Source organism: Oncorhynchus kisutch, linkage group LG25 (genome assembly GCF_002021735.2).
Source record: "Oncorhynchus kisutch isolate 150728-3 linkage group LG25, Okis_V2, whole genome shotgun sequence".
Taxonomy (NCBI): Eukaryota; Metazoa; Chordata; class Actinopteri; order Salmoniformes; family Salmonidae; genus Oncorhynchus; species Oncorhynchus kisutch.
The window spans coordinates 11111470-11255648 of record NC_034198.2 but is presented as its reverse complement, the minus strand read 5'-3'; the positions used below and the strand labels follow the sequence as shown (position 1 = coordinate 11255648).

The window sequence follows — 144179 nt, the reverse complement described above, 5'->3', positions numbered from 1 at the left end:
AACAGGCACTTGCTCGAGTGGTTGTGGTCCTTGATCTTTTTGGCCTTCCTGTGACACCGGGTACTGTAGGTGTCATAGAGGGCAGGTAGTTTGCCCCTGGTGATGCGTTGTGCAGACCGCATCACCCTTGTGGTTGAGGGCGGTGCAGTTGCCGTACTGTGATACAGTCCGACAGGATGCCAGATATTGTTCATCCTGATCAGACAGGTGTTTTACATGGACGATACATATGGAGATAATATACGACAATTACTTGAAACAACAGAACATTATGAAACATCGAAGATACCAGGCAGGTTTTGAAAAGGCATTTAATAAAGTACAACTAGAATGTATATATATATATAAATGCCTGGATTACTTAAATGTTGGTTAATCTCTTATACAATGGGTTAAAGTTATGTACAGCAACCCCAGATGTAAAATAGTAAATAATGGTTACATCTCAGAAGGTATTGAGCTTTTAAAAGGAGTAAAACAAGGCTGTCCATTGTCACCATATCTATTTATTATAGCCATTGAAATGCTAGCCATTGAAATGCTAGCCATTAAAATCAGATCCAACAAGAATATCAAGGGGTTAGAAATCCAGGGGATAAAAACAAAATGTGTCAATGAATCTGGGTCACTGCACAGTCTCATTGAAGATCTTGATCACTTTTCTAGACTCTCTGGACTAAAAACCGAATTATGAAAAGTGTACCATATTATGTATTGGATCATTAAAAGACAGTGTTTACACTACCTTGTAGTTTACCAATAAAATGGGTGGATGGTGAAGTAGACATACTTGGCATTCACATGAAAACATGAATTAACACAATCAATTGCAATAGAAAGTTAGCGTGAAAAAGGTAAAAACTTGTCTATTTATGGAAACATCGCATTGATTAACACTTTGGTCCTATCACAGTTGACTTACTTAATGACGCTGCCTACTCCAGAACACTCGTTTTTTTATTATATGAGAAAAATATTATTTTATTTGGAATGCTAACAGACAAAATTAAACGTGCCTATTTTTAGATAATGAATATGAGTTTGTGGAGCTAAAATTATTAAATATTAAAGCTTTAAACCTCTCACTACTGATTAACAATTTCAGAAATGTGCTACCCTGTAATAAAGGCATTACAGTTTGTTATTATACCAGCCTCTCTGGTATTATTTCTACTGTATTTAGTGTCATTTACAGGGTTCAAATTGTAAAAAATTATATTTATAATAATAACCCTCCTTTTCCTTGATCTCCTTCTTATTGTTGTTATTACAATCAGCATTATAATAATAAGTAATGTCATTATCATTAGTAGGCTTAGTATAGCAACCTTGTATAATCACCATCAAGCTGTAGGCCTAAGAGCGCATCCTGTTTAGTTTTAACACTAACTTACTTAGGCCTATATTTCTATACTTACAGTGGGGAGAACAAGTATTTGAAACACTGCCGATTTTGCAGGTTTTCCTACTTACAAAGCATGTAGAGGTCTGTAATTTTTATCATAGGTACACTTCAACTGTGAGAGACAGAATCTAAAACAAAAATCCAGAAAATCAAATTGTATGATTTTTAAATAATTCATTTGCATTTTATTGCATGACATAAGTATTTGATACATCAGAAAAGCAGAACTTAATATTTGGTACAGAAACCTTTGTAATTGCAATTACAGAGATCATACGTTTCCTGTAGTTCTTGACCAGGTTTGCACACACTTCAGCAGGGATTTTGTCCCACTCCTCCATACAGACCTTCTCCAGATTCTTCAGGTTTCCGTGCTGTCGCTGGGCAATACGGACTTTCAGCTCCCTCCAAAGATTTTCTACTGGGTTCAGGTCTGGAGACTGGCTAGGCCACTTCAGGACCTTGAGATGCTTCTTACGGAGCCACTCCTTGGTTGCCCAGGCTGTGTTTCGAGTCGTTGTCATGCTGGAAGACCCAGCCACGACCCATCTTCAATGCTCTTACTGAGGGAAGGAGGTTGTTGGCCAAGATCTCACGATACATGGCCCCATCCATCCTCCCCTCAATACGGTGCAGTCGTCCTGTCCCCTTTGCAGAAAAGCATCCCCAAAGAATGATGTTTCCACCTCCATGCTTCACGGTTGGGATGGTGTTCTTGGGCTTGTACTCATCCTTCGAGTTCAAACAGGAGGGTTTCTTGAAGAAAAACTAACAGGTCTGTGAGAGCCGGAATTCTTACTGGTTGGTAGGTGATCAAATACTTATGTCATGCAGTAAAATGCTAATTAATTACTTAAAAATCATACAATGTGATTTTCTGGATTTTTGTTTTAGATTCCGTCTCTCATAGTTGAAGTCCACCTATGATAAAAATTACAGACCTCTACATGCTTTGTAAGTAGGAAAACCTGCAAAAATCGGCAGTGTATCAATCAATCATTTATTTGTTCATGTCATCACAAAGCATGAGTCATTCATGATTTGTAAAGCAAACATGCAATTTGGTTAAAATAAAATAAAGCGACCATTGAATAATTAGCGTAAACAATAAATAGCCCTAAACCGCTCCATTTCAAAAATTGCATTCACAAAGGAATGGAATTGTTTTTATTCTTTGCTGTAATAAAAGGCTTACAACAAACTCACTGGTACGCTTATAATTTATTTTGTGTTGTTTACATTGTCCCAAACGGTCAATTATAAATATAACAGTATAACCTGTTTGGCACACATAATATGCACACAGGGCTTGCTCCTTATTATATTTTTCTTGATCTCCTGTATTTTCCACAACTAGTCAAATTTATTCCACATATTTGACTTCCCCTTTACCTCCTGAGAAACCAGTAAACATTCCCACGTTTTGAGTCTATTTGTCACGTCCTCTGTATCTATTCCGCTGTCACCAATTCATTGATGTGATTATGATATGCTATAGGTCAAGCCCTATTGGTCACATGTCACGTAAAGAGAGCAAGGGTTGAGGGAATAGGAAATGTTTTTCTGAAACATAACTTTGACTGAAATTTTGTTGCACCCTCAGCAATACGGACAGCTCGATACACACTGTTAATGTTCTGTGGTCATTGCTGAAGCAGGGAGGAGAGTGAGATAACCGGTGCTAGTCAAAGTCACTTGCTGTCTTTTCTTTTGTACTTCTTTTTTTTTTTTAATTTAATTTTTTTTTTTAAATAGTGCAGCAAGTCAGTCCTGGCACAAGCAAACAAATTGCGGTCAGACTCTCTCTAGACATTTGAGCATCTTAATTAGTTCATCAAACAGTTTGCTTAAAGCATCAGACAAGCTCGGCACATATAGTAGATTAGACTAAAACACATAGGATGTGTCTATATATGGAGAAATACATGATTGGTCAACAAAACAGAAATATTGGTTGACCAACATTTTCCTAAGTCGGGGACAGCCCTATACTAAGGTGAGTCTTCTATTATCGTTTGTTGATGTGAGCAATAATACCTTATTCATCTATTCCTCTTCTTTCATTCTAGGAGGCAGTGGGATGTACAGCCTTACGCATATATATTATTAAGATAGAGAATTATATAATAACTGTCAGGAAGGCAGAAATGCTTCTGACAAACTTCCCAGAAAGTTACACTTATGAGACAGTAGGGAATACTTTGGAAAAGTCTTACCCACCCTTTGACTTTGAGTCCACCACATCAACTGAAAAGACTGTCACATCTGACATCTGCTTGTATTCACATATTAGATAGCAGGGCAGGGGGGGGGGGAATCAAACCAAGGGCATCAACAAGCCACTGTGGTGTTAAGTTGACGAGTAAGGCACGTTCTCCAAGATATTGTCGAACTATCAATCAATTTCTATCAGGGGTTGGAACGGGTACGGGAAACAGAACCCAAAACTGGAAAACGAAATTATTCAAGAAACATAATCAGAATCCAAAGTAATCTAATACTGTTCATAAACAGTATTGTTATTTTAATCTTTTCACGTATGAATTCCAAATAACAGTCACCCCAGCGTGAGATTATTTATGCATGTGATGTCAGAATGCACTCACTGTTCCAAAATGTGATTGTTACTCAACAGGACAGTTAACCCACGCTGCTCTCAAACCAAGGCACACTGCATGCTAATTATCTATAGGCTATGTTCAACTTGTCAATTTAAAATTATTTTCTAACGATTTTTATTTTCATACAACAATTTGAATTGAGGTGTGTTCCGCCATGCCATTAATTCACATAGAAGTAGCCCATTTCACCTTTGCAGAACATTGTGACTCGTTTCAGGAAAGTAGCTGTATGTCGCGCACCAATACTTCACAGGAGAGGCATTTGAACATAAAAAAAATTCTGTCTATAACGTAGTAGGGAAAATAGCTCCACCCACTTTGAATAATAATCAACAAAAACAAGCATGTACACATTCTGATTGGAGCTTCTAGGAAATGGACCCATCAAATCCACTCCTAACATTTCCCAAGGTCGGGTAACCACCGTTTGCTGCAACTTGCCAGCAGGCTTTCTACCTTCTGGTTTGTACATTTGACAAACCTGACAATTTCAGATGTGTGACTTCACATCCATGCTCAGGTGTGGCCAGTACAGTAATGCTTGTAACCGCTTGTAGGTTTTGAACCTGCCCAAATGACCAGCTAATGGGTCTTCATGGAAATGTTGAAGCAGTTGAAGGCGTAGAGTTTCAGGTATGTACATTTGGTAGAGTGTTCTGTGAGGTAGTTGTACAACTCGGTAGACTTTGTCTTCCATGATGGTCAGCTTTGTGGTAGGATTGACCATCTTTTCTCCATCTTCCAGGATAGTCTGGTACAAAGCCTGTACTTCTGGATCATCCTGTTGGGCTTTCCATATGGCCTCATCAGAGATGGGAAAGTCCGTTTTGGGCGAGTCTCGACTGCTTGACAGGACAGTAGCACATGTAAGATGAGGGCCACCGTTATCACAAGCAGGAGCTCTGGACAAGGCATCTGGAACAGTGTTGTATTTTCCTTTCCTGTATACTGCAAAGGTGAACTCTTGCAACCGTAGAGCCCATCTTATGAGTCTGGTACTTGGTTTGTTGAACACCCACACAAGGGAGGAATGGTCAGTGACCACAGTGAAGTGTCTTCCCTCCAAGTAGTACCTCCACTTTTCCAAAGCCCAGACAACTGCAAGGCACTCTTGCTCGGTTGTGGAGTAGTTCCGTTCTGCTCCATTCAATGTCCGACTGGCGAATGCTAGCACTTCTTCAGTGCCAAGTCCAGTCTGTTGGACTAGGACAGCACCAAGTCCAACATCACTTGCATCAGTGTAAACAACAAAAGGGCAATCAAAGTTGGGATGACCTAAAATGGGAGGTGTGACGAGGTGTCGTTTCAGGGTTTCAAAGGAGGTCTGGCACTTTGCCGTCCATAGGAATTTCACTCCTTTTCGCTTCAATGCGTTGAGGGGTTCTGCCACCTGGGAGAAGTTTGACACAAACCGATGGTACCATCCAGCCATCCCAAGGAACCGTTGAAGGGCCTTGAGTGTGGTTGGCACAGGGAAGTCTTGTACAGCCTTTGTCTTTTCAGGATCCACATGAATGCCGTCGAAAGACACAATATGGCCAAGGAACTTCAGGGAGGTTTGGCAGAAGTTGCTCTTCTTCATATTCAAGGTCAGACCAGCTTCTCTTAGCTTGTCAAACACTGCTTGAAGATCTTGAAAGTGTTGTTCTCTGTTCTGGGAGTAGATAATTATATCGTCCAGGTAGACGAAACAGATCTTCCCTTTGAGCTCACCTAACGCAATCTCCATGAGTCTTTGGAAAGTGGCAGGGGCATTCTTTAATCCAAAGGGCATCACCTTAAAGGAAAACAAGCCCTCAGCACAGACAAAAGCAGTCTTGTCCTTGCTTTCCTGGTCCATCTCAACCTGCCAATAACCACTATTGAGGTCAAGGGTAGTGAACACAACAGCGCCAGACAATGACTCTAGGATCTCGTGAATGGTAGGAAGAGGATAGGCATCAGTCTGGGAGACATTGTTGGTCTTCCTATAGTCCACACAAAATCTAAGACCACCAGTCTTTTTTGGGATGAGGACAACAGGAGCAGCCCAGGGAGAGGAGGAACGTTCTATTATATCTTGTGTTAACATATCATTAATGAGTCCCTTTTGGATGATTAGCTTCGCTGGGGACAAACGATATGGCTTTTGCTTGATCGGCATTTCCTGTGTAAGGAATATTTTGTGCTTCAGGAGCCCGGTGCGTCCCAGCTTTGAAGTACATACATCAGCATTATTCTGCAGCTGTTCCAACAGCCTTAACTCCTCTGGCTGTTCCAGCTGAGCTCTTCTCACAGCCTGTAAAAGGAGATCGTCAGAAGGATTATCAAGGGTTAGTGGTACCGGAGCAACGGCAGAGAAGAGTGCCACATTTGAACCCCAATCATGTAACTTTGTAGCTTCTGATTGGTGTGGTATTAACTGAAAGGAAGGGGATGTCGATGGGGGGGGGGCGTAGGCAGTGACTCTTCGGGTTTCAGCCCTGGTTAAAGCACCCAGAGTAGGATGGTCGTTCCTGCGAAGAGAGTTAGGCGTGTTGGCCTGTTGTGATTTGTGGTTTCTGGAAGGGTTTACTTGATACGGTCTTGGACATGTAGCTGAAGAATGTCCCTTTTGGCTACATCTCCAACAGAACATGAGAGGGGTCTTGGCTGGAGACTCTGGCTGTTGTTGATGGTCTGTCTTGGGTAACTGTTTGGGTGTCTGTTTCTTTCTCTGGTCATATTGCTGTTGGCATTCTCTGTCCTTCTCAAACTGCTGTCCCAAGCGAACCAGTCCATCGACAGTGGTGACTCGTTCTCGGAGTTGACTGGCTAGTAGTGGGTTGATGTTCTTCAAGATCAAGTTAATGACCTCTTCCTCCTCAATGCCAGGTTTCCACCTTCTGCACAGGGAATGGTAACCGTATGCAAAGTCATGGATACTCTTTCTCTCTTTGTACTCGATTTCTGACTCTGTCTGCCAATTCATCTGTGTAGTCCTCAGACAGAAATGCAGAGGAAAACTTGGCCTCAAAGTCAGCCCATGAGGTAGTGGTGAGACATGCCACATCCCACCAGTCTCGAGCTGTCCCATGCAACACATTCCTCAATGTGGCAAGGAGTTCTTCGTCAGCCAGGGGATTGAGGGCAAGAAAGTCACGACATCTTTCTAGATACATTAGCGGATCAGGACTGTCATCTTTTTTTCCCCAAAGGTGGGAAATTGCAATTTAATGGGCATCGCCCCCACATGACGTCTATTCAAATCACCATGAACAAACGAGCTAGGAGGGATTGAGGAAGTAGAGGGGCGGGCGTTATCGGACAATGAAAATGAACACCAGGATGCATGGTAGATTGCATCCTGCAAGGGGTGGCTGCAGCATGGCCTTGTCTTGGCTGTTCAGAGGTGCCAGCTTGGCCCTCAGTGGACTGAACAGAAGTGGACACCAGAGAAACTCTGTGTAAGGAGTTGTGCCTAATGGAGGCCATGTCCACAGACACATCATCCAACATTTTAACACAATGAGAGAGTTCTGTCTGGAAGTGGTCTACAGTGTTAACCATGGGAGAAAAAACAGAATTAACGTCCTTGAGGACCTCAGTGTGGTGATGTTGCATGCGCCATTGGAGAGTGGCAGTGAGTTGGTTTCGTTGGTAGTCAAACTGCCTGTCCATGGCACCAGTAATTTCCCGTCTTCCACTCTCACTGAGCTCTGTCAGCGTGTGGGTTAGAGTGCTCAGTGAGTTTCTGAATTCGAGGGAACTCTGTTGTTGTTCTTCCCTCAGACATTTGAAATTATGGTGGATAAGAGTTTGGAGATGTTGTTGAGTCCGACGAATATCAAGGATGTCACCTTGAAGTTGTAAGACTACAACCTCTGGAGATAAACCAGACAATGGAGGAAGGTTGGGTGTCAGAGGGAGGGCTAGCTCAGTACTTCCACACAGATCCATGTCAATAAGTGAGTAACTGGTTAGACCTCCTATGGCCTGTGGTCCAGACCGAGCATTCAGATTCCTAGGGCTCTGGCCCAAATCAACTCCATTATCTCCATTCACATTATGATTTGTATTGTCAGCTTGGTCAGAATGGCCCTGTGTATTCCCATTGACAGGTATGACATGGATGAGCACATTATCTTGGGGTGAATCCATTGTTTTAATTCCACACAAAAGATTTGCTTTGGTTAGTTCTCAATGTTGAGTTGTCCCATCTGGGGTGCCATTTTTTATGTAACGGTTTTGACTTGAGGTTATTATTTATAGGGGTGCCAGGTAGGTTGTGCCTACCAGAGAAAATATTGGTTTCTCTTTTTAGTTTGGGTGGGAATGAGTCCCATCAAGTCTACACCAATACAAAGGACTTATGTAAAAGTCAGGATGGAAATAAACTTTTCATAAACCCTTAAAACATTGGAAAGAACTTCAAAAACAACTATATTCTTTTGCGTGGGTTGTATTAACAACATCAATGATTACACACATATAATAATATAACACAATGAGTTCTGGTTCCTCCAGAAATTTCCTGTACCTCAGGCCTAAAAAGAGTCCAGCCCGGTAAAGGAGTTCAGTGAACTCAAGTGACTTTTGTCACGCAATGTTTGTCCGTTCATTCAGTGTAGCCGTAAACCCAGTATTAAACATACCATCAATATAACAATTATTTTACCACAGAACTTTAAAGCGTATCAACTCTTACTAAGTCCTCAACTACAACTAACTACATAAATCACAGTATACATCACATCAAAACAAATGAAATACCGTATACAAAAAGGTGGTAGTCAGTCGGTCAGTCAGACAATCCAATCCGCCAATAGATCTCCAGTGGAGAAAGGCCACGAAGAACGGAGAGGTGTAGTCCACGGACGCAAAGAGTGGATCCGATCCTGGGTAAACTCTCTTAGGCTACAAAAGACACGTTTAACGGCAACAAAACAAACGGAATAGAGAAGCTTCGGAACTGAGGGTTGAACACATCCTCATTCACGTCTCCATCACAACCCCACTTTTGCGCAGCTGATGCTGGCTATTTAATTGGGAATTAAAGGGAAAGCGCCCTATTGGAAGGAGCTGCACTGAGACGGTTCAGAATAATTCCGGGCCGTCACAATGTGTGTGTAATCCTTTCTAAAGCTGCTTTTTTTATACATATCACAAAGAACTTCAAAAGTTGGCTCTCACTGGAGGGCCGAGTTTTGAAATCAGTGGAATGCCTGGTGGAAGCAGAGTATGAAAGCTTAGGAGATGGAGAGAATTCAGCCGTTTTATTGCAAATGCAGAGAGTCGAAAGAGAACACAGAAGGCTGTTGTATAAAACACCTGTCTACGGAGTATATCTTCAAACTAAGGGCAACCATCGCATCCGTGACAGAGGGAGAAGCGTTCATCCATGTATACAGACGGGTAAGAGAGTCTAGCTAGCTACATTCAGATATTATGCATTTCTAATTGTCAGAAAGTTGTTTTCATTACAAGTTAAAGCATACTGTTAGCTAGCTAGCTCACGTTAGCCGGCTGGTTCACTAGCTAACGTTACATGCATGACCTGTGTACTAATACTATTCGTATCTCAGAGCCATTTGTATTGCTATTTATAGCCTAATGTTAGTTAATTAGCTAACATTGAACCTAGCTAGTTGGTTAGCTTTAGCTACCTGTAGATTCATGGAGGGTGGTAATGTTATGAGTTGGGATTATGGTTCATTGTTTAGCTAGCTAGCTACATGTCTAAACAAAAGACTCCACGATGCAAGTAACCATTTCACTGTACCGTTTACACCTTCTGTATCCTGTGCATGTGACAAATAAACTTTGATTATATTTGATATAGTGTGTGTTTACCAGAAACGGTAATGTGAAGAACAACATTACCTGCACCAAAGTCAAATTAGGATATAATGTTAGGTCAATGAGACAGTGCCCATGTTAAAAAAATATCCGGTAGAATGCCCTGCTGTTTCATCACACTAATAAACGTAAGCTATTTTCTAGAATTAGCTCACCATTAAATTGTAAATAACGATATGGTTTTAGGTTTATTTTCCTGTAATAATGAATACAAATTAACTAAAGTTTAGACGTTGTCAGCGATATGATATGGTGATATATAGAGCCTGTAATCAAACCCACAAATGCTGATTCTTTAGATACTCAACTAGTCTAAAGAAGGCCCGTTTAATTGCTTCTTTAACCAGGACAACAGTTTTCAGCTGTGCTAACATAATTGCAAAAGGGTTTTCTAATGATCAATTAGCCTTTTAAAATGATAAACTTGGATTAGCTAACACAACATGCCATTGGAACACAGGAGTGATGGTTGCTGATAATGGGCCTCTGTACGCCTATGTAGATATTCCATTAAAAAAATCTGCCGCTTCCAGCTACAATAGTCATTTACAACATTAACGATGTCTACACCGTATTTCTGATCAATTTAATGTTATTTTAAGGGGGAAAAAAGGTGCTTTTCTTTCAAAAACAAGGACATTTCTAATTGACCCAAAACTTTTGAACGGTGGTATATGTATGAAGGATAATGTATTTACTGTTTTATTCACGATTTCAAGTACTGGCGACAAATTCATTCCGATTCTTGCATAGATTGTAATGGACACATATGATGTGTGCAAAATACTTTTTGGGATGTACTGATTATAAGGAGCTAATGCTAAGCTAAATACCATGTTTGTTGACATCATTCAATGCATTCTGGTTGTCATGTAAATGTCTGTCAGAGCAAAGATGTTATGAACAATTTTTTTGAAAGAGGTGATGGAATGGTTCACTCGACAATCGTTACTCAGGGTTGCCAGCACAGACCCCCCTATCCAGGGGTTTAATTTCTATTTAGCGCATAAACTTATCCTGTGTTTGTCCCCCATTTATTGATAAATCCCCCATCATAGTAATATTTCCTACATCATATCCCCTCACAATACCTTCCACCATTTCTACCACCCATGGACTTGAAATCACCCACAAATGAATTTAACCCCCCACAAACCCTCCTAAAGTTTTTTTGCCATATCTGGCAACCCTGTTTAGCTTTTGCACTACCGTTAGGCTAGGCAATAGGCTTGTATTTGGGGTGATGATCTTGCTTTGTGATTTGTCAAAAACTGTAAACAACTTGTCAAGTCATGTGCTCCAGTTCTTGTATAAACTGTAAGAAGTACATAGAAGATTTGTAATATGCTGAAAAGTGGCCAAACTAAGTTCATATTTTGGTTTTGCCGTGGCGGAGATCTTTATGGGCTATATTCAGCCTTGTCTAAGGATGGTAAGTTGGTGGTTGAAGATATCGCTCTAGTGGTGTGGGGGCTGTGCTTTGGCAAAGTGGGTGGGGTTATATCCTTCCTGTTTGGCCCTGTCCTGGGGTGTCCTCGGATGGGGCAACAGTGTCTCCTGACCCCTCCTGTCTCAGCCTCCAGTATTTATGCTGCAGTAGTTTATGTGTCTGGGGGCTAGGGTCAGTTTGTTAAATCTGGAGTACTTCTCCTGTCCTATTCGGTGTCCTGTGGGAATTTAAGTGTGCTCTCTCTAATTCTCTCTTTCTTTCTTTCTCTCTCTCTCTCGGAGGACCTGAGCCCTAGGACCATGCCTCAGGACTACCTGACATGATGACTCCTTGCTGTCCCCAGTCCACCTGGCCATGCTGCTGCTCCAGTTTCAACTGTTCTGCCTTATTATTATTGGACCATGCTGGTCATTTATGAACATTTGAACATCTTGGCCATGTTTTGTTATAATCTCCACCCGGCACAGCCAGAAGAGGACTGGCCACCCCACATAGCCTTGTTCCTCTCTAGGTTTCTTCCTAGGTTTTGGCCTTTCTAGGGTATTTTTCCTAGCCACCGTGCTTCTACACCTGCATTGCTTGCTATTTGGGGTTTTAGGCTGGGTTTCTGTACAGCACTTTGAGATATCAGCTGATGTACGAAGGGCTATATAAAATACATTTGATTTGATGATATTTTTCTGGCAATGGGCACAGCCATCTTTGACTTTGTTTCTTTGCGTCTTTAGTGAATGGCATTCTGGGATTAGGGAATTTTCGCTTGTCAAACATAAACAAACATGGCTACATCATAAAGAATTTAGCTGCTGTTAGCTTAACTGACACACGTCTTTTCTGTCCCGACATTCTGAGTTCTGGCAAACATGTTTATCTGTCCATAGTGACTTGCAGCACAGTGTGTGTTTGTCTTTCATTATGATTAACCATGCCGTTATGGCAAAAATAGCTTACCTTCTCCATAGCAAGCTGCTCTATCCGCACTGATTGGTGAAGGAATTTAATGTCTTGCTAAATGTAAAGCAAAATTAAATTCGATTTTTAAATAGGAAATGAAAGGAACGATATAAACCAGTACTTTTAGGGGGTTCGAACCGGTTGAGAAATGTATTTTGCTGTTCAGAAGGGAACAGAAAACATAATGGTTCTGTTTAGAACGAAAAAAAAAGGAAAATTATTTTGGTTCCAACCCCTGATTTCTATGGAACTACTGAAACCATTCAAATATACTGCAATTGGTTTAGTGAAACAAAGGGATACATTGCAGTACACACCAGGAATAACAAACTATATATGTGTGCATTCGCCAGTGTCACAATATAATAAAACATCATACTGCAGCACCACACAGAAATGTCGTGTCTGTTACTCACCTGTCGGCTGAAAAAAGATGAAGACCAGGGCAGCCCCAGCAGCAGTCAGGCCCCAGGTGAGCAGAGTCCCCAGCAGGGCCTGGGTCACAAGACTGTAGCCTGGAAGCATGGTGCCAATCCTGGGGACAGAGAGATACACACAGAGGGGTGAGGAGAGAAGAGCAACACAGGTTACTTTTAGGTTGTGTTTATGACTCGGAGTGTACGGTACATTGTAAGACAATCCAAGTAATATGAATGCTTCAAATAACCCAGATCTATGTAGGACAAAGGGGTGTGTGCCAAATCCTCTTGGATCAGTATTGCATGTTTGACAGTATGGCATGTTTGTGAATTATTGCCCAACCTACAACTTTCTCACTAAATAAACTTGTTTGGCATGCAAGAAGGGACAATTAGCTATTGCCTTTCATTGAATTGTTCCACCTTTCTTTGTGTCCAAAATAGCTCTCTACTGACATGTCTCTGAAATCAATGTGCTTTGCTAGTTAGCTAGCTAGCAAAGTTTCAGAAATGTCAATGAGGAACGTGACTAAATATTTAGTATGTGCATTCCCATGTAGCTATTTTCCATATAGCAAGCTAGCTAGTATTGTCCAATGAGTTAGAATGTGTGCTGTATACTGTAAGTTCACAGTCAAACAACACCAAGCCAATGTCTGTTTCGATGATGTTTCGATGATGCTGAGACAACACGTGCTTTACGGCATTACTAAGATCCATGCGCTATCCGGGTCCAGAATAATATATTCTAATTTGGTTGAAAAAGGTAAATTACTTACTATCACTCCTGCACCTAAAGTCTAATCTATTTACTTCCTACTTCCCTGTATGCGTATTTGTAACAGGTTGAGCACCGCCCCTTGCAAGATGCCATTGTCTAGTCCAGGTTGGAGGCGTTAATTGAAATGTGATAGGACAATGAGCCTTCAATTCACAAAGCCACAAACCCCATTCACTAACTTTGACATAGTCCTTCTTGAATTTAGATATGTAGCTGTCAAGTTAAAAAAATGTATGTGGACAATTCACACTTCAAACTGAACATATACTACAAGGGTGTAACTGCGCCCGCAATTTGGGGTGTTCCTACATGTGGGTGGAGGCTGGTGGGAGGAGCTATAGGCTCATTGTAATGGCTGGAATGACAAAATAGTGATATGATAATAATGATAAAATGTAGTTTCTATATGTTTGATACCGTTCAATGAATGCCATTCCAGACATTACGATGAGCCCGTCCTCCTATAGCTCCTCCCACAGCCTCCTCTGGTCCCTAAATATACATTTTTATTTTGTATTTTTTTAATTGAACCTTTATTTAAGCAGGCTAGTTGAGAACAAGTTCTCATTTACAACTGCGACCTGGATAAAGCATAGCAGTGTGAGCAAACAACAACACAAAGTTACACATGGAGTAAACAATAAACAAGAACCACTGAGGTAGGGTTTCCCCCAGTTAACACAGCCACAAAGTCAAAATGGGCTATATCAGACCCGAGACGTATGTGGCAGGGTCTACAGGAAATCATGGGCTACAAAAACAAAAATAGCCACGTCATGGAAACCGACGTCACGCTTCGAGACAAACTTAACACCTTCTTTGCCCGCTTTGAGGATAATACAGTGTCACCGTCACGGATCGCTAAAAAAAGACTGTGCACCCACCCTCTCCTTCTCAGTGGCTGACATGGGTAAAACATTCAAATTTGTTATCCCTCGTAAGGCCGCTGGCCCAGACGGCATCCCTATCCACGTCATCAGAGCATGCGCATACCAGTTGGCTTGTGTGTTTACAGACATATTTAATCCCTCCCTATCCCAGTCTGTTGTCCCCACATGATTCAAGATGGCTACCATTGTTCCTGTACCCAAGAAGGCAAAGAAAACTGAACTAAATGAATACCGCCCCATAGCACACACTTCATCATAAAGTGCTTTGAAAGGCTAGTCAAGGATCATATCACTTCCCCCTTACCGGCCACCCTATACCCACTTCAGTTTGCATACCGCCCCAACAGGTCCACAGATGAAGCAATCGCCATCACACTGCACACTGCCCTATCCCATCTGGACAAAAATAATACCTAAGGTGCCTTGCGAAAGTATTCGGCCCCCTTGAACTTTGCGACCTTTTGCCACATTTCAGGCTTCAAACATAAAGATATAAAACTGTATTTTTTTGTGAAGAATCAACAACAAGTGGGACACAATCATGAAGTGGAAGGACATTTATTGGATATTTCAAACTTTTTTAACAAATCAAAAACTGAAAAATTGGGCGTGCAAAATTATTCAGCCCCTTTACTTTCAGTGCAGCAAACTCTCTCCAGAAGTTCAGTGAGGATCTCTGAATGATCCAATGTTGACCTAAATGACTAATGATGATAAATACAATCCACCTGTGTGTAATCAAGTCTCCGTATAAATGCACCTGCACTGTGATAGTCTCAGAGGTCCGTTAAAAGCGCAGAGAGCATCATGAAGAACAAGGAACACACCAGGCAGGTCCGAGATACTGTTGTGAAGAAGTTTAAAGCCAGATTTGGATACAAAAAGATTTCCCAAGCTTTAAACATCCCAAGGAGCACTGTGCAAGCGATAATATTGAAATGGAAGGAGTATCAGACCACTGCAAATCTACCAAGACCTGGCCGTCCCTCTAAACTTTCAGCTCATACAAGGAGAAGACTGATCAGAGATGCAGCCAAGAGGCCCATGATCACTCTGGATGAACTGTAGAGATCTACAGCTGAGGTGGGAGACTCTGTCCATAGGACAACAATCAGTCGTATGTTGCACAAATCTGGCCTTTATGGAAGAGTGGCAAGAAGAAAGCCATTTCTTAAAGATATCCATAAAAAGTGTCATTTAAAGTTTGCCACAAGCCACCTGGGAGACACACCAAACATGTGGAAGAAGGTGCTCTGGTCAGATGAAACCAAAATGGAACTTTTTGGCGTAAAAGCAACACAGCTCATCACCCTGAACACACCATCCCCACTGTCAAACATGGTGGTGGCAGCATCATGGTTTGGGCCTGCTTTTCTTCAGCAGGGACAGGGAAGATGGTTAAAATTAATGGGAAGATGGATGGAGCCAAATACAGGACCATTCTGGAAGAAAACCTGATGGAGTCTGCAAAAGACCTGAGACTGGGACGGAGATTTGTCTTCCAACAAGACAATGATCCAAAACATAAAGCAAAATCTACAATGGAATGGTTCAAAAATAAACATATCCAGGTGTTAGAATGGCCAAGTCAAAGTCCAGACCTGAATCCAATCGAGAATCTGTGGAAAGAACTGAAAAGTGCTGTTCACAAATGCTCTCCATCCAACCTCACTGAGCTCGAGCTGTTTTGCAAGGAGGAATGGGAAAAAATGTCAGTCTCTCGATGTGCAAAACTGATAGAGACATACCCCAAGCGACTTACAGCTGTAATCGCAGCAAAAGGTGGCGCTACAAAGTATTAACTTAAGGGGGCTGAATAATTTTGCACGCCCAATTTTTCAGTTTTTTATTTGTTAAAAAAGTTTGAAATATCCAATAAATGTCGTTCCACTTCATGATTGTGTCCCACTTGTTGTTGATTCTTCACAAAAAAAATACAGTTTTATATCTTTATGTTTGAAGCCTGAAATCTGGCAAAAGGTCGCAAAGTTCAAGGGGGCCGAATACTTTCGCAAGGCACTGTATGTAAGAATGCCGTTCATTGACTACAACTCAGCATTCAACACCATAGTACGCTCCAAGCATATCATCAAGCTGGAGGCCCTGGGTCTCAACCCCTCCCTGTGCAACTGGGTCCTGGACTTTCTGACGGGCCGCCCGCAGGTGGTGAAGGTAGGAAACAACATCTCCACTTCGCTGACACTGGGGCCCCACAAGGCTGTGTGCTCAGCCCTCTCCTGTCCTCCCTGTTCACCCACGACTGCGTAGCCATGCACTCCTCCAACTCAATCATCAAGTTAGCAGACGACACAACAGTAGTGGGCTTGATCACCAACAACGACGAGACAGCCTACAGGGAGGAGGTGTGGGCACTTGGAGTGTGGTGTGAGGAAAACAACCTCTCACTCAACATCAATAAAACAAAGGAGATGATCGTGGACTTCAGGAAACAACAGAGGGAACACCCCTCTATCCACATTGAAGGGACAACAGTGGAGAAGGTGGAAAGTTTTATGTTCCTCGGCGTAAACATCACAGACAAACTGAAATGGTCCACCCACACAGACAGCGTGGTGAAGAAGGCGCAACAGCGCAGGAGGCTGAAGATATATGGTCTGTCACCCAAAACACTGACAAACTTTTACAGATGCACAATCTGCACCGCCCTCAACCACAAGGGTGGTGCGGTCTGCACAACGCATCACCAGGGGCAAACTACCTGCCCTCTATGACACCTACAGTACCCGGTGTCACAGGAAGGCAAAAAAGATCATTAAGGACAACAACCACCCGAGCCACTGCCTGTTCACACCACTATTATCCAGAAGGCGAGGTCAGTAAAGGTGCATCAAAGCTGGGACTGAGAGATAGAAGCTTTTTTTCAATCTCAATGCCATCAGACTGTTAAATAGAAATCACTAACTCATTGAGGCTACTGCCTACACTGAGACCCAATCACTGGACACTTTAATAAACGGATCACTCGTCACTTTAAACAATGCCACTTTAAATAATGCCAATGACCAATAAAATTTGATTTCTCATACAAAATTAATTAAAACAAAAATTTGCTTTTTGGTCTTGTAGAAGTAGGCGGGTTTATGACTTTGTGGCTGTGGTAACTAGTAACGACCCTGAAGGAGGAACTCTTTATACTTGGTCCATTTTTAAACGACCTCCCCATAAGAAAATGCCGCCACTATTTTAACGTAATTTCCTGTACTAAAGAGGACATGCAACTTTAGGTTCCACCTCTGAAGAGGGTTGCACTAGTTACCACAGCCACAAAGTTAAAATAGTCTATATCTTAAAAATGTATACAAACAAAAATGACCTTTTAGTGTGGTTAATGTTAGGGTTAGGTTTCAAATCTGATTTTAACAAGATCAATTGTAGAAATGGGTGTATCTGTAGTAATTAGTGATGTTCAAGATTAGCTAGCATGCTAACCTTATCTATCTATTTAGCTAGCTATTCATCTATCTAGCTAGCTAACTTGCTAGCCTTATCTAGCTAATTATCTGTTGTTTCTGGGTTGCTAGCTAGCTCGGACTCCGGTACACAGAAGGTTGGAGGCGGGGGTGACACCGGCAGCTAGCTAGGACACCAGAGGGCAGTGTCCTTTTGCCCCCGCCTGTCGGGCACTGCTTTCCTGCAGTTCTGTTAATGAAGGCGAGGGCAGGTGTTCGTAATGCGGGAGCAAAGGAGACTGTGTGCTAGCTAGCTAAGACTCCGGTATACAGAACCCTTTTCCCCTGCACGACAGGCACTGCTTTCCCGCAGTTCTTATAATATAATTGTGTTCGTGGGAAGTTAACTTTGTTTGATGGCACATAGCCTGAAGCTTCAGTTTGTTTTGTATTGTTTATTGTTTTGTCGGCATCATTTTGAGTTAATAAAGAGAAAATGTACGCTCACCACGCTGCACCTTGGTCCAGTTCCTTCATTTCCTACAACAGCAAAAAAATACTTAAATACCTGTAATTTTGTCATTGAAACATTTAATTGAAATACTGTAGAATTCCTTTCATTCCTATGAATTACTGCTCCTACTGGAGAGCGCCAATATGGCCAACCGGTGGCTTAAAAGCCTTTCAACGGGTGGGTGAATTTTGGCCCATTCCTCCTGACAGAGCTGGTGTAACTGATTCACATATGTAGGCCTCCTTGCTCACACACACTTATTCAGTTCTGCCCACAAATCTTCTATAGGACTGAGGTCAGAGTTTTGTGATGGCCACTCCAATACCTTGACTTTGTTGTCCTTAAGCCATTTTGCCACAATTTTGGAAGTATGCTTGGGGTCATTGTCCATTTGGAAGACCCATTTGCGACCAAGCTTTAACTTACTGATATCTTGAGATGTTGCTTCAATATATCCACATAATTTTCCTGCTTTATAATGCCATCTATTTTATGAAGTGAACCAGTCCCTCCTGCAGCAAAGCACCCCCACAACATGATGCTGCCACCCCCGTGCTTCACGGTTGGGATGGTGTTCTTCAGCTTGCAAGCCTCCCCCTTTTTCCTCCAAACATAACAATGGACAATATGGCGAAACAGTTCTATATTTATTTCAGACCAGAGGACATTTCTCCAAAAAGTATGATCTTTATCCCCATGTGCAGTTGCAAACCGTAGTCTGGCTTTTTTATGGTAGTTTTGGAGCAGTTGCTTATTCCTTGCTGAGCGACTTTTCAGGTTATGTCGATATAGGACATGTTTAACTGTGGATATAGATACTTTTGTACCGGTTGCCTCCAGCAACTTCACAAGTTCCTTTGCTGTTGTTCTGGGATTGATTTGCACTTTTCGCACCAAAGTACATTCATCTCTAGGAGACAGAACGCGTCTCCATCCTGCGGGGTCCCATGATGTTTATACTTGCGGACTATTGTTTGTACAGATGAACGTGGTAACTTCAGGCATTTAGAATTTGGTCTTGGCTGATTTATTTTGATTTTCCCATGATGTCAAGCAAAGAGGCACTGAGCTTGAAGGGTGGCCTTAAAATACATCCACAGGTACACCCCCAATTGACTCAAATTATGTCAATTAGCCTATCAGAGGCTTCTAAAGCTGTGACGTCATTTTCTGGAATTTTCCAAGCTGTTTAAAGGAACAGTTAACTTAGTTTATGTCAACTTCTGACCAACTAGAATTGTGATTCAGTGAATTAGATGTGAAATAATCTGTCTTTAAACAATTGTTGGAAAAATGTCTTGTCCTGTTGAAAGTCATTGAAAGTCAATATATATAAAAAATATTTAAATAAATAAAAAGAGTTCTTAACAGGGCGTGTAGATGTCCTAACCGACTTGCCAAAACTATAGACATTTGTGGAGTGGTTGAAAAACGAGTTTTAATGACTCCAACCTAAGTGTATGTAAACTTCCGACTTCAACTGTATATGGGAGTGAGTTCTTCTCGAGGTGTGAATAATGGATGGTTCAGGGTTTTTAAGCTAGTGAGTTTTCCTTACTTTTTAGAGAAATATCATAATCAAGGTGCCATTATCCAGTTAACCAACTTGAATTAGTTTGTATTCAGTTGGTTCCATTCAAGAAGTAGCCCTGAATGGTCAGGCTGTGTGGGTCACACAACCCTATATTCCATTTTGTGGAATCTTCCGACAAAACCCAAGAAAGAGGATGGAGGGAAGCTTAGCTTTTTAGTCTACCAGCTAAAAGCATTAAAGGGATTGTTCACCTAAATGACTAAATGACATATTGGTTTCCTTACCCTGTTAGTAGGCTATGGACAAGGTTTGACACCAATTCATGCTTTGGTTTTATTTCCCTGGTACTGTCTAATATTGGTACCATGGCTTGAATGGAATTTGTGACACAAATGCCACAAAGTCATGGTACCAATATTAGCATTTTTCATGCATCATGTTAAATCATCTATTAGTGACTTTGTTGAACTTCACAATCAATTCGAGATACTTTTGGATGATTTGGACATAATGCATGAAAAATGCTAATATCGGTACCTGTACTTGGATTTGATTAGTGCCACAAATTCTAAAACGTTAACATTTGGAAACAATGCCAAGGAAATAAAACCAAAGCATGGATTGCTGTTATACCTTGTCCATAGACTGCTTACAAGGTAAAGAAACCAATGTGTAATTTAGTAATTTAGGTGAACTATCCCTTTAAATAGTGTGTGTGTTCTGTCGAAATTGCTTCACAGCTCTGCTTAAGTGGTCCATGCTGTGTTTTGATAAAGATAGGAGGCGATGTAAACGTAGTGGCACCCAGGAATGTTCTTTCCACACAGACCCGGTGGGAATGTTTTGAATTTCTTTCCAGTTTGGATCTCATTAACGTGTTGGCCAGTAAATCCTAATGGATCTTTAGAATTCCCCTGACCTCGAACCCCTGAAGCAGTCGTCCATCATAGATATGACTTCACAGCTCAGCACCTGCCGTAAAAGAGAGCAGAGGACACACTTGGATGCCCACTACGACATACTTGTTGGTTATTTATTTACAAATGGTACATCAATTTCCTTCGATATAATACAGGAAGACAATTACTACTCTGGGGATTAAAAAACCTAAAATGACTACTCTTGGGATTAAAGACATTCCACAAATGTGCTTTTAACAAGGCACACCTGTTAATCAAAATGCATTCCAGGTGACTACTGTCACGTTGTGCGGGTTCTGTATGCAGGGCCTGCTGTATGTCAGCGTCCACGTCCCACACCATTGGCACGATGATACAGAACGTAGGGATGATGGGGGTCTCCTCTCCCTGCCTCTCCTCTGCGTCATAGAGATGAGACAGGGCGTCCACCCTCACGTTCTTCGAGCCTGGCCTATAGGAAAGTGTGAATTGGAACCTGGTGCAGAATTGAGCCCACCTGGCCTGTCTCGGGTTTAGGCTCGAGACTGTACTCTAGGTTGTGGTGGTCCATCTACACCAGGAAAGGGTGTTTGGACCCCTCCAACCAGTGCCTCCATGCCTCCATAACCTTCTTGACCGCCAAGAGTTCCCGGTCCCCTACATCGTAGTTCCTCTGGGCGGGGCTCAGCTGCTTGGAGTAGAAGGCGCAGGGCCGCAGGTTTGGAAGGGTTCCGGTGCACTGACACAGCACTACCCTGATTCCTACTTCAGAGGCATCCACCTTGACGATGAAGGAGAGTGAGGGGTCAGGATGTGCCAGCATGGGAGCAGTAGTGAAGCGTGCCTTCAGTGTCTCGAACGCCCTCTCCGCCTCTGCTGTCCAACGAAGCCGCTGGGGACCTCCTCTCAACAGGAGGTAAGAGGCTCGACCACCATGCTGAAGCCCCAGATGAATCTCCGGAAATAGTTGTCAAACCCCAGGAATCGCTTGACTGCTTTCCTGGAGTTGGGGATGGGCCTTGACCTGACTGCGCTGACGCGTTGCTCCTCCTTCTCCACTCCCTCCGTGGATATGAGGTACCCCAAAAAGGACAGGGACCACTGGAAAAACATTTTATTTTCTTGTTTAACATATAGATGATGCTCCAACAGTCTTCCCAGCACAGACCTGACCAACGAGACATCTTGTGTGAGGTCAGCAGAATAGACCAAAATGTTGTCTATATAAACCACAACGCCCTGTCCTAGCATTTCCCAAAACACTTCGTTAATAAAGGCCTGGAAGACGGAAGGCGCATTAGACAGGCCAAACCATTGCATATCTGTTCAAAATGTTGTATCAAGATGGCCCAAATGTGCCTAATTGGTTTATAAATACATTTTCAAGTTCATAATTGTGAACTCTTCTCAAACAATAGCATGGTATTCTTTCACTGTAATAGCTACTGGAAATTGGACAATGCAGTTAGCTTAACAAGAATTTAAGCTTTCTGCCCATATCAGATATGTCTATGCTTGAAAACATGGAGATTGATACTCACTATCTTTTACACTATTTAGTTGATATTAAAACATTTTAAGGACTGGGGAGATTTTCAGGATAAAAAAGAAATGGAATGGAGCTAAGCACAGGCAAAATCCTAGAGGTAAACCTGGTTCAGTGTGCTTTCCACCAGACACTTGGAGATTAATTTACAGCAGGACAATAACCTAAAACACAAGGCCAAATCTACACTGGAGTTGCTTACCAAGAAGACAGTGAATGTTCCTGAGTGGCGAAGTTACAGTTTTTACTTAAATCTGCTTGAAAATCTTTGGCATGACCTGAAAATGGTTGGCAAGCCATGATCAACAACCAAATTCGAACAGAGCCTGAAGAATTTTGAAAAGAACAATGGGCGAATGTTGCGCAATCTAGGTGTGGAAAGCTCTGAGAGACTTACCCAGAAAGACTCACAGCTGTAATCGCTGCCATATGTGCTTCTATAAAGTATGGACTCCGAGGTGTGAATACTTATGTTAATTAGATATTTCTGTATTTAATTTTCAATCCCTTTGCTAATATTTCTAAAAACATGTTTTCATGTTGATACAAATAATCAATTTAATACATTTTGAATTCAGAATGTAACACAACAAAATGTGGAATAAGTCAAGAGATACTTTCCGAAGGTACTGTATGTTAGCAAGTTGATGATTTCATTTGGTAATTTCATGCATAGCCTTAAGATTACAGTAAGGGGAAAATAATTGCCCAAATCACATGATTAGGTGATTTATTTACAATTTAAGGAGTGTGGTTTGAGCTACTGTGGCCGCCATCTTAGATATTCTATATTTTCTTCAGATTTGGCACTGGTGTTACCATCACTGGTGTAACAGTTCCTGCTGGTTTTAATGAAGTAGTCGGAAGATTAGTCACTGGTGTTACTTGTCACTGGTGTTACTGTCACTGGTGTTATTATAGAAAAATGTGTTATGGTGAAAGTAAATTATTACTAAACAAAAACTAACTAATTTTATCATAATGCTTTTTTGTCTTTTTTTATATATGTGAATTAAATAGTCTAGTTACATTATGGAAAGCCTGAATTTGTCACGCCCTGATCTGTTTCACCTGTCCCTGTGATTTTCTCCACCCCCTCCAGGTGTCGCTTATTTTCCCCAGTGTATTTATCCCAGTGTTTCCTGTCTCTCTGTGCCAGTTCGTCTTGTATGTTCCAAGTCAACCAGCGGGTTTCCCATTCTCCTGCTTTTTGCTATTCTGCTTTTTCTAGTCCTCCTGGTTTTGACCCTTGCCTGTTTCTGGACTCTGTACCCGCCTGCCTGACCATTCTGCCTGCCTTGACCATGAGCCTGTCTGCCACTCTGTACCTCTTGGACTCTGATCTGGTTTTGATGTTTTGCCTGTTCACGGCCATTCTCTTGCCTACTCCTTTTGGATTAATAAATATTGCAAGACTCCAACCATCTGCTCCCTGTGTCTCGCCTTGTGCCGTGATAGAATTGTCAAATCAAATATACTGTACAGTTGAAGTCGCAAGTTTACATACACTTAGGTTGGAGTCATTAAAACTCGTTTTTCAACCACTCCACAAATGTCTTGTTAACAAACTATAGTTTTGGCAAGTCGGTTAGGACAACTTCTTTGTGCATGACACAAGTAATGTTTCCAACAATTGTTTACAGACAGATTATTTCACTTCTAATTCACTGTATCACAATTCCAGTGGGTCAGAAGTTTACATACACTAAGTTGACTGTGCCTTTAAACAGCTTGGAAAATGACAAAATTATGTAAGGGCTTTAGAAGCTTCTAATAGGCTAATTGACGTCAATTGGAGGTGTACCTGTGGATGTATTTCAAGGCCTACCTTCAACATCAGTGCCTCTTTGCTTGGCATCACGATCCTCGACTTTGGCGATCTCATCTACAAAATAGCTTCCAATACTCTACTCAGCAAACTGGATGCAGTCTATCACAGTGCCATCCGTTTTGTTACCAAATCACCTTATACCACCCACGACTGCGACCTGTATGCTCTAGTCGGCTGGCCCTCGCTAGATATTCGTCGCCAGACCCACTTTCTCCAGGTCATCTATAAGTCTATGCTAAGTAAAGCTCCGCCTTATCTCAGTTCACTGGTCACGATAACCTCACCCACCCATAGCACACGTTCCAGCAGGTATATCTCACTGATCACCCCCAAAGCCAACACCTCATTTGGCCGCCTTTCCTTCCAGTTCTCTGCTGCCAGTGACTGGAACGAATTGCAAAAATCGCTGAAGTTGGAGACTTATTTCCCTCACCAACTTTAAACATCAGCTATCTGAGCAGCTAACCGATCGCTGCAGCTGTTCATAGTCCATATGTAAATAGCCCACCCAATCTACCTACCTCCTCCCCATACTGTTTTTATTTACTTTTCTGCTCTTTTGCACACCAGTATCTCTACTTGCACATCATCATCTGCACATTTATCACTCCAGTGTTAATCTGCTAAATTGTAATTATTCGCTCCTATCCTGTGACCGTGTTATCTAGCCTCAGTGCAGTGGGCAGCTGGGAGGAGGTGCTCTTGTTCTCCATGGACTTCACGGTGTCCCAGAACTTTTTGGAGTTGGAGCTACAGGATGCAAACTTCTGCCTGAAGAAGCTGACTGCGTGTATTGGTTCCGGACTTCCCTGAACAGTTGCATATCACGGGGACTATTCGATGCTATTGCAGTCCGCCACAGGATGTTTTTGTGCTGGTCGAGGGCAGTCAGGTCTGGGTTGAACCAAGGGCTGTATCTGTTCTTAGTTCTGCATTTTTTGAACGGAGCATGCTTATCTAAAATGGTGAGGAAGTTACTTTTAAAGAATGACCAGGCATCCTCAACTGACGGGATGAGGTCAATGTCTTTCCAGGATACCCGGGCCAGGTCGATTAGAAAGGCCTGCTCACAGAAGTGTTTTAGGGAGCGTTTGACAGTGATGAGGGGTGGTCGTTTGACTGCGGCTCTGTAGCGGATACAGGCAATGAGGCAGTGATCGCTGAGATCCTGGTTGAAGACAGCGGAGGTGTATTTGGAGGGCCAGTTGGTCAGGATGACGTCTATGAGGGTGCCCTTGTTTACAGAGTTAGGGTTGTACCTGGTGGGTTCCTTGATGATTTGTGTGAGATTGAGGGCATCTAGCTTAGATTGTAGGACTGGCGGGGTGTTAAGCATATCCCAGTTTAGGTCACCTAACAGAACAAACTCTGAAGCTAGATGGGGGGCGATCAATTCACAAATGGTGTCCAGGGCACAGCTGGGAGCTGAGGGGGGTCGGTAGCAGGCGGCAACCGTGAGAGACTTATTTCTGGAGAGAGTAATTTTCAAAATTAGTAGTTCGAACTGTTTGGGTATGGACCTGGAAAGTATGACATTACTTTGCAGGCTATCTCTGCAGTAAACTGCAACTCCTCCCCCTTTGGCAGTTCTATCTTGACGGAAGATGTTATAGTTGGGTATGGAAATCTCTGAATTTTTGGTGGCCTTCCTGAGCCAGGATTCAGACACAGCAAGGACATCAGGGTTAGCAGAGTGTGCTAAAGCAGTGAGTAAAACAAACTTAGGGAGGAGGCTTCTGATGTTGACATGCATGAAACCAAGGCTTTTTCGATCACAGAAGTCAACAAATGAGGGTGCCTGGGGACATGCAGGGCCTGGGTTTACCTCCACATCACCCGCGGAACAGAGAAGGAGTAGTATGAGGGTGCGGCTAAAGGCTATCAAAACTGGTCGCCTAGAGCGTTGGGGACAGAGAATAAGAGGAGCAGGTTTCTGGGCATGGTAGAATATATTCAGGGCATAATGCGCAGACAGGGGTATGGTGGGGTGCGGGTACAGCGGAGGTAAGCCCAGGCACTGGGTGATGATGAGAGAGGTTGTATCTCTGGACATGCTGGTAGTAATGGGTGAGGTCACCGCATGTGTGGGAGGTGGGACAAAGGAGTTATCAGGGGCATGAAGAGTGGAACTAGGGGCTCCATTGTGAACTAAAACAATGATAACTAACCTGAACAACAGTATACAAGGCATATTGACATTTGAGAGAGACATACAGCGAGGCATACAGTAATCACAGGTGTTGAATTGGGAAAGCTAGCTAAAACAGTAGGTGAGACAACAGCTAATCAGCTAGCACAACAACAGCAGGTAAAATGGCGTAGACTAGGCAACGGGGCCAACAGATAAAACAAACAAGCAGAATGGAGTACCGTGATTAATGGACAGTCCAGCGTGCATCAGCTATGTAGCCAAGAGATCAGTGCCCAGGGGGCAGCGGTGGATGGGGCAGGGAAGCTGGACTGGCGAGTGTTATCCAGGTAAAAAAAAAAACTAACAATGACTAAATAGCTTGTAGCTAGTTAGCTGGTTAGCTTCTGGAGGTTCTTGAGTGTGTTCTAAAAATTAAAAAAATTATAGCGATTCCATATCACATTGGGTGAGGCAGGTTTCCGGAAGGTATAAACAAATTAAAAGTCAAAAGAGATAGAAAGTAAATATGGGTCCGGTGAGCGTTGGGACGTGGCGATTCAGGCGGTTAGCAGGCCTGTGCTAACAAGCTAACAGTTTGTAGGCCAGGGCTAGACAAGGTAGCAGTTAGCGGACCGGAGCTGGACAAGCTAGCAGTTAGCAGGCCGAATTAGCAAGCAGGGAGATAGCGAGGGCTAGAGAGTTAGCCTTTGGGGGACGTCGCGATGGGGTGAGTCTGTTTATTCCTCTTCATGCGATGACATCGGTAGACCGGTCGTGGGCCCGGGTATTGTAGCTCAGGAGTATGCTACGGTGGTAGCACAGGTGCTACGGCCGGGCTAGCTTCAAGCTAAGTGGGTGGAAACGCTAGCCAGGAGTAATCCGGGGTTGCGGTTTAGCTAGATAGCTAGTTGCTGAAAAATCCAGCTGAAAGATGTTCCGTTTGCGGTGGGAATCCGGGGATGAATCCGGGGATGAAAAATAAATAGGTCCGTTATGCTCTGGTTAAAGTCGCGTTGTACGAACAGGCGAGAGCTTTCCGAACTACAGGTTGGCTGATGACCGGTTAGCTGAAGACCGCTAGCATACCCGCTGGTTAGCTGGCTAGCTTCAGTTGAGGGGTCCCGAAGTAAATATAAATACTTTAGGAAAAATAGCTACATTGGGTGAGTCGGGTTGCAGGAGAGTATTTGGAAGCTTAGGGTTTAGCAAAATGTTTTCAAAGAGATATGTGGAGAAAATATGTAAAAAACGAAAAAGAAACGATATATACAGGGACACGACAGGACAGGACGACCTACTGCTACGCCATCTTGGGCGTTTATATTAGGGGCACTCTGTTCACAACATAGACTTCATCAAACCACTTGCCACAGGGTGCCAATTGAAACCGGGATTCATCTGTGAAGAGCTCATTTCTCCAGAGTGCCAGTGGTCGTGGAAGGTAAGCATTTGTCCACTGAAGTCGGTTACGACAACGAACTACAGTCAGCTCAAGACCCTTTTGAGGATGACGAGCATGCAGATGAGCTTCCTTGAGAATGGTTTCTTACAGTTTATGCAGAAATTATTCAGTTGTGCAAACCCAGTTTCATCAGCTGTCCAGGTGGCTGGTCTCAGACGATCCCGCAGGTGAAGAAGCCGGATGTGGAGGTCCTGGGCTGGCATGGTTACACGTGGTCTACGGTTGTGAGGCCGGTTGGACATACTGCAAAATTCTCAAAAACAACGTTGGAGGCAGCTTTTGGTAGAGTAATGAACATGCCTGCAGTCAGCATGACAATTGCACGCTCCTTCAAAACTGTGACAGTGTGTTGTGTGACAAAACTGCATATGTTAGAGTGGCCTTTTATTGTCCCCATCACAAGGTGCACCTGTGTGATGATCATGCTGTTTAATCAGCTTCTTGATATGCCACACCTGTCAGGAGGATGGATTATCTTGGCTCACTAACAGAGATATGCACAAAATCTGAGAGAAATACGCTTTTTGTGTGTATGGAACATTTCTGGGATCTTTTATTTCATTTTACATGTTGCGGTTATATTTTTGTTCAATATATATTTTTAAATTGTCTGGTCAAAAAACAAAATTTTCGTAGAAAGACCCATGTAACAGATGTAACAAGGCACAGGTGATGTCCCTGGTGTTTTATCTTAAAGGCCACTTATTGTCATCTGGAAGAATCAAGGTGGCCTGTGGGTTCTGTGTTCGTGAACTTGACTGTATTTGATCACAAACAAACACCTCTGCACTTTAGTAAGGACATCTCACATACACTATGTGTCTTGTCCATCATAACAGAATGACAAAGTTATCCGTGAAATCCAATGCCTGAGAAATTCAGAACATTTAGCTTCATGAAAACGAGTGTCTCTAAAGAGGTTACTTCTTTGAAGTAGGCTACTACTCTGGGGAGGTACCTGATCTGGTATCTTGTACCAAGACTACAAAGGCATTTCTCACTTTACAGAGGCCTGTAAAATGCCATGCACTAGGAGTTAATGGGTGTGGGGAATGGAAAGTGAGCATTTAGGAAAAGTAGAGAATTTAAATTATTCTCATATACAGGGGATAGTGGATCAGATCGGTAACTATGATGGTACTGAATGTTCCACTCGCCTGAACCACTTTGGCACCTGGATGTGTTGATGATGTGCGGGACGTGTTGATGTGTTTGTTCTGTGCTAAGCGGCTCCTGGGTCGGTGGGCTGCCGGGGTATTCCAGCTATGCGTGTCTGAGGGGAAACAGGACAGAGGCAATCATTCATCCTGCCTTCTATCTACCCGCCTGCCATCCCCCCACCCACAATGGGCCAATCCTCTCTCTCTTTCTCTCTGTCAGTCTCTCACACACACACTCTCTCTCTCTCTCTCTCTTGCTCTCTCGCTGTCTCCGTGATGAATGAACTGCCATGGAACAAAGCCAATCAGAGAGAATAGTACAAGACAAAGACCAAAAAACAACAACCCTGAAAAACCGACAGGGGCTTCATTCCTGTCAACAGTTCATCCATTAGAGCCAATCTTGAAGGTGGGTGGCCCTAGCTGGGAAGTGGTGGGGTATGTGTGTGGAAGTGTGGGGGTAGTTCAGCTCAGAGTGACCCCACACTGAACTGTAAGGGAAGTATAGGAGAGCAGAGTGGTGGTGTTGGTGAGAGAGAAGGATTGGATGTGTGTGGTGGGGGTGGGGGGTAGGTGGGTGGGGGGGGGTGAAGGGAGGAGAGGAAGAAAAAAAAGCTGGAGAGCACTTTCTGGAGAAGGTTCAGTTATGAAAACAAAAGTATTGTAACAGATGGGGCCAGCTGCACCTTGGAAACAGCATAAAAGCGGGTCCGGGAGAGCCAAGGGAGCTTATCAGCCTCACAGGAGAGCCAGAGGGACGCTGACTGACGGGGCTCGCGGCGGCAGACACACACTTTAGCACTGCGGGGGGAGATATAAAAGCACTCTCACACACAGCGTCCAGCCGTCTGGCACACTCCACACTTCATTGAAGGGCTCCGTTTGACTTGGGTGTGAGTTTCTCATCACGGAGAATGCTTCCTCCAAAACACCACACGACTCAACTTGAAAGGTTTTAGAAGAAAAAGAGATAGGTAATTTGGACAGCATATGACCACAAACATTCCCTCTCTTTAAAGATTGGATGTTTTTTGGGCTAAGTAGCAGCCAGGTTTTGGGGGTACTTTTGTGATGTGGATATTAATGGTGGACGGGCACTGTCAAGCTGTTCGCAGAGGAAAAGATAGAAAGACAGGAACATTTTTGAATTCTAACCCACTGTTATTGTGACTATTTTAAGACCTTTAAAAAAAAATTGTCTTTCATCTTTTTCACAACTTATCCAAACCAAGTATTGAAAAACGGAGGTATTGAAGCGAAGATGGACTCCTCATTCACCTCAGAGATGTTTTACAATGCGGGGTCGATCGCAGCCCCCACCGCCAGTTACCTGGACGAGGACATCTATCTGCAGGAGGATCTGGATGTGTTCAGTGTGACCATGGCTGTTCTCTACCTGGTTGTGTGCATCGTAGGGCTGGCTGGGAACACCCTGGTCATCGTAGCCATCTTAAAGCTGGACAAGATGGCTTCCGCCACCACGGTCTACATCTTTAACCTGGCCTTGGCCGACGCCCTATTCATGGTGGGCCTCCCCTTTATCGCCATCCAGAACTTCCAGAACCACTGGGCCTTTGGGGACCTGGCCTGCAAGCTGGTCATGGTCCTGGATGGCATCAACCAGTTCACCAGCGTCTTCTGTCTGACCGTGATGAGTATTGACCGCTACATGGCGCTGGTCGACCCACTGCGGTTCGCCCGCTGGCGTACGCCTAGGCGGGCCAAGATTGTCAGCGGCTTCCTGTGGCTGTTCTCTCTGCTGCCTGTCCTCCCCATGGCCATTCACTTCTCTGCCAGGGACGGCCTGTGCACGGTGGACCCCCACGTGACCTCTGACTCCTGGTGGCTGGCCTTCCTCAGCTACACTTTTGTCCTGGGCTTCGCTCTGCCCTCCCTGGTCATGACTGTCTCCTACACTGCCTTGGTGGTCACCCTGAGGACTCACCGTTGCCAGGCCAGCTCCCCAAGCCAGGAGAGTCATTGCCTAGAGACCCAGGTCACCAAGATGGTGGTAGCAGTGGTGCTGGTTTTCGGCGTGTGTTGGCTGCCTTTCTACACCTTCAACTTCTGCTCTCTCTACCGTATGGACCTGGTGTTGACCTTCGCCAGGGGCTTTGAGTTCGTGGTGCTGCTGTCATACTCCTGGAGCTGTGCCAACCCCATACTGTACGCCTGCCTCTCCGAATCCTTTGGACGCCACTTCCTCACCCTCCTCTGCCCCACCAAAAGATCTCCCAGCGTACACTGCAACCCTGACACGGAGCGCGATGACCTCAATGACACGAACGGGAGGGACATCAGTGTGGTGGCGTAGAGAAGCCAGAAAAAAAATTCGCATCAGCCTCAAGGTACAATGTGGAAATGTGGAAACCTTTTTGTGTATGTATGTACCGTATGCAAACTTGCCCTATCAATTATTACCTTCATTATTGTGTATATAAGGAGGTCGGTAAAGATGAGTGTTTTTCTATACAAGTGTTTCTGTACAGCTGTTGTTTTTCTACTGAATAATATACTTTATATTTCCGCTCTGCTCTGGCTTTTTCCTCAGATTTGACTTCTAACACAGCTGTTGTGCGTTGGCCCCGCTGCTCTAGCACACCTCGGTCATTTGATTTTCCATAACTCATGAAATGAAGCATAAATGATGCGACAACAGAGAGGCGGTGAAAGGTGGCATGTAAACAAGATAGCAGCTATGTGTTGCTGGCCAAGACAATGAGCTCCCAGAAGACCCACAGAAGTTGACTCAATGACTTTTGGGGTGATGTCATGGTTGTCATGGAAGTCAGCTCAGAGTTGATTTCTTTAGGGGAAATACTACAGAACTGTTTGGGGTGAGATCCCAAGATTATCCCAAGATTAGTCCTATTGGATGTTCATAGAGTAAGAATGTTCATACTGTAACTATGGATGGTTTATACTTATTAAAATGCTTGTTGAATGTGGCTTAATATTTTTAAGTTATTCAGTCTTAACAGGGTACATTTTGTATTAGTTCTATATATTTTTTGCCTAAATGAAATATAATGAGTTTTCCTGACGGAGGAAGATGAATGAAAAATGTATTACTTTTTGTCAACTTTATGATCAAGCAACTGATTCTTTATCAAGACAATGGACCAAAAAAATACAAGCTAGAGATTGATGGTATAATCATCGTCATAATTCAAATCATAACCATCGTCAATCAACACATTTTTTTGTAGTTGCTTTCATGTTGCAATTAAGCTCAATTTATTGTTATGTCAAATTAGTTTCACAGTTTACAAATATTGTTTATGGATACGTATTACACATTGTTGCTTGAATCTCACTCACCTTCCTGTTTAAAATATAAAATCTCACATGAGAGAAAGCTAACTGAAGGAATTTTCCATTAAAACATACAAATCACAATGTTGGGTTTTTCTACTTAGGTTCGTTACAAAAATAAATCATCTGTGAGGCTCAAGTTAGTGAACTACTTACATAGTTATACAGTATGTGTGTATGACTATAGCCTCCTGGTTCACACTGAGCGTACCAAACATTAGGAACACCTGCTCTTTCCATGAAATAGACTAACCAGGTGAATCCAGGTAAAAGCGATGATCCCTTATTGATGTCACTTGATAAACCCACTTCAATCAGTGTAGATGTAGGGGAGGAGACTGGTTATAAAGAATGGTTTTCAAGCCTTGAGACAATTGAGACATGGATTGTGTACGTGTGCCATTCAGAGGGTGAGTGGGCAAGACAAAATATTGAAGTGCCTTTGAATGGGGTATGGTAGTAGGTGCCAGGTGCACCGGTTTCAGTGTCTCAAGAACTGCAACACTGCTGGGTTTTTCACACAAACATTTCTGGCGTGTATCAAGAATGGTCCACCACCCAAAGGACATCCAGCCAATTTGACACAATTGTGGGAAGCATTGGAGTCAACATGGGCCAGCATCCCTGTGTAACAATTTCGACACCTTGTAGAGTCCATGTCCCGACAACTTGAGGCTGTTTTGAGAGCAAAAGGGGGTGCATCTCAATATTAGGAAGTGCAACAATATGTTTCTAATATTTTGTACATTCCATGTATATACAGTTTGCTTGTGGTGAATTGTGTGGTGAGTTTGCACTATGAGATGTTCTGACCAACTTTCTGTTACAATTTGTGGTTCTCTGTGAAGCCTAGTGTAGAGCTGCTCTGAGACTAAATATTTACGACCTGAGCCCTATACTACGAATCAGGTTTGAAGAGTTAGTTTAGTAACTTTGGTCAGCTCTGACAGCTCGAGATGACCAAGACCAAGAAAGTGGCTTACCTTGGCCGTGGGAAGATTGGAGGTGCTGAGCCACGAGTTGAGGACCAATAAAATTAAATACCCTCCCTCTCACAAAGATTGTCATCATCACCTTCATTTGACGAAGACGACTGATTAAATATTTTATTAATCAAATTTGTCGTGTGTAATGTTAGAATACATGTCACATTACACACTTAGTGATGACAGCATTTGCTTCCAAATGTAACGTTTTTTTTTGCACGTTTGTATTTAGAAATGTGTGAAAGGCAAACTGACAGCCGCAACCAACCATAGAAATATAATCCATAGATGGCTGTTCCCATTCAAGGGACTCCCTAAAAACACAGCACTTCGATACATCTGTATTGAAGTGGCGTGTTTTTATGGAATATCTCCCACCCAAGTCATGACTGTCACCCATCGTTAGCGTACCCATGGGTTTAACAGTGAAATTCCCAGGTTTAGAGGTTCCAAAATCCTTCTAGGAATTATACGTCTATGGCCACAACTCAACAAGGTGTTCCACAGATGGAAGAAGGAGCGACGGGAGTGGGAAAAGGGTACTTGTGCATTGAGAAGCACACCAAATCACACCAAAGACGGCATTAAAAACAAGTCATAAAATAAAGATGGCCTATTTCACCCCATAGCCTGCTGAATGTGCAAGATAACTTTTCGTTCATTTTGATTTCAGCACAACTGAAAATGTGGCGCTGACTTGCCCATGGATTGATGTTTCAGCATTGTCTCAACGAAGAGTTCGCCGTTCAACTAGCCATGTGCGACATGCACGCGACGATACAAGCCTGCTAGAGTTAGCGGCAAGTGGACAAGCTATATCCACCTTCGTAGGATGAAGCCTGACCTGGAATGTGAAGCTAACTGAAGCTGGCTAGATTTATAAAAGCCTAAGTAGATCTAGCTTGCTTCGTAGTATACCACTCTGCTAACTAGGGCCTTGGACTGACTTGTGTCTGGCATGTGGACTATGTTAAAGAAGCAATAAAATATAAAATGTGCAGCGTTTACAGTAAGTTTTAAGAGGAGTTCCACTGGTTAAAATGTGCCCCTCTTTAAGGGTTCACTGGCAGATTTCAAACTTGTGTGCTTCTGGTACATTGTCACTTGTTTTTTTGTTGTTTTTACGAGTTCATATTGCAAAGGGAAGACATTCCAAAGATTCTGAAGTTTTTGTTTTTCTGAAGCGCGCTTGATCAATGTCAAGGGTCAATAGGGGCATGTTTGCTCATTCTGGGTTTGAACAACATACAAGGAAGAGAGACTGTGACTCTAAGGTTGTATATGTGCAGCTCTATGATGTGAAAATCTGTAGGGATTATGGGATTCTGGAAATGGGTCCATGAGGGTCAGTGCAAATAAAACATTTGCACGGTCATCTTCCAATAAGGTTTTAATTAAAGACTTTGCTTAATGTTGCAGACGATTAGTTTTCCTTGTTATTTTTGCTAGATGCAATCCAACCTTCCCTCTTCTTCAGTAATTAGAAGCAGCTGCTAACTGCCGGTGACAGACAGCAGTAAAGAATAATAATGGCCACCATGGGAGTGTGGGTGGGAAATTAATCAATAAAGTTCAATTACACAATCCATGTCTAATAGCTATCAGCTGTCATCAATGACTCTCTCTCTCTCTCACACACACACACACACACACACACAGCACCTCATTTTTCATCCTCAGGCAGATATCCATTGCATTCTGAAATTATTCAGACCCCTTGACTTTTTCCACATTTTGTTATGTTAAAGCCTTATTCTAAAATGGATTAAATAGTTTTTATCCTTCATCAATCTACAAACAATACACCATAATGACTAAGATTTTTTTTGTTTGATGATATTTTGGCAAATGTACTAAAAATAAAAAAAACTGAAATATTTCATTTACATAAGTATTCAGACCCTTTACTTTACTTTTTTGAAGCCCCTTTGGCAGTGACTACAGTCTCGAGTCTTCTTGGGTATGACGCTACAAGTCCAGTCTGAGGTCCTGAGAGCTCTGGAGCAGGGTTTCATCAAGGATCTCTCTATACTTTGCTCCATTCATCTTTCCCTCGATCCTGACTAGTCTCCCAGTCCATGCCACTGATGCTGCCAGCACAATTCTTCACCGTAGAGATTGTGCCATGTTTCCTCCAGACGTGACGCTTGGTTTCCATCTTGGTTTCATCAGACAAGATAGTCTTGTTTCTCATGGTCTGAGAGTCCTTTAGGTGCCTTTAAGCAAAGTCCAAGCAGCTGTCATGTGCCTTTTACTGAGGAGTGGCTTCCGTCTAGCCACTCTACCATAAAGGCCTGATTGGTGGAATGCTGCAGAGATGGTTGTCCTTCTGGAAAGTTCTCCAAACTCCACAGAGGAACTCTGGAGCTCGGGTTCTTGGTCACCTCCCTGACCCTTTTCCCCCGATTCGCTCAGTTTGGCCTGGGCGGCCAGATCTAGGAAGGGTCTTGGAGGTTCCAAACTTCTTCCATTTACAATTGATGGTGGCCACTGTGTTCTTGGGGACCTTCAATGTTGCAAAAAATGGTTGATTCCCTTCCCCAAATCTGTGCCTTGACACAATCCTGTCTCGGAGCTCTGCGGACAATTCCTTCGATCTCATGGTTTGGTTTTTGCTCTGAAATGCACTGTCAACTTTGGGACCTTATATAGACAGATGTGTGAATTTCCAAATCATGTCCTACCAAATTACCACGCCAATCAAGTTGTAGAAACATCTCAAGCATGACCAATGGAAACAGGATGCTGTTACACCCTGATCTGTTTCACCTGTCCTTGTGATTGTCTCCACCCCCCTCCAGGTGTCACCCATCTTCCCTATTACCCTCAGTGTATTTATACCTGTGCTCTCTGTTTGTCTGTTGCCAGTCTGTCTTGTCTTGCCAAGTCAACCAGTGTTTTTCCAAGCTCATGTTCTTCCTAGCCTCTTTTCTCTAGTCCTCCCGGTCCTGACCTTTTGCGTGCCCTGACACTGAGCTCGCCTGCCTGACCATTCTTTCTGCCCCTGACCTCGAGCCTGCCTGCCGCCTTGTACTGTTTTCACCCTGACCTAGTTATGAACTCTGGCCTGTCTCTGGCCTTCCCCTCATTGTTCAATAAATATCAGAGACTCAAACCATCTGCCTCCTGTGTCTGCATCTGGGTCTCGCCTTGTGTCGTTATAGATGCACCTGAGCTCAATTTCGAGACTTATAGCAAAGGGTCTGAATACTTATGTAAATAAGGTAAGGTTTTTGTTTTTTATACATTTTTGTAAGGTTTTTTGTAAGGTTTTTGTTTTTTATAAATTTGCAAACATTTCTAAAAACCTGTTCTCGCTTTGTGTTTATGGGGTATTGTGTGTAGATTGATGAGGAAATGTTTTTATTTAATTCATTTTACAATAAGGCTGTAACGTAGCATAGTGTGGAAAAGGGGAAGGTTTCTGAATACTTTCCGAATACACTGCAACTGAAATTTATGTAAACAGTGTAGAATTTTAGCAAACAGGCTAATTTCCACTAGATATCACAGCCACAAAGTCAGAAAAGTTTGACAGCAGATACCGCACCGGCGGGATAAATGAATAGCCAAATATCACAGCCAATCACAACACTGTGAAACACTATCATTCCACTATCAGTGGCAGATGTATTATGGACATGTTCTGTAATTACAGTGCAAAAAAACAGTTTTTGTAATTGTTTTCTGCCATACATAGAGTCCCTCTTCTATGCCAGGGTTTACCAAACTCTGCCCTGGGGGTCCCCCCTTGGTGCACATTTTGGTTTTTGCCCTAGCACTACACAGCTGATTCGATAATCAAAGCTTGACGATGAATGGTTATTTGAATCAGCTGTGTAGTGCTAGGGCAAATAACAAAATGTTCGCCAAGGGGGGACCCCAGGGTAGAGTTTGGTAAACCCTACTCTATGCTACCATTTGGGTTTAACCCAAGAATACAACTCTAAATGAATATGAAGATATGGCATTGCAATTGCTACTTTCTGAACCAAGAGATTTGTTTGGCACATTCCTGGAAAAGATTTATCATAGAATTGCCCCGACTCTGCAAAGGGGCTGTACTATTTGGAGAGTCAATGCATACCATGGTCATGACGATACCGGAATCCTTGTGTGTCCCGGTCCTGTGGTGTCAAATAATCACAACGCGTCCTCTTAACGCGCCACACACTCACCACTCTCTGCAATGTTTTGTGAGGGAAGACATAGAGAGCAAAGAGAGAATCAATGTTAAAAAAAAAGCAGATGACCCGAGATGTGAAGATGACATGCCTCCAACTCAGCCCAGAGCGGGGTGTCCTTCAGATGCAAAGTAGTTCCCCACAGCCTCTGGCCCTCAATCCTGGTGAAGCCCCCACACATCCACTCAAGCATCCTTATAAACAACTGTCAGTGGTTATGAGATAGATCATTTCAGTTTCAAAATACTTTCATTTGTAATGTTGCTAAGGCCAACCAATGAAGGATGGGAAGCTTCAGGGCGCAAAATGATTCATCACAAAACCTTGATATTGTAAAAGAGCATGGGTTTTTATATACCCACATTTTGTGGAATAGCCATGATTTATGCATCAGAGATTTGAAACGGTGGTCACTGTTGGTCCAGCAGCATCGGGGCTGTAGCCCTGAATGTTTTTGGTCTAGCCGCCAACCTTTTGATGGTCAAAGAATTGTGAAATTGAAGGCTGTAAAAAAAAGGGGTAACATGTGCTTTAGGACCTGGTGGACACCTTGGAATGGGTGGGCAGGCTGTTTGGGGGGTATGGAGGTTTTTGGCATTACAGTGTAGATGTATGTGTTCCAGCAGGACACTCAAATTAGTATGATATGGTTACATAAGACAGATGATTACTTAAGGCATACATTAAAGGAGGGAGAGATGGAAGGAAGGAAGGAAGGAAGGAAGGAAGGAAGGAAGGAAGGAAGGAAGGAAGGAAGGAAGGAAGGAAGGAAGGAAGGAAGGAAGGAAGGAAGGAAGGAAGGAAGGAAGGAAGGAAGGAAGGAAGGAAGGAAGGAAGGAAGGAAGGTGTATAACGCAAACTTCTAGCAACCAAACTTCTAGCAAACCAAAGGTTCGACTCTCATCACGGACAACTTTTGTATTTAAGCTAATTAGCATCTATGCAATTACTTACTACTTTGCAACAGCTTATCGTGTTAGCTAACTCTTCCCCTAAGCCTAACCTTAACCATTTAACCAAACTCCTAACCTTAACCCTAACCTTCACCCCTAACCCTTAGCCTAGCTAACATTAGCCACCTAGCTAATGTTAGCATTAGCCAACTAGCCACTTAGCTAATGTTAGCCACAACAACTTGGATTTCGTAACATATGTATTGCAAATTCGTAACATATTGTATGAATTGTCATTTGTAACATATCATACAAAATAGATGATGAACAACCACATATTAATACATACCATACCAAACATAACATATCATACTAATTTGAGTGTCCCAGATTTTAGTTTAGTATGTCTACCCCTGAGTCCAGGTTGGTTCCAGAGTAGAGAGACCCACAGTCACTACTGGAATTGAAAACTGGCAGTGTCTGCTGTGGCAGGAGGGAAGGTACCAGTTACCTGAATTATATTATATTTATATTGTATAGGCTTTTGAATAGAATTGACATGAGTAGATTCTTATAGTATTTTTTTCAACATTCTTATAAGATTCCATCCCTCAATGTTCATCTCAAAGTGCATTTAACTATTGAAATTCCTTTTTTCTCTCTCCGAAGGGCCCCCGGCCACTAGGGCTCTCAATTTACTGTTGAGAGTTAGAATAGTAGTATACACAATTTGCAATTTCAACATTTGACTGTGCTTCAGCAGTTTTTATCTTGTTATGTCAGTCATTGACAGTCACTCAATTAGTCATGTCAGCTAACAATTTTTAGATTGGTAGTTAGTCTAGCCAGCTATCTAAACTTGTAGTAATCATGGCCGAATACCAACACGGCACGCAGGGCAAGAACCCAGGGGCCCTGACCTCCAGGGGGCCCCCATTGATTTGGTTAGTCACTCTCACTCAGATATCATTAACATGGTATAATTATTGGCAAAATGTGTAAAAGTGCAGGAAATTAGCTTTAAAACTGCAAAAATGTCTCTCCATCCCATTGCAAAATTGGCAGAACTGCAGGAAATTAGCTGTAAAAGTGCACATTTTCTTTCTCTGCCCCATGGCAAAATTAGTAGGATTGCATGACCTTAAAAAATATGTACATGTATATACCATGTGGCTTTCTCCATTGCTAACAGTTAACACTTACTTTGATATCAGCTCTATGTTAACTCCAAAACTGTTGTCTTGGTGGGTGAAGGCTTACTGGAGAGTTTGTTTACTTTTTTCAAGGCTTTTAACAGTGTTTAGGTCTAGAGAACGCTTGTGGCTACCAAATCTTTTCAGTAGAATTTCTCCTTTCGTGGTTCAATATAACCACCTTGCATTTATGAGACCAATACTTCTGCATAAAATAAATACCAGTCCTCCTGCTAGAACAGAGTTTTGCACTCAATCTGTCGTATTGTAGCTCTCATATAAACACAGAAAATGCTCCGGTCTGGGTGACTGAGACAACCGTTACAATTAAGGTCATTAGTTAGTATGAGCACATATCCCCCTACAAAATATGAGAGCGAGGAACTCTATGGCAGTTTCCTCCACGCAGGTCGATGTCCAGACACTGACGCACAACCCTAACCCTGTTGGGGGAGTTTGGTGAGGAGGGGAGGGAGGAGGGGGCGAGAGTATAGCGGATCCGCAGCTCCATCTGCATGCAGAGACGAAACCTGAAGAAAACGCGCACTCATCCATCATCCAATTCCACTGATCGCAGAAGTGAATGCACCGCTCATCTGAGCGCTGAACAGGCTGCGCTCTTCTTTGTGCATCAGTCCTCCTGCTAGAACAGATTTCGCATTAGCTCTGGCCACGGATTCAGCGCCAGTAAGCTACTTTTGGATACATCAGTTATTCAAAACTATCTACAAACGATTTACACAATTTTGTATTGCTGAGGTATTTCAAAGAAAAATGTAATATATACTATATTGCCTATTTGACATATTAGACATACCTGTTATGTGGCAATGACCGTCACCACTTTGGCGCACAAGATACCACTGTGCGCAATGGGAGAACAGGTGCATTATATGTTAAGTGTAAGCCACAGGGCAGAATGTTGCCTTCCGTTGGATTGTCAGTGATGGTCAGAAAACTCTTGGCTGAAATTAAACCATTCCAAAATGGATCTAATGTGACGTTAAAGTTTACAAATAAAGGTAAGTTTAACCTGTACATACATCTTGAAATTGTACATGTGCTATTAACAAATAATAAGCCAATTAACTGTGATCTTGGATTTTGCAAAAGGCATGCTCAATAATACTAATAGTCTACCATATGAATAACTAATGTATATATTTTTTTGTCGGAAACTTTAGTTCAATTGACACCTTCTGTTAAATGTTCTACCTGAAGTAAATTGTAACAGCGCATCTGTAATATTTTTAGTCTAATCAAGGTTATTTCTCGTGCGCGTTTGTGTGCCATTGTGCGTGTTGTAGAATTTTAATGCCTGCAATGTACCACAATTTTACTTGACTTAAACAATTAATTGAATGTTATTGTCCACCTTTGGTAGCCAAACAGATCAAACAATAAATTCATATAAAATAACCTCTCCTGCAATATTGAACAAAAAATATTACAATGTGAAGTCTGTTTTGGCGTGAGAAATATTTTAGAATGATAGAAGACAGACTAATCATAACCACCTTGCATTTATGAGACCAATACTTCTGCATAAAATAAATATAATCAATACTGAACAAGTTTAATCTCATTTCTGCATCAACAAAAAACAATCTAGTCATTTTTCTCACAATTGCCTACTGAGTACGTTTTAAAAAGATCTATAATATAAAAACAAAACCTCTCTTAAGAAAATTACTGCCACTGTCTGTAATTAGAGCGCAAAGGTTGCCCATGTAGTGCACCCAGCTCCTCATCTCCAGGACAATCCAATAGAATGCCTGCATTTGCGCAATAAACCCGGATCCACAGATGCCAAACAATAACAACATCAAATCTTGACCTGTGCCCTGCAAATATATTTTATCCCAAAATGAAACATTCCCAATGGTTTTGTTTTTCTAAGTAAATCATCTATCAGCAACCACAAACACATAGGCAATGAATGGGTTCAACATTAGTTTGCCATTGTCTGGTCCTTGTCTGCAAAACAATTGAATCATTTGCATCAGAAAGTAGTTTCATTACAACACCCAGAGGAATACCCCCCCCCCCAAAAAAAAGCCTAAAACTATAGCATAGCGCTGATCCTATCCATCATTTATTTCTGCTGAGGAATCAATGGCTGTTTTTCCAAAGGGTCTAACATCAACTTGAGGTTGTTTGTCCAATCCAGATCAATTAAATCAACTATGTCATCAGTATGTACAGGACACATAGCTGCTGCTAGACACAGTGGAAGAGACACAAGGCTATAAAGTCCCAACCGTTCAACACATTAAAGTTCAAATTTAAATTGAAAAAACACACAGAAAGCCCTACAGGAGGAGTGTGGGGGCCTGCAAGTGTATTGTGTGGGGGCCTATAAGTGATGGGCAGGCTTTATTAAGTAACTTCATGTTGCTTGAAAGACAGTCATAAACCCTTATATAGTATAGGCTAACAGTTGCCATGGTGCTTGGAAGGAATGTATTCTCCTTCACCATGGTGTTGCTCTGTTGTCATCTCTCTCTCCATTCTCTCTCTCCATTCTCTCTCTCTCTCCATTCTCTCTCCATTCTCTCTCTCTCTCCATTCTCTCTCTCTCTCTCTCTCTCTCTCTCTCTCTCTCTCTCTCTCTCTCTCTCTCCATTCTCTCTCTCTCTCCATTCTCTCTCTCTCTCCATTCTCTCTCTCTCTCCATTCTCTCTCTCTCTCTTTCTCTCTCTCTCTCTTTCTCTCTCTCTCCATTCTCTCTCTCTCCATTCTCTCTCTCTCCTCTCTCTCTCTCTCTCCATTCTCTCTCTCTCCATTCTCTCTCTCTCTCTCTCTCTCTCTCTCTCTCTCTCTCTCTCTCTCTCTCTCTCTCTCTCCATTCTCTCTCTCTCTCCATTCTCTCTCTCTCTCCATTCTCTCTCTCTCTCTCTCTCTCTCTCTCTCTCTCTCTCTCTCCATTCTCTCTCTCTCTCTCTCTCTCTCTCTTTCTCTCTCTATGTACTGTGCACTCAGGTGGGATGTGACACTAGTGTCCCCTATCTCAACCCTGAAACAGACCCAACCCAGCCCTCGTCCCTGTCAGTATGGATCTCTGGCCTCTCCTCCCATCATCCCCCAACCTCTCCCTCCCCGAGCCCCTGTACTATGACAGCTACTTCCCAGGGAACGAGTCCGACCTGGGGTCCCGGAATGACACTCCTGACGAGACCCAACAGGTCTTCGACAAGACCAGCTCCGTGGTTATTACCTTCATCTACTTCATGGTCTGCGCCGTGGGCCTGACGGGCAACACCTTGGTGATCTATGTCATCCTGCGCTACGCTAAGATGAAAACAGTCACTAACATTTACATCCTGAACCTGGCCGTGGCTGACGTCCTCTGTATGCTGAGTCTACCCTTTATCGCCATGCAGCTGGCCCTGGTCCACTGGCCCTTCGGCTCCGTGCTCTGCCGTCTGGTCATGACCGTGGACTGCCTCAACCAGTTCACCAGCATCTTCTGCCTCACAGTCATGAGCATCGACCGCTACCTGGCCGTGGTCCACCCCATAAAGTCCACCAAGTGGCGGAAGCCACGCGTGGCTAAGATCATCAACCTGACCGTGTGGGGAGTGTCCCTGCTGGTCAACCTGCCAATCATGATCTTCAGTGGTCTGATGCCCAATAAGAACGAGGCGTGGGTGTGTACCATTGTGTGGCCAGAGCCTCAGGAGGCCTATCAGACGGCCTTCATGTTCTATACCTTCTTCCTGGGTTTCTTCCTGCCGCTCGCAATCATCTGCCTCTGTTACCTGCTCATCATCGTCAAGGTGAGCTCCTCCTCCCTATTAATGGTGTTTTATTCTCAAGTTCATTCATCTTTTACTTCTTTGGTGAAGTTTTCCCATCTATTCTGATATAGTATTTATTGACCTATAATCTAGAATTATAGAGAGACGGTGTCTTCAGAAAGTATTCACACCCCGCTTGACTTATGACTTATGACTCCACATTTTGAATTCCGGCTCTAACACAACAAAATGTGCAAAAAGTCAAGGGGTGTGAATACTTTCTGAAGGCACTGTAGGTACAGTTGCGGCATCGATGAAGGTAGTACCAATAACAAAGGATGTGTCCCCTCTCTCCCCGGCCACTAGGTGAAGTCGTCAGGCATGCGAGTGGGCTCAACTAAGCGTAAGCGCTCGGAGAGGAAGGTGACCAGAATGGTGTCAATCGTAGTGGCCATGTTCGTGCTCTGCTGGCTGCCCTTCTACGTGTTCAACGTCACCTCGGTGACGGGCACCATCAACACCACGCCTGTCCTCAAGAGCACCTTTGAGTTTGTGGTGGTGCTGGGCTACGCCAACAGCTGTGCCAACCCCATCCTGTACGCCTTCCTGTCAGACAACTTCAAGAAGAGCTTTCAGAACGTTCTGTGCTTGAAGAAGGTGGCGGGCCTGGATGAGGCGGAGCGCAGCGACAGCCGCATGGAGCGGACGCGCATGGTCAAAGACGTCACCGCCGAAACGCGCAATGCAGCGCTGCTCAACGGCGAGCTGCAGACCAGTATATGACCTGTTTGCCAGAGTGTGTGAGACAGTGTTTGTGTGCGTGCTTGCTTGCATGTGTACGCGTGTGTGTGTGTGTGTGTGTGTGTGTGTGTGTGTGTGTGTGTGTGTGTGTGTGTGTGTGTGTGTGTGTGTGTGTGTGTGTGTGTGTGTGTGTGTGTGTGTGTGTGTGTGTGTGTGTGTGTGTGTGTGCAGGTATGAAATCTGCATAGTACTCGGTTCATCTGAGGTGGCCGTGGGGCTGCTTGTGAGTATCGTCACCCTGAACAGATGGATGGTCCTCTGCCCACTACCAGAGTGTATGTGGACGAGTTAAATGGACTAGTCATATTAACATCACTCTCATATAAACTGCTGGGCAGTGGCCCAGGCACCAAGGGGGTCCATACTGTCTTTTACAACATACCTGTCAAGATTCGTCTTGGAAAACAGAGAAAAAAGATTGATTTGAAGAAGACAAAAATTATGTCCTATCATGTTTCATTGACATGGATTGATTCATACTGTCTTGAGAGCAGGATATAAGAGAAAGAACACCTTTGATAAAGCATCTTATTTATTGATAAGGAAGATGTTACTCACCAAGTCAGATCCCCTTTGACTGAAGCTGGAGACTTTTGAATTTTGCATCCAGGAGACTGCCTTCGTGAAGCTTCTCTGACTTCAAACAAGACAATCCCGTCTGGATGTATATACAGTGCCTTCGGAAAGTATTCACACCTCTTTACTTATCCACATTTTGTTGTGTTCCCGCACAAATTTAAAATGTGTTCAATTGAGTGTGTGTCACTGGTCTACACACAATACCCCATAATGTCAACGTTTAAAAAAAGTATTCAACCCCTTTGTTAGGGCAAACATAAACAAGTGCTTAACAAGTCACATACGGTAATGCGTTGCGTGGACTCTGTGTGCAATAATAGTGTTTCACATAATTTTTGAATGACTACCTCATCTCTGTGCCCCACATATACAATTATCAGTAAGGTCCCTCAGTCAAGCAGTGAATTTCAAAAACAGATTCCACCACATTGACCAGTGAGCGTTTCCAATGCCTCACAAAGTAGGGCACCTATTGAATGGTTAAAATAAAAATAAAAAACAGATATTTCATATCCCTTTGAGCATGTTGAAGTTATTAATTACACTTTGGACGGTGTATCAATAAACCCAGTCACTACAAAGATACAGGCGCCCTGCCTAACTCAGTTGCCAGAGAGGAAGGAAACCGCTCAGAGATTTCACCATGAGGCCAACGGTGACATTAAAACAGTTACGGAGTTTACTGCCTGTGATAGGAGAAAACTGAGGATCAACAACTTTGTACTGTAGTTACTAAACTAATTGACAGACTGAAAAGAAGGAAGCTTGTACAGAATAAAATATTCCAAAACATGCATCCTGTTTGCAAAAAGGCACTAATGTAAAACTGCAAACAAATGTGGCAAAGAAATTAACTTTATGTCTTGAATACAAAGCATTATGTTTGGGGCAAATCCAATACTACACATCACTGAGTACCACTCTTCATATTTTCACGCATGGTGGTGGCTGCATCATGTTATGGGTATGCTTGTCATCAGCAAGGACAAGGGAGTTTTTTAGGATAAAAAGAAACAGGATAGAGCTAAGCACATGGAAAATCCTAGAGGAAAACTTGGTTCAGTCTGCTTTCCAACAGACACTGGGAGACAAATTCACCTTTCAGAAGGACAATAACCTAAAATACAAGACCAAATACACACTGGAGTTGCTTACCAAGATTACATTGAATGTTCCTGAGTGGCCTAGTTACAGTTTTGACTTAAATCGGCTTGAAAATCTATGGCAAGACTTGATCAAGAACCAACTTGACAGAGCTTGAATAATTTTTTAAAGAATCATGTGTAAATATTGTACAATCCAGGTGTGCAAAGCTCATAGAGACTTACCCAGAAAGACTCAAAGCTGTAATCCCTGCCAAAGGTGATTCTAACATGTATTGACTCAGGGGTGTGAATACTTATGTAAATGAGATATTTCTGTATTTAACTTTCAATCCATATGCAAACATTTCTGAAAATGTTTTCACTTTGTCATTACTCAGTTTTGTGTGAAGATGGGTGAGAAAAAATATATATATTTAATACATTCTGAATTGTAACACAGGTTGTAACACAACAAAATGTGGAATAAGTCAAAGGGTATGAAAACTTTCTGAAGGCACTGTAGACAATGGTTTTCTGTGATGTGTGTTTGTTCTCCTTGTAAAACCCAGTTCAGTTTCGATCACACACTATGTTTACTGCGCCTTGTTACTACCATTCATCTGAAGAAAGTCATTACTCTCTGATTTATATTTGGCTCAGACCTTAGATGCTAGCACAGCCAATGATGGGCAGAATAAGAGAGCATGCATGCGAATGAGAGAGAGGAGTGGTAGCAGCAATGAAAAGAATAGCTTATTATCGGTTTATTGCTCTTTTTGTCCCTTTGCTTCTTCCTTTATTGATAGAATTTCAGAATACGGGAACAGAAAAACAGTACAACATCCCAACCCCTATCCACCCACTCACCCATCCCTACCTCCCACCCACCCACCAAGGTATCATACAAGGTTATCACAGAAAATTCAATTAAATAGGACCAAAACGTTAACAGTAATAGGAACAAAAACAATGGAAAAAGTGACATCAAATTCATAATTATAGTTGAATCTTATCAGCACAACATGTGGCCACTAGAACAGACATGACTGCTTACTAAAATATACAAGTGACACTGTGTAAAAGACAGGCTCTCCACGTATTGTATGAATGGAGACCAGGTTTAGTCTAACTTTTGTCGGGACCCAAGCACAGTGTACCTAATCTTTATCCAGAGGCAGAGATGACATTAAGTCCTTAACCCACTGCGTAAGGAAGGCGGCTTTGCAGACTTCCAGTGAAAGAGGGCAAGGCAGCGCGCCAGCAGCGAGGCCAATGCTTTCGCATTCGCCTGATGCTTGGTAACATTCTGATCAAGGGGAAGCACTCCAAAAATAGCATTGAATGGGTTGGGGCTAAGAGTCGTATTACACATATGTGGAAATGCCTCAAAAATGGGGTCCCCAGAAGCCTACACAAAGATCGGCATGACCAAACCATGTGTCCAACAGTCGTTGGACTCTGGTGGCATCTCAAACACTTAGGGGTCAACATTTGGATATATGTTTGCCAATCTGTCATTTTAGTAATGGAGACGGTGCAAAATTTTGAACTGAATGAACCTATGCCTCATGCAAAATGATGAGGTGTGGATACCCTCAATGATATGTTGCCCAGGAAGGCGGATTAACATTCTGTAGTATGTCGTATTATCTGGAGATTGTGCCCTTCAGATAGGGGTTAAGATCTAAGCACTTCTCGACTGGACACTTAGCGGGGTCGACTGGAAATGAAGGGAAATGTTTTTTTTTAGCAAAGCTGTGAGTTTGCAGATACCTAAAAAAAGTGGGTGTTGGGAATATTATGGTCAACCCTCAGAGTTTTGAATGAGCTGATGTGTCAATCTGTGATGCCGGGTAGACATGATTAGATGTTAATGCGGAGAAAGAAGCACTTTGGTTGTTGAAGGCAATTTCGGAATTGGGACCAGATTTTTTAGGTTCTTGATAATGGGATTCAAAACATGTGTGCCAAGGTTCATGGGCAGTGGGGAGCACAGGAATGAGACAGGAGTAGTTGGAAGGCTTGACTGTATCTCCATGAAAGCCCAAATTGGACCATCCTTGTTTTCAAATGTCGAAACCAAATAAACACATTTAAATATGTTTGCTGACCAGTGGTAGTGTAAATAATTGGAAAGGCCCAGCCCGCCTGCAGGTTTAGGTCTCTCTAGATATATCTTTCTCATTTGTGGATTTTACTTATTCCCAAACCGTGTCAGATTGCATCACAACCTATCCTTGTCAATATGATAGTGTTGTAATAAGGCAGGCAGGACTGATCCCTTCTGTTCGTGAACCTTTCACCTCACACATGCAAAAGCACACACACACACACACACACACACACACACACACACACACACACACACACACACACACACACACACACACACACACACACACACACACACACACACACACACACACACACTGTCTCTGACATGGGCGGTTCATACAGCTATTGTATACAGTTCATAATCTGGTATAACATTTTCCCATTGTCTTGGGGCCAATCTTGTTGATACTCAGCAGAAGGAGTTGTGTGTCAGCGTCAATTCTATGCTTTCAGAGTGACGCTGATGTTTTCTGAATGAACAGCATTGCATCATGGAGTGATGATACCTAGCCAAAGGAGCGGGGGAGCTATAGCTGCAGTGTTTTGGTTGGTAGAGAGATGGGTGGGCTTCAATACCACAGTCCAAGGGCAACGTTGTTATCTCTCCAATGTGTACGGATGGGGAATCCATGGTTATGTGTTTGTGTGTGTGTGTGTGCCCATGTACTTGCCTGCCTTCCTGTGTGTGTGTGTGTGTGTGTGTGTGTGTGTGTGTGTGTGTGTGTGTGTGTGTGTGTGTGTGTGCCCGTGTGTATCTCATGTATTTTCTCTGGAAGGCCTTAACGTGTTAGCGAGCCACAAATTTCACAGCCCATTAAAGTGGTGAAATCATGCATTGTAATTAGCATCATTATGCCAGAGGCGCGAGAACGCTCTCGCTCATGTACAGTAGGTTATGTAGGCCTGTAGATAAATTTAACCCAAGAGGATGAGGGTTTAGTATAGCACACGGGAGGATGGAACCTAAGCCTTCTCTCTATGTGTTGTTCATTTGTGAAGGGCTAGAACGTGCTAACCTTTGGGTGCACTGTTCAAAATGAACTGTCTATAAATCGTTGAATCCCTACCTTGTTCCTACACACACACACACACACACACACACAAACACACACACACACACACACACACACACACACACACACAAACACACACGTTCACACAGACACAGTTCCAGACACATTGAGGAGAACAAGTGATGAGTTCACAACCATTAGGATTCTCCGTTACCAATGCTTGCTCCTGTTACAGAGGAGCAGGGGGTCTTAAATGAGAACAAGGAGGACAGATATAAGATATGAGGTCATATATTCGTCTACAGTAAGCACTATTGTCCTCTAAGTGGGAGCAATCTTTCTCTCTTGGTCGCTTTGCTTTCCTTCAGCTTGCAAACCGTAAGCGCCGTGTAAAATGTTGTTAATGATGTGTCATAATGTGTTTATTGTCACGTGTGAGTTCTCAGATGGATTATAGTTTATTGGACAGTAATTATACTGCACTTTCGTAATACAGAGCAATTTGTGTGTGTGTGTGTGTTTATGCGTGTGTGTGTGGGACTGCCGCTTGATATCACTCACCCTTTCTGTTAACCATAACTCACGATTGGGGTATGTACAAAACACTGTGTCAATGTGCACATATTTATCTATCTAGTCTATTCATTACTACGTATCAGTTGTGCTAGTGTTCCGTTAAAATCGACTTAATTAGTGAAGGAAGCGCCCAGTGAACGCTCCTGAACCTTAAACAAGCATTATATTATAGATGGTCGTCTGGAGAGATGACATATATACAATACATTTGTATATGTAATGATTACTAACTGAACAAAGTAGCCACAGAGAGTTAGAGGAAGGGGTCGAACACGGTCATACACTGTACTCACATTCTTTTCCATTAAGTAAACAGGATGTTAATGTTTAAAAGAAACCGCAAAATGCACAGGTCAAACCATACCATCCCCTCCATCATGTCAAGTGTCTGTCTCTCAGGTTCAAGTGTCACAAGTGGTTGAACTCTAAACGATACAGGGGTAATATACTATTGAATGTCAGTGAAATGAAGGAGCAGTACTCATCATCAGACCAACAGTATTCTTCTCACAGTGTTTTTCTCAATATCAGCTGCTCTTCTTGCGCTCCGAGGTGCAGTGCAGTAGCCTGGTCCAAGATCTGTTTGTGCTCTTGCCAACTCCACCGCTGTCATTGTAAAAAAAAAACATATCTGACCTGGCAACGAGTGACAAGGAGTTGGCATGATAGCATAAACAGACTGGCACTCAGGCTAACAAATGCAGTTGAATACAGAGCCTATCCCTGCCTCAGCAAGTGAAATTATTACATGTAGGCATTGTGATTGTTGTGATAAAGAGTATTTTTTAATGTAGTTATAATAAATAATAATAATACATTTAATTGATAATGCGCTTCTTGAAAAACCTCAAAGTGCTAAAATGTTATATGAGGTAGTCTACTGGGGCAAGAAATAGTTGGGGTATGTGGTCGTAATTTACTGGGGTCATAATGTACTGACCAAAGACAGTTATCAGGTACAATGTACAGAACACTACAATGTACAGGTAACTGCCAAAATAAAGGAAACACTTGAGTAAATGAGGGATACAAAGTATATTGAAAGCAAGTGTTTCCACACAGGTGTGGTTCCTGAGTTCATTAAGCAATTCAAATCCATGCTTAGAGTCATGTATAAAAATGCCCAGTTTCATTTTAGAGATCTCAGTGGTCTAGAAATCTCAGTGACTTTGAGAGAGGGGTCTCAAAGGAGCAAATCAAATCAAATCAAATTTTATTTGTCACGTGCCGAATACAACAGGTGTAGATTTTACCGTGAAACGCTTACTTACAAGCCCTTAATCGAGTTAAGAGAACATTTACTAAATAAACAAATGTAAAAAATGTAATAAAAATTAACACAATAAAATAACAATAACAAGGCTATATAAAGGGGGTACCGGTACCAAGTCAATGTGAGAGGGTACAGGTTAGTCAAGGTAATTTTTTACCTGTAGGTAGGTGTAAAGTGACTATGCATAGATAATAAACAGTGAGTAGCAGCAGTGTAATTAGTCCGGGTGGCCATTTGATTAAATGTTCAGCAGTGGCCTGGGGGTTGAAGTTGTTAAGGAGCCTTTTGGACGTAGACTTGGTGCTCTGGTACCGCTTGCCGTGCGGTAGCAGAGAGAACAGTTCATGACTTGGGTGACTGGAGTCTTTGACAATTTTTTGGGCCTTCCTCTGACAGTAAATAGGTCCTGGATGGCAGGGAGCTTGGCCTCAGTGATGTACTGGGCCGTATGCACTACCCTCTGTAGCGCCTTACGGTCGGTGGCCGAGCAGTTGTCATACCAGGCGGTGATGCAACCCATCAGGATGCTCTCGATGTAGCAGATGTAGAACTTTTTGAGGATCTGGTGACCCATGCCAAATCTTTTCAGTCTTCTGAGAGGGAAAATGTGTTGTTATGCCCCCTTCACAACTTCACAACTTGGCATGTTTGGACCATGATTGTTTGTTGGTGATGTGGACACCAAGGAACTTGAAACTCTCAACCCTCTCCACTACAGCCCCATCGATGTGAATGGGGGCGTGTTTGGCCCATCTTTTCCTGTAGTCCAGGATCAGCTCCTTTGTCTTGCTCATGTTGAGGAAGAGGTTGTTGTCCTGGCACCACACTGCCAGGTCTCTGACCTCCTCCCTATAGGCTGTCTCATTGTTGTCGGTGATCTGTTGTGTCTACAGCAAACTTAATGATGGTGTTGGAGTCGTGCTTGGCCACGCAGTCGTGGGTGAACAGTGAGTACAGGAGGGGACTAAGTACCCACCCCTGAGGGGCCTCCGTGTTGAGGATCTGCGTGGCTTATGTTTTGTTGCCTACCCTTACCACCTGGGGGCGGCCCGTCGGGAAGTTCAGGATCCAGTTGCAGAGGGAGGTGTTTAGTGCCAGGGTCCTTAGCTTAGTGATGAGCTTTGTGGGCACTATGGTGTTGATCGCTGAGCTATAGTCAATGAACAGCATTCCAGCTACACCAATGTGTCGGAGGAAACACCGTACATCTGGTGACAGTGTCAGCGTGCATGCGCCCGGCCCGCCACAGGAGTGGGTAGAGCGCGATGGGACAAGGAGATCCCTGCCGGCCAAACCCTCCCCTAACCCAGATGACGCTGGGCCAATTGTGCGCCGCCCCATTGGCTCATGGTGGCCCAATGCCCTATTTATACACGTTATGTCGGTGTTTCCTTTATTTTGTCATCTTCTCTGACACTTTTACAGATTGTTGTCTTTGAAACCCTGTACATGTAAAATGGTTGGTTAGTTTTATTTGAGAGTTTGCGTTAGCAGCAGTGGCACAAAGTTAGCCTATTATTAGAAAGATGTTTAGAGGTTCTGTTTTACTCCCAATGGCCATAGAAATGGAGGAATATGTATTTGAATGTGTTGAGGTCATATTGAATGGCTAATACTAACTAGATTTCCATCCAATTAGCGAATGTGAATATTCAAAAATCTGTATAAAAAAATTCCAAAGGAAATGTGTTTCCATCAAATTGACTTATGCGTAAAAGGCTGCATGATGACGTAATGCACAAAAAAAAAAACTTTTGCGGTTAAATTCCATGTATCCATGTACCGAATAAAAAATACAAGTTAAATGGGTTTCCATGGTATTTACTGATGTTTTTTTTTCCACAAAAAAAATGTTGTATAACTGTCACGTTCGTCATAAGGAGTAGACCAAGATGCAGTGTGGTATGTTTCCATCCTTTGTTTTGGAATAGAAAACTTCAAAGAACAAAACAACAAAGCGAACAAACAAAACGTGAAGCTATAATAATGCTCACAGGCAACTATACATAGACAAGATCCCACAAAGCACAATGGGGAAATGGCTACCTAAATATGATCCCCAATCAGAGACAACGATAAACAGCTGCCTTTGATTGGAACCATACCAGACCAACATAGACATATAATTCCCCTAGATAACGCAACCTTAATCACACCCCAACCTAACCAACATAGAGAATAAACAGCTCTCTATGGTCAGTGCGTGACAATAACAAATGTGTCCATGCTAGCCTTGGCACATGAGCTCTAGTCAACACCTCGCACTCGTAGATACAGTGCGGGTAGGCTACCTACTATACACAATGAGATTATTATGAACAAAATAACTAGATTATTTTTATTTGTTAAACAGAAACCAAGAATTGTTCATCATCTCACCAGAATAAAACCCTCAATATTTATTGGAAATTAGCAATATCATTGCGTGACTCCAATTTACTTTAAAATAATTGTTATTATATCAATATTTGCTCATAAAAGCATTTCCACCACCATTTCTCACACAATACATTTTACCGACATCAAAGACTCAACCTTGTCTAGCGTATTTTGTTTAGTCAACATTTGGAAAGTTTACCGACAAATTAGCAGTTTCCATCAGGCCCCTCATGAAAAGTTTTCTCCGACATGTACTTTACTTGCATAAAAAGGTTGGAAGGAAACCTGCCCACTGGGCACAGACATCAGTGCAACACCTAGATTTGATTTACATTTGGTTGAGTTGTCATCTAATGTGAATTCAACATGAAATTAACAAAACCTTTCTCCATGTCATTGGATTTAGATAAGAAATTTGGTGAAAAAAACCCCACAAAATGCCTCTAAATTGATGACTTTTTGCAAATCCAATCAGTTTTCCACGTTGATTCAATGTCATCACATAGATTTGTGGGGTTGAAATGATGTGGAAACAATGTTGATTCAACCAGTATTTGCCCAGTGGGTGGTTACTGTAACACGTCAAATCTGGTTGAGATATCACCAAAAATGTTACTAAATGTCTCCCTCACATGGTTAGTTTTTGAAATTATGTAATGTGATCGCTCCAAGGATATTAGCTAGATATAGATATACAAACTACTTTGCAATGGTCAGACAAACCACTGTGGATACACTGGATATACAATCAGGTCCATGATTATTGGAACCCTTGATAATACAATTCCTCAGAGAAAGTGGATTTTGTTTAACAAGTAATAAAAAATCCTTTCAAAAAGATATGTTTCTACATTTTTAGCACCCATGTTTTTTATAACACTCTTGCACCCTCCCCTTGCGAGGATAACAAGGCTGAGCCTTTACATTAAAAGAAAATGAAAAATAGGTTGGTGAACATGTAAGGAAGGATCTTACAGAATCTTTCCAGGTCCATGATATCCCTCGCCTGCTCTTATAGACTGCCCTCTTCAATTCAAACCACAGGTTTTCAATGGGGTTCAAGTCTGGAGACTGAGACAGCCATTGCAAAATGTTGATTTTGTGGTAAATTAAACATTCCTTTGTGGATTTTGATTCGTGCTTGGAGTTATTGTGTTGCTGGAAGATCCACTGGCCGAGGTAACCAGGTTTATGGCAAAAAATGTCTTGGTAACTTGGTAAAGTTAATGATGCTGTTGACCCCAGGACTAGCGTCATAACACCAAATTTTACCGTAAGTATGAGTTACTTTTATGCATATGCTTCTGTTATTCAATGCCAAACCCACCACTGGTGAGTTTGGCCAAAGAGCTACAGTGCCTTCGGAAAGTATTCAGACCCCTTGACTTTTTCCATATTTTAATATGTTACAGCCTTACTCTAAAATTGATTTTAAAAATAAAAATCCTTAGCAATCTACACACAATACCCCATAATGACAGTGAAAACAGGTTTTATTTTTTTTTGCTAATTTATTAGAATGTATTCAGAACCTTTGGTATGGCACTCGAAACTGAGCTCAGCCTCATCCTGTTTCCGTTGATAATCCTTGAGATGTTTCTACAACTTGATTGGAGTCCACCTGTGGTAAATTCAATTGATTGGACATGATTTGGAAATGCACCACCATGACCCTCAGGTCAAAGGAATTGTCCATAGAGTGCCGAGACCACCAAGAGTCTTCCTAGAGCTGGCCGCCTGTCCAAACTTAGCAATCGGGAGAGAAGGGCCTTGGTCAGGGAGGTGACCAAGAACCCAATGGTCACTCTGACAGAGCTCTAGAGTTCCTCTGTGGAGATGAGAGAACCTTCCAGAAGGACAACTTTCTGAGCCACTCCTCAATAAAAGGTACATCACAACCTGCTTGGAGTTTGCCAAAAGGCACCTAAAGACTCTCAGAACCATGAGAGCCAAGTTTCTTTGGTCTGATGAAACCAAGATTGAACTCTTTGGCCTGATTGCCAAGCGTCATGTCTGGAGGAAAACCTGGCACCATCCCTACGGTGAAGAATGGTGGTGGCAAAATCATGCTGTGGGGGTGTTTATCAGCGGCAGGGACTGGGAGACTAGTCAGGATCGAGGCAAAGATGAATGGAGCAAAATACAGAGAGATCCTTGATGAAAACCTGATCCAGAGCTCTCAGGACCTCAGACTGGGGCGAAGGTTCACCTTCCAACAGGACAACAACCCTAAGCACACAGCCAAGACAATGCAGGAGTGGCTTCAGGACAAGTTTCTGAATGTCCTCGAGTGGCCCAGCCAGAGTCCGGATTTTTTATTTATATGTAACCTTTATTTAACTAGGCAAACCTGATTGAACATCTCTGGAGAGACCTGAAAATAGCTGTGCAGCAACGCTTCCCATCCAACCTGACAGAGCTTGAGAGGATCTGCAGAGAAGAATGGGAGAAACTCCCCAAATACATTTGTGGCAAGCTTTAAGCGTCATACCCAAGAGGACTCGAGGCTGTGATCGCTGCCAATGGCGCTTAACAAAGTACTGCTGATTAAAGGGTCTGAATACTTTTGTAAATGTCATTTTTATTTGTAATAAATTAGCACGCATAAAAAAAAAAAACGTTTTTGCTTTGTCATTATGGGATATTGTGCGTAGATTGATGTGGAGAAAAAAACGATTAGAATAAATCTGTAACGTAACAAAATGTGGAAAAGTCGAGGGGTCTGAATACATTCCAAAGGCACTGCATATTTCATGTTATCTGCCCATAGCACTGGCTAACGTTTGATAAATGGCATTGGCACTTGGATTGGAACCAGTGCTATGTTCAGATGATGTAAAAATAGAGCTCCTTGGTGGCTCAGTGATGTTATCCTCGCAAGAGTAGAGTGCTAGACTATTGAATACAGGGGTACCAATCATTTAGACCCCTCTGTTTTTTGTTGTTGATTTTTTTTTTTTGTATAAACTTGTTCAACAAAATCTCTTTATCTGAGCAACTGTAATAGCATAGCATAATGTTGTTTCCCGTTTTTTTGGAGCATACAATATAGCTCAGTATTTGTAAAATTGATTTTATACAGTTTTTTTTGCTCATCTTTATCAAGCGTGCCCATAATTATGGACCTGACTGTACTTACTCTGTTAGGCTTGAAGAAGGCTATTTGTCCATACAGCCAAACAAACAGACATTGTGAGATCCTAAATGGTTTATCTGAGAATACCTGGGTTGAGATCATTTGTTCGATTTCTTATTGTGTTCAAAATCCACTGTAGCATTTATGTTGGTTTCATATCAAATGTCTGTTTTTTGTAAATATGTCATATTGTTGCTACTGTTGTTGTTACTACTACTAATACTACTACGACTACTATTACTACTAATATTACTAGTGCTACTACTATTTGCAATTAAAACAGTTCCATTTAAAAATGGCTGGCTTCACTCGTTTGGGTTGACAGATTTGTTAGCATTTCCAGTGCTGTTGAGGATTAAGTGTGTTGACTTGTTTGGGTTTTTCTTCTTCCTCCTATTTGACTGAACATCTGTTTGTTGGCCTATTCTGAGAGTTAGTAGGTTTCTGTAGGTGAACTGTTCAAAAACAGGCTGCCTGTTTCTACATGATGTCTACTAGCACACAGAGAACTGGTACACCAGGTGCAGAGGAGGGTACAATTATGTGTCGCCGGTTTTAGTTTCACAGTGACTCAACACACAGATCTGTATAGCTGTGAAGTCATTGCAAATTCCCTTCCTTTGCATTTGTGTTGTTTTTAAAGTAAGTAGGGGATACCAGGGTTGGTTCTCAGCAAAAGCATACTGTACATACACTGAGTACACAAAATATTAAGGACACCTGGTCTTTCCATGGCATAGACTGACCAGTGGAATCCAGATGACAGCTAGGATCCCTTATTGATGTCAATTGTTAAACCCACTTCAGTGTAAATTAAGGATGAGGAGAAAGGTTAAAGAAAGATTATTGGACAATTGAGACACGGAATGTGTATGTGTGCCATTGTCAAGTTGGTATAAAGGCATCGGGAGTGTCACGCCCTGACCATAGAGAGCTTTTATTATCTATGTCGGTTAGGTCGGGGTGGGATTTAGGGTGGGTCATCTAGGCTTTTATATGTCGATGTTGGCCTGTTATGGTTCCCAATCAGAGGCAGCTGTTTATCGTTGTCTCTGATTGGGGATCATATTTAGGCAGCCATTTCCCCTTTGTGCTTTGTGGGATCTTGTGTTTGTGTAGCTGCCTGTGAGTAGTCCAGAACGTCATGTTTAGTTTGTGCTTGTTTGTTTTGTTTGGTGAGTTTCTATTTATTAAAATGTGTAACTCTACGCATGCTGCGGCTTGGTCCATTCCTTATGTCGAACGTGACAGGGAGACAGGCGCAGGAATGCGTAATTGTGTTTTTTATTTACACAAATTAGTGTGCCATGTAAATGCACGGGGATGAAGACCAAACAAACACGTATACAAAACACAGGGTTAAGACCCAAACAAAAGAGCGAGGAGTACCTCGAATAAATACACAAGCGCACAATGATACCACACGGGACGAGACCCGTAATCATCTGCACAATACAAGCGGCACGAAAGCCAAAACAACACAGCACAGGTACTCACAAGACCAACGGACATTGGAACAATAATCTACACCCCAATGGAAACCAAAGTGCACGTTTAGACAATTACAATCAGTGGGAATGGGGTCCAGGTGTGCCTAATGACACAGTTCCAAAGGGATCCGTGACAGCCATTCAAAGGGTGAATGGGCAAGACAAAATATTTAAGTGCCTTTGAACAGGGTATGGTAGTAGGTTTTATTTACCCTTTATTTAACTAGGCAAGTCAGTTAAGAAGAAATTCTTATTTACAATGACGGCTTACCCCGGGCCAAACCTGGACGACGCTGGGCCAATTGTGGGCCGCCCTATGGGACTCCCAATCATGGCCGGATGTGATGCATCCTAGATTTGAACCTAGGAGTGCAGTGACACCTCTTGCACTGAGATGCGGTGCCTTAGACCGCTTCGTCACTCAGGAGCCACTGCCAGGTACAACAGTTTAAGTGTGTCATGAGCTGCAACACTGCTGGGTTTTTCACACTCAACAGTTTCCTGTGTGTATCAAGAACGGTCCACCACCCAAAGGTCATCCAGCCAACTTGACACAACTGTGGGTAGCATTGGAGTCAACATTGCCCAGCATCCTTGTCGAATGCTTACGACATCTTGTAGAGTCTATGGGCAAAAAAAGGGAGATGGGGGGGGGGGGGGGGTGAAGAGTATACTCAATATTAGGATGGTGTTCCTACTGTTGGTATGCTCAGTGTAAGTCATCTATATATCATGGGCTAGGCTCTGACAATGGGAATTCCAAACCACCAGTTTGTATGACTCATTTAAAAAGGTATAGAAAGACCAAAGTCTTAGGGTAAAATGGGGACCCTTTTTATCCTCATATCTAATTCCAACATGTAGTTATTAGCCAGTCAACTTGTCACAATGTTTGCTAGTAGCTTATTCCTTTTGTAACAGGAAATAAAGCAATATGGCATACAGTCTTAAAAATAGCTTTTCATTGATCAAACGATATTCCTGAGAAAATGCAGTGTTTTATGCCTTGTGTGTGTGTGTGTGTGTGTGTGTGTGTGTGTGTGTGTGTGTGTGTGTGTGTGTGTGTGTGTGTGTGTGTGTGTGTGTGTGTGTGTGTGTGTGTGTGTGTGTGTGTGTGTGTGTGTGTGTGTGTGTGTATGCACATGCATGTGTGTGAGAGAGAAGCAACAAAGTGAGCTCTTCATAGCACAAGCACAAAAGAGCTTGGGATTTACTGTATGCTGACAGGGGCAATGTACCCTGTTAAAATGAGTTAGATTGCGACAACCAATCCCCATTTTCTTTTCATAACGGGGTTGATAGTAACAACCCCAGACCCCAGTCCATGTGACAACAATCCCCAAACCTGGCAAAAATGCTAACTATAATGCTAGTTACCATATTGCTCACATCTGTAGCCATGAAATGCTTTGAAAGGCTGGTCATGGCTCACAATAACACCATCATCCCAGACACCCTGGACCCACTCCAATTCGCATTCCACCCCAACATATCCACAGATGCCCTTTCCCACCTGGACAAAAGGAACACCTACATGAAAATGCTGTTCATTGACTACAGCTCAGCGTTCAACACCACAGTGCCCTCCAACATAATCAGGAACTCTATACCAAGCGTTGTCAGAGGAAGGCTATATAAATTGCCAAAGACTCCAGCCACCCAAGTCATTGACTGTTCTCTGTGATTCTGCACAGCAGGCGGTACTGGAGCACTAAGACAGGGACCAAAAGGTTCCTGAACAGCTTCTAACCCCAAGCCATGACTGCTTAAAACTTAATCAAATGGCTACCTGGACTATTTGCATTGACTCGTATTTTTCTTGCACTGACTCTATGCACACTCACTGGACTCTAACCACACACTCACACATACTACTACACCGACACCCCAACACACACACACACACACACACACACACACACACACACACACACACACACACACACACACACACACACACACACACACACACACACACACACACACACACACACACACACACACACAGACACACACAACATATGCTCACACACAGTTGAAAAACATATGGCAAATAGAAATCCAAAATGGATGGTGTTGAGAGATAGATGGGAGGGGTTGAAGGGGAATGAAGGGTGGGACTAAGAACATCAAGATAACCAATGTAAAACATACAGGGTCTGTAAAATGTATATGGGTTCATAAATGTTGTGAAATAGCACAGTTACAAATAGAAATCAAACTGGATGGACATCAGAAATAGATAGTGTCTGTAAAATGTGTATAAAATGTATAATCTGAAGGTATAATCGGAAGGTAGAAGCCTAAGTGTTTATTAGTTTACTCCAATTGGGGGAGGGGTGGTAGGGTTTGCAGGGAATAATAAAGGTATATTCTTTAAAAAGTATGTATATCTATATAGGTATGTGTATGTATATATGTGTATATGTATGTATATATATATTTACCCCAAAAATATATGGGGGATTGGAAATGACACAGACAATACATTGATGGAAGCAACAATCTTTCCACAATATTAAGCTGATCCAACCCCTTAAAAAAAAAAACACGCAAACAAAACATACACACACGTGCATATTGACAACACACACACACACACACTTTCACACCCGCTGCTGCTACTCTGTTTATCATCCGTTTATTATCTATCCTGATTGCCTAGTCACTTTTACCCCTACCTGTACATTATATATTACCTCAATCACCTCAACTACTTCGTACCCCAGCACATTGACTCGGTACTGGTAGTCCTTATCTATAACTCGGTACTGGTAGTCCTTGTCTATAACTCAGTACTGGTAGTCCTTATCTATGACTCGGTACTGGTAGTCCTTGTCTATAACTCGGTACTGGTAGTCCTTGTCTATAATCGGTACTGGTAGTCCTTGTCTATAACTCGGTACTGGTAGTCCTTGTCTATAACTCGGTACTGGTAGTCCTTGTCTATAACTCGGTACTGGTAGTCCTTGTCTATAACTCGGTACTGGTAGTCCTTGTCTATAACTCGGTACTGGTAGTCCTTGTCTATAACTCGGTACTGGTAGTCCTGTCATTATTGTTATTTTATTGTGTTCCTATTTCCTATTTATTTTTGCTACTTTTCTTACTATTTAACTCTGCATTGTTGGGAAAGGGCTCGTAAGACCACACCTGTTGTATTCAGCCCATGTGATGAATATCAATGCATAGAAAAACACATACAGTACATTCCCATCACCGAAATGTTTTGTCATGCTGATATTAATTGACCAGGTGGATGAGTTCTTTCCAACAATTCACACATTTTAAGTGTAGAATTATTACACAGTACCCTCTGGATTGATAGTAATAAGCACAGGGACAAACAACCCATGATACAACCAACCCTTGATACAAACAACCCATGATACAACCAACCCATGATACAACCAACCCATGATACAACCAAACCATGATTACAACCAACCCTGGTCTCCCCTAAGTAGCCTTGCATGAGCGAGCCGGAACAGCTCATAGGAGAGCAGGAGCCTATCTCCTGTGTCTGTAGCGTGAGGCAGCTTGATGTACAAGTATAGCCCCTGGAAAGTATGTGGCTATTCTACAGCAGAGCCTTACCCCCCAATTATATCTCCTTAATGCTACCTGCCAAGCAGAGACACATCAGGTCCCATTTCCACAGTCTTTAGTATGAATCTGCCTGGGATCAAATGCTCAACCTTACGATCTCAGGGCGGACACTCACTAACCACAAGGCCACTGAGTTGACGCTGTTATTACAACTTCATCTACAAACTACTTGCATGTATGTGAAAACATAAACATGGATATAAAGTAAATAGCAATATTTATGAACGGTCGCTTATGAAACAGATATGCATGCATACTGTATGTAACCTCTCTGTCACATTACTATTAAAAACAGACAATTGTCATTCTGCAAAACACCTGTGCAAATGAACAGAATATGGTTATGCAGGACAGATGAGTGCATGCTCTTTCAAATAGCATAGTAAGATGGTCAATGGAAGTCTAGTGCAATATAAGAACCGTACGGTATATTGCTCTCCAAGTCTGCATTCTCCATGAACTTGACATGAAACTGACATTGTACCATGTATAAATGACACACCACTGAAAATGACTTACGGTCTCATTCAACATTTGGGAAAGGTAGGCAAATTCATATTTCTAAGTAGTAGTATATACAGATATGACAAAACTCCATATTTTAGTCACAATTCACACCTATCAAGCCTGACTCATCATAACTGGAGAAGAGCTTACCTTCAGTGCAAGGGGGAAGTCCCAGAAAATGCATTGTGGTTGCACCCAAATCAGCCCCTTACTCAAATACATGTAGCCCAAGGTCACTGCAAGAGGGGCACATTTCAAGCTGAGGTCCTCAGATGTCTTTCTTCTCTCTGTAGGTAAGTCATACGATATTGTGTTTTATTACATTGGGCATTATTATTACATTCCATGATGAGATGTATTTTTAGTTACAAGTGAGCTGGTTAATGAGTAAGCTGTTCGTGGTTTATAACTTTTTAAAATATGGATGTTGTCTTTGATTATTCATAGAACACCTGGGAATGGTATTGAAGGAGAACATAATTATTCAAATGTTTACTTAACGGATATCCAGACTTAAAGATCAACATCATGCCTTGAATACATAACTTACAGTGTTACACCAACAATGACACCCATTGATCACATCATGTGGGGTAAAAGGAATGAATAATCAGTAAAGGTGTAAAAATGCTATCGTTGGAGAATTATTTAGGCAAATTCACAGATAAGAACAAATGTACAAGTCAATTTTATGAAGTTGAAGACCAAGGCGAGGCGTAGCTTTATTTGTCGAGCGTGTCATTTTTCCAGCTCAGTGATTTTGTGCCCAGTGGAGCACAGCGCAGTATGCCTCTGTCAAGAAAAGTGCATTTAAATCTTTGAAGTTGTGTATAGAGGCTTGTCCTCTCTTCTGATACCTTCTATTTTATTTATTTTTTATTTTTATTTCACCTTTATTTAACCAGGTAGGCTAGTTGAGAACAAGTTCTCATTTGCAACTGCGACCTGGCCAAGATAAAGCATAGCAGTGTGAGCATACAACAAAGAGTTACACATGGAGTAAACAATTAACAAGTCAATAACACAGTAGAAAACGAAGGGGGGGTCTATATACAATGTGTGCAAAAGGCATGAGGAGGTAGGCAAATAATTACAATTTTGCAGATTAACACTGGAGTGATAAAAGATCAGATGGTCATGTACAGGTAGAGATATTGGTGTGCAGAAGAGCAGAAAAGTAAATAAATAGAAACAGTACGGGGATGAGGTAGGTGAAAAGGGTGGGCTATTTACCAATAGACTATGTACAGCTGCAGCGATCGGTTAGCTGCTCAGATAGCTGATGTTTGAAGTTGGTGAGGGAGATAAAAGTCTCCAACTTCAGCGATTTTTGCAATTCGTTCCAGTCACAGGCAGCAGAGTACTGGAACGAAAGGCGGCCAAATGAGGTGTTGGCTTTAGGGATGATCAGTGAGATACACCTGCTGGAGCGCGTGCTACGGATGGGTGTTGCCATCGTGACCAGTGAGCTGAGATAAGGCGGAGCTTTACCTAGCATAGACTTGTAGATGACCTGGAGCCAGTGGGTCTGGCGACGAATATGTAGCGAGGGCCAGCCGACTAGAGCATACAAGTCGCAGTGGTGGGTGGTATAAGGTGCTTTAGTGACAAAACGGATGGCACTGTGATAGACTGCATCCAGTTTGCTGAGTAGAGTGTTGGAAGCCATTTTGTAGATGACATCGCCGAAGTCGAGGATCGGTAGGATAGTCAGTTTTACTAGGGTAAGCTTGGCGGCTTGAGTGAAGGAGGCTTTGTTGCGGAATAGAAAGCCGACTCTTGATTTGATTTTCGATTGGAGATGTTTGATATGAGTCTGGAAGGAGAGTTTGCAGTCTAGCCAGACACCTAGGTACTTATAGACGTCCACATATTCTAGGTCGGAACCATCCAGGGTGGTGATGCTAGTCGGGCATGCAGGTGCAGGCAGCGACCGGTTGAAAAGCATGCATTTGGTTTTACTAGCGTTTAAGAGCAGTTGGAGGCCACGGAAGGAGTGTTGTATGGCATTGAAGCTTGTTTGGAGGTTAGATAGCACAGTGTCCAAAGACGGGCCGAAAGTATATAGAATGGTGTCGTCTGCGTAGAGGTGGATCAGGGAATCGCCCGCAGCAAGAGCAACATCATTGATATACACAGAGAAAAGAGTCGGCCCGAGAATTGAACCCTGTGGCACCCCCATAGAGACTGCCAGAGGACCGGACAGCATGCCCTCCGATTTGACACACTGAACTCTGTCTGCAAAGTAATTGGTGAACCAGGCAAGGCAGTCATCCGAAAAACCGAGGCTACTGAGTCTGCCGATAAGAATATGGTGATTGACAGAGTCGAAAGCCTTGGCGAGGTCGATGAAGACGGCTGCACAGTACTGTCTTTTATCGATGGCGGTTATGATGTCGTTTAGTACCTTGAGTGTGGCTGAGGTGCACCCATGACCGGCTCGGAAACCAGATTGCACAGCGGAGAAGGTACGGTGGGATTCGAGATGGTCAGTGACCTGTTTGTTGACTTGGCTTTCGAAGACCTTAGATAGGCAGGGCAGGATGGATATAGGTCTGTAACAGTTTGGGTCCAGGGTGTCTCCCCCTTTGAAGAGGGGGATGACTGCGGCAGCTTTCCAATCCTTGGGGATCTCAGACGAGATGAAAGAGAGGTTGAACAGGCTGGTAATAGGGGTTGCGACAATGGTGGCAGATAGTTTCAGAAATAGAGGGTCCAGATTGTCAAGCCCAGCTGATTTGTACGGGTCCAGGTTTTGCAGCTCTTTCAGAACATCTGCTATCTGGATTTGGGTAAAGGAGAACCTGGGGAGGCTTGGGCGAGGAGCTGCGGGGGGGGCGGAGCTGTTGGCCGAGGTTGAAGTAGCCAGGCGGAAGGCATGGCCAGCCGTTGAGAAATGCTTATTGAAGTTTTCGATAATCATGGATTTATCAGTGGTGACCGTGTTACCTAGCCTCAGTGCAGTGGGCAGCTGGGAGGAGGTGCTCTTGTTCTCCATGGACTTCACAGTGTCCCAGAACTTTTTGGAGTTGGAGCTACAGGATGCAAACTTCTGCCTGAAGAAGCTGGCCTTAGCTTTCCTGACTGACTGCGTGTATTGGTTCCGGACTTCCCTGAACAGTTGCATATCACGGGGACTATTCGATGCTATTGCAGTCCGCCACAGGATGTTTTTGTGCTGGTCGAGGGCAGTCAGGTCTGGGGTGAACCAAGGGCTGTATCTGTTCTTAGTTCTGCATTTTTTGAACGGAGCATGCTTATCTAAAATGGTGAGGAAGTTACTTTTAAAGAATGACCAGGCATCCTCAACTGACGGGATGAGGTCAATGTCCTTCCAGGATACCCGGGCCAGGTCGATTAGAAAGGCCTGCTCACAGAAGTGTTTTAGGGAGCGTTTGACAGTGATGAGGGGTGGTCGTTTGACTGCGGCTCCGTAGCGGATACAGGCAATGAGGCAGTGATCGCTGAGATCCTGGTTGAAGACAGCGGAGGTGTATTTGGAGGGCCAGTTGGTCAGGATGACGTCTATGAGGGTGCCCTTGTTTACAGAGTTAGGGTTGTACCTGGTGGGTTCCCTGATGATTTGTGTGAGATTGAGGGCATCTAGCTTAGATTGTAGGACTGGCGGGGTGTTAAGCATATCCCAGTTTAGGTCACCTAACAGAACAAACTCTGAAGCTAGATGGGGGGCGATCAATTCACAAATGGTGTCCAGGGCACAGCTGGGAGCTGAGGGGGGTCGGTAGCAGGCGGCAACCGTGAGAGACTTATTTCTGGAGAGAGTAATTTTCAAAATTAGTAGTTCGAACTGTTTGGGTATGGACCTGGAAAGTATGACATTACTTTGCAGGCCATCTCTGCAGTAAACTGCAACTCCTCCCCCTTTGGCAGTTCTATCTTGACGGAAGATGTTATAGTTGGGTATGGAAATCTCTGAATTTTTGGTGGCCTTCCTGAGCCAGGATTCAGACACAGCAAGGACATCAGGGTTAGCAGAGTGTGCTAAAGCAGTGAGTAAGACAAACTTAGGGAGGAGGCTTCTGATGTTGACATGCATGAAACCAAGGCTTTTTCGAACACAGAAGTCAACAAATGAGAGTTACTTGGACAGAATAATATACAGTACATGAGTAATTCATCATTTTTCTGTGTGTCCAGTTTGTTTGAGCCTGCTTGTCTGCCTGTAGACGAAACTACACCATCTAAAAGTAAAGAAGAAAAATAGACCACAAAATCTAAGGAAGTTCATCATAAAGTAATATAAAATCTGGACGCCTAACACCCCCAAATCAACTTGATTAGTGTCAGGTTTGAATCAATCCCAACCAAGTGATACAAAGCTGATTACGCAAGGATTCCATGAACTGACCCTGATTTCCCTCTGCCTGTCATTCAGTGAGTCAGAGTGTGAGTTGACACCTGAGCTGAGCCATAGGGTTTGGCTGTCCTGAGGGTCACTTCTGGGATGGCCTGGTGAGGAAGTGTCTGACCTGTCAGATGGTCTGCCAGCAGCCTCACCACCACCTCAGATGCATCGAGTACTGTGGTAAGTTCACACACACACACACACACACACAAACGCTCACCGGAGGAAATAACGCATACACTTAAGAAGACAATGAGAGGCCAATGCACCACATGATTGTCCATATGACTCAGTCCTCAAAGTTATACACATAACATACATGTTATATTTCATTCTATGGTGTTATATCAGTGGTAAAAGGTTCACACAAAGATCAATGAATCTCAAGATCCTTTTTGTGGGGTTAAGTAACAAGTATAGTCTAGTGCAATTGTGATTGATACATAGTAGCCATTTTGTGTCAAAACACAGACATTTTATAATACGTATACCATTCCTGTGCCGTTGTGTGTATGTTTGTGCCAGTTTCTCTAGGGTGTAAGGCAGTCCCAGGGCAGTACTACGACAGGCTGTTGAAGAAGTGTCTGACGTGTGCTGTCGTGTGTGGCAACCATCCCTCAGAGTGTTCTCACCAATGTCAGAGTGAGTGGCAGGCAGGTACACGCATACACAGACAGCTCTCACAAACAGTCATAAGAGTTTGTACACTACTAAATAATTAATTGAGCCTACAGCCATCTCCAAAATAGTTTCTGGCTGACGATCCAATATTTAGACATTTTTTATTTTGAAAATTGGTCCAAAGTTCCATGACCTAGAAGTACTTTTTTAGTGTTGCTGATGACACGCTGATCATGTGATGAGTTCGCAAATCAAATGCCCCACTTGTGCTGCCACTGGACAGTGGAAAACAAAAAGGTGAACCTTTATTTATTGTCATTTAAATGAGTTTGTAGTAGTTAAGTGTTGAGTTAGATTACATACTGTGGCTACCTTAATCGTTATTTTTAAGTTATTTCAATGACTTCACAGCAATTTCTCGCTAACCGAAATGTAACTAGCTAGCAGGCTCAGCTAAATACAAATCCCTCTAGATACAGTGTGCAAAGCTGTCATCAAGGCAAAGGCTGGCTATTTGAAGAATCTCAAATATAATACATATTTTGATTTGTTTAACATCTTTTTGGTTACTACATGATTCCATATGTATTATTTCATAGTTTTGATGTCTTCACTATTTTTCTAAAATGTAGAAACTAGTACAAATAAAGAAAAATCCTTGAATGAGTAGGTGTTCTAAAACTTTAGACCGGTAGTGTACATACCCCATCAGACACGCCACTATGGGTTCCTTCACGGAACACAAAGATTTAACACGTCGCTCAGTTATGTATAGAGTCATGTCATCATGGAATGATCTCCCACCAGAGGTTTCTCAAGCAAAAAGCAAGTTTAGCATTAAAAAAACGGACAAAAAAATCCTGTATCACAGCACCTCTCCTCTTTCTAAAGATCTAATTTAACTCTACTGTATATAAGAATATGAATATGTACTGTATATGTGAATAGTGCACATAGCATTTTTTGTTGTTTATTGGTGTTTTACCAAATATACAGTGCCTTCAGAAAGTATTCACACCCCTTGACTTTTTCCATATTTTGTTGTGTTACAACCTGGATTTAAAATTGATTCAATTTAGATGTTTTTGTCACTGACCTACACACAATCCCCATAATGTCAAAGTGTAATTATATATATATTTTTTTTTAACTAATTAATCAAGTTAAAAGCTTTAATGTTATGAGTCAATAAGTATTCAACCCCTTTGTTATGGCAAGACTAAATAAGTTCAGGAGTAAAAATTTGCTTAACAAGTCACACAATTAGTTGCATGGACTCATTCTGTGTCCAATAATAGTGTTTACCTTGACTTTTGAATGACTACCTCATATCTGTAGGTCCTTCAATTGAGCAGTGTTCAAACACAGATTCAACCACAAAGACCGGGGAGGTTTTCCAATGCCTTGCAAACAAGTGCACCTATTGGTAGATTAGGGGGAGGGGGGGGGGGGGGGCATACATTTAATATCCCTTTGAGCATGGTGATGATATTATTGACACTTTGAATGCTGTATCAATACACCCAGTCACTGCAAAGATACAGGCCTCTCTCCTAACTCAGTTGCCGGAGAGGAAGGAAACCACCCAGGGATTTCACCATAAGGCCAATGCTGACTTTAAAACAGTTACAGAGTTTAACGGCTGTGATAATAGAACACTTTGGATGTACCAACATTGTAGTTACTCCACAATACTAACCTAATTGACAGAGTGAAAAGAAGGAAGCCTGTACAGAATAAAAAACTATTCCAAAACATGCATCCTGTTTGAAACCTTTACCTTTATTTTACTAGGCAAGTCAGTTAAGAAGAAATCCTTATTTTCAATGACGGCCTAGAAACAGTGGGTTAACTACCTGTGAACTGCCGGCAGAACGACAGATTTGTACCTTGTCAGCTCGGGGATTTGAACTTGCAACCTTTCGGTTACTAGTCCAACGCTCTAACCACTAGGCTACCCTGCCGCCCCTAACACTGCAAAACATTTGGCAAAGCAATTCACTTTTTGTCCTGAATAAAAAGTGTTATGTTTGAAGTAAATCCAACACATTACTGAGTACCACTCTCCCTATTTTCAATCTTAGTGGTGGCTACATCATGTTATGGGTATGCTTGTAATCGTTAAGGATGGGAGTTTTTCAGGGTAAAAAAGAAACAGAATGGAGCTAAGCACAGGCAAAATCCTCAAGTAAAACCTGGTTTAGTCTGCTTTCCACCAGACACTGGGAGATGAATCTTTCAGCAGGACAATAACCTAAAACACAAAGCCAAATCTACAGTACACTGGAGTTCCTTACCAAGAAGACAGTGAATGTTTCTGAGTGGCCGAGTTACAGTGTTGACTTAAATCTACTTTAAAATCTATAATCAGGATAAAACAAAACTAGAGCCTGCAGGACTTGCTTTTTGGAGTGTGGTGTCAAAAAAGTAGAGCATCTCTTTATTACGGACAGATGTCTTCCCATCTTTACAACCATTGAATATATAAACTGCTCAAAGAAATAAAGGGAACACTTAAACAACACAATGTAACTCCAAGTCAATCACACTTCTGTGAAATCTAACTGTCCACTTAGGAAGCAACACTGATTGACAATAAATTTCACATGCTGTTGTGCAAATGGAATAGACAACAGGTGGAAATAAAAGGCAATTAGCAAAACACCCCCAATAAAGGAGTGGTTCTGCAGGTGGTGACCAGACCACTTCTCAGTTCCTATGCTTCCTGGCTGATGTTTTGGTCACTTTTGAATGCTGGCGGTGCTTTCACTCTAGTGGTAGCATGAGACGGAGTCTACAACCCACACAAGTGGCTCAGGTAGTGCAGCTCATCCAGGATGGCACATCAATGCGAGCTGTGGCAAGAAGGTTTGCTGTGTCTGTCAGCGTAGTGTCCAGAGCATGGCGGCGCTACCAGGAGACAGGCCAGTACATCAGGAGACGTGGAGGAGGCCATAGGAGGGCAACAACCCAGCAGCAGGACCGCTACCCCTGCCTTTGTGCAAGGAAGAGCAGGAGGAGCACTGCCAGAGCCCTGCAAAATGACCTCCAGCAGGCCACAAATGTACATTTGTCTGCTCAAACGGTCAGAAACAGACTCCATGAGGGTGGTATGAGGGCCCAACGTCCACAGGTGGGGGTTGTGCTTACAGCCCAACACCGTGCAGGACGTTTGGCATTTGCCAGAGAAGACCAAGATTGGTAAATTCGACACTGGCGCCCTGTGCTCTTCACAGATGAAAGCAGGTTCACACTGAGCACATGTGACAGACGTGACAGAGTCTGGAGACGCCGTGGAGAACATTCTGCTGCCTGCAACATCCTCCAGCATGACCGGTTTGGGGGTGGTTCAGTCATGGTGTGGGGTGGCATTTCTTTGGGGGGCCGCACAGCCCTCCATGTGCTCGCCAGAGGTAGCCTGACTGCCATTAGGTACCGAGATGAGATACTCAGACCCCTTGTGAGACCATATGCTGGTGCGGTTGGCCCTGGGTTCCTCCGAATGCAAGACAATGCTAGACCTCATGTGGCTGGAGTGTGTCAGCAGTTCCTGCAAGAGGAAGGCATTGATGCTATGGACTGGCCCGCCCGTTCCCCAGACCTGAATCCAATTGAACACATCTGGGACATCATGTCTCGCTCCATCCACCAACGCCACGTTGCACAACAGACTGTCCAGGAGTTGGCGGATGCTTTAGTCCAGGTCTGGGAGGAGATCCCTCGGGAGACCATCCTCCACCTCATCATTAGCATGCCCAGGCGTTGTAGGGAGGTCATCCAGGCACGTGGAGGCCACACACACTACTGAGCTTCATTTTGACTTGTTTTAAGGACATTACATCAAAGTTGGATCAGCCTGTAGTATGGTTTTCCACTTAAATGTTGAGCGTGACTCCAAATCCAGACCTCCATGGGTTGATAAATTTGATTTCCATTGATCATTTTTTTTTTAATTTTATTTTTAATTTTGTTTGCTGCACATTCAACTATGTAAAGAAAAAAGTATTTAATAAGAATATTTCATTCATTCAGATCTAGGATGTGTTATTTTAGTGTTCCCTTTATGTTTTTGAGCAGTGTATGTTTTGACCATGACAGTTTTCAATCAATGAAATTTATTTACAATGCCCTTTTTACATCAGCCGATGTCACAAAGTGCAATACAGAAACCCCAAACAGCAAGAAATGCAGATGTAGAAGCACAGTGGCTAGGAAAAACTCCCTAGAAAGGTAGGAAACTAGGAAGAAACCTGGAGAGGAACCAGGCTCTGAGGGATGGCCAGTCCTCTTCTGGCTGTGCCGGGTGGAGATTATAACAGAACATGGCCAAGATGTTCAAACGTTCATAGATGACCAGCAGGGTCAAATAATAATAATCACAGTGATTGTAGAGGGTGCAACAGGTCAGCACCTTAGGAGTAAATGTCAGTTGGATTATCATAGCCAAGCATTCAGAGTTAGAGACAACAGTGCGGTAGAGAGAGAGAGTCGAAAACAGCAGATCCGGGACAAGGTAGCAGGTCCGGTGAACAGGTCAGTGTTCCATAGCCGCAGGCACAACAGTTTAAACTGGAGCAGCAGCATGACAAGGTGGACTGGGGACAGCAAGAAGTCATCAGGCCAGGTAGTCCTGAGACATGGTCCCAGGGCTCAGGTCCTCTGGGAGGGGAGGAAGAGAATTATTGGGAGAATACTTAAATTCATACAGGACACCAGATAAGACAGGAGAAATGCTCCAGATATAACAGACTGACCCTTGCCCTCCGACACATAAACTATTGCAGCATAAATACTGGAGGCTGAGACAGGAGGATTCGGGAGACACTGTTTCCCCATGCGATGATACCCCTGGACAGGGCCAACCCAGCAGGATACAACCCCACCCACTTTGCCAAAGCACAACCTCCACACTACTAGAGGGATATCTTCAACCACCAACTTACTACCCTGGGACAAGGCTGAGTATAGCCCACAAAGATCTCTCCCACGGCACGAACCCGAGCGGGGCACCAACCCGGACAGGAAGATCACGTCAGTGACTCAACCCACTCAAGTGACGCACCCCTCCTAGGGACGGCATGGAAGAGGACCAGTAAGCCAGTGACTCAGCCCCCGTAATAGGGTTAGAGGCAGAGAATCCCACACTGTAAAAAATATTGTGCCCCTTTTACTTAAACATTTTTGGTAACTATTTGCATCAGCTTTTTAAAATCCAACAAGGAGGATGTTTTAAGTGTAATTTATTGTTGCTTTTAGTGTATAACAAACTCAAATATATTAAGTTAAACAACTAACTGGATCTCAAAAATTTATTTAATTCAACTTCATTTTTTCAGGTTCAGAACAGTTCTTTTTTTTTACCTGCTTAAGTCCTTCAAGTCCGAGAACTAATGTTATAAGTTTGATATACTTAATGTAAATCAGCTACAGAACTAATATTGTAAGTTTAATTTTCTGAATTTACTCAGTGTCATAATTGATATTCTGTGTTTTATCTACAAATGTTTTTTAGCTCAGTTACTTATGGTACTCAGGTTAGTAAAATGTATTTAAATTGGGTTCCTACTACTCAAATATATACTCACAGCTATACTTAAAAAGCTGATGCAAATAGTTACCTCAATATACTTGGGATAATTTACAAAAATTATTATTTCTATACAAGGGAATATGGAAAAAGAAACAAGTGTTCAACTTCAGACACCTTCATTTTGAATAAATTTGATCATTTTAACATTTCTTCGAACTTCAATCTCAAATTGCCCCTTAAAGTTTCTCGAAAATCAACCAAGTTTCCATAATTTATATTTGTCCCGGGAAATACCTAAAAAATCATAACTGCGAATTTAAAGCTTTTACAACCAAGATCTCTTTACTCGGGTTTCTCCCCCAAAAAGATTGTTGCTGTGCCACTTTGTAAATATTTTACAGCAAGTAAAACTGATATAAAAACAATTATAGAGTAACTATGATCGACAATGACATTGTTGTGAATTGCTAAGCAGGCCGGTTTTGAAGTTTATCATGTTCCACAATTAATTCAACGCATTTCAGCTGTAGGCTACCTTAACACAGAGCGGTCCCCGAGTTGACCAACGCGTTGTCAAATCATACAAACTTTGTAACCGCAGTCAAACAAAAGAAAAACGACCAAAGTTGCTAAGCTTGCTAGATAACCTCCAACGAATGACATAATATGTCTGTCACGACTTCTACCGAAGGTAACTCCTCTCCCTGTTCGGGCGGCGCTCGCTATTACGTACGTGTAGTTAAATTTCGGAACTGAGTTTGTTCCTCCGTTTGCGTTTGGCACGGGTTTCTGTATTGTCTTCACTATTTAGGCACTTGTATGTAGTGTCGGAACTGTGGTTGTTCCTTCGAGAGCGTAGTTTTGGATTTTCATCTGTGCCAATTTTGTATTGGTGGACTATGCGTGTATATATATCTATTTATATATTAAACACGCTTCTCAGAAATCCCTGCTCTCCTGCGCCTGACTCCTACACCTCTCACCGAGACGCACCTTATCACAATGTCCTATTTGGTCAAATCGAATTGATGATTATACAGGTAGCAGATCAGCTTGAATAACGGGGAAATGAAAATGCTTAAATATCAAGGTATAACGGGGACCAACTCTGTTAAAAAAATCCATATCTACTCTTAAACCATTTAATGATCACATATTCTCTACCAAAGCTCTCATATGGGACAGCGCAGAGAAGCGGAGGAAATGTTATAAACAATGTTATCGCAATATGTTGACATGCATAGGCGAGACGTGCTTTGATAATGCCACCTATGGATTACAGAATACAGTTAGGAGTTTCCATGTGAGACAGGAGTCTGAATTATGGGTTTCAGTGGGATTGGGACGATAGGAAAACACCATGGAATCTATTTAAGGCTATATACGGCTTCTACGTTGGTCATTAGATAATTAATACACTTGATTTCCGCAACATTATTTCATGCTCCATGTTTCTGATCAGTGATAGATGAGCAAACAAATAAATGAGCAACAACTTCCAGTTTTCCAGACGGAGATCAACTAACCAACTACTGTGTACAGACATAGATTCAGTGGGGGAAAAATTCACATTGATTGATTATCAGACAAATCACAGGCTTTTGGTCGGGAGTATGACAGGCGAGTGAAGAGCAAAAATCAATTTGTATAAGATGCTAGCAAACTGTTCTGATCAGCTAATATATGAGAAAACTAGAACGAAGATGATGATTAGCACTCGCCTCAATTTAGCTAACATTTCCCCCAGCCTAATTGTTACTAAATATCCAAACGGTGATTCAGCGAAAACAAAGATCTGACATTGATTCATTTATCTAGACGAGTCCCCTACACTCGTTTAAAAAATGCGCGATGGGGCTGTCCCATTCTAAACAAGTAGGGGTGAAAAATCTGAATATGAAAAAAATATTATTGTAAAGACCCTGGGTTTATAAGCGCGGAAATCGAGTCTGTCGCACGAGCATGCTTTTGCGGCACAGTCGATAGCGCGCCGGACCTTGGGTTCGAAGGTCGATGGTTCGAGACCTGCTCCCTGCCTGTTTCATTACATTAAAAAAAATTACAAAACAACTCAAAATAGCATAATTGGTCAGGAGCCCGTAAAACTGCTGCCATATTTCCCAACGCCAAAGGCTGAAATGTGTTGTCTACGTCCCGAACGGCACCCTTCCATAAGGCACTGGCCAAAAGAAGTACACTATTTAGGGAATAGGGTGCCATTTGGTGTCTTTTTCTAATTCAGTCACATTTAAATAGGATAACCTTGGGATTAAATGCTTTTGGTTTAGATCTTTTGAATTGAGAAACTCCTAGAAGTAGAGCTTTGACATTTGGAAATGGTGCATACATTTGTTTAGACTCACTTTGCATTACATTGATGTTATTGCAAGGTAAATAAGGATTTAAATTAAGTAATTTAAGTAATTTAATTCACCTTAAGCCCAACAGCCTGACTTGAGTGCAACCTTGAGGCCTGTGGATGGGACAGTCTTCCAGAAACCTACCACCAAGGGGGACTCCCTACTCAGTGGTGTGCCTAACTCAGTCATCCTGGTGTACTCTCTGCTGGGCTTGTGTCTGGCTCTGCTGCTGTTGACCCTGTCTTTGGCCCTGCTTGTGCTGCTGAGGAGGGCCAGTGTCAGAGGTCCCCGACCAGGGGCCACACAGAGCAGTCCCACCCAGGGCCGTGGAAGCCAGGAGGCCCAAGAGCCTAACCAGCACAGCAAGTCATCCAAAGGTCAGTTTGGGCACAACTCTAGTCTAAAACATAGCTCAGGGCATGTCTTCATAAAACCACTCAGAGTAGGAGTGCTGATCGGGGATCAGGTCCCCTCGTCCATGTATTCCTATTCATTAAGATCCAAAAGGCAAAAATGATCCTAGATCACAATCGAATAACTCAGCATGGCTTCTTTATCTCTCTTCTCTGTGTGCATGCATTCTTACCATCTTTAGACAACCTGATGGATCCATCCCTGCCCAAGCTGAACAGTGTGACAGCGGGCCGTTCGTCCAGCCCAATAGAGACCTGTGTGTGTGTCCACTGCTTCCCTGACCTCAGAGTGCCTGGCAGAGGTGAGAAGCAGCAGAGACCCCCTCTCACCCTCTACCAGCAGGCTGTCTCCCAGGACCTCCACACTCCTACCAGACGACTCACTTGTGGATCATCAGAAAAAATAATCTGCTCCCCCTCTCAGCCTAGCTTCTGACCGGAGCAGAACTGAAACCGACTGGACACTACGGCAATCATAGAAATCCTATTAAATTACTAGAGGGGCTATGTCATAAACCCTCAAAGTTCCATAATGGGGTGAAAATGGCAGCAATCTTGGTCAGGAAGAAATACAAAACCAGTCTAATTGGAATGAATGGCAGAGGCATAGGTGATGCATTTCCTGCTTTTACTGATGCAGGAAAACAAAAGTAAGGCAGGTGATGTATTAGAAATTGTGTAATGTAATTATAGTCACCCTAAAATAGTGTTGTAATTCTAAAAACATTTGATACTAGTTTTATACCAATTTTCTGTACAAATACCTTCTAAAATACATGTAAACAGACCATACGTCTTAGTTCTCTTGAAAAACGGTGTGCTACTCTATGATACAATATCAGTACTTGTTGCATTTAGGTCTCAGTCATATCAACTGATTTGAGTCAGTGTATAGCTGTGTATTGTCTGCCTTGTTTGAATGGAATGTTTGCTTGTTGGCAGTTAATTAGACACATGTATGGTGTCATTCCTCAAAAACTGGTTGGCCAGCTAGCTAGCAAACACCCATACTGTCATGCTGTCATGTTTCACCTGTCCTTGTGATTGTCTCCACCCCCTCCAGGTGTCGCTTATTTTCCCCAGTGTATTTATCCCTGTGTTTCCTGTCTCTTTGTGCCAGTTCGTCTTGTATGTTTCCAAGTCAAACAGCGTTTTTCCCGTTCTCCTGCTTTTTGCATTCTCCTTTTTCTAGTCCTCCTGGTTTTGACTCTTGCCTGTTTCTGGACTTTGTACCCGCATGTCTGACCATTCTGCTTGCCTTGACCACGAGCCTGTCTGCCACTCTGTACCTCCTGGACTCTGATCTGGTTTTGACCTTTTGGCCTGTCCACGACCATTCTCTTGCCTACCCCTTTGGATTAATTAACATTGTAAGACTCCAACCATCTGCTTACTGTGTTAGCACGTTGGTCTCACCTTGTGCCTTGGTACACACAGAGCGGATCAATTCTTCACATTCATTGTTTTACACAATATCTTATCACAGCACTGGCAAACCAAGGTTGACCATGACCATCATGGCTGACCTTTGGACCATCATGAGGTTCATGGCCATTCTAGTATTATAATTCTATTATAATCGCAATAAAACAACCCTAGACAGATGACACGCCCACTCCAGGGTAGTTTCCACTAGGTACAGATCTAGGATCAGCTTGCCCTCCACAATCCTAACCTGAACCATTAGGAGGAAAAAAACAGTAACTCTAAACTGTCCCAAGATCAGCCACATCTATGGTGAACTTCACCTGGCCTACACCATGCAGACCAGAAACAACTGTGATGTGATAAGTCTGGAGAGCAGAAATTAAATAGGTGGTAAAGGATACACAATAAATGGTATTGAGGGAGTAACAGAGAACATGATTTATGCCTGTATGTACTCACCCCAAATGACACCCGCTGCATCTCTCGGGAGACATTCACATGTGGGTGGCCTCCTTGTGCCATGATTCAGCAAAGACCTCCAGTAAGTCTTGTAGAAGTTAATAAAACCCTGACGGACACGAGAGTATAGATATAGATTTTTTATTGTGTGTCTCACCATCAGTGTCCAGTTCTTGCAGCAGATAAAGTGTGGGGGATGTATTTTTGACTAGCATAATAACCCTTGACCTTTTCCAGTAACATGGATAAAGGAACTCAGTTTATACCTTGGTTTTCTTTTTTAACATACATACATACTTTAACATACATAATTAACATGTGAAAAAAAAAGTACTGATTCAGTACACAAACATGCGCACAACACATGTGCGTACACCCACACACACACAATTAAGAGCAACATGTGGCCAAAGTTTAACACTGTCGGATCGCGCCACGGCAGGATACACACCGTGTCAGAATAGTGCTCGTCTTTTTCTTATTCACAACAACGCATCACCTGAAACATCTTCACAACCAAGTCAGCAACAAAATAATTATCCCGTCACAAGAAAAAAACAAACCAACCAACAAATGTGAAAAAGGCTCCACAACAGCAGTCTCATGAGAAGCATACATAAAAATAAAAAAAGACATGATTGACTGCACAACATAACAAGGACATGGGTTCGAGGGAGGGGGGGACATTGGAAACCGTGAACAAGGATTCAAATGACTTATAAAAATAGACTTCTATATTTTCCCTGCCCTCAAAGAAAAAAGAAAAGAAAGAGGGGGGGACTTTTCACAGAACAACAACCTCCCTTTTTCTCTACCTCCCATCTTTTTTTCAGTAAAAAAAAAAATGTGCGCTAGATTCATCATACAGTATTTTCAAAACCAAAAAGTTCAAACAACGATTATAATCATCTCTTCTTGTGTTTGCAATGTTCTTAATATAATCTGTCAGCTTGTTTTGCATTCAGAGCAATAACAATGCATATAATGAACTTAGACAACCAAATGTCTTCCCTCAGAAATGTTTGGTCACTTGAGAGATGAGTGTGTGTGTGTGTGTGTGTGTGTGCGGGGGGGGGAGTGGAATTATGGATTTCAGAAAATAATACAACGTGTAGTTGACTGTTTTTATGAGATGTGGCCACTGTCGGACTGTTCCTTCATCTGCCTGAAACGATAGGAGAGGAGAGCGAGAGAGTGAAGCACCTCATCTTCCAACAAAGGCTCCTCGTTTCTCTCGCCGTTCTGCAATCTTCCCCCTCCTCTTCCTCCTTTCCGCCCTATCAAGTAGATCCTACGTAGTAGCTTCCATGCAGATTGGTTGTGGAGTGTCCTTTTAGTTAGAAAGGATGCGGGGTTCCTCCATTCCCACAGCTTCAAATCTTCACCGATGTAGAGTTTCAGGCAGGCTTGTGTTATGTTGCCATTTTGTTGTTGCGCAACTCTTGGTGGCTATTGACATCAGTGCTGAAGGAAGCTTGGCTATTCATACTCCAGAAACTGTTTATGGTAGAACAAAAGGTACCTGACAACAAGAAAAAAATAATCACTGGTAAGATTTCACACTCAAAATATATTTCTCTCATTATCTTGAGGAATTACTTATGAGAAAAACACAAGGTCGAAGCTACTGCATAATGATACAAATGGAAAGAACAGGGGAGATGGAGTTTTGAATGAAATAATATACACAGAGTGTACAAAACATTAAAACACCTTCCTAATAGCAGGTGTTCATAACGTGGCTTTGAAGTTTGTTAAAAATTTAAAAAATAACGTAGCTTTGAAGTCTACTGATTGACCATAAAATATAAACCTGGACGACAAGCAAGTTCAATGGAGAATCTCCAAGTGCTTTTTAAGTCCTGGACTAGGCTTAAACGACGTCTGGGAAACCTCCCCCAACAATACAGAGTAGGTAGAAGTTTCCCCTAACCTCTGACACCAGATCTGCTATATGTTTGATGAAAAACAGACAGAAGAAGTTGGCAGATCAGCTGTACCCGACTCCAGACCAGTCCCAAGACGCTTGTGGGGTTCAAAGAGCAAAGTGGAGAACACCACCGCGTTCGTTAAGAGTCTCATCTTTCCATAGGGGGCTCAAAATAGTTTGTAACCCATTCGGACGCTACAGACGATTGTGTGAGAAAACCAATTTTTCACCACGTCTCGAGGTCTGACAAACACCGCTCTAGCTCGGTCACCGCAGATGCGGAGGTGCGACATCGGCGGATACGGTGGATTGAGACGCATCCTATGCGACAACAAAAAAAAAACATCTGTAGATTAACCTGACAGATTTCTGTGGGGATTTTTTTATATTTTTTACGCCAATTCAATTTCCGCGGGGGAGTGGACGTCGAGCTTAGGGGGTTTGCACCGTAAAGGTCGAGGTTGCAGCGGTCTGAGCTCACCCTTCACTGTCCAACACGTCCTTGTTGCTGGCCTTGGTGATGATGGCATCGTCACACTTGAACCACTGGTCCATGTGCTGCCGGATGAACGTGGTGTAGTGACCGCTCTCCAGAGTACCCTGGTGGTTGACCACCGCAAACAGAGAATACCTGGACGGAGGGAGGAGAGGCGAAGGCATGGAGAGAGAGTGGAGGGAGGGAAGGAGGTGGAGGGAAAGGGGGAAGAGAGAGAAGGGAGGCAGAAAATGGGTGAGAATTGGTTCAAATCAAAGCAAGAGAACAGAGCAAATTCACTGTCATTATATACTGTTCTTTACATGCAACATACACTGAGTATACCAAACATTATGGAGTACGTGTTCATGAGTATTTCTGTTGGGGCAGCAGGGTAGCCTAGTGGTTAGTGTTGGACTAGTAACCGGAAGGTTGCAAGTTAAAATCCCCGAGCTGACATGGTACAAATCTGTCGTTCTGCCCCCGAACAGCCAGTTAACCCACTGTTCCTAGGCCATCATTGAAAATAAGAATTTGTTCTTAACTGCTTTGCTTAGTTAAATAAAGGTAAAATATATAAAAAATTTGGAAAACTTCCTAAAATGTAGTTGAAATCCTCCCTTTTGCCCTCAAAACAGCCTCAATTCGTCAAGGCAAGGATTCTACAAGGATGCTAGCCCATGTTGACTCCAATGCTTCCCACTGTTGTGTCAAGTTGTCTGGATGTCATTTGGGTGGTGGACCATTCTTGATACACACAGGAAACTGTTGAGCGTGAAAAGAACTGCAACGCTGCTGGGTTTTGACGGAAACCAGTACGCCTGGCACCTACTAACATACCCCGTTTTAAAAGGCACTTAAAATCTTCTGTCTTGCCCTCTTAATGGCACACATACACAATCCATGTCTCAATTGTCTCAAGACTGATTGAAATGGATTTAACAAGTGACATCAATAAGGGATCATAGCTTTAGCCTAGAATTACCTGGTTAGTCTGTCACGGAAAGAGCATGTCTTCGTAATGTTTTGTATACTCAGTGTTAGAGGGAGAGTCCACTTACTTATTATCGTTGAAAACGTCTACTGACTGCTGGTACTGTCCGTTCATCCTGTTCTCTTTGCTGAAAGACACACGATCAGACAATATGTCAGCAACAATGAACAAAGACCATCACACTAAGCCATCCTCTAGCATAATACCACACGTATACATTTACAATCAATCCTCAGAGCAGGCCTCCTGAGTGGCGCAGCGGTCTGAGGCACCGCATCTCAGTGCTAGAGGATTCCCCAAAGACTCTGGTTCGATCCCGGGCCGTATCACAACCGGCCGTGATCGGGAGACCCATAGGGCGATGCACAATTGGCCCTGCTCCTCAGTCTCAGTTGATAATATATGCATATTATTAATAGTATTGGATAGAAAACACTCTGAAGTTTCTAAAACTGTTTGAATGATATCTGTGAGGTTGGTCGATATCTGTGATATCAGTGAGAAATCTGAGGTTGGTCGATTTTCAACCCAGCTCCTATTGAATTCACAGTGGGATATGGAAGAAGTTGCACTAGATGTCAACCGTCTTTAGAAACTTGAATGAGGCTTCTACTGTGTTGTGGGGCTGAATGGGAGCTGAATGAGCCAGGTGTCTGGCAGAGAGCCAAGGGCTAGTCATGCACAATTCACATGATAGCGACCTGCTGGCTTCTCTCCACACAAAGGAATTCTCTGGTTGGAACTTTATTGAAGATTTATGATAACAACACCCTAAAGATTGATTCTATACTTAGTTTGATAAGTTTCTTCGACCTGTAATATAACTTTTTGAAGTTTTCGTCCGACGTTCGGATGGACCCGCACAAGCGTTTGGATTTGTGTACTAAACGCGTTAACAAAAGTAACTACTTGGACATAAATAATGGACATTATCAAACAAATCAAGCATTTTGCATGAAGTTGCATTAAGGAGGTTGCATTAAGGAGAGGTATATCTATAATTCCATGTGTATAAATCTACATTTATGATGAGTATTTCTGTTGAATTGTTGTGGCTATGCAAAATCACTGGATCTTTTTGGAACTAGTGAACCTAACACGCCAATGTAAACTCAGATTTTTTAATATAAATATGAACTTTATCAAACAAGACATACATATATTGTGTAACATGAAGTCCTATGAGTGTCATCTGATGAAGATCATCAAAGGTTAGTGATTCATTTTTATCTCTATTTGTGCTTTTTGTGACTCTTTCGCTGGAAAAATGGCAGGGTTTTTCTGTGAGTTGGTGGTGACCTAACATAATCGTTTGTGGTGCTTTCGCTGGAAAGCCTTTTTGAAATCAGACACTGTGGCTGGATTAACGAGAATTTTATCTTTAAAATGGTGTAAAATACTTGTATGCTTGAGGAATTTTAATGATGAGATTTTTGTTGTTTTGAATTTGGCGCCCTGCACTTTCACTGGCTGTTGTCATATCATCCCGTTAACGGGATTGCAGCCCTAAGAATTAACTGAATTGACTAGTTAAATAAAGGTTAAATGTAAAAATAATAATAAAAAGCACCCCTTTAAAGTTGAGTTAGCTATGAGATTAACACCTCACCCAGTCTGGCACTGTTTCTAAATGAGGCCCCTGACTGCTTCGTCTGACACTAATCCTAGATCACATTCCCACCTCTGCACCAATATGGCGCATCCCTTTCATACGTACACTTGTTCATTCAATTCATGCAGTTCCAGTCATCCCTCCCTTTCTCTCTGGAGGAGAGAGATCTGAATCTATTTGAGTTCATTGGAGTCCCCTTCAGCAGCAGGTGCTGTTTTGACATCCTGCACATCAGGGGATACGCATGGGGAGTCACGGGTTGATGTGTGTGTGTGTGAGCGCACACCTGTGTTTGTTTGGCTAATTAAGTTAAACACACCAATTACACACACACGGCAAATGAACATGGCTGGTCAGACAGCACATACACACACAAATATGCGCACACCTATGCCTCTCGATTGACTCAAGGGGCTTCCTTTTCCCAGGCTCCTTCACTTCACTAGCACTGATTTAAGAAATCAGCAGGTGAAGGCTACATAGCAAAGAGACCATCAGTGGACTGACTTTCACTTCTCTCGGCTCAGTGCAGAGGATGAATAATATGAATAAAGGAAGAGTCTTCAAACTATTGAGATGCAGCCCTGGTCTCCGCCACTGTGCGACTGGCTCATTGTTCAGACTGACCTGGAGGCCATGAAGGGAGTCATGTCCAGCTCTAAGGGGAACGAGACGTACGTAATGATCTTCCTCCGCAGCTTCGCAGAGTGTTCAAACCTCTGGGGGGAGGGAGGGGGGGGGGGGGAAACACGACAAAGAGAGAGGTTAGAGATATTACAGTGCGAAGGACGAACTAAAGTTGAGCTCTCACACTTACATTTCTTTTACACAAATACAGACCAAAAAAAAACACCACACACGCTCACTTTGAGGTGGAAACACGCCACAATGGGGAGCTTCTTCATAGTCAGCTGTTTGGTGGACTCCTGGTAACTATGGCAACCGCTACACTTAATCTTGGCGCCGCTCCCTAAGTGCTCTGGTCGGGTAAACCTGCAGAAGACGGACCAGGGTCAGAACCCACACCGTGTGTGTGTGTGTGTGCCAGCGAGTGTGTGTGCGCGCGCATGATAGAAAGATGGACAGCAGAACAGAGAGATACAGAGAAGGTTAAAGCGATGATGTGGAAGGAATTAGTCAGAGGGATGATTACCTGCATAGACAGAAATTGGGAGTGGTGGCCCCTGAAAGATGAAGAGAGAACGAGAGAAAGAGAGCGATAGAGAAAGGGATGGTGATAAAGGGATGAGCAGAACCTGCCTAGACAATCAGTGAGTGTGGTGGCCCCTGAGAGAGGGGGAGAGGGGTGAGATACCTGCGTAGACAGTCTGTGAGTGTGGTGGCCCCTGAGAGGTGGCTCTCTCCGTTGAGTGTGCTGCCGTCTCCCCCGGGGCTGAGGGGCCAGAAGGGCGTGGACGACCCCGGCAGGTCCAGACTGATGTCCCAGAACGGGTCTATCGTCGTGGAAACACCACTACAGGACGAGAGGGGAGGGGGTCTGTTAGGGAATGACTTTTGGGCTTTGACTGACCCAAAGCCTATGAATCCATCTTATAACCTCTACATTTGAGTCATTTAACAGATGCTCTTATCCAGAGCGACTTACAGTAGCAATTAGGGTTAAGTGCCTTGCTCAAGGGCACATGGGATTTTTCACCTAGTTGGCTCAGGGATTCGAATCAGCAACCTTTCAGTTACTGGCCCCACGCTCTTAACCGCTAGAATACCTAAGTAGCCAGTTACAACACTTGAACAATGTTAGTTTGCATGCAAGTGTGAGTGTATATATAGACGACTTAGCTGACAAAGTCACGAAAACGATGCGCACGCTTCAATGGGGTAGAAGTCGGAGTTGTTGTGATTCGGGATGGCTACCAACTATGACAAGAAACTGTGACGTGGGGAATCGTAAGTGACTTGTTTCAGCTAGTTTCATCTTGTTCTTGATAGGTCTTGTTTTGAGGTATTTCGACTGATTTCATGTCAATCCTAATATGGCTCAAGTTTGCGAGATAGCTAACCAACCAACAAACATCTATAACGATGAATTTGAGAGACAACAAGTGCTCAATGTGCAAATTAACTTATGTTTTCATTAAACATTAAACAATCTAAGCCAACCCCGTCTGTTTTGCCCCATAGTTGCGCCCACGTTGGTTTTGTTGCTAAACAACAAACCCGTCTATACACATTTACAAAATGTTGCACAAATGCTTCTCAATTAGTGTTGCAAACTCAACACGAAATGACTGATTCTTTGTGAATGAGTAAATATTGTGCATTACTCTGTGTCCACCAGATGTAGGTAGAACACTATGCCCAGTAGGTGCCTGGCTGCTAAAGCAGTGGGAGTGGAGCAACGGGTGATGCGTGTGTTAATTTTTACAAATATTTTTAAAAATCAGTCCCACTCTCCTTGACTCACTGCAGAGAGGGGGTCTGACCAGGGCTAAGAGTGAGTGATTTAGAAACGTGTTTTAAATATATTTTTTACAAGTGCTGGTTTGAAACGTGATCAACATGATGCATCAACAGTACACACGCCCACACAAACAAACAGTAAGGGTGAAGCACAAAGATGTAGAGGAAATAACTTTCACACTGTTTACAAGCGCACACACATACACAGAGAGAAAGATGGAGGAGCATACTGGCAGACTTGACAGGTGACGTCAGACTGCAGACCCCCAGTGAAGATTTGGTCGATGATGCAGTTGCAGTTATTGGGGTTGTTGGCCTTCTTCCCGTTATCATCTCCTTGGTGAACATCGAGAGCACAGGGACAAAACACACACACGCGATTGAGAATTAAAGCTTGTCGACTGCTGCAGAACTCCACCCCCCCGCTCCACCACAGTATCAGAGAAAGACAAAATCGAGAGAGAGAGTGAGAGAATGAGGGATGTTGAAAGAGGACACAGGGCTAAGCAAACACAATCAGCACTTATGTAAAGAGGCTCTTTGTCTGTGTCAATTAGCAGCCCCTCGTCTCAGCTCATCCAGTCAGACCAGCCATTTTCTTCACTCTCCTCCTCTCTTGTTCATTCTCCCCCAATCGCTGCTCCCTTCCTTTCCTTTATTCCTGCTTTTCCTCCCACCATTTGACTGTAGCAGAAGTAGAGAGCATGGGTGCCATTTGAGTAGAGCAGTCTGCTTTCTACAATCTGATTGTCTGTACAAGTTAGTATGTGTACATGCACAGTGCCTTCGGAAAGTATTCAGACCCCCATTTTTCCCGATAGAACCTAATTCTAAAATGTATTTAAAAAAATCTCAGCAATCTACACACAATACCCCATACAGAAAACAGTTTAAACAATTTTTTTTTTTACAAGATGTATTAAATCGAGAAATACCTTATTTACATAAGTATTCAGACCCTTTGCTTTGAGACTCGAAATTGAGTCCTGGCGCATCCTGTTTCCATTTATCATCCTTGAGAAGTTTCTACCACTTGGGAGTCCCCCTGTGGTAAATTAAATTGATTGGACATGATCTGGAAAGGCACACTGTCTATAAAAAGTCCCACAGCTGACAGTGCATGTCACAGCAAAATCCAAGACATGAGGTCAAAGGAATTGTCCGTAGAGCCCCGAGACAGGATTATGTTCGAGGCACAGATCTGGGGAAGGGTACCCAAAAAAATTCTGCAGCATTGAAGGTCCAAGAACACAGTGCCCTTCAACATTCTTAAATGGAAGTTTGGAACCACGAGCTGGCCGCCCAGCCAAACTGAACAATCGGGGGAGAAGGGCCTTGGTCAGGGAGGTGACCAAGAACCCGATGGTCATCTCTGTGGAGATGGGAGAACCTTCCAGAAGGACAACCATCTCTGCAGCACTCCACCAAATCAGGACTTTATGGTAGAGTGGCCAGACGGAAGCCACTCTTCAGTAAAAGGCACATGACAGCACGCTTGGAGTTTGAAACCAAGATTGAATGCCAAGCGTCTCATCTAGAGGAAACTTGACAACATCCCTACGGAGAAGCATGGTGGTGGCAGCATCATGCTGTGGGGATGATTTTCAGCGGCAGGGACTGTGATACTAGTCAGGATTGAGCAAAAGATGAACAGAGAAAAGTACAGAGATCCTTGATGAAAACCTGGTCCAGAGTGTTCAGGACTTCAGACTGGGGCTTAGGTTGACCAACAACCAAGACAATGACCCTAAGCACACAACACAGGAGTGACTTCCGGACACGTCTCTGAATGTCCTTGAGTGGCCCAGCCAGAACCTGGACTTGAACCTGATCTAACATCTCTGGAGAGACCTGAAAATAGCTGTGCAGCAACGCTCCCCATCCAACCTGACAGAGCTTGAGAGGATCTGCAGAGAAGAATGGGAGAAACTCCCCAAATAGAGGTGTGCCAAGGCTATAGCGTCATACCCAAGAAGACTTGAGGCTGTAGTCGCTACGGTGCTTCAACAAAGTACTGAGTAGCGGGTCTGAATACTTATGTAAATATGATATTTCAGTGTTTTGTTTTATTATAAATTAGCAACATTTCAAAAATTTTGTTTATGCTTTGTCATTATGGGGTATTGTGTGTAGATTGATGAGGGGGAAAAAAACGATTTAAATACATTTTAAAATAAGGCTTAAACCTCTTTGGGCTAGGGGGCAGTATTTTGACATTCGGATGAAAAGCGTGCCCAAAGTAAACTGCCTGTTACTCAGGCCCAGAAGATAGGATATGCATATAATTGGTAGATTTGGATAGAAAAAACTCTAAAGTTTCTAAAACTGTTAAAATGATGTCTGAGTATAACAGAACAGATATGGCAGGCGAAACCCCGAAGACAAACCATCCAAAAAATAAACATTTTCAGCCTACCACTGTTTCCAATGGCTATCATGTTTATTATAAACATGTTTATCATGTTTATTATGAGGCGAAATCCTCCAAGATTGCAGTTCCTAGGGCTTCCACTAGATGTCAACAGTCTTTAGAAAGAGTTTCAGGCTTGTTTTTGGAAAAATTTGTAGTTTTTCTAAGTGGCTCCCATTTTGGCTGTCTTGTTTTCATGCGCATGGGTGAGAGCGTGTTCTTTGTTGTTTAACTCCGGTGAAGACATTGATTCTCCGTCTTAAATTTGATCGTTTATTTACATATTAGGGTACCTGAGGTTTGATTATAAACGTTGTTTGACTTGTTTGGAGAAGTTTATTGGTAACATTTGGGATTCATTTTGTATGCATTTTGAAGGAGGGAAACCGGTGGATTATAGAATGAAACGCGCCAGCTAAACTGAGTTTGTGGGGTTATAAAGAAGGACTGTAACGAACAAAAGGACCATTTGTGATGTAGCTGGGAACTTTTGGAGTGCCAACAGAAGAAGATCTTCAAAGGTAAGGTATTTATTATATCGCTATTTCTGACTTTCGTGGCGTGGCGCACCTGCTTGATGGGAAAATGTTTTCATGCTTTTGTATGCGGGGCACTGTCCTCAGATAATCGCGTGGTGTGCTTTCACCGTAAAGCCTTTTTGAAATCTGACAGAGCGGCTAGATTAACAAGACGTTAAGCTTTATTTTGATGTATGACACTTGTATTTTCATGAATGTTAAATATTTATATTTCTGTAATTTGAGAACGCCTGCGCCAGAAAGGTTAAACGTAACAATGTGGAACAAGTCAAGGGATCTGAATACTTTCCGAAGGCACTGTATGTGGGTGTAAGGCTGTGTAATATATTCGTGTTTGCCCATGTATATATAAAAAAGTAGGTCTTAAAAAGGTAGGTGTGTGTGTGTGTGTGTTCCTGCGCAATTCTATGCGTTCGCCCCTGTACTATGATGCAAACCTTTGCAGTGGCGGTGCAACACGTCCAGGGCAGCGATGAGGAACTCGTGGGCATCCTGCTGCTCGTAGCCTGCTAGGTGGCGCGCGTGAGTCCACACCAGGTGCAGCAGTCGGAAAGGAATGTGGGGCGAACGGTGGCCCGAGTAGAACTGACAAAGAGAGAGAGAGGGAGGGATGAGAGGAGGAGGAAGAGAGAACGGAAACATTAAATGTGAGGGGAGAAGGAGAGGGGGAATGGAGAGAGAGAGAAAGTGAGGCGAGGGAAAATAAAAAGAGGTATAAGAGAGAATAAGTGTTGGAGAAGGGGCGGGATGAAACACTGACAACAACTGCGCTAGCTAAGTACTTCCACTACAATGGTTTAGGAGGGAGAGAGGTGGGGGAGAGCAAAATAAAAAGAGAAGATAGTTTTGGGTTGAGAGAGATTTTGAACAAGAGCGTTATAGACAGCAGTAGAGGTGGCCTGGGAAAGAAAGAGGGAGGAGGATGGAGGAGGTGTGCGAAGCCTGAAAGGGAAAGATATTTTTAACCCCCTTACCTCCTGAAAGAGCTGGGACATCTCACACACCAGACAGGAGTTGGACTGCATCTCACACTTGTGTCTGTCGGACAGGAAGAAGTCCCGCAGCAGGGGCGTATGGGTGAGGGCCTGGACGATGCAGTTCATAAAACACGTGTTGCCCAGGTTGATCAGACCTCGAAGACCTGAGGGAGAGAGGGGAGGGTTAGAGGTCGAGCGAGAGCGAGAGAGAGAAGCAGGACGCAGAGGAAGATGGAGAGAGAAAGGAACAGACAGGTAAATGGGGGGGGAGAGGGAGAGAGACATGCAGAAAGAGACATAATATCAATTCCAGCGCCAAAACCACTACAGTAAATGAGAACCAGTGGAGACATGGCTGTAACAGATGGCCACAGTGGTCCCTAGACGGAGGCTGGAGTGAACACAGCAGCCTCACACTGGCAGGAGGACAACAGAGTAAGACCCACTGAGCTGGTATAATTTACCAAAGTTACTGGCATTTTCAGTCATTTGGGTAAATAACAGGTCATCTACAGCAATCTATGGTAACTTTGGTAATTTATACTTGAATAATAGTCCCCCGTGCCCAAGAAAGCCAAGTTAACCTGCCTAAAGGACTATCGCCCCGTAGCCCTCACATCTATAGCCATGAAAAGCTTTGAAAGACTGGTCATGGTTCACATCAACCACATGACACAATCTCCATTGCACTCTACACTGCCCACCTGGACAAAAGCAATACCCAAGGTAAGAATGCTGTTCATTGACTACAGCTTATCAGTCAACGCCATAGTCCACTCCAAGCTCAGGACAGTGACTGAACACCTCCCTCTGCAACTGGATTCTGGACGTCCTTACCGGCCGCCCCCAGGCGGTGAGGGTAGGCAACAACACATCTGCCATGCAGACCATCAACATGGGAGCCCCTCAGGGGTGTGTGCTCAGTCCCCTCCTGTACACCCTGTTCACACGCGACTGCATGTAAGACGCCAACACCATCAAGTTTGCTGACGACACGACGGTGGTATGACTGATCACACACACACGACAATGATGCAGCCTATAGGGATGTTGTCAGAGACCTGGCAGTGTGGTGCCAGGACAACAACAACAACCTCACCCTCAACATCAGCAAGACAAAAGGAGCTGATCGTGGACTACAGGAAACTACAGGAAACAGTGGGGTGAGAATGTGCAAAGCTGTCATCAAGATAAAGGGTGGCTACTTTGAAGAATCTCAAATACAGTATATATATATATATATATATATATATATATGGATTTGTTTTACACTTTTTTGGTTATGATTTTGGTTATGATTCCATATGTGTTATGTCATAGTTTTGATGTCTTATATAGTTTTGTTTACTATTATAAACAAACAAAGAAAAACCCTGGAATGAGTGGGTGTTTATAAACTTTGGACTGGTACTGTAGCTACCTCAATCACCTGCTACCCCTGCACATAGACTTGGTACTGGTACTCCCTGTATATAGCCATGTTATTTTTGACTCGTTATTGTTATTCTTTATTCACTGTGCGTTTATTCCTCGTGTCTCGACGTCATTGAATGTTTTATCTTTAACTCTGCGTTGTTGGAAAGGACCTGTAAGTAAGCATGTCACTAATAGCCTACACCTGCTGTTTACAAAGCATGTGACAAATACACATTTTGATGTGAGTAACTTTTTATAAAATGAATCATATATACAGAATAGATGTGTTATATGTCTGTCCATATTGTCCATGAGTTTGTAGTAGATAAAACCATATGGTTGAAGAGAAAAATAGCCAAATTAATGAAAGAGAAGCATCTAATCACCAATGGCATTATTTTCAATTATCTCTTCCAAACGTTTTACACAAATGCCACGAAAACAAAGACATAATGACACACACTACCATTCAAAAGTTTGGGGTCAGTTGGAAATGTCCTCGTTTTTGAAAGAAAACACCTATGTAGATATTCCTTTAAAAATCAGCCATTTCCAGCTACAATAGTAATTTACAACATTAACAATGTCTACACTGCATCTCTGATCAATTTGATGTTATTTAAAAAATGGGCAAAAAAATGTTGCTTTTCTTTCAAAAACAAGGACATTTCTAAGTGACGTTTGTGTATTAAAAAACATGTTGCCCCTGACCAGCTGCTCACCTTAGTACCCCTACAGGGCACCATTACACACAGTACAGGGCATCTTGACAAAAAGACAAATTGAGATTTGCAAGCGCGCGAGAGAACGCAGGAGTGTGAACGTTTAGCACCTAGCAGAAGCATACTGCGATGCTGTTTAACACCACTCATCTCCAACTCTGTCTGAGCTGCTCCATAGCTGTGTGGAGGAGGAGTGAGAATTAAAGAGGGATGAGTGAGAGGAGAGGAATGTCTTATTTCTCCACTGGACAGCACTTTCTAAATCCCTGATCAATAACATACTACCTCTCACACACACACACACACACACACACACACACACACACACACACACACTTTCCCAGATAAACACATTTTTCAGACACAGCCAACAGAAGTCTCTGCAATGAGATTAAGGAGAGACTGGGGGTTCTATCCGCCCACAGACATCACACAGTTTGTACTGCAGATGCTGTCATCACACTGAACCTCATAGGAAATGAACTACGCCCATATAGAGAGAAGCAGACTAGAGCTGTTTGCCCTAGTCCTCTCCACTAACCCTTCTGTGTTGGCAGGTCTGAATGGACCAATATGGTGGGTTCAATACCACAATGGCTCCACCAAGCCTTATAATTTCCATCTGCCATATTGCTTATCCCATTATTGGGATTCTTCAGATTTGGAAATACATAAAGAGGGAGAGGGTATGGGCAAGGCAGGGGTAAGAAGCTAGGATAACGGACCAGGGAGTTTGTTTTCAGACGAGGCACAAGACAACTCTTGCTGTAGCCAGACAGTGCAGCACTGGGAGGAGCCCTTACCGATGGTGCAGTTTGTCGTCATTTTCCGACGCTTTGGATTGTGCCGCAGCAGCTCCAGCTCTCGTTTGGTGGGCTCCCACGTCGAATACTTCTCCCCTACACCTGACACACACACACACACACAAACAACAGGAAAGAAATCAGTAAAAAAAACTATTGCAAGGCAGAGAGCTAGAGAGAGGATGTGAGAACTTAGATTTAACTAGATGGGTCACTTTACCTTAAACCTGAAGGGAGGGGAACAGGAAATAGGGAAACCTACATGGCCAATGCAGTGGAATCTCTAGAGAATATGCATTTTACATATACCAGGGGTGCAGTAATGTACTGCACTAGGGCTGCACAATAAGGGCAAACATTATTTTTGGGGATTTTGGTCCAAAATATTGCGATTCTACTTGCGATCGTCAAGTTCTGCGACATCGACCAAACCATTTCTGTATGAACCTTGCTTTGTACACTGGGGCATTGTCATGCTGAAACAGGAAAGGGCCTTCCCCAAACTGTTGCCAGAAAGTTGGAAGCAGATAATTGTCTACAATGTCATTGTACGCTGTAGCGTTAAGATTTCTCTTCACTGGAACTAAGGGGCAGGTTACATTCTCCTGGCATCTGCCAAACCCACTCCAGCCAACGCTTGGCACTGCGCATGGTGATCTTAGGTTTGTGTGCGGCTGCTCGGCCACGGAATACCATTTCATGAAGCTTCCGACGAACAGTTATTGTGCCGACATTGCTTCCAGAGGCAGTTTGGAACTCGTAGTGAGTGTTGAGGACCAACAATTTTTATACGTTAAGCGCTTCAGCACTCAGCGGTCCCGTTCTGTGAGCTTGTATGGCCTACCACTTCGTGGCTGAGCCATTGTCGCTCCTAGACGTTTCCACTTCACAATAACAGCACTTACAGTTGACGGGGACAGCTCTAGCATGGCATAAATTTGACGAACTGACTTGTTGGATAGGTGGCATCCTATGACGGTGGCACGTTGAACGTCAATGAGCTCTTCTGTAAGGCCATTCTAATGACAATTTCCAAACTGCCGAATCCACTAATTACACTAGTACAGCGCATTCGGAATGTATTCAGACCCCTTTACTTTTTCCGAATGTTGTTATGTTACATACTTATTCTAAAATTGATTCAATTGTTTTTTCCCCCCTCAGTCCACACACAATACCCCATAATGATAAAGCAAAAACTGTTTTCTAGAAATACCCCAAGTATTCAGACCCTTTACTCAGTTCTTTGTTGAAGAAGCTTTTGGCAGAGAATACAGCCTCGAGTCTTCTTGACGTATGACGCTACAAGCTTGGCACACCTGTATTTGGGGAGTTTCTCCCATTCTTCGCTGCAGATCCTCTCAAGCTATGTCAGGTTAGATGGGGAGCATCGCTGCAGTTATTTTCAGGTCTCTCCGGTAGAGGTCGACAGATGATGATTTTCCAATGCCGATAACGATTATTGGAGGACCAAAAAAAGCCGATACCGATTAAATTGGCCGATTTTTTTATTTGTATCTATTTGTAATGATGACAATTACAACAGAAATGAATGAACACTTATTTTAACTTAATATAATACATCAATAAAATCTATTTAGCCTCAAATAAATAATGAAACATGTTCAATTCGGTTTAAATAATGCAAACACAAAGTGTTGGAGAAGAAAGTAAAAGTGCAATATGTGCCAAGGAAAAAAGCTAACGTTTCAGTTCCTTGCTCAGAACCTATGAAAGCTGGTGGTTCCTTTAACACGAGTCTTCAATATTCCCAGGTAAGAAATCTTAGGTTGTAGTTATTATAGGAATTATAGGACTATTTCTCTCTATACCATTTGTATTTCATATACCTTTGACTATTGGATGTTCTTATAGGCACTATACTATTGCCAGTGTAACAGTATAGCTTCCGTCCCTCTCGTCGCCCCTACCTGGGCTCGAACCAGGAACAGATTGACAACAGCCGCCCTCGAAGCATCGTTACCCATCGCTCCACAAAAGCCGCGGCCCTTGCAGAGCAAGGGGAACAACTACTTCAAGGTCTCAGAGCAAGTGATGTCACCAATTGAAACGCTATTAGCGCGCACCCCACTAACTAGCTAGCCATTTCACATCGATTACACCAGCCTAATCTCTGGAGTTGATAGGCTTGAAGTCATAAACAACTCAATGCTTGAAGCACAGCGAAGAGCTGCTGGCAAATGCACGAAAGTGCTGTTTGAATTAATGCTTGCTGCTGCCTACCACCGCTCAGTCAGACTGCTCTATCAAATCATAGACTTAATTATAACATAATAAACACACACAAATAGGAGCCTTTGGTCATTAATATGGTAAAATCCGGAAACTATAATACAAAAAAAAAAGAGTTTATTCTTTCAGTGAATAACGGGTGGCATCCATAAGTCTAAATATTGCTGTTACATTGCACAACCTTCAATGTTATGTCAAAATTATGTACAAATCTGGCAAATGAATTACGGTCTTTGTTAGGAATAAATGGTCTTCACACAGTTTGCAGGCGAGCCAGGCGGCCCAAACTGCTTGCACGGAACGCAAGAGAAGTGACACAATTTCCCTAGTTAAAATAAATTCATGTTAGCAGGCAATATTAATTAAATATGCAGGTTTAAAAATATATACTTGTGTATTGATTTTAAAGAAAGGCATTGGTGTTTATGGTTAGGTACACATTGGTGCAACAACAGTGATTTTTCGAAAATACGCTTGTTAAATCATCGCCCGTTTGGCGAAGGCGGCTGTGATTTGATGAGAAATTAACAGGCACCGCATTGATAATATGCCCAGTCTGAGGTCCTGGAGCAGATTTTAATCAAGGTTCTCTCTCTAGTTTGCTCCGTTCATCATAGCCTCGATCCTGACTCGTCTCCCATTCCCTGCCACTGAAAAACATCCCCAGAGCATGATGCCATGCTTAACCGTAGGGATGGTGCCAGGTTTCCTCCTGACGTGACGCTTGGCATTCAGGCCAAAGAGTTCAATCTTTGTTTCATCAGACCAGAGAATCTTGTTTCTCATCCTTTAGGTGCCTTTTGGGAAGCTCGAAGCGGGCTGTCATGTGCCTTTTACTGAGGAGTGGCTTCCATCTGGCCACTCTACCACAACGGCCTGATTGGTAGAGTGCTGCAGAGATGGTGGTCTTTCTGGAAGGTTCTCCCATCTCCACAGAGGAACTCTGGAGCTCTGTCAGAGTGACCATCGGGTGCTTGAGACCAAGGCTCTTCTCCCCCGATTGCTCAGTTTGGCCGGTAGGACAGCTCGAGGAAGAGTCTTGGTGGTTCCAAACCTCTTCCATTCATAATGATGGAGAACACTGTGTTCTTGGGGACCTTCAATGCTGCAATCATTTTTTGGTTCCTTTCCCCAGATCTGTGCCTTGACACAATCCTGTCTCCTCAATGTATTTGAAAAATATTTTTGATAGAAAAAAATTAATAAAATAGGCCTACTTGATTATTTATTTTTCCTTTGCCAAACTAGCCTATACAGTGGGGCAAAAAAGTATTTAGTCAGCCACCAATTGTGCAAGTTCTCCCACTTAAAAAGATGAGAGAGGCCTGTAATTTTCATCATAGGTACACTTCAACTATGACAGACAAAATGAGAAAAGAAATCCAGAAAATCACATTGTAGGATTTGTAATGAATTTATTTGCATAATTAGGTGGAAAATAAGTATTTGGTCAACAACAAACAAGCAAGATTTCTGGCTCTCACAGACCTGTAACTTGTTCTTTAAGAGGCTCCTCTGTCCTCCACTCGTTGCCTGTATTAATGGCACCTGTTTGAACTTGTTATCAGTATAAAAGACACCTGTCCACAACCTCAAACAGTCACACTCCAAACTCCACTATGGCCAAGACCAAAGAGCTGTCAAAGGACACCAGAAACAAAATTGTAGACCTGCACCAGGCTGGGAAGACAATCTGCAATAGGTAAGCAGCTTGGTTTGAAGAAATCAACTGTGGGAGCAATTATTAGGAAATGGAAGACATACAAGACCACTGATAATCTCCCTCGATCTGGGGCTCCACGCAAGATCTCACCCCGTGGGGCCAAAATGATCACAAGAATGGTGAGCAAAAATCCCAGAACCACACGGGGGGACCTAGTGAATGACCTGCAGAGAGCTGGGACCAAAGTAACAATGCCTACCATCAGTAACACACTACGCCGCCAGGGACTCAAATCCTGCAGTGCCAGACGTGTCCCCCTGCTCAAGCCAGTACATGTCCAGGCCCGTCTGAAGTTTGCTAGAGAGCATTTGGATGATCCAGAAGAAGATTGGGAGAATGTCAGATGAAACCAAAATATACATTTTTGGTAAAAACTCAACTCGTCGTGTTTGGAGGACAAAGAATGCTGAGTTGCATCCAAAGAACACCATACCTACTGTGAAGCATGGGGGTGGAAACATCATGCCTTGGGGCTGTTTTTCTGCAAAGGGACCAGGACGACTGATCCGTGTAAAGGAAAGAATGAATGGGGCCATGTATCGTGAGATTTTGAGTGAAAACCTCCTTCCATCAGCAAGGGCATTGAAGATGAAACGTGGCTGGGTCTTTCAGCATGACAATGATCCCAAACACACCGCCCGGGCAACAAAGGAGTGGCTTAGTAAGAAGCATTTCAAGGTCCCGGAGTGACCTAGCCAGTCTCCAGATCTCAACCCAATAGAAAATCTTTGGAGGGAGTTGAAAGTCCGTGTTGCCCAGCAACAGCCCCAAAACATCACTGCTCTAGAGGAGATCTGCATGGAGGAATGGGCCAAAATACCAGCAACAGTGTGTGAAAACCTTGTGAAGACTTACAGAAAACATTTGACCTCTGTCATTGCCAACAAAGGGTATATAAAAAAGTATTGAGATAAACTTTTGTTAGTGACCAAATACTTATTTTCCACTATAATTTGCAAATAAATTCATAAAAAATCCTACAATGTGATTTTCTGGATTTTTTAAACATTTTGTCCGTCATAGTTGAAGTGTACCTATGATGAAAAGTACAGGCCTCTCTCATCTTTTTAAGTGGGAGAACTGGTGGCTGACTCAATACTTTTTTGCCCCACTGTATATATCCATCTTTCCTGAGCTTTACTGGCTTAGGAAACTGAGGGCCCAGAATATCTTATACAATGTTTCAATTTTGCTAGCATGAGCTTCAGGCCAGACCCAAGTTAATAGTTGAACCAATGTTTCAAGTTAGTTGCAGACAGGCCATGCACAGCCAATGTGATTTATTGGATATACATTATTTTATGGATATTTTCTACCTGCAGGCTGCAATGTTTTTATTTGTTGTCTTTATATATATATTTTTTTTTTTACATAATTGGCAATGACAATAGAAGTTACAAACCTAAAAGATATCACTTTCATTCAGATAAAATTTTAATTAGCCACATGACAATAATTTTGAGAAACAAAGACATTATTAGAAATTAAATTAAACTGTTGCACAAAAAAAATTGCGCATGAAAACCATAACTGGCACGCAGATCAGGTAGAAGTGGTAAGATATATTGAAATTCCACACCAGAAAAAGGTTGCCGCCTTCTCGTGAAGCCAATTATCAGCAGTAGGAGAGGTATGGGGATGGTCGGGTCAATTTTTCTTCTTCTAGTTATCTTGATATCTGGCTCCCCTCTTGTTTGTGTCTTATTTCAAACAGTACGCTTAAAGCATCAGACAAGTTCGATGCATATAGGGTGTGTCTATATGGAAAAATACACGTTTAAAAAAAGCTGAGACACTTCACACCACTTAGAGAAAAATAGATTTTCGTAGCAGGTTAGGGGTGCATTTTCACTAACCCTTTTCCTAACTTTAACGTCAATCTCCTAACCTGCTATCGAAGTGGTGTGAAAAGAGTGTTTCCCAGATTTAGCTAGAAAGCAATTAGCATTAGGGGCAAATTTGTAGCTTGCTAAAACCAACTTACTAGCAAATTACATAAAATAATAGTATACGACAGAAAACATGTGGATTTATATTAAGAAGCAAAATGGAAAGGTGTGTCGCTCTTTTTTGGAAAAACCTGTTGACTGCATGCTGTTGTTTGGTCAATGCATGCATTGCAGAGTGAATCTTGAGCATGAGAAACTGCCTGCTTGAGTAACAGGGGGCAGGGCTTGGTGAATGGGACTGGGAACAGGCCAAAAAAGAGAGCGAGAGAGAACGCTAAACTCGAGCAATAAATCAAAAGTTTAGGAAACAAAAGCTGTGGTTATAACCGAGGTGTCACTGTATAAGTCAGAGGGCAATACTGGGGGATTGAATAGGGGAAAGAACGTACCTTGCAATTTCCACGCTTTCCTTTGTTCCTCTTTGGCAATCTGTTCCATTTCTTTGTCGTATATGTAGTCTTGGCACACAAAGCAATATATACCTCCATACAATAGATCTATAGCTGGAAGAAAAACAGACACAGAAAGAGAATGAAGTGACAAATGATAAATGGAGAGGAAAAGGAGGTATGAAATAGCTCAAGGCTACATTGGAACATTCTGTTCATTTGTAGCTCTGAGGTGCATCCTAAATGGCACCCTACTCCCTATATAGTGCACTACTTCTGACCAGGGCCCAGTGCACTACAGAGGGAAAAGGGTGCCAATTTGGGTCGCAAATCCAAGATCAGTCCCGGAGAAAGGAGTAGGCAGCTAGCTAGCTCTCTACCTCTGCAAGGCCAGCTTACGCGCTGACATCTTGACTTTCTGATAACATCCTTTGGCGTAGGAAAAGATCCGGGGCGAGCAGGAGGGATTATAGTCAATGTGACGATGTGAACACATCCCCGCTTGATAATGTTTTGATAAATGTCTATTTATGAATGTAGTGTAAAGGGCCCATTTTCTAATACAATTTGTCAGCCATCGTTGACATCTTTTACACCACTTCAATCTGAAAAATCAGACTTTTCACCGTCAACTCGTCAGCTACCACGCATGCAGGTACCCACAGACAGAGGGATAGAAAGAGGATAGAGCCCGGTAAAAGCTGCAACTCTCCCCATCCCTCTCTCATCCCTCACCTGTTTGCAGTTCCCATGACAACCTGCCTATGCAATTGGCTGCTTGAGGCAGACATAACAATCATTAGGTGTATGTGGAGAAAGCACGGGGCATGCAGGTTGTGTATGTCTAAATGATCGCCCGAATGATTAATTACGGTATTAAAATGTGGATAGATACGGTGTTGACTGGTGTCCCAGCTGTGACCGAATGTATTGAAATGTCAGACTGGGCCCTGCAGGTGTTGGGGAGTACCAAGCTGCAGCTAATAGCAAAGAGTGGAACATCAAGTCTGCCTGTGGATTCAATTCCCACACCAAACCAAATACAACCAGTTTTACAGCTGTAATATGTTGTGGATATTGGACATAAGTGTATAATGCTGTCATTGCAGTGAAAATATAACTTTCCTGCAGATTGCCACATCAATGAGGGAGGCAATTCACCTAAAAATCGGGCACAAAAATAGGATGAAGAGACTGAAAAAGTAAAACCCTAGCCTTAGGACTCAGACTGAATAACAGCCACACTGTTAATGGCACAATAAGAGCTGGAGAGAGAGAGAGAGAGAGAGAGCGAGAACAAAGTTGCGTAACAAGGTGAGACTTGCTGAGAGAAGACAAAATGAAAATAAACCCACAGACCTTGATGTAACCATGGGAACCGAGAAAAAGGAGGGAGAGAAAGAGAAATAACCCGATACAGGGAGAAACATAACATGAAGAGCCAAAATAGAGGAAGAACAGATCAAACATCTGAAAGGAAGAAAGAACTCCAAAAAAATTACTGGAAAATGAAGGAACTGGTTTAACTGACTTCTGTTGGGTTTTATTAAGACATGTTAATTACTCATCTAGTGAGATCGGTCATTCTTTTCTTCTCCTCCTGCTGTAGCGTAAATCTATCTATGCCCTATAGGCTAATAGACCCGGGCTGCAATGCACTGAGCTGCTCAGGCACATTTGTGCAACAGAGAATCAGCAACCCCACTGGTGCCTAGTGCCTATGTGGCCAACTACACAGGCGACATTCAATAGCCCCTGGGGCATCAGTCCTGGCGTGTTGCATTGTGTTGCAATTATGTTGCGTTAGGTTGCATAACAGGTTGGTGATTTATGTCGCCATCAGCTCCATCCCTGATGTGGTACAGCGACGATAACCCAACAAGGTTTGATGACATGTTCATCTTGACATTGGCTCATTTGGGGTTCTGCCACCATAAAACCCCTAGAGCTGAACAAAAGGACATACATTTGTATTTACTGGGTGCTTATTACCCTCAACAGTATAATTAGCTACTTAGCAGTCTTTGTTTGGGCCCCGTGTGTGAATGGGGGCGGAGGAGGGGCAGCCGAGGCCTGCCTAGTTAAGCAAAGGGGGTAATTATGAGTCTTTAATGTTTCAGGGGTGTGGGTGAGGGACCTGGCAGGGGGCGGAGTGTTGTGGTGGTGCTGTACAGGTCTGTCGTGTCAAATATGAAGTAAGACAGAGCAGCGGAGCACATGTTCTATGTTAGAGGTGTGCCGAGTAGTCGGACAAAACGAGTATCGCAACGGATATGGACAATTTTGTGACTACGATTATGATCCAATAATTTTTTGTAATTATCCGTGCTCATTTGAAAAAAAAATATATATATATATATCTTTTTTAATTGGGTGCTAGCACGCTTCTTTCTCATGTCAGGCAGTCATGTGTGAGGTTCTACGTGGTCTAAATAACTCAACTGGCTGTCTGTAAAGAGAAGGGCGGGCTGTACGTTGATCCTGCTGCTCTGATTGGATAAAGTGAAACTGTATTTCTCCGTACACTCGTGTCATAATTTCACCCAATCACTTTTCCTTGCATGTTTTTCGGTTGAGATTGCTGCTGCCTGCTACCATGATAACTTACACGACGAAGACGTTTGCTATGAAGCTATCAACGTGAATAATATTTAACAAGCGGGGCAAGGGTAAGGGGGAAAAAAAGACGAAACGCTGATCCGCATTCTAACTGGTTGACAGCAAACGTGGCTTCCCGCTGCAAGTTCAGACACCCCTCTGTGCGCTGATTCTAATCTGCAGATGTTTTGCAGTGAGAATGTACAGAGAGGTATCTTGCCAATATCTACTTAGGCATATAAAAAAATAGTATCATCCGATCCGACTATGAACTGTTGATTTGCGTATAGGATGACCAGTACGGCCATGTCGGCACAACACTATTCCTATGGCTTCCCCTCTGTGAGGGCAGTGTAGAGCTGGTGTGGACTCAAGCTGTGGTCCATAGGATAGGAGGAGAGCTATACTACAGCACCACCCAACCTGATAGGATAATGAGCAGTTTTCAAGTGTTTGTTGCGCTCGTGTGTGTGTGTGTGTGTGTGCGCCTGTCTTACCTAGATTGTGTCGTTTGTTTTTGGCGTGCTCGTGGATGTGTTTCTTGGTGAAGCAGCCGAAGAAGACGCAGTAGAGGCAGGAGTGGAGCCGGTTCAGGTGGGCACCGCACATGTGACAGACACACGACTTGGCCTGCGGGGGACGAGAGAGGGACACAGGTTGAGGATCACTGATAGAAACCAAAAGTGTCATCATCACCATCATACACTCACAAAGACTCAGGTCGGTCAATCAGACCGGATTCATCCAGTTTATAGTGAAAGTCGGCAGCCGTGTTAGAGCCTAATGGAGCGAAAGTCTGCTGCGAAAAGAGGAGCAAATTTACATTGTTGTACTTTACTTTCTTTTCACAAAAGACAAAACGGGCTGAAGAGAACACCTGGCATCTCTGGGACACAAAGGGATGGAAGGCACATGATAAAACACCACATCCATTTTGTCATGGAGAGAGAAAGCCAGCGTGTCATTTTCAGCTGGCATGTGGGCGTTTGCTTATAATGTCCTTGCCTCATCTCCGCACTTTTGGCAAGGTGAAAAAGATAGCTAGCTTCCACACCTGCCAAACCCCTCCCCTGACATCATCAGCCTGGAGATCACAAGTCCGCGACACACAATGTATTCTCAATAAAGAGAACCCATTTGGCATCGTATCAATAACACAGGTAGGCCTACAACCAGATCTTGAAATAGACCTCGATTTTTGGTTCCCTTTTCTTTAGGCTGCTTTAGGGTAGCCTTCCTGTTACAGTTTCTTTGATGTAACATTTTGCACAGAGCCCATTTCGGCGTGGCAAGGTGTCCTGCCACGGTGTCCCCCGGTGACATGCCACCTGAGTGAGCCGAGAGATTATATGTGACACATGTTCACACCATGACCATTGCCTCAGCCAAAATCAGTTGGTGAAGTGGAAGCACAAATCACACGCACAGAAACGGAAAGGAGAGAGAGTGCACGCATGAGAATGAAAACACAGACAAGACAAAAACTCCATAAAACCCTGGGGCCATACTTGCGAATATTAGAAAAAGTTAAAGCATCAGCCAATTAAAATAATTGACGTAGTAGTACGTGATCAAAAGGCTACATGTTAGCCTTTCCCATTACATAACCTGGCCTATTTAGCCCCATGCCATCCTCACCAGGTGGCCGTGATTATATCCGGTTCTAATTCCGTATCAGCCAATTAAAATTGGCAACGTAGTTGGACACAATAGAACACTTCTCCATGACAACCTCCTTAATAGCAACCAAACGGCACGGTCTGCTAATCAAAGTTAGCTAAAAGAAAACACACTGATAGGTATGTCCAAACTTTTGACTGGTGCTGTAGATTCAATGGTTGTAAAGATGGGGAAAGGTCTGTCCATAATAAAAAGAGATGCTCTGCTTTTTTGACACCACATTCCAAAAACCAAATCCCGAAGGCTCTAGTTTTGTCTCATCTTGATTATTGTCCAGTCGTGTGGTCGAGTGCTGCAAGGAAAGACCTCGTTAAGCTGCAGCTAAACAACAGAGGCTTTGCTCTTTATTGTAATCAGAGGGATGATATAAATACTGTGGCATGCCAGTCTCTCTCGGATAAGAGTTGAGGAGAGACTGACTGCATCACATTTGTTTTATAAGTGACATTAATGTGTTGAAAATCCCAAACTGTTTGCATAGTCAACTTACACAGCTGACACACATTTACCCCACCAGACATGCCACCAGGGCATTCAAAGTCCCCAAATCCAGAACAAATTCAAGCATACAGTATTATAGAGACATTTTTGCATGTAACTCCGTTCTAGATGTCGACCGATTATGATTTTTCCACACCGATACATCGGCCGATTTTTTTACATTTATTTGTAATAATGACAATTACAACAATACTGAATGAACACTTATTTTAACTTAATATAATACATCAATAAAATCAATTTAGCCTCAAATAAATAATGAAACATGTTCAATTTGGTTTAAATAATGCAAAAACAAAGTGTTGGAGAAGAAAGTAAAAGTGCAATATTTGCCATGTAAGAAAGCTAACGTTTAAGTTCCTTGCTCAGAACATGAGAACATATGAAAGCTGGTTCCTTTTAACATGAGTCTTCAATATTCCCAGGTAAGAAGTTTTAGGTTGTAGTTAATATAGGACTATTTCTCTCTATACGATTTGTATTTCATATACCTTTGACTATTGGATGTTCTTATAGGCCTTTTAGTATTGACATTGTAACACTCGAACCAGGAACACATCGACAACAGCCACCCTCGAAGCAGAGTTACCTATGCAGAGCAAGGGGAACAACTACTCCAAGTCTCAGAGCGAGTGACGATTGAAACGTTATTAGCTCGCACCCCGCTAACTAGCTAGCCATTTCACATCGGTTACACCAGCCTAATCTTGGGAGTCGATAGGCTTGAAGTCATAAACAGCGCAATGCTTGAAGCATTGAGAAGAGCTGCTGGCAAAACGCACGGAAGTGCTGTTTGAATGAATGCTTACGAGCCTGCTGCTGCCTACCACCGCTCAGTCAGACTGCTCTATCAAATCATAGACTTAATTATATCATAATAACACACAGAAATACGAGCCTTTGGTCATCAATATGGTCGAATCCGGAAACTATCATTTCTAAGAAAAAAAAGTTTATTAATTCAGTGAAATACGGAACTGTTCCGTATTTTATCTGACGGGTGGCATCCATAAGTCTAAATATTGCTGTTACATTGCACAACCTTGTGTCATAATTACATAGAATTCTGGCAAATTAGTTCGCAATGAGCCAGGCGGCCCAAACGGTTGCATATTCCCTGACTCTGCGTGCAATGAACGCAAGAGAAGTGACACAATTTCACCTGGTTAATATTGCCTGCTAACCTTTCTTTTAGCTAAATACTGCAGGTTTAAAAATATATACTTCTGCGTATTGATTTTAAGAAAGGCATTGATGTTTATGGTTAGGTACACGTTGGAGCAACGACAATCCTTTTTCCGCGAATGCGCACTGCATCGATTAAACGCAATGCAGGACACGCTAGATAAACTAGTAATATCATCAACTATGTGTAGTTATAACTAGTGATTATGATTGATTGTTTTTTATAAGATAAGTTTAATGCTAGCTAACAACTTACCTTGGCTTCTTACTGCATTCGCGTAACAGGCGGGCTCCTCGTGAGGCAGGTGGTTAGAGCATTGGACTAGTTAACAGTAAGGTTGCAAGATTGTTACCATGTCAGCTCAGGGATTCAATCTGTTGTTCTGCCCCTGAACAAGGCAATTAACCCACTGTTCCTATGCCGTCGTTGAAAATAAGAATGTGTTCTTAACTGACTTGCCTCGTTAAATAAAGTTGTAAAAAAAAAGAAAATGTGGGTATCGTGACAACAGGATTCTGCACTGCAGTACAGCTGCTCTCAGACTCCCTCTCTCCTTGGTCTGTCCCAGACTCACAGCCTGCCCTCTCACACCCCCGTCGTCATACATCTCTCCTCCACTGCTCACTCTCCCTCTTCTTTCGTTCTTCCTTTCCATCTATTCCTCTCATCATTCTCTCCACTTTCTCCATCTGTATTTTAACCAGTATGGATGCATTCTCTATCCTCTCTCCCATTCTCTTTTTTCCACAGTCCCCCATCCTTTCCCGCCATCCCTCCTCTGTAGCAGGCAGGCGAGGCAATGTTGTCAGCAGTCTTCCCAGTTGGTGTTGATATGCTATTAGGGGGTGCATCAATCACAGCCTCGCCCGTGACCAGACCATCTGATAAAGAGAGCTGGAGACAGATCAGATCAAGGCCTATCTAAATGCTAAGTTCATCATTACAACCTTTGTAGGACCTAGGCCTGGGTGGTATCCAGATTTTCATATTGTCATACCATCCTTCTTTCATACGGGGATTTACGCCATTAACAGCATAGCACACAAGGGGGCGCTAAAAATGCAAGAAAAGCCCATTGGACCTCTAACCAGGCTACAAAAATAGCACAAACTAATAGCGAAATCACGTAGCTAAATGTTAACGAGATAAAACTAACCTAAACTAATTGCAAAAACAGGCAAATCCAGCTTATAAAAAATGTTCAACTGGTAGTTAAAGTGTGCCTCCCATTCACCATTCAAGTGCAGGCAACACGTCATCCACCACTTTAGATGGAGGCAGTATGCATTTTGAAAACATAATTTTTTGAATCCTGATTGTTTTAATTCATATTATGAGGCATGTCTTACCTAATTTCAAAGTAGCCTACAGGCAAAATCCAACCATGGAAATGTGGAGACAATTATTATTTTTAAGTTTCAAGTTTAGGGAAGCTTGAAACATTTCAACTGTTCTGCGTGTGAGTTAAGATTGTCATATGTGCATTTTTGTGGAACCGTTTCATTTCAATAATAATGTTGTTTTCGTTTCATGTGGTTAATCATAAAAATCTGAATGAAAAAAACCTAAAAGTTTAAAGTCAACTAATGCAAGACCACCAGCCATGTGGACACATTGATACACTGATCCATTCTGCCCCACCAAGCAAAAGGTCAGTAACTGCTAATTTGGTCAGAAATTAGTTAGTCATTTTTGCTAGATTAAATACACTGCAAAAAAAAGGGAACACTAAGGGAACACTAAAATAACACATCCTAGATCTGAAAGAATGAAATATTCTTATTAAATACTTTTTTTCTTTACATAGTTGAATGTGCTGACAACAAAATCACACAAAAATTATCCATGGAAATCAAATTTATCAACCCATGGAGGTCTGGATTTGGAGTCACACTCAAAATTAAAGTGGAAAACCACACTACAGGCTGATCCAACTTTGATGTAATGTCCTTAAAACAAGTCAAAATGAGGCTCAGTAGTATGTGTGGCCTCCACGTGCCTGTATGACCTCCCTACAACGCCTGGGCATGCTCCTGATGAGGTGGCGGATGGTCTCCTGAGGGATCTCCTCCCAGACCTGGACTAAAGCTTCCGCCAACTCATGGACAGTCTGTGGTGCAATGTGGCATTGGTGGATGGAGCGAGACATGATGTCCCAGATGTGCTCAATTGGATTCAGGTCTGGGGAACGGGCGGGCCAGTCCATAGCATCAATGCCTTCCTCTTGCAGGAACTGCTGACACACTCCGGCCACATGAGGTCTAGCATTGTCTTGCATTAGGAGGAACCCAGGGCCAACCGCACCAGCATATGGTCTCACAAGGGGTCTGAGGATCTCATCTCGGTACCTAATGGCAGTCAGGCTACCTCTGGCGAGCACATGGAGGGCTGTGCGGCCCCCCCAAAGAAATGCCACCCCACACCATGACTGACCCACCGCCAAACCGGTCATGCTGGAGGATGTTGCAGGCAGCAGAACGTTCTCCACGGCGTCTCCAGACTCTGTCACGTCGATCACATGTGCTCAGTGTGAACCTGCTTTCATTTGTGAAGAGCACAGGGCGCCTGCACGGTGTTCGGCTGTAAGCACAACCCCCACCTGTGGACGCCGGGCCCTCATACCACCCTCATGGAGTCTGTTTCTGACCATTTGAGCAGACACATGCACATTTGTGGCCTGCTGGAGGTCATTTTGCCGGGCTCTGGCAGTGCTCCTCCTGCTCCTCCTTGCACAAAGGCGGAGGTAGCGCTCCTGCTGCTGGGTTGTTGCCCTCCTACGGCCTCCTCCACGTCTCCTGATATACTGGCCTGTCTCCTGGTAGCGCCTCCATGCTCTGGACACTACGCTGACAGACACAGCAAACCTTCTTGCCACAGCTCGCATTGATGTGCCATCCTGGATGAGCTGCACTACCTGAGCCACTTGTGTGGGTTGTAGACTCCGTCTCATGCTACCACTAGAGTGAAAGCACCGCCAGCATTCAAAAGTGACCAAAACATCAGCCAGGAAGCATAGGAACTGAGAAGTGGTCTGGTCACCACCTGCAGAACCACTCCTTTATTGGGGGTTAATCGCCTTCAACACCATAGAAGCCCACCCTGTGCAACTGGGACCTGGACTTCCTGACGGGCCCCCCAAGGTGGTGAAGGTAAGAAACAACACATCCACTTCGTTGATCATCAACACACAAGGGTGCATGCTCAGCCCCCTCCTCTACTCCCTGTTCACCCATGACCGTGTGGCCAAAAACTCTTATCTTTGCAGATGACAACAGAAGTAGGCCTGAATACCAACAATGACAAGACAGCCTACAGGGAGGGGGTGAGGGCCATGGCGGTGTAGTGCCAGGAAAATAACTCCTCTCCCAACAAAATGAAGGAGCTGATCGTGGACTTCAGGAAACAGCAGAAGGAGCACGCCGCCATCCACAGGACCGTAGTGGAGAAGATGGAAAGTTCCTCAGCGTACACATCACTGACAAACTGAAATGGTCCACCCACACAGACAGTGTGGTGAAGATCATCAGGAGGCCCTCTTCAACGTCAGGAGGCTGAAAATGTTCAGCTTGGCACCTAAGACCCTCACAAACTTTTACAGGTGCACAATTGAGATCATCCTGTCAGGCTGCATCACTGCCTGGTATGGAAACTGCACTGCCCACAACCGCAGGGCTCTCCAGAGGGTGATGCGATCTGCCCAATGCATCACCGGGGGCAAACTGCCTGCCCTCCAGGACACCTACAGCACCCAATGTCACAGGAAGGCCAAAAAGATCCTCAAGGACATAAACCACCCGAGCCACAGCCTGTTCACCCCACCATCATCCTGATGGCGAGGTCAGTACAGGTGCATCAATGCTGGGACCAAGACAGAAAAACAGCTTCCATCTCAAGACCAGCAGACCGTTAAATGGCCATCACTAGTCGGCTACGACCCAGTTATTCAGGTGGGTTGCTGACCTATATACACATAGTAGAGGTCAACCGATTATGATTTTTCAACGCTGATACCAATTATTGGAGGACCAAAAAAAGCCGATACTGATTCAAATCTGCCGATTTTAATATAAGATACATATATTTGTAATAATGACAATTACAACAATACCGAATTAACAATAAACACTTTATTTTAACTTAATACATAAATCAATCTATTTAGTCTCAAATAAATAATGAAACCTGTTCAATTTGGTTTAAATACTGCAAAAACAATGCCGGAGAAGAAAGTAAAAGTGCAATATGTGCCATGTAAAAAAGCAAAAGTTTAAGTTCCTTGCTCAGAACATTGGGTTGTTCCTTTTAACATGAGTCTTCAATATTCCCAGTTAAAAAGTTTTAGGTTGTAGTTATTACAGGAATTATGACACGTAAACTACACGTCGACTATTTCTATATACACCTTTGACTATTGGATGACGACAAATTTTTACCTGGTCAGCTAGGGGATTCGATCTTGCAACCTTTTGGTTACTAGTCCAACGCTCTAACCACTAGGCTGCCGCCCCATTAATAAGGTCAAATCCAGAAACTATCATTTTGAAAACCAAAACGTTTATACTTTCAGTGAAATACGGAACTGTTACGTATTTTATCGAACAGGTGGCAATCCCAAGTCTAAATATTGCTGTTACATTGCACTACCTTCAATGTTATTCTGGAAAATTAATTACAGTCTTTGTCAGGAAGAAATGGTTTTCACAACAGTTCGCAACGAGCCAGGTGGCCCAAACTGCTGCCTATTTCCTGACTCTGCTTGCACTGAACGCAAGAGAAGTGACACAATTTCGCTAGTTAATATTACCTACTAACATGCATTTATTTGAACTAAATGCACAGGTTTAAAAAAATATATACTTCTGTATTGATTTTAAGAAAAGCATTGATGTTCATGGTTAGGTACATTCGTGCAGCGATTGTGCTTTTTTTCCGCAAATATGCTTTTCAAAGTTGAAGTAGGCTGTGATTCGATGGTAAATTAACACGCACCGCTTTGATTATATGCAACGCAGGACAAGCTAGTTAACCTAGTAATATCATCAACCATGTGTAGTTAACTAGTGATTATGTGAAGATTGATTGTTTTTTTATAAGAAAAGTTTAATGCTAGCTAGCAACTTACCGTGGCTCCTTGCAGCCACAAGGTCCTTCAGATTGCTGCACTCGCGTAAAAGGTGGTCAAACATGCCACACAGTCTCCTTGCGGATTGCAATGTAATAGGCGCCCACCGATTGATATGAAAACTTGAAATTGGCCAACCTCTAATAACCTCTAGCATGGATTCACTAGTCACTTTAATAAATGGAACACTAGCCACTTTAAATAATGTTTACATAATGCTTTACTCATCTCATATGTATATACTGTATTCTATTCTACTGTATTTTAGTCAATGCCACTCGGACATTGCTCGTCCTAATATTTATATTTCTTAATTTCATTATTTTACTTTTATATGTGTATTGTTGTGAATTCTTAGATACTACTGCACTGTTGGAGCTAGGAACACAAGCATTTTGCTACACCCGCAATAATATCTGCTAAATATATGTGTATGTGTCCAATAAAATGTGATTTTGATTAGATTATACTCCGATGCGCTCTGCAGAGATTGGTAGGACAGTGTGCAAAACATTGCATCCGGAGGACATTAGATTAGGATTTATTCCCCTAACCTAAAATGTGATTTCTGTCATTGTGAGCACCGTGGGTGGACAACCTAATGGGTTATGCACCAAATGCATATGGGTACGGTAAATTTCACAAATGGCCGGTAAATTAAAATCTTCCCGTCACGTTGTCTGGCTCCATTTTCTTAACGGAAACCCTGACACACACGCACAAATGACACAGGCACAAACCCATTCATGCTGATGCATTTTAGCTCACACACTGGTGTTCAATGTGGAATTGGACAAGAGTGAGCGAGGCCTAAGAATGTTGATTGGTCTTCTTCCGGGATGACATCAGTGCTTGGCTGGGCCAGAGTGAGAGAAGGGCTGCTCTGTGTTGGCGAGGAGGCATGGTGCGGTGAGGGTGAAAGGGGGCTAGGCAGCAGAAGTGCAACAGTGGCGACTAAATCAGACAAACATCAAAAGGAGAGGTGAGCAGCAGGCTGATGGAAAGATCCCCTGTGAACTGACCAACAATGTTGCTGTAATGCTCGGACTGAAAAACAGAGAGAGACTGAGAGCGTGACTGTGAAATGCAAGACATGATGGGATAGAAAGCAAATGAGCTCAGAAGTGCCAGATAGATCAAATGTCATACGCTTCATAAACATGTGTGGACTAACAGTGAAATGCTCAGGCCCTTCACAACAATGCAGAGAAAAAAGGAGATATAATAGGAAAAAAACAAATAATCAGTACACAATGAGAAACAATAACCAGTACCAGTACCAGTACCTACCTAGTCATGTGCAGGGGTACAAGGTAATATAGGTAGATATGTACATATAAGTAGGGATGAAGTGACTAGGCAACAGGATAGATAATAAAAAAGTAACAGGAGCGTATGTGATGAGTCAAAAGAGTTAGTGCAAAAGCTGTTCAGTGTCCTGTTGGTTCCAAACTTGTTGCATCGGTACCGCTTGCCGTGCGGTAGCAGAGAGAACAGTCTGACTTGGTGGCTGGAGTATGTTACCATTTTTAGGGCCTTCCTCTGACACCACCTGGTATAGAGGTGCTGGATGGTAGCGAGCACAGCCCTAGTGATGTACTGGGCCATACGCGCTACCCTCGGTAGCGTCTTGCTGGTCGGAAACCAAGCAGTCGCCATACCAAGTGGTGATGCAGCCAATCAAGATGCTCAATGGTGCAGCTGTGGAACCTTTTGTGAATCTAAGGGCCCAAACCCAATCTTTTCAGCCTCCTGAGTGGGAAGAGGCTTTGTCATGCCCTCTTTCTTCATGACTATGTTGGTGTGTGTGGACTAGAGGTCGAACCGATTAATCGGAATGGCCGATCAATTAGGGCCGGTTTCAAGTTATAACAATCGGAAACCGGTGTTTTAGGGAGCCGATTTGAAAAAATATATATATAATTTTTAAATATTTTTTTAATACCTTTATTTAACTAAGCAAGTCAGTTAAGAACTCATTCTTACTTTCAATGACGGCCTAGGAACGGTGGGTTAACTGCCTTGTTCAGGGGCAGAACGACAGATTTTCACCTTGTCAGCTCGGGGGATTCAATCTTGCAACCTTACAGTTAACGAGTCCAACGCTATAACCACCTGCCTCTCGTTGCACTCCACAAGGAGACTGCCTGTTACACGAATGCAGTAGAAGCCAAGATAAGTTGCTAGCTAGCATTAAACTTATCTTATAAAAAACAATAATAATAATAATAATAAATCACTAGTTATAACTACAAATGGTTGATGATATTACTCGTTTATCTAGAGTGTCCTATCTAGAATATTTAGACTTAGGGATGCCACCCGTTAGATGTTCCGTATTTCACTGAAATAAACGTTTTGTTTTCGAAATGATATTTTCCAGATTCGACCATATTAATGACCAAAGGCTTGTAGTTGTGTGTTATTATGTTATAATTAAGTCTATGATTTGATAGAGCAGTCTGACTGAGCGATGGTAGGCAGCAGCAGGCTCGTAAGCATTCATTCAAACAGCACTTTCGTGCGTTTTGCCTTCGCAAGCACAGAGCTGTTTATGACTTCAAGCCTATCAGCCTAATGGCTGGTGTAACCGATGTGAAATGGCTAGCTAGTTAGCTGGGTGTGCGCCAATAGCGTTTCAAACGTCACTCGCTCTGAGACTTGGAGTAGTTATTCCCCTTGCTCTGCAAGGGCCGCGGCTTTTGTGGAGCGATGGGTAACGCTGCTTCGAGTGTGACTGTTGTCGATGTGTTCCTGGTTCGAGCCCAAGTAGGGGCGAGGAGAGGGACGGAAGCTATACTGTTACACTGGCAATACTATAGTGCCTATAAGAACATCCAATAATCAAAGGTATATGAAATACAAATGGTATAGAGAAACAGTCCTATAAATACTATATTAACTACAACCTGAAACCTCTTAACATGAGACTTTAATATTCTAAGGTAAAAGGAATCACCAACTTTCATATGTTTTCATGTTCTGAGCAAGGAACTTAAACGTTAGCTTTTTTACATGGCACATATTACACTTTTACTTCTCCAACACTTTGTTTTTGCATTATTTAAACCAAATTGAACATGTTAATGAGGCTAAATTGATTTTTATTGATGTATTATATTAAGTTAAAATACGTGTTCATTCGGTATTGTTGTAATTGTCATTATTACAAATACATTTAAAATAAAATGTTAAAAAATGTATTATTATTATAATTTTTTTAAATCGCCCGATTAATCGGTATCGGCTTTTTTGGTCCTCCAATAATCAGTATCGGCGTTGAAAAAAAATCATAATCGGTCGACCTCTAGAGTGGACCATGATAATTCATTAGTGATGTGGACACCGAGGAACTTGAAGCTCTCGACCTGCTCCACTACAGCCTCGTCAATGTGGATGGGGTGTGCTCGGCCCTCTGTTTCCTGTAGACCACTATCAGCTCCTTTCTCCTACTTACATTGAGAGAGGTTTTTGTCCTGGCACCACACTGGCAGGTCTCTGACCTCCTCCCTGTAGACTGTCTTATCGTCATCTTAATGATGGTATTGGAATCGTGCACAGCCACGCAGTCATGGGTGAACAGGAAGTACGGGAGGGGAGTAAGCATGCACCCCAGAGAGGCCCCGTATTGAGGGTCAGCATTGCGGATGGGTTGTTGCCTACCATCACCACCTGGGGGTGGCCCGCCAGGAAGTGCAGAAGCCAGTTGCAGAGAGCAATGTTTAATTCCAGAGTCCTTAGCTTAGTGATGAGCTTGGAGGGCACTATGGTGTTGAATGCTGAGCTGTAGAAAATATTATGGATATACTGACAAGATACAGGTTTCTCTGCCCTAACAATGGGAGTTGTCCAAAAAAAAACATCTAGCTCTCGCCTATCCTTTCTTTGGATTGGTGGATACATCTCATTATTGTAATCCTTTTTGAATATTCGATGAGGGTTGTTGACATCAACCATCAGTATTCAATGGAAAGAGATGCTATGCTACTAATCTCATGCTATGAATATGCATAACCATCGAGACAACTCCAATATAAATAGTTTTTTCTCAAAGTTGACAGATTTTCCACCAGGTGTTCCTTTTGTCCAGATGGAAAAGAGCAGTGTGGAGTGCAATAGAGATTGCATCATCTGTGGATCTGTTGAGGTGGTATGCGAATTGGAATGGTTCTAGGGTGTCTGGGATGATGGTGTTGACCAGCCTGTAGCCATGACCAGCCTTTCAAAGCATTTCATGGCTACAGGTGTGAGTGCTACGGCACGATAGTCTGGTAACCTGGGCGTTCTTGGACACAGGGACTATGGTGGTCTGCTTGAAACATGTAGGTATTACAGACGGTCAGGGAGAGGTAGAATGTGTCAGTGAAGACACTTGCCAGCTGGTCAGCGCATGTTCTGAGTACGCGTCCTGGTAATCCGTGTATATTAATCTGTTTAAAAGGTTTTACTAACATTGACTACGAAGAGTGTGATCACAGTCGTCCAGAACAGCTGATGCTCTCATGCATGGTTCAGTGTTGATAGATTCAAAGCTAGCATAGAAGGTATTTAGCTCATCTGATAGGCTTGCGTCACTGGACAGATCGCAGCTGGGTTTCCCTTTGTAAATCGGAGATAGTTTGCAAGCCCTCCCACATGCGACGAGAGTCAGAGCTGGTGTAGTAGGATTGGATCTTGGTCCTGTATTGCCACTTTGCCTGTTTGATGGTTCGTCTGAGGGCGTATCGGGATTTCTTATAAGAGTCCGGATGTGTGTCCAGCTCCTTGAAAGCGGCAGCTCTAGCCTTTAACTCAGTGTGGATGTTGCCTGTAATCTATGGCTTCTGGTTGGGAAATGTACCTACGGTCCTGAAGTAAACAAAAATGTTATCCCTAGGCTATATTTCAGAGCTAGTATATCAAATGACAGACGCCCTTTAATATAAACATTACATATTTATTCCAGTCAGAACGCTGCAGCATGTTTAAAGGGATACTGTGATATTTTGAGATTCAGGAAGTTTAATTACCCAGAGTCAGAGAATCTCATGGATACCATTTTTATGTCTCTGGGTGCAGTTTTGAGATGATTTAAGTTAGCATATCGTGAGCTTAGCACAATTGCTGAAAGTCTCCCAGGACAGTAGCCAGCAGCCTTTCAAAGCAGGGAAATAGACCTAACTACTCCAAAGATGGGTGGTTGGTCATAGTTTTTTTTAGTCTCAAAAAGCTAGTAATCCATTTTATAAATGTTAATTTTACTGATTATCATGAGAAACGAGATCTATCCACTTCCTCATTGTGTCCATGAATTATGAAGAAGCATAAATATGCAACAGTGTGTGTGTGAGGCTGTGTGTGCAAGCCACTCCTCCTACCATTGCGCTAGGACACACACACACACGCTCTCTAAAACCCAGCAGGGACTGGGCAGGTGGACAATGACCTGCAGTCACCAGAACTGGTCTCTCTCAAGAGGTAACATAAATGAGAAAATAACCTTGAGCCCCTCATCTCAACCAGCAGCCTGGAGATCATATGTATTCTGAACACACTCGCTGTAGCCTATACATCAGCATGAAAAATAGCTGCTGGTTACAATGTGCATGAATTATTGATGTACTGCTGCTATACAGCTTGTTAGGCGCTACGATTTCCTCAACAATCAGATAACTCAAAGACCCATCTGCAAAGAAGAGTGGCTGGTCCAAGGTGTTGAGGGGACTTCACACGGTATGCTGGTTCTTCTTCAAATGGAGTCTTTGTGGGGTTTAGGAGGTAGGCACAGTATCAAAAGAGAAAACAGACTAGGTTGAGACATGGAACAGGTTTGAAATAGAATGATACAGGGAGATAATACCTACATTTTCCTGATTAGAAACTCTCCTTTTTATTTTCTGTTTCAAAACATTTTGCTACAGTGTGCTGTACAGCACAACCTGGATGGTTGCCAATGGTATGTCACCTCATCTCTTTGGGTCTGTTCATCTTAGGGCAGAAACGGTGTTTATAAAGCAGACCGATGAGCAATTCAACTGCTCATTAGGAGGTCCTCCCCAGATGATTGATCTGTTAGTTCTCCTCCTCCATCCATGCAACATTCACTCCATTTATCCTAATTGAGGTATCCATGGAGCAGGGGCAACTGCATGTGTGTGTGGGGGGGAAGTGAGAGTAAGAAAGGAAGGCATAAAGAGAAAGAGGGCGAGAAAGAAATTGACAGAAAGAGGGGGCGAAGAAAGGAGCAAAAGACGCTAGTGTTTGAACTGATAAATCTTTGTGTAGTACCTGCTCCACACCCCCCAGACAGTCCGCCAGCCCTGATTAAATACAAGCCTAGTCTGCGACAGCTCTGAACACAGGTGTCACCGTCCCTCCCCATAACTAACCACTACCCAGTGAATAGTTAGGTTTACATTACCAATCCATGCAATAAATCTAAGCTTGCCGGGCCTAACGCACGATGACAGTACTTTCAACATCTTATATGATTGAATGGCGTGGAGTCAAACAAATATAGAGGCTCCAGCAGACATGGAGAGTTGGTGGGTGGGGGTGGGGTTATGAATTGTCTTATGAACTGTCTGTTTCATGCAGCATCAATGACTTTATGATCCATGGGCCCCTTTTCAAGAGCCATGGTAGATTATTATGTAGCATTACTGATACAAACCAGCAGTCTTATGGGGACTCAGTCAGTACTGCTCATAATGTTTTTAGATAGTGAGGTGGTTACCTTTTACCTTACCATTACTGGATACACTGTGTGTGTGTTGCTGTTAAGCAAGCTGAGCCCCCCCGAGAAGAAACTGTTACATTTCTTCTATGTTGAAACCATTAAGAAGGAAGCTACACTGTACATTGAAACCGTCACTGCAGCCTCTCAGTGTAACTTGACAGATGAACTCAGAAAAAACACAAGGGTGGGATAAGTTGGTTTAAGTCAGCCTAACCTTTGAAAATGTATGCGAATGGAAATTTCACTGCCCACCCACACAAACTCCAACAGGCATAGTCTCTAAATGTAGCTAAATTTACATTCAAATTAGTGGATTCGGCTAATTTAGCCACACCCGTTACTGACAGGTGTATAAAAATCGAGCACACAGCCACGCAATCTCCATAGACAAACATTGGCAGTAGAATTGCCTTACTAAGAGCTCAGTGACGTTCAACGTGCCACAGTCATAGGATGCCACCTTTCCAACAAGTCAGTTTGTCAAATTTCTGCCATGCTAGAGCTGTCCCCGTTAACTGTAAATGCTGTTATTGTGAAGTGGAAACGTCTAGAAGCAACAATGGCTCAGCTGCGAAGTGGAAGGCCACACAAGCTCACAGAATGGGACCGCAGAGTGATGAAGCGTGTAAAAATCATCTATCCTCGGGTGCAACACTCACTACAGAGTTCAAAACTGCCTCTGGAAGCAACGTCTGGACAAGAACTGTTTGTCAGGAGCTTCATGAAATGGGTTCCCATGGCCGAGCAGCCGCACACAAGCCTAAGATCACCATGCACAATGTCAAGCATTGGCTGGAGTGCACAGGTCGCCACCAATGGACTCTGGAGCAGTGGAAACGTCTTCTCTGGAGTGATGAATCACTCTTCACCATATGACAGTCCGACGGACTAATCTGGGATTGGCGGGTGCCAGGAAAACGCTACTTGCCCCAACGCATAGTGCCAACTGTAAAGTTTAGAGGAGGAATAATGGTCAAGGGCTGTTTTTCATGGTTCGGGCTAGTCCCCTTAGTTCCAGTGAAGGGAAATCTTAACACTACAACATACAATGATATTCTAGACAATTCTGTGCTTCCAACTTTGTGGCAACAGTTTGGGGATGGCCCTTTCCTGTTTCAACATGAAACAGCCCCAGTGCACAAAGCGAGGTCCATACAGAAATGGTTTGTTGAGATTGGTGTGGAAGAACTTGACTGACCTGCATAGAGCGCTGACACCAATGAACACTTTTGGGATGAATTAATACGATAATGAGCACTGTCTGTATCCAATGGGAGCATGGGTTACATTTACATGCTATGGAAATACATGTCATGTTGATTTTACAACAGCTAGTTAGCAATATCCCCAGACTGTACTTGGGTCCAAACGGACATAAGATTATCAGTTGAATGTTGTGTCGGTCTGTACCATTGCGGTACTGATGCACGAACAGGACACTACCCACAAGCCATAAGACTGCTAAATAATTAACCAAATAGCTACCCGGACTATCTACATTGATCCCCTTTTGCACCAACTCATCACATACACTGCTGCTACGGCTTATTATCTATCCTATTGCCTAGTCACTTTATCCCTACCTATATGTTCATATCTACCCAAATTAATTTGTACCACTGCAACATTAACTCAGTACTGGTACACCGTGTACACTCTGTGTGTACAAAACATTTCTTACACCTGCGCTTTCCATGACAAACCGACTAGGTGAATAGAGGTGAAAGCTATGATCCCTTAATGGATGTCCCTTGTTAAATCCACTTGAAATCAGTGTAGATGAAGGGGAGGAGACAGGTTAAAGAAGGATGTTTAAGCCTTGAGACATGGATTGTGTATGTGTGCCATTCAGATGGTGAATGGGGAAGACAAAAGTGCCTTTGAACAGGGTATGGTAGTAGTTGCCAGGCGCGCAGGTTTTGAGTGTGTACCCCAACGTGGAACTGCAATGCAGCTGGATTTTTAACGCTCAATAGTTTCCTGTGTATATCAAGAATAGTCCAACACCGAAAGGAGATCCAGCCAACTTGACAACTGTGGGAAGCATTGGAGTCAACATGGGCCAGCATCCATGGGGAACGCTTTCGACACCTTGTAGAGTTTATGCACCAATGAATTGAGGCTGTTCTAAGGGCAAAATTGGGTCCAACTCAATATTAGGAAGGTTTTCCTAACATTTTGTACACTCAGTGTATATACCCAAGTTATCATTACTCATTATACATTTATTCCTCGTGTTACAATTTTTCTATGTTTCTCTGCATTGTCGAAAAAGGCCAGTAAGTAAGCATTTCATAGTTAGTTTACACCTGTTTACGAAACATGTGACAAATACAATTTTATTTGATGAGTGCTGATGGCGTACCATAAAAGTAGATATAGAGGTATTGCACATTTGGATGAGACAACCAAAGTACTGTGTTCATGTTCTTCAGGAAGCATGGCATGATTTACTTATTTTCAATGTAAAAAACAAGATACTTTCCAGAGAGACCAGCAATGTAGCTAGCTGGGAATGCAATGACGTTACTCTTAAAAATGTAAACCCCATTTGTTTTTTAAATTCAATTCAGTCTGGTATTAGAACGGTAGCCCCTATGTGCAAAATCGGTGTGTCTGCGGACAGCTGAGTATCTTGGCTATTGATCGGTGCCTTCAAATCTTTGGTGTGACTTACTACCATATATGAGCATACAAACTGATAAGGGAAGGCCAAGCCGATGACCTCATTTCAAGATGGCTGCTACCTCCATTCCGGTTAGCGTTGCGAAGCATGAACAAAATAAACACGGAATACGTTGATACACACCGATTGCAGGGACTCCACAGACCATGAGAATATCTTATGTGTCTGCCTGTGATCTACCGTTATTGATCACCAGTCCCGAGAGTTAAAATATTTATTATACACAACATTTTCACCAAACATCTTACAAGGTACGCCTAGATTTGGTCTGTGTTTGAGCTATAGATACCTGGTTGGTATGAAGTTAATCTTTAAGCTGGTAGGAACAAATCTAGCCTATTTCCATGACGTATGACTTAATGGCAAAATCAAAATGTCCAATGAGTGACTAGGTTGGGAAATATAAGAAATATAAAAAAAACACTTGGATATCCCCTGTATGTTCCCTGACACCACCACAATGTTTGTGAGAGGTTGATGTGGTAAGAATGTTGTTTTAATAGTGAACAATAACTTTTAGGCACATCCTGTGCAATTAGCACATTTGGACCCTTTGGAGCGTTTAAAAGGACACTTGAATGTACCCAGGATTCCCCATTTGAGGTGGCAGCGTAGCCTAGTGGTTAGAGCATTGGACTAGTAAACGAAAAGTTGCAAGATCTAATCCCCGAGCTGACAAGGTACAAAATCTGTCGTTCTGCCCCTGAACAAGGCAGTTAACCCTCTGATCCTAGGCCGTCATTGAAAATAAGAATTTGCTCTTAACTGACTTGCCTAGTTAAATAAAGGTAAAATAAAATATACATTTCTAGTTGTTAGCTCTATCAATCCCATGTTGTATGTTATTGTTCACATGCTGTGGAAGCCATCTGATGAATTTCCAGGTCTAGTCATCAATAACTCACTTATAGCTTGTCAATGAAAGATGACGCAAAAGAAAAACTTGTGTATTCTGAACTATGTAACTCCTGATCATTTCCTCAGTCTCCCAGATGTTCTCTTTCCAAATATACCAAGTTATTACATGTCAGAATCTTGTAATTACACATGAATATCAGTTACTTTTGGGTATGTCTATTTAGGCGGAAATCTACATTTTGCCATTACATTTCAGTTTTGAACTGGGAGTGCTTAAACATGATCGCGCACACATGGGCAGAGTTGACACTCAGATTTTGTGATGCAAGAGACGCAGGGGGTTTAGGTAGTGAGCTGAGCTAACGAACAGTCTCTCACACACAAACCCTCAGTCAGTGTCAATTTTGTCTAAAACTGCAGCAGTCCGCGTAAGCAAACTTACAAGTGCCCAAGCCGAGAAAAAGAAATGCCTGAAAATGTGTGCCTAGCTAACGTTGGACAAGGTCTGTCCGTGCAAGGGAAACAGTCGAATATATCACCAGTTAATCGGGAAAAAAACAGGGTCTGTGTGTGTGTGTGGCTTGGTAACAATGACGATGTACGACAGCTAGCCAGAGAGACGTTGTAGGCACTGTTCTCTCGAGAAGCGGTCTGCATACATGTTCTGAGCGAGTTAGTAGTAGCCAACGTTAGCTAACTAACGTTTAAAAGGTTTACCTTGCGTTTCCTGGTTTCGGCAGACCCACTCCACACAAAGCATTGGTAAATGACCCGTAGATTCTGTTTCCAGTTATCCACTTTGAACCCGTTCACATGGGGGCACCCGGCTGGACTCATGACAGTAACAACATTCGTTTTGTGTATTTTTAACGATGAAACGTGTTCCGTCCTAGTCCTGACGTTAAATAATTAGCTAGCTAAGTTAGTTACGTTTAACGTTAGTTAGCCAGTTATCCGCCGATTGTTCCGATTCGGCTAGCTTGAGAGGTAGCCACAGCTAAATCGGAGGTAAATGCAGTACACATCAAAGCAATCCTTGAGTAATCCCATTCCAGAATTTTGACATATTTTTCCCAAATTAAATCCACATTTGGGTGGTATTGGTCGTTGGCCACACTTCGGAAGCTATATCCTTAGTTCCAGTTATTTTAGCTAGCTAATGTTCGGCAATGGAATTTCAACAGAACACCGCGAGCGTTGCTGCAAGCCCCACCTCATTCATTTCTCGATCGGCCAATGGAAAGGAGTGCCTGGTTTTGATTGGCGTGTGTGGGTATCGTTTCCGTATTATGTCCCGCCCCTATTTGGAAACTGATATTGTGATTGACTCAATTATTTATTACGCGCCTTATCCGCTCGTAAAACGACTCCCATTGGCTACATGAAGCGCTGGTACTGTACATTAGACTCAAATATTGTTATAACTAACCTAATTTTTCTATCTGTGTTACACTGTTCGAAACAAATACAGAGGTTTTGTCTTTTGGGCGAAACACCACCATGCTTCCTCTCCAGTGGTCCTCTTTCCTTGGTGGACACACTCTTTTCACGACATTTCGCCCGGTGGGCGGCGCTATACATCAAGGTGGGCGTACAGTTCTGCAAGCATGGGTGCACACAGGGCGAGAACTGAACCAAGCACTTGCGTAAATTCGGATCGAATCCGGATCGTGGAATCTATTTAACCCACTGTTTAACTGCAGTAAAGGATGTTACTGTTTTATCAGGGAGTAACAAAGATAAAGTAATGTCATTATTGAATTCACATTATGTTTGCTATTTCATGCAACCACAGAATAGAAAGAAGCTGAACAAAGATTTTGTATTAGAATTTGTTTAAAGTTCAGAGATATCGTTCACTCATAGTAATGAGACAGGATGTGTAAGTATGCCTCCAGGATAATATGGTAAAGTTGGCCTCATGTATTCACCTTATTTAAGAACCTGGAAAACAAAACAATGTCTGAACGTTCAGTTTTGTGGAGGACATCCGTTGTGATATTCTTGCCGTGTTTGCGAACATTAGCTAGCTAGCTCAAAATGTCGTAAAATCACACCAAGAAAAACCTTTCAAAGTTGAATGGCAAGTCTGGGCCACATCTGCGGATTATTCAAGAGGGGGAGGACGATATGAAAAAATGGCCACATATCACCTACAAAGACTTCTTCAATTATTTAATCTTGTCTGTCTGTGTGGATGGCTCAGAGATGAGGAGCTACAAAAGCACAGATGCATATCAATACCTCCACAGTGGCAAAGTTGGGTGGGTGTTTATTCACTTTGAGGATGACAACCTAGTGTTCCTCAAAGCAGATGTCCAGCCCAGTCAGACCAAAACAAACCATCATTCTGCCTGGATTCTTGTATCATCTTGTATCATCATCATCGGTGGAGACTGCAGGGTGTTCTTGTTGTAGGGGCAGGGGAAGTCTTGCAGTCATGCAGCTGCAATACTATGGAAAGTAGCAAGCTCGCTGTCTTTTTGTTTATGACTGATACGTTTGATGTCAGCTAGTTACTTAGCTAGCTAGCTAATTGTGATTATACCATATCACTGACCAGAACTGATAATGTTAACTATTACAGCATGCACACACAGTTCTTGGTTTCAATGGCTCATTGTGTAAATATATCAGTCTAATCTCGAATGACAATGAGGTAGGTACAGAATCAAGGTGAATTTTACAAGGAAATTGGTCATTACCAGCATAACTTAAACCTACTAGTTAAAATGGAACTGTTTAAACTAGTCAACTGTGAGCACCATGTAAACCAGTGTTCTGTACTGTAATTTACTATTCTAACAGTATTTTTTTTTGCTGAAGGTGCAGAATGCTATCTATGGAGGATTGACATGGATGTCCTGTACATACTGTATGAGCAATGCCAGTGGAACTCGGAGACGCAGCGGAATTTAGCTCCAAAAAGGTTGAGCGGGATATGTTTCAAACATCACAAACCAAGTGACGAGTTCTCTGACAGAAACCCGCCCGCTTCTCCATCTCTACATCTCCCACAACGCACTTAAGAAGAGTGTGGAAGGGGCCAATGTTCCAGTGGAGATCCTTCTGCACAAGTGTATCAAAGCTAAACCAAACATCAGCCTCATGGTGAACATGGCATAAATATGCAGTGTCAGAAATGCTGTCATTTTATGATGTTCATGTTAAGCTGGAGGAGTGTAAATGTGCCACCTTGAAGGAGGTCACTAAAGCACAGAGAGCCTCCCATGCGTGTTATGGCGCACGTAAACTTCGGATCCCTTATGCTCAGCAAAGAAGTTTCCTGTGCGCACCACAAAAAATCCCGACAACTTTGTGTGGGAGCATCTCTTCTCCATGTCCCATGGGAACTCAGCAACCACATTTGGCAAGGAGAACGAGCAGGTGGCTTACACACTTCTAGAAATCAAATGTCCTGTTCTGAGTAAGAAGTGTGAGTCTCTGACTAAACTGTTCTCTGGCAAACTCACTGATGTGAAACTGGTTGATGCCTCAGCGGCAACCTAATGGAGCCCGTGGGTACTACTTGCAGGTGCAAATGGGCATGTTCTACACAGGACTGGAGAGATGCAAACTACTTGTCTGGGCTCCATCCAAGCAAGTTGTTATTGATGTGCCATTTGATGTGAAGTTCTGTGCTGATGTTATTCTTAAACTGAAGGCATTCTATTTCACACATGCTGCCAAGGATAGTAGATGAGTTCCAGTCATTCAGACTAACTCTGTGCTCCAAATATGTTAATCTATGTGGTATTTAGACTCGGGCCTAATACTTTGTGTTTTTAAATAGGTCTTGTATTTTGTGCCTGGTAAAGCTCTCTCTGTCAGCTCTACCTTATTATCTAAGCATAACTCTTGATTTGTGTTTTTTTGTTGTCTTGTACAGCTTTCTTCATACATGGTTATCTAATGGCTAAAGATAACTCCTTGTGATTTATTAATATTTGAAATGTACCTTGTATAGCTCTTTATTTTCATATGGCACTTAATGAACTCATCTAAGCATACCATAACACATCTTGTACTTTAGCAAATTATGGTGTTAATAAAACACAATGAAATTCCACTTTGTTGACATTTTCTTTGATACTTAACATTCTGAAAGGAAGGACGGGGGAGGCATGTCTAAGGGTTTCAAATGTCTTTTCAGTTTGATTCTGGGTTTGGTTTTCAAGGGCAAAAATTAAGAAAACAGTGTGGCACTTGATAAACAGTTGTCTTCCCTTTTGGTCTGTTAGAGACATTTTGGTGTTGATTAATATGTATTTTAAATAGATGTAATAATGCATGATAGAAGCACCTAGTGGATGCCTGTAATTATCAGGAACAGGCAAAGTTACAGTACATTTAAAATGTCTGAACATGAAAATAATTCAGATTAAATAGTAAACTATATATCGTGCATTCCGAAAGTATTCAGACCCCTTGACTTTTTCCACATTTTGTTACTTTACAGCTTTATTCTAAAATGTATTAAATATTTTTTCCCCTCATCAATCTGCACACAAAACCCAATAATGACAAAGCAAAACTTGTTTTTGGAAATGTTTGCAAAATTGTAAAATAAAAAAAGAATATCAAGTTTCCGTAAAATGTCAGACCCGTTACTCAGTTCTTTGTTGAAGCAGCTTTGGTAGCAATTACAGCCTTTAGTCTTCTTGGGTATGGCGCTACAAGCTTGGCACACCTGTATCTCTGCAGATCCTCTCAAGCTCTGTCAGGTTGGATGGGGCTGAGTTGCTGCACAGCTATTTTCAGGGCTCTCCAGAGATGTCAAATGGGGTTCATGTCCGGGATCTGGCTGGGCCACTCAAGGACATTCAGAAACTTGTCCCAAAGCCACTCCTGCGTTGTCTTGGCTGTGTTCTTAGGGTTGTTGTCCTTTCCTGACTAGTCTCACAGTCCCTGCCCGCTGAAAAACATCCCCACAGGATGATGCTGCCACCACCATGCTCCACCGTAGGGATGGTGCCAGGTTTCCTCCAGATTCAGATTGGCATTCAGGCCAAAGAGTTAAATCTTTGTTTCCTCAGACCAGAGAATTTTGTTTCTCATGGTCTGAGAGTCTTTTAGGCAAACTTCAAGTGGGCTGTCAAGTGCCTTTTACTGAGGAGTGGCTTCCATCTGGCCACTCTACCATAAAGGCCTGATTGGTGGAGTGCTGCAGAGATGGTTGTCCTTCTGAAAGGTTCTCCCATCTCCACAGAGGAACTATGGAGCTCTGTCAGAGTGACCATCGGGTTCTTGGTCACCTCCAGTACCAAGGCCCTTCTCCCCCGATTGCTCAGTTTGGCCAGGCGGCCAGCTCTAGGAAGAGTCTTGGTGGTTCCAAATTTCTCCCAGTTAATGATGGAGGCCACGGTGTCCTTGGGGACCTTCAATGCAGCAGAATTCTTTTGGTACCCTTCTCCAGATCTGTGCCTCGACACAATACTGTCTCTGAGCTCTACGGACAATTCCTTCAACCTCATGGCTTGGTTTTTACTCTGACATGCAATGTCATCTGTCAAACCTTATATTGACTAGAGGTTGACCGATTAACCGGAATGGCCGATTTCAAGTTTTCATAATAATCGGTAATCTGTATTTTTTTACACCTTTATTTAACTAGGCAAGTCAGTTAAGAACACATTCTTATTTTCAATGACAGCCTAGGAATGGTGGGTTAACTGCCTTTTTTAGGGGCAGAACGACAGATTTTTACATTGTCAGCTCAGAGATTCATTTTTGCAACCTTCTGGTTACTAGTCCAACATTCTAACCACCTGCCTTACATTGCACTCCACGAGGAGCCTGCGTGGCAGGCTGACTACCTGTTACGGCAGGGCAGCAAGAAGCCAAGGTAAGTTGCTAGCTAGCATTAAACTTGTCTTATAAAAAACAATCAATCTTAACATAATCACTAGTTAAACTACACATGGTTGATGATATTACTAGTTTATCTAGCGTGTCCTGCGTTGCATATAATCGATGCGGTGCCTGTTAATTTCTCATTGAATCACAGCCTACTTTGACAAACGGGTGATGATTTAACAAGGGCATTTGCGAAAAAAGCACTGTCGTTGCGCACCAATGTACCTAACCATAAACATAAATGCCTTTCTTTAAAATCAATACACAAGTTTATATTTTTAAACCTGCATATTTAGTTAATATTGCCAGCTAACATGAATTTCTTATAACTAGGGAAATTGTGTCATTTCTCTTGCGTTCCGTGCAAGCAGTATATGCAGCAGTTTGGACCACCTGGCTCGTTGCGAACTGTGTGAAGTCTATTTATTCCTAACAAAGGCCGTAATTAATTTGCCAGATTTGTACATAATTATGACATAACATTGAAGGTTGTACAATGTAACAGCAATATTTAGACTTAGGGATGCCATCCGTTAGATAAATTACGGAATGGTTCCGTATTTCACTGAAATACATTTTTTAAATGATAGTTTCCAGATTTGACCATTTTAGTGACCAAAGGCTCGTATTTCTGTGTGTTATTATGTTATAATTAAGTCTGTGATTTGATAGAGCAGTCTGACTGAGCGATGGTAGGAACCAGTAAGATCGTATGCATTCACTCAAACAGCACTTTTGTGCGTTCGACAGCAGCGCTGTTTATGACTTCAAGCCTATCAACTCCCGAGATTAGGCTGGTGTAACCGATATGAAATGGCTAGCTAGTTAGCTCGGTGCGTGCTAATAGCGTTTCAATCGGGGGCGTCACTCACTCTGAGACTTGGGGGTAGTTGTTCCCCTTGCGCTGCAAGGGCCGCGGCATTTGTGGAGCGATGTGTAATGCTTCTTCGAGGATGGCTGTTGTCGATGTGTTCCTGGTTCGAGGAGCGTGGAGAGGGATGGAAGCTATACTGTTACACTGGCAATACTAAAGTGCCTATAAGAAAATACAATAGTCAAAGGTATATGAAATACAAATCGTATAGAGAGAAATAGTCCTAAATTCCTATAATAACTACAACCTAAAACTTCTTACCTGGGAATATTGAAGACTCATGTTAAAAGGAACCACCAGCTTTCATATGTTCTCATGTTCTGAGCAAGGAACTTAAACGTTAGCTTTTTTACATGGCACATATTGCACTTTTACTTTCTTCTCCAACACTTTGTTTTTGCATTATTTAAACCAAATTGAACATGTTTCATTATTTATTTGAGGCTAAATTGATTTTATTGATGTATTATTGTGTTGTTGTAATTGCCATTATTACAAATCAGCCGATGAATCGGTATCGGCTTTTTTGGGTCCTCCAATAATCGGTATCGGTATCGGCGTTGAAAAATCATAATCGGTCAACCTCTAATATAGACAGGTGTGTACATTTCCAAATCATGTCCAGTCAATGGAATTTACCACAGGTGGACTCCAATCAAGTTGTAGAAACATCTCAAGGATGATCAATGGAAACAGGATGCACCTGATCTCAATTTCGAGTCTCATAGCAAAGGGTCTGAATAATTATGTAAATAAGGTATACGTTTTTTTATATTTTATATGATTGCTAAAATGTCTGAAGACCTGATTTCACTTTGTCATTATGGGGTATAGTTTGTAGATTTAATCCATTTCAGAATAAGGCTGTAACGTAACAAAATGTGGAAAAAGGGAAGGGGTCTGTATACTTTCCGAATGCACTGGTATATGTACTGTATGTATGTGTAACGGTTGTCTGTGGGGGAAGAAGGTGAGGACCAATGCGCGTGGTAAGTGTTCATATTCTTTAATAGAACTCAGAACACTAAAATACAAAACCAACAAGAGAACGAAATCTGTCTGGTACAGATACAAAAATAACCACCCACACCACACAGGTGGGAAAAGGCTACCTAAGTATGATTCTCAATCAGAGACAACTAACCTGCCTCTGATTGAGAACCATACCAGGCCAAACACAAAAACACCACATAGAAAAAGGAACATAGACAACCCACCCAACTCAGGCCTTGACCATACTAAAACAAAGACATAACAAAATAACTAAGGTCAGAATGTGACAAGACAGGAGAAATACTACTGTACAAAAGTCACTTAGAAATGTTATTGTTTTTGAAATAACAGCAATTTTTTGTCCATTAAAATAACATCAAATTGATCAGAAATACAGTGTAGATATTGCTACTGTTGTAAATTACTATTGTAGCTGGAAATGGTAGATTTTTTATGGAATATCTACATAGTTGTAGAGGCCCATTATCAGCAACCATCACTCCTGTGTTCCAATGGCACATTGTGTAAGCTAATCCAAGTTCATAATTTTAAAAGGCTAATTGATCATTAGAAAACCCTTTTGCAATTATGTTAGCACAGCTGAAAACTGTCGTCCTGAATAAAGAAGCAATAAAACTGGCCTTTAGACTAGTTGACTATATGGAGCATCAGCATTTGTGGGTTTTGTTACAGGCTCACAATGTCTAGAAACAAATAGAACCGTCTATTCTTGTTCTGAGAAATGAAGGCTATTCCATGCGAGAAATTGCCAAGAAACTGAAGATCTCGTACAACGCTGTGTACTACTACAGCACAAACTGCCTCTAACCAGAATAGAAAGTGGAGAGGGAGGCCCCGGTGCCCAATTGAGCAAGAGGAAGAGAACATTAGAGTGTCTAGTTTGCGAAACAGACGCCCCGCAAGTCCTCAACTGGCAGCTTCATTAAATAGTACCTGCAAAACACCAGTCTCAGTGACGAAGCAACTCCGGGATGCTGGCCTTCTTGGCAGACTCCAGTGTCTGTGTTCTTTTGCCCATTTTTATTGGCCAGTCTGAAATATGTATTTTTCTTTGCAACTCTGCCTAGAAGGCCAGCATCCCGGAGTCGCCTCTTCACTGATGACTGTGGTAAACCATGGGGTGTTGGGTTGAGCGTGCAGAGATTAACACAGGGACAGGGAAGTTTTAGTCCACAAACAACTTTACTCGGGCATAAAATAAACATAACAAAGAAAATCACGTAGGTTTGGCTCGGTCCTTCTTCTCAGCTTTGGCTCTGTGTTGGTCTCTCCCCGTCCTGCCTGGCGGTGTGTTACAGTGCTCCTTTTATTTGGCGTCCAGGGCTGGTTGGCACTTTCCCCTAATTACCTCCAATTGGAGATATCCGTGTCGGGGTGCCCAGCTCATGTACTCCCAGCAGAGAGAGCCAACATCGCATCACGTACCTCCCCTATGAATCAAATCAAATCAAATGTATTTATATAGCCCTTCTTACATCAGCTGATATATCAAAGTGCTGTACAGAAACCCAGCCTGTAAACCACAAACAGCAAGCAATGCAGGTGTAGAAGCACGGTGGCTAGGAAAAACTCCCTAGAAAGGCCAAAACCTAGGAAGAAACCTAGAGAGGAACCAGGCTATGAGGGGTGACCAGTCCTCTTCTGGCTGTGCCAGGTGGAGATTATAACAGAACATGGCCAAGATGTTCAAATGTTCATAAATGACCAGCTTGGTCAAATAATAATAATCACAGTAGTTGTCGAGGGTGCAACAAGTCAGCTGGCTTTCATAGCCGATCATTGAGAGTACCTCTACCACTCCTGCTGTCTCTTCTAGAGAGTTGAAAACAGCAGGTCTGGGACAGGTAGCACGTCCAGTGAACAGGTCAGGGTTCCATAGCCGCCGGCAGAACAGTTGAAACTGGAGCAGCAGCACGGCCAGGTGGACTGGGGACAGCAAGGAGTCATCATGCCAGGTAGTCCTGAGGCATGGTCCTAGGGCTCAGGTCCTCCGAGAGAAAGAAAGAAAGAGAGAATTAGAGAGAGCATACTTAAATTCACACAGGACACAGGATAAGACAGGAGAAATACTCAAAATATAACAGACAGACCCTAGCCCCCTGACACATAAACTACTGCAGCATAAATACTGGAGGCTGAGACAGGAGGGGTCAGGAGACACTGTGGCCCAATCCGATGATACCCCCGGACAGGGCCAAAACAGGCAAGATATAACCCCACACCACTAGAGGGATATCTTCAACCACCAACTTACCATCCTGAGACAAGGCCGAGTATAGCCCAAAAAGATCTCAGCCACAGCTCAACCCGAGGGGGGGCGCCAACCTAGACAGGAAGACCACGTCAGTGACTCAACCCACTCAAGTGACGCACCCCTCCTAGGGACATGATGGAAGAGCACCAGTAAGCCAGTGACTCAGCCCCTGTAATAAGGTTAGAGGCAGAGAATCTCAGTGGAGAGAGGGGAACCGGCCAGGCAGAGACAGCAAGGGTGGTTCGTTGCTCCAGAGCCTTTCTGTTCACCTTCACACTCCAGACTACGCTCAATCATATGACCTACTGAAGAGATGAGTCTTCAGTAAAGACTTAAAGGTTGAGACCGAGTCTGGGTCTCTCACATGGGTAGGCAGACCATTCCATAAAAATGTTTGCCTAGAAATTCTAGGGACAATAGCATATGTTTAGGTATGTACGGCAGGACCAAATCGGAAAGATAGGTAGGAGCAAGCCCATGTAATGCTTTGTAGGTTAGAAGTAAAACCTTGAAATCAGCCCTTGCCTTAACAGGAAGCCAGTGTAGGGAGGCTAGCATTGGAGTAATATGATCCATTTATTTGGTTCTAGTCAGGATTCTAGCAGCCGTATTTAGCACTAACTGAAGTTTACTTAGTGCTTTATCCGGGTAGCCGGAAAGTAGAGCATTGCAGTAGTCTAACCTAGAAGTAACAAAAGCATGGATTAATTTTTCTCCATAATTTTTGGACAGAAAGTTTCTGATTTTTGCATTGTTACGTACAGTAGATGGAAAAAAGCTGTCTGTGAAACAGTCTTGATATGTTCGTCAAAAGAGAGATCAGGGTCCAGAGTAATGCAGAGGTCCTTCACAGTTTTATTTGAGACGACTGTGCAACCATCAAGATTAATTGTCAGATTCAATAGAAGATCTCTTTGTTTCTTGGGACCTAGAACAAGCATCTCTGTTTTGTCCGAGTTTAAAAGTAGAAAGTTTGCAGCCATCCACTTCCTTATGTCTGAAACACAGGCTTCTAGCGAGGGGATTTTGGGGCTTCACCATGTTTCATTCATTGAAATGTACAGTTGTGTGTCATCCGCATAGCAATGAAAGTTAACATTATGTTTTCGAATGCCCAAGAGGTAAAATATATAGTCAAATCAAATCAAATCAAATGTTATTTGGTTAGCAGATGGTTAGCAGATGTTAATGCGAGTGTAGCGAAATGCTTGTGCTTCTAGTTCCGAAAATGCAGTAATAATCAACAAGTAATCTAACTAACAATTCCAAAACTGCTGTCTTATACACAGTGTAAGGGGATAAAGAATATGTACATAAGGATATATGAATGAGTGATAGTACAGAGCAGCATAGGCAAGATACAGTAGATGATATCGAGTACAGTATATACATATGAGATGAGTATGTAAACAAAGTGGCATAGTTAAAGTGGCTAGTGATACATGTATTACATAAGGATGCAGTCGATGATATAGAGTACAGTATATACGTATGCATATGAGATGAATAATGTAGGGTAAGTAACATTATATAAGGTAGCATTGTTTAAAGTGGCTAGTGATATATTTACATCATTTCCTATCAATTCCCATTATTAAAGTGGCTGGAGTTGAGTCAGTGTCATTGTCAGTGTGTTGGCAGCAGCCACTCAATGTTAGTGGTGGCTGTTTAACAGTCTGATGGCCTTGAGATAGAAGCTGTTTTTCAGTCTCTCGGTCCCAGCTTTGATGCACCTGTACTGACCTCGCCTTCTGGATGATAGCGGGGTGAACAGGCAGTGGCTCGGGTGGTTGATGTCCTTGATGATCTTTATGGCCTTTATGGCCTGACGCAATACGAAACATGTCCCAGTCCACGTGATGGAAGCAGTCTTGGAGTGTGGAGTCAGCTTGGTCGGACTAGCGTTGGACAGACCTCAGCGTGGGAGCCTCTTGTTTTAGTTTCTGTCTGTAGGCAGGGATCAACAAAATGGAGTCGTGGTCAGCTTTTCCGAAAGGGGGGCGGGGCAGGGCCTTATATGCGTCGCGGAAGTTAGAGTAACAATGATCCAAGGTCTTTCCACCCCTGGTTGCGCAATCGATATGCTGATAAAATTTAGGGAGTCTTGTTTTCAGATTAGCCTTGTTAAAATCCCCAGCTACAATGAATGCAGCCTCCGGATAAATCGTTTCCAGTTTGCAGAGAGTTAAATAAAGTTCGTTCAGAGCCATCGATGTGTCTGCTTGGGGGGGATATATACGGCTGTGATTATAATCGAAGAGAATTCTCTTGGTAGATAATGCGGTCTACATTTGATTGTGAGGAATTCTAAATCAGGTGAACAGAAGGATTTGAGTTCCTGTATGTTTCTTTCATCACACCATGTCACGTTAGCCATAAGGCATACGCCCCCGCCCCTCTTCTTACCAGAAAGATGTTTGTTTCTGTCGGCGCGATGCGTGGAGAAACCCGTTGGCTGCACCGCCTCGGATAGCGTCTCTCCAGTGAGCCATGTTTCCGTGAAGCAAAGAACGTTGCAGTCTCTGATGTCCCTCTGGAATGCTACCCTTGCTCGGATTTCATCAACCTTGTTGTCAAGAGACTGGACATTGGCAAGAAGAATGCTAGGGAGTGGTGCACGGTGTGCCCGTCTCCGGAGTCTGACCAGAAGACCGCCTCGTTTCCCTCTTTTTCGGAGTCGTTTTTTTTGGGTCGCTGCATGGAATCCACTCCGTTGTCCTGTTTGTAAGGCAGAACACAGGATCCGCGTCGCGAAAAACATATTCTTGGTCGTACTGATGGTGAGTTGACGCTGATCTTATATTCAGTAGTTCTTCTCGACTGTATGTAATGAAACCTAAGATGACCTGGGGTACTAATGTAAGAAATAACATGTAAAAAAACAAAAAACGGCATAGTTTCATAGGAACGCGAAGCAAGGCGGACATCTCTGTCGGCGCCGGAAGTGAAAACAATAGTGGTCCTAAAGCGGAACCTTGAGGAACACCGGAATTTACAGTTGATTTGTCAGAGGACAAACCATTCACAGAGACAAACAGATATCTTTCCGACAGATAAGATCTAAACCAGGCCAGAACTTGTCCATGTAGACCAATTCGGGTTTCCAATCTCCAAAAGAATGTGCTGATCGATGGTATCAAAAGCAGCACTAAGGTTTAGGAGCACGAGGACAGATGCAGAGCCTCGGTCTGACGCCATTAAAAGGTCATTTACCACCTTCACAAGTGTAGTCTCAGTGCTATGATGGGGTCTAAAACCAGACTGAAGCATTTCGTATACATTGTTTGTCTTCAGGAAGGCAGTGAGTTGCTGCGCAACAGCTTTTTCAAATTATTTTGAGAGGAATGGAAGATTCGATATAGGCCGATAGTTTTTTATATTTTCTGGGTCAAGGTTTGGCTCTTTCAGTTGTTTAGTTGGAATAGGGTCCCGTATGCAGCTTGAAGGTTTAGAGGCCATTATTATTTTCATCATTGTGTCAAGAGATATAGTACGAAAACACTTGTGTCTCTCTTGATCCTAGGTCCTGGCAGAGTTGTGCAGACTCAGGACAACTGAGTTTTGGAGGAATACGTAGATTTAAAGAGGAGTCCGTAATTTGCTTTCTAATGATTATAATATTTTCCTCAAAGAAGCTCATCAATTTATTACTGCTGAAGTGAAAGCCATCCTCACTTGGGGAATGCTGCTATTTAGTTAGCTTTGCGACAGTATCAAAAATAAATTATGGATTGTTCTTATTTTCCTCAATTAAGTTGGAAAAATAGGATGATCGAGCAGCAGTGAGGGCTCTTCGACACTGCATGGTACTGTCTTTCCAAGCTAGTCGGAAGACTTCCAGTTTGGTGTGGCGCCATTTCCGTTCCAATTTTCTGGAAGCTTGCTTCAGAGCTTGGGTATTTTCTGTATACCAGGGAGCTAGTTTCTTATGACAAATGTTTTTAGTTTTTAGGGGTGCAACTGCATCTAGGGTATTGCGCAAGGTTAAATTGAGTTCCTCAGTTAGGTGGTTAACTGATTTTTGTCCTCTGACGTCCTTGGGAAGGCAGAGGAAGTTTTGGAAGGGCATCAAGGAATCTTTGGGTTGTCTGAGAATTTATAGCACGACTTTTGATGCTACTTGGTTGGGGTCTGAGCAGATAATTTGTTGCGATTCCAAACGTAATAAAATGGTGGTCCAATAGTCCAGGATTATGAGGAAAAACATTAAGATCCACAACATTTATTCCATGGGACAAAACTAGGTCCAGAGTATGACTGTGGCAGTGAGTTGGTCCAGAGACATGTTGGACAAAACCCACTGAGTCGATGATGGCTCCGAAAGCCTTTTGGAGTGGGTCTGTGGACTTTTGCATGTGAATATTAAAGTCACCAAAAATGTGAATATTATCTGCTATTACTACAACGTCCGATAGGAATTTAGGGAAGTCAGTGAGGAACGCTGTATATGGCCCAGGAGGCCTGTAAAGTGATTGAGTAGACTGCATAGATTTAATGAAAACGTCAGTTTTTTTTGTGTAAATTGACATTTGCTATCGTAAATCCCGCCTTTGCGGGATGCATGGGGGATATGGTCACTAGTGTAACCAGGAGGTGAGGCCTCATTTAACACAGTAAATTCAACAGACTTAAGCCATGTTTCAGTCACGCCAATCACATCAAGATTATGATCAGTGATTAGTTCACTGACTATAACTGCCTTTGAAGTGAGGGATCTAACATTAAGTAGCCCTATTTTGAGATGTGAGGAATCACGATCTCTTTCAATAATGATAGGAATGGAGGAGGTCTTTATTCTAGTGAGATTGCTAAGGTGAACACCGCCATGTTTAGTTTTGCCCAATCTAGGTCGAGCTGACTACACTGACTGTGCTAGTGGCAGACTCCACTAACCTGGTAGGCTGGCTAACAGCCTGCTGCCTGGCTTGCACCCTATTTCATTGTGGAGCTAGGGGAGTTAGAGCCCTGTCTATGTTCGTAGATAAGAAGAGAGCACCCCTCCAGCTAGGATGGAGTACGTCACTCCTCAACAGGCCGGTTGAAAGTTTCTGTCGGCTGAATGAGCGACACCGGTTGAGCATTCCTACAGCATTTCCCTCCAGAAGCCATGAGAAAGTTGTCTGGCTGCGGGGACCGTGCGAGGGGATTTATACTAACGTTACTATCTGTACTTACTGGTGGCACAGACACTGTTTCATCCTTTCCTACATTGAAATTACCCTTGCCTATAGATTGCGTCTGAAGCTGGGCTTGTAGCACAGCTATCCTTGCCGTAAGGCAATCGTTCTCCTGTATATTATGAGTACAGGGACTGCAATTAGAAGGCATCATGTTAATGTTACTACTTAGCTTCGGCCGTTGGAAGTCTTGACGAAACATGTCCAGATAAAACATCCGGAGTGAAAAAGTTGAATGAAAAAAAGTTGAGTGAGGGAAAAACTAAAAATATAAACGGTAATTAAAAAGTAAAAACCGTAAAATTGTCAGGTAGAAAAGTAAGGTTGGCAACAAAATGCACAGCAGCACGTAAACAAGTCTGCAGAAAGTTGCAGCCAACTGCCATCCCCCCGGGGTAGACCTCCTGGGATACCACATGACGTTGAGACTGGTGTTGAGACTTGTGACGTTGAGAAAACAGATTGGGTGGAAGCTGAATTTAGTGTTGCTTGCCAAGACTGAAATTGCCTGCTCTGGCTCCAATTATCTGGGCTTCTCTCCGCTATGCCGACTGTGCTTACTGCACTGAAACATGGACGGACTTTTAGGGTACACAAGAGAACCCACTTTCCACTTTGACAAACGTTTTCAGTCAGCACAGAAAAAGCATGCTACACCCAATGAAAATTCAACTAATCAAACTGGTATTTGAGAGTTCCACAGAGCATCAAGGAAGCTGCAACTTTTGAAAAGTTAAGATTGAAACAATCCAGTTGGTTGGTTTTTATAAGAAATCTTGCTTTAGTGTGTAGGGCACTGTCCATGGTGCTGATAGAGCGCAGCGAGATTCAATATAATTACAATGCAAGAACCCAAATAACACGCAAGGGTATAGCTACATATTGGTGTGATCCATCATAGAAATAGATAGACTACATTTGTCCTTTTCTAGTTTTCTTTTAAATCTCAAATTGATCAAGTTGTAATGCGCTGATTCTCTTCACTGCAGATCTGACCCATCACACTACTCATATAAATCATTAATTAAAAAAAACAATCTGCAATTATATACCCTGTGTCCCAGGCTTTCTATGTATGTAATGTCTGTTGGTGAATTATGAAACAATTACTGTATGCAGATGTGCAAATTCTTGGATTTGTTTTTGCACTTGCTATCTATTTTAAATGTAACAATATGTTGCAGATTTCAACTTTTATTGGTGACTATGGAAACATAGTGGAAATTTAATGAACCATTTTTTCAATATCCAACTTTATCCTCTGTAATACTTTTTACAGTAATAAGCTGTAGTCAGGTGGTCATTACCATGTTGTGTTGAAGTCTTCACTACAGTATATAACACATAATATAACACATCATATGGGGTGGCAGGGTAGCCTAGTGGTTAGAGCGTTGGACTAGTAACCTGAAGGTCTCCAATGTAAGTTCAAACCCCCGAGCTGACAAAGTACAAATCTGTTGTTCTGCCCCTGAACAGGCAGTTAACCCACTGTTCCTAGGCCATCATTGAAAATAAGAATTTGTTCTTAACTGACTTGCCTAGTTAAATAAAGGTTAAAAAAATATAGTGGTCAGAATGCCTGACCTAGGATGTTGCAACCCCTGTTCACAATAGCATTTTATACTCACAATGAAGCATCCATTATCATACCAAAACCATGATCTTGGTTGGGCTAGGATAACAGTACTTTTGGTCTCTGGGTGGGTGACATCACCACATGAGGGCTACTAGGGCTTTCTCACTTTGTCTATCATTGATTACTCACATCCTATCTCCCCACCTGTACTGTACGGCATCTGTATTGGAAGAAAAGGTACAAGGTCTCTCCCCTCGGACCTTCTTCTCCAACGGGTTTTTTGAAAGAGACGAATCGAGGAAGGATGAATTGAGAAAGAGCCTAGCATTCACCTGTAAACTAGTTCACATGTGCTACACACTCACCCCTCTGCTACACTCACTGACCTCCTCTTTCTCCTCATCAACCTCAGCAGCCAGCAGAGAAGACTTTGTGAACTGGGTCAATCTAGCACCCACAGATTTAATTTTGTGGGTATTTAATTGTGCTACATTGACTCAGATCACAGTCGGTGGCTGAGATATACTGTTGGTGGGGTAGGAGGTGAAAGGGGTGTGTATGTAGGAGAGGAGATTTGAAGTCGTGTCTCCTCCTGTCTATCATGAATGTATAGATCTTTTAATACTTTAAGCATCTCGGCTGTGGGTGAATCTCCTCCCATAATTTTGCGCCGATTTGCTTCACTCTGCTACACTCACTAGCCTCCTCCTCCAGTGGTTGGCATGCTAGCTACAAGTGCAATTTGATTAGGGTTTGTGTCCTGGCCGGTCAGCCATACAGGGATGGAACTCATAAATTACATAGCTACTTTGCAGCCCATGTAAAAGTTACCCTTCGTTGTGGTCACTCTCCAGGGTGTTTTTCTTTTGTCTCCACTATTCGAGCTCTACCCTTTTGGTTACAGTGGATGTGAGATTATTTATGGCATGCACGCCCATCACAAACATGATGGGATTAGTATTGGCCTTGTGGTCTTGTCCAATGCACTTGTACATGTGGCTTGTCATTTCTATACTGAAACAGGATTCACAAATCCTCACACATTGTTTACATTTTGCTGAGATGTTTTCTACATTGGAAATGATACACTATTAGAAATAGGAAAAGCACTCACACATCTTCGAACTTGTGTGTGGGAATAATTTGATTGAAACTGGCAAGATCAGTGTGTGGGATGTTCTTTTTCATTAGACATTGAGGCTAACCATGTTGAAGGATACCAGATTTGACATACACCTACTGTACATGCCACCATGAAATTGATTATTGCAAGCCTTACCCTTGTAATGAAGGTAGGCCTTAAGGATGACATGCTCAGAAGAGAGACATTTTTAGCAAATATCACTTTCAATAGGGGGTGCAGAAATGCATATGTTATGGTTTATTTGATTTAATGTCAAAATACATGTTGCTGAAAATAAAGTTGCAATTTGAACTTCATGTAATGCATCATCTGGGTGTAATTCATATGCAGTTCAACATTATAACCACAAGGTGTCAGCGTTAGCAATTGTTTTGCTACATGTAAACAAACCACTGGCTTGGTCTCGTGAGGTCAATAATACTACAGTATGTTTCCTAATTGAAACTAAGTGGACAATACACCCGGGTAAAATATAGTTGCGTTTTGGAGGAACCAGACGAAGAGCTAGGAGAGACAGATTGGTGAGGGGGGAGAGAGGTGATAGTGTTAATTACTGCTGCTAGCTAACTTTGATGTAAACAATGTGGCCATCGCACGTTGGACTCATATGCTCATTTAGTTTAGTTATATTGTTGGCTGTCATGAGGTAAATTAATCTAGCTGCTAACAAGGTAAACTGATCTTTCTCTACCTTCACAGAGCCAGGGTGATGTAGTTATTGCTAGCCAAATGTAACACCACCAGAACAAATGGATAATTAACGGGAAATAAACATTGTCCGATGATTTTTTTGTTTGATCTGGTGGCAACAATTCAATGTGTATATATAATGAATTTGTTGGTTGGATCAATTAATACGAATTTAACAATTTGTGCTAGCTCAGTAACGTTAGCCAAGTACTAGTAATTTCCTAGTTCGCAATTATGGCACGCTGCAGCGCCCGATGTTTACACCTAGATCACATCTACTGTGTGTGTCATTGCGCAAAATGCTACACATCAGTGGCAACCCGTCATTCAGGGCTGTTTTGAACCCCCGCCTGTTGAGCTTTTTTGTGTGTGCCTGTTTTGCACGTTATTTTGGCATTAGTACGAGCCACATATCAGTTTGCAAACCATGTAAATATATATAATAGAGTTAATAAAGTCACAGCCAGCGGAACGTATGTAGCGTAGGGGTTGGTAAATGTTCTCTAATTGCGCCATGATTGGCTCACTGTTCTGTCACTCAAGGGGACACTACATCGCAGCAAAATCTACAGGGAGAGCTCGACAATTCATGCCCCTTGGGTGCTGCCATTGAGTTACATTAGAAGTGCCCATCCATGAAGGCTCAAGGTCATTGGCCACAGATAAAATTACATCAAATCACTTTATATCTACCGTAGTTTGATTGGACTGATCATGTCAACATCATACTTACATACAGCCATATCAGCAAAAACATTTTTAAAGGCAGTAAATGAGGCTGAATGAACTGTTTTGCTGCCGGACAAGGTTCCGTCGATAGCCAGGTGTAGCAGTGGTAAGTTGTTGGGACTGCTGTTGGGACAGCTTTATGTAGGCCCTAACAGTTTGTGGGTACTGTTTGTCACCGTTATAGTGCAGTTCATGTATTTTTTTGTGTTGTGGATTTGCTGGCATGCATAAACATTTGCCACACCAATATCTACATGCCAAACTCACAACTGCACAGCATCATCTAGATAGGTGTGCAACAAAAGTTCAACATTCACCTTCTGCTACCATTTTTGTCAAGCAGTCTACGCATGTAGTTTAATGCATACGTTCACATAAATCCTACATATGCACCAGACAGAACGCACTGCAATGCTGCAAGACAAACGCAGCGTTCCACTGGAAACGAATGTACTTCTGGTGTAATGACACTGTCGGTGTGATCGAGGCGTTATTGCATTTTGGTAAACCAGAAGTACATTAATTTCCAATGGAACACTGCATTTGCTTTGCAGCGTTGCAGAAGCAGTTGCAATGCGTTCTGTGTGGTGCATACGTTGGATTTATTGAACGTATGCATCAAACCGTATGCGTAGACGGCTTGATAGAAAATGGTAGCAGAAAGTGAATGTTGAACTTTTGCAAACATACAGATGATGCTGCGTACCATTTTGCGCAATGACGCTGTAGGTGTGATTCGAGGCCTTACTGGGGAACCTATTGGTTGTGCGTGTACATAGTACGTGTTGTTGTTTTGACAGTTGAAAAGGTCTGTATCCAAATTAGACTTTAGTAACCACACTGTGAGCCTGTTACAAAGACATAAATTAATACGGATTTGAAAAATATCGACTTTGTTAGATCAGATGTGTTAAATGTGCCCATTTGACCTCTTTAGCACATCTATTGGCTACAAAAACAAAGCTTTGTGGTCTTCATTTAAGGTTAAGCATAAGGTTAGCAGTGTGGTTAAGGTTAGGTATTAAATGAGATTTTAAGAAGAACATTTTTAGAAATGGGCAGGGTTTAGCCATAATTATGACTTGGTGGCTGTGTTAACTACATAACACACTGCACAAATACCTGAGCTATGAGTAGCACACAATGTCAGAAAACTAGGGTAAACCATGCTGACAAAATAGTAATGTGACGTGATCCATTTAATGCAAAATTGTGTCAATTTACTGAATCAATTTATTCCAACATTCAAAATCGCTAATCTTGAGTCCTTCCACATAACAGATAAATATTTATTCAGTTCAGTGCTCATCCCACCTGCAGTAAATGCAAACTACAGTACAAAAGTACACGAGAGACCTCTAGGGGATGGAAAAAAACAGTGCACCATTTTTTTTTTGAGCTGGACTCTCCTCTGTACATTTGGTCAAGGGCAGAAGTACAGTCTTGCTTTTGTTGTCAAATCTACATTTGATTTGACCCCCCAAAAAAATATGCTAGATCGTCGAGTGAAATTACTGATCTTGGAAACAGGAGACTTAAGCGTTCCTCAAATTTCAAGTTTGCCTAGAAGGAAATACCAAAGAAATGAACATGCAACATATTATTTTTTGAACAAATAAGTCCAGTTTTTATTATTATGGTTGTTAATGCAGCAGTGGCTCTTCCATCTGAACATTGATAAATAAAACACCGACAAAAAATGTTTTTGTTAAGGTTTCCTCAAGACACTGTGAAAGAAATAACCAAATTATCATTCCACACATTTTATATTTTCCTTGACCAATGTCCATACTCAATAGAATGTTTTTCCTCTTTAAAAAAAGTAATCCAACAAGAACCTGAAGGGTGGCAGCGTTCTCCCCTGTCCATGCCCCTCAGGAGTAACTTGATGTTTTGCTGCCGACATCGTCCTCCTGCGTTCCCATACTCTGAAACATACAGTGTGATACAAACCATTAGCAATCATTTTAATACTAACTAAAAGACCAGGGGTTTCATATAAATAAATAAAAATACCAACAAATACTCAACCAACTAAACTGTGAAAATACTCCTCTTGGAAAACCACTAGAGGAGCCTAAAGAATGTAATTGTTGCTTCCTACCTTCTGAACAAACTGCGGGTTTACTGTGATTTCTTGATCCATGGACTTTAGTTTCTCATCCAGCTCTATACACTTCAGCATCTGTGAAGGACACAAAACAAGGCATTTACTTCACTAAAACAGTACCAAATTATATTCAAATAATTGTTGTCACTTCATTGCACCCCAATAGTAATTTCCATATAAGGATAGATAATCAAATACTGCCATTCTCTTACCTCTTGGTCAATTTTGTGAAGCATTGCGGGGTTGTTGTATTTCTCCGGGTTATCATGGAAACAGACCATGCCATCCTTTTGGTTGATACTGGCATATATCTCACCATCTTCAATCTGTAAGGAACAGAAAGGTCATTAATGGACGAATCAATGTTAGATCTAGTCTTCTTTGAAGTGAACGCCATTTTCTTTGAAACATTCAAAATTGAGTGTTCTCAGAGTACTGAGATAAAGCGTGTCTATCCTCCTGCGGTCACGTTGGCTTACCATGTGCAAGACATACTTCTCCGCCTCCTGGGGCCCTGACAGCTGCACTCGACTCGCCATGTCTTGCAAGGACAGCGTCAGGAAAGTCTGCAAAGAAAGAAGGGTGGTCATGATACATTGCCTTTCTGACCATAAATACTTTGTTTACACCCTGGTAACAGGGTGAAGATAGGGACGAAGAAGTTAGATTTGAGGTGAAGGACGGGAGGTATATTTTGAATATAGTCGAGGTAAGTGCAGATGGAGATATATTAAGAATGAGAATGGTGTATTGGGAATTTACGTATTATATAATTTATGTATTATAACCGAGATGAGCGAGGACTATTGATAGACATATTAGGAGGTATATGTGAGGTGAGGGGTCGTATTTGAGGTGAAGAAGACATGATCTGAAGGGGAAGGAAGTATACCTTTGTTAGCCTCTGGATGTTCTTCTTGTAGAGGGAGGACAGGCACTGCTTGACCAGCCCTGTGTTGTTGTCGCGTGTGAAGGTCTCACTGTGTTTATTCACCTGGGAGCGCAGTTCTGCTGGGTTGTTGGTGGCGTACACCTGAGCAAGCTCATGGTACGCGTTGCTGAGAGGCTGCAGAAACAAAAAGCAGTAACATATATGTCATATGTATAGTTTATAATGGCATATTTAAGCCTTAAAGATGTGATATATGGCCCTTTTTGGATCTTCATTCTCACCTTTATGAACCTGCCAACTATCTGTGACGTGTACTTGGGGAGCTGCTGCACTTTGCCGTGGAGAATCAGGGAGACCAGGATGTACTTCTTATAGGCCTCCAACATGATGTGACTGACAGCCATGGCTGGAGTGGTTATTGCCTGGTGGAGAAGAGATCACCAGAATATCACAGAAGGGAACTAGAGATGTAAACAAAATACTGCATTGTTGGGAAAGAGTTTACAAGTAAACGTTTCACTGTACTGATTACACCCGTTGTATCCTGTTCATGTGACAAAAAAAAAACTCTGATTTGATATGTCATTGCCATTACAGATTAAATGTCAACTCAGTGTGTAGTGTACTTGACTACTATATGCATCAAAATAGTAATTTGAAGGTAATTTCAAATGGTATTACAATGAGCAAAGGTTTTACTAGTAGTATGCTAAATCAATTCACTTTTGATAACAGGAACACTAGGTCACATCTAAAACAGCTTTAGCACACACATTTTAGGTTCTCAAATAAGCCAGTACCTGTTCATAAAAATACAGTGCTCTTTCAAAGTTCTTCAGACCCGTGTAGATCATGCCTCCGTAATAGTAGTAACATAGAAAGTGCTTTGCGTCGTAGGCGCCATTTTCCTTACAGATGTCCATCATGTCAAGCTCAAGAAATGGGAGGACAGGCTTGAAGCACTTTGCTAACAAGCACAGCTGTGGATGTACACACAAAGATTGTTGAGGGGTCATTCCTTCGAAGTCTCGCAGCCAAGCGTCAATACATTCCAATAATCATATAAAGTCAAAGATCCTGTTGATACAAATCAGTTTACTCACCTGACACAGGTCTGCATGAACTGAGGTAAGTTGGTTTGTGTTGATTTGCATTTTGTCTATTGCCTGTTTAAGAATGCCGACACCCCTCAATGGCTGTGAAAGAAAGAGATGCATTAAAACCATACGTAACAGAGATAAGAATGTGTCCGTAAGCGCACTCCACACAGCTAGCTTGAAATGTCGCCAATAATGCCATCGAAAGCGCTCCTTTTCAGTGGCACAACTGGATAGTACGACGTTGTCAATCAGGGCGATTACCTGATTTGGCAAGGCAGAGGGCCCCAGGTTTGAGGTGTGGTACGGTCAGTTTGCCCTGAGTTGTCGTCAGAGAGGAAGAAAGCTAATCCTGCTAAGCTAGCACATTGGGCTGGGCGATATGGCCAAAATATATCACTATATTTCAATTTTTTTGACAGTATGGCGGTATTTTATGTTTCTGAATAATCCAAGTTTTAAATATGTTTAATTATATATGATTTTATTAGTCACATGCACAGGGTTGCAGATGTACTTGCAGGGTACAGTTAAATTCTAAATTGGGGGTTTTGGGCCTTTCTCCATTCTGATGGTTTTATACTCAACCAAACTCAGACAAAACTGACAGTGAAGTAGTCCAATGTGTAGAACATTTAATTTAATACTATATTAAAATATCATTATTGACAGTATTGTAAAAACCCATACTGGTATGTGGATTCACGATATATCGCCAGCCCTAGTTTCACATATCCTTCTTTGAAAAACACCTTAGATCATGTAGAATGAACCGATATTACATTCTTATCATGAAACAAATATTTTCGATAGTTATATATCACAATATTATTTTGGACTATATTGGCACCATTTGGTAAATATTAGCAAAACGGGCCGTAAAAAAACAAAACATTGTTTATCCTCTTGGTCTTTCATTCAAAATATTCACAAAAATCTAACCTTTAATTAAAGTAAAATAATTTGCAAGAAAAATTACATTCTTATCATGAAACAAATATTTTTCTCAAATATATGTGTGCACCTCTTCATTCAATACTTCGTGCAACCTCCCTTTGCCAAGAAAACAACTCAGTCTTCTCCTATAATGCGTAATGAGGTTGGAGAACACATGGCAAGGGCTCTGAGACCATTCCTCCATACAGAATCTCTCCAGATTCCGAGGTCCTTTTCATATCATCCCACAGGTTTTCTATTGGTTTAGGTCAGGGGCCTGGGATGGCAAAACCTTGATTCTGTAGTCAGTGAAACATTTTTGTGTTGATTTTGAGGTGTGCTTTGGATCATTGTCCTGCTGGAAGATCCAACCACGGCCCAGTTTAAGCTTTCTAGCAGAGGCATTCTGGTATTGATATAATATCTATAGAGTCCATGATACCATGTATCCTAACAAGTTGTCCAGGGCATTTGGAAGAAAAACAGCCCCACAACATCAAAGACCCACCAATGTGGCAGGGCTTGAAAACTATTACAGACTACAAAGGGAAACCCAGATGCGAGCTGCCCAGTGACGCGAGCCTACCAGACGAGCTAACTGCCTTTAATGCTAGCTTCGAGGCAAGCAACACTGAAGCATGCATGAGAGCACCAGCTGTTCCGGACGACTGTGTGATAACGCTCACGGTAGCCAATGTGAACAAAACCTTTAAACAAGTCAACATTCACAAAGTCGCTGGGCCAGACGGATTACCAGGACATGTACTCAAAGCATGCGCAGACCAACTATCAAGTGTCTTCACTGACATTTTCAACCTCTCCCTGACCGAGTCTGTAATACATACATGTTTCAAGCAGACCACCATAGTCCCTGTTCCCAAGGAAGTGAAGGTAACCTGCCTAAATGATTACCGCCTCGTGGCACTCACGTCTGTAGCCATGAAGTGCTTTGAAAGGCTGGTCATGGCTCACATCAACAGCATCCCCCCG

General features: G+C 42.7%; 5 protein-coding genes and 1 long non-coding RNA gene across 8 annotated transcripts in view; 4 read left to right on the top strand and 2 right to left on the bottom strand.

The window, feature by feature from the left end:
- Positions 1 to 29433: 29433 nt before the first annotated feature.
- On the top strand, positions 29434 to 31772 carry LOC109870438 (somatostatin receptor type 2). The gene is made up of 2 exons (XM_020460948.2): positions 29434 to 31172; positions 31376 to 31772. Exon 1 carries the CDS (start codon positions 30086 to 30088, stop codon positions 31136 to 31138), a length of 1053 nt encoding a protein of 350 aa, XP_020316537.1. The 5' UTR covers positions 29434 to 30085; the 3' UTR covers positions 31139 to 31172; positions 31376 to 31772.
- Positions 31773 to 39883: 8111 nt separating this feature from the next.
- LOC109870558 (somatostatin receptor type 2-like) lies at positions 39884 to 47710 on the top strand. The gene is made up of 3 exons (XM_020461118.2): positions 39884 to 40417; positions 42378 to 43174; positions 43502 to 47710. The coding sequence occupies exons 2-3, from the start codon at positions 42449 to 42451 to the stop codon at positions 43916 to 43918; spliced, it is 1143 nt and encodes a 380-aa protein (XP_020316707.1). The 5' UTR covers positions 39884 to 40417; positions 42378 to 42448; the 3' UTR covers positions 43919 to 47710.
- On the top strand, positions 46992 to 76997 carry LOC116357431 (tumor necrosis factor receptor superfamily member 13B-like). Its single transcript, XM_031804578.1, has 5 exons — positions 46992 to 47061; positions 66134 to 66244; positions 66590 to 66706; positions 74656 to 74952; positions 75171 to 76997. The coding sequence occupies exons 1-5, from the start codon at positions 46992 to 46994 to the stop codon at positions 75422 to 75424; spliced, it is 849 nt and encodes a 282-aa protein (XP_031660438.1). The 3' UTR covers positions 75425 to 76997.
- A 3-nt stretch (positions 76998 to 77000) lies between these two features.
- LOC109870291 (ubiquitin carboxyl-terminal hydrolase 22-like) lies at positions 77001 to 120048 on the bottom strand. 2 transcript variants are annotated; one of them, XM_020460731.2, is made up of 13 exons: positions 119555 to 120048; positions 100584 to 100716; positions 97489 to 97602; positions 91175 to 91276; positions 88231 to 88397; positions 87694 to 87841; positions 84538 to 84643; positions 83202 to 83360; positions 82753 to 82879; positions 82514 to 82605; positions 80342 to 80401; positions 79287 to 79436; positions 77001 to 78397 (listed from the first exon to the last, which is right to left on the bottom strand). In XM_020460731.2, exons 1-13 carry the CDS (start codon positions 119672 to 119674, stop codon positions 78355 to 78357), a joined length of 1521 nt encoding a protein of 506 aa, XP_020316320.2. In that variant the 5' UTR covers positions 119675 to 120048; the 3' UTR covers positions 77001 to 78354. The 2 variants fall into 2 exon arrangements, with proteins under 2 accessions (XP_020316320.2, XP_020316321.2); XM_020460732.2 differs by having other exon boundaries at positions 84538 to 84640.
- A 408-nt stretch (positions 120049 to 120456) lies between these two features.
- On the top strand, positions 120457 to 122906 carry LOC116357472 (uncharacterized). The gene is made up of 2 exons (XR_004205473.1): positions 120457 to 120719; positions 121664 to 122906. It is a non-coding gene; the product is annotated as an uncharacterized LOC116357472 (long non-coding RNA).
- A 16726-nt stretch (positions 122907 to 139632) lies between these two features.
- The window catches only part of LOC109870298 (COP9 signalosome complex subunit 3), a 10862-nt gene continuing 6315 nt past the window's right edge, over positions 139633 to 144179 (bottom strand). The window contains exons 5-13 of one of the 2 annotated variants that reach the window (XM_031805085.1): positions 142260 to 142352; positions 141957 to 142136; positions 141438 to 141578; positions 141157 to 141330; positions 140744 to 140830; positions 140477 to 140590; positions 140259 to 140339; positions 139993 to 140082; positions 139633 to 139821 (exon numbers count right to left, since the gene is read on the bottom strand). In XM_031805085.1, coding sequence (XP_031660945.1) covers positions 140029 to 140082; positions 140259 to 140339; positions 140477 to 140590; positions 140744 to 140830; positions 141157 to 141330; positions 141438 to 141578; positions 141957 to 142136; positions 142260 to 142352 — 924 coding nt within the window. In that variant the 3' untranslated portion in view covers positions 139633 to 139821; positions 139993 to 140028. Of the gene's footprint in view, positions 139882 to 139992; positions 140083 to 140258; positions 140340 to 140476; positions 140591 to 140743; positions 140831 to 141156; positions 141331 to 141437; positions 141579 to 141956; positions 142137 to 142259; positions 142353 to 144179 lie in introns of both variants that reach the window. The other variant, XM_031805084.1, reaches the window with a different exon arrangement.

Coding starts and splice junctions, on each gene's coding strand:
- LOC109870438 (XM_020460948.2), top strand. CDS start 30,086: ATGGACTCCTCATTCACCTCAGAGATGTTTTACAATGCGGGGTCGATC.
- LOC109870558 (XM_020461118.2), top strand. CDS start 42,449: ATGGATCTCTGGCCTCTCCTCCCATCATCCCCCAACCTCTCCCTCCCC. Junction 43,175..43,501: donor ACCTGCTCATCATCGTCAAG/GTGAGCTCCTCC, acceptor CCCGGCCACTAG/GTGAAGTCGTCAGGCATGCG.
- LOC109870291 (XM_020460731.2), bottom strand. CDS start 119,674: ATGAGTCCAGCCGGGTGCCCCCATGTGAACGGGTTCAAAGTGGATAAC. Junction 91,277..97,488: donor GAAAGCGTGGAAATTGCAAG/GTACGTTCTTTC, acceptor TGTGTGTGTCAG/GTGTAGGGGAGAAGTATTCG. Junction 79,437..80,341: donor GACGTTTTCAACGATAATAA/GTAAGTGGACTC, acceptor CCCTCCGTCCAG/GTATTCTCTGTTTGCGGTGG.
- LOC116357431 (XM_031804578.1), top strand. CDS start 46,992: ATGGGGTCCCCAGAAGCCTACACAAAGATCGGCATGACCAAACCATGT. Junction 47,062..66,133: donor CCAACAGTCGTTGGACTCTG/GTGGCATCTCAA, acceptor GCTGAGCCATAG/GGTTTGGCTGTCCTGAGGGT. Junction 74,953..75,170: donor GCACAGCAAGTCATCCAAAG/GTCAGTTTGGGC, acceptor TACCATCTTTAG/ACAACCTGATGGATCCATCC.